Source organism: Malus sylvestris, chromosome 2 (assembly GCF_916048215.2).
Source record: "Malus sylvestris chromosome 2, drMalSylv7.2, whole genome shotgun sequence".
Lineage (NCBI taxonomy): Eukaryota > Viridiplantae > Streptophyta > Magnoliopsida > Rosales > Rosaceae > Malus > Malus sylvestris.
The window spans coordinates 29,394,317-29,537,609 of NC_062261.1; the positions used below are offsets into that span (position 1 = coordinate 29,394,317).

General features: G+C 37.5%; 10 protein-coding genes and 1 pseudogene across 20 annotated transcripts in view; 5 read left to right on the forward strand and 6 right to left on the reverse strand.

The window, feature by feature from the left end:
• The first annotated feature begins 8,837 nt into the window (after positions 1-8,837).
• On the forward strand, positions 8,838-14,670 carry LOC126588000 (malate dehydrogenase [NADP], chloroplastic). 2 transcript variants are annotated; one of them, XM_050253133.1, is made up of 14 exons: positions 8,838-8,857; positions 9,289-9,415; positions 9,931-10,017; positions 11,467-11,551; positions 12,192-12,373; positions 12,478-12,548; positions 12,651-12,741; positions 12,846-12,920; positions 13,004-13,105; positions 13,192-13,314; positions 13,689-13,757; positions 13,841-13,909; positions 14,031-14,084; positions 14,174-14,670. In XM_050253133.1, exons 1-14 carry the CDS (start codon positions 8,853-8,855, stop codon positions 14,225-14,227), a joined length of 1,194 nt encoding a protein of 397 aa, XP_050109090.1. In that variant the 5' UTR covers positions 8,838-8,852; the 3' UTR covers positions 14,228-14,670. The 2 variants fall into 2 exon arrangements, with proteins under 2 accessions (XP_050109090.1, XP_050109086.1); XM_050253129.1 differs by lacking the exon at positions 8,838-8,857 and adding an exon at positions 8,903-9,220 and having other exon boundaries at positions 9,319-9,415.
• Positions 14,671-15,078: 408 nt separating this feature from the next.
• LOC126587983 (NAC domain-containing protein 78-like) lies at positions 15,079-20,369 on the reverse strand. 3 transcript variants are annotated; one of them, XM_050253118.1, is made up of 6 exons: positions 19,919-20,369; positions 19,536-19,813; positions 19,217-19,441; positions 16,115-16,702; positions 15,880-16,033; positions 15,079-15,740 (listed from the first exon to the last, which is right to left on the reverse strand). In XM_050253118.1, the coding sequence occupies exons 1-6, from the start codon at positions 20,082-20,084 to the stop codon at positions 15,328-15,330; spliced, it is 1,824 nt and encodes a 607-aa protein (XP_050109075.1). In that variant the 5' UTR covers positions 20,085-20,369; the 3' UTR covers positions 15,079-15,327. The 3 variants fall into 3 exon arrangements, with proteins under 3 accessions (XP_050109075.1, XP_050109058.1, XP_050109065.1); XM_050253101.1 differs by having other exon boundaries at positions 19,217-19,444; positions 19,919-20,368; XM_050253108.1 differs by having other exon boundaries at positions 15,880-16,030; positions 19,217-19,444; positions 19,919-20,366.
• A 9,825-nt stretch (positions 20,370-30,194) lies between these two features.
• On the reverse strand, positions 30,195-36,333 carry LOC126600209 (NAC domain containing protein 50-like). Of its 3 annotated transcripts, none has more exons than XM_050266789.1 (5): positions 35,839-36,333; positions 35,304-35,587; positions 34,734-34,964; positions 34,074-34,652; positions 30,195-31,094 (listed from the first exon to the last, which is right to left on the reverse strand). In XM_050266789.1, exons 1-5 carry the CDS (start codon positions 36,083-36,085, stop codon positions 30,453-30,455), a joined length of 1,983 nt encoding a protein of 660 aa, XP_050122746.1. In that variant the 5' UTR covers positions 36,086-36,333; the 3' UTR covers positions 30,195-30,452. The 3 variants fall into 3 exon arrangements, with proteins under 3 accessions (XP_050122746.1, XP_050122741.1, XP_050122733.1); XM_050266784.1 differs by having other exon boundaries at positions 34,074-34,679; XM_050266776.1 differs by having other exon boundaries at positions 34,074-34,964; positions 35,839-36,332.
• Positions 36,334-47,115: 10,782 nt separating this feature from the next.
• LOC126613745 (pyruvate kinase 1, cytosolic-like) lies at positions 47,116-55,958 on the reverse strand. Its single transcript, XM_050281330.1, has 16 exons — positions 55,763-55,958; positions 55,230-55,326; positions 54,865-54,962; positions 54,472-54,627; positions 53,487-53,564; positions 52,714-52,845; positions 52,203-52,283; positions 51,899-51,970; positions 51,570-51,659; positions 50,944-51,088; positions 50,617-50,705; positions 49,273-49,368; positions 49,035-49,102; positions 48,649-48,748; positions 47,942-48,001; positions 47,116-47,438 (listed from the first exon to the last, which is right to left on the reverse strand). Exons 1-16 carry the CDS (start codon positions 55,829-55,831, stop codon positions 47,286-47,288), a joined length of 1,584 nt encoding a protein of 527 aa, XP_050137287.1. The 5' UTR covers positions 55,832-55,958; the 3' UTR covers positions 47,116-47,285.
• Positions 55,959-64,377: 8,419 nt separating this feature from the next.
• On the forward strand, positions 64,378-67,004 carry LOC126583009 (uncharacterized). The gene is made up of 2 exons (XM_050247305.1): positions 64,378-64,815; positions 66,756-67,004. The coding sequence occupies exons 1-2, from the start codon at positions 64,528-64,530 to the stop codon at positions 66,867-66,869; spliced, it is 402 nt and encodes a 133-aa protein (XP_050103262.1). The 5' UTR covers positions 64,378-64,527; the 3' UTR covers positions 66,870-67,004.
• Positions 67,005-74,170: 7,166 nt separating this feature from the next.
• Positions 74,171-90,473, forward strand: LOC126602913 (replication factor C subunit 1-like; annotated as a pseudogene).
• A 659-nt stretch (positions 90,474-91,132) lies between these two features.
• On the forward strand, positions 91,133-94,915 carry LOC126582995 (uridylate kinase PUMPKIN, chloroplastic-like). 2 transcript variants are annotated; one of them, XM_050247289.1, is made up of 8 exons: positions 91,133-92,063; positions 92,460-92,592; positions 92,684-92,737; positions 92,847-92,938; positions 93,472-93,731; positions 93,899-94,069; positions 94,154-94,605; positions 94,848-94,915. In XM_050247289.1, exons 1-7 carry the CDS (start codon positions 91,372-91,374, stop codon positions 94,249-94,251), a joined length of 1,500 nt encoding a protein of 499 aa, XP_050103246.1. In that variant the 5' UTR covers positions 91,133-91,371; the 3' UTR covers positions 94,252-94,605; positions 94,848-94,915. The 2 variants fall into 2 exon arrangements, with proteins under 2 accessions (XP_050103246.1, XP_050103254.1); XM_050247297.1 differs by having other exon boundaries at positions 91,137-92,063; positions 93,472-93,707.
• A 1,455-nt stretch (positions 94,916-96,370) lies between these two features.
• LOC126582953 (phosphatidylinositol-3-phosphatase myotubularin-1-like) lies at positions 96,371-108,432 on the reverse strand. Of its 4 annotated transcripts, XM_050247239.1 has the most exons (19): positions 108,154-108,432; positions 107,925-108,017; positions 107,613-107,687; positions 106,742-106,813; positions 105,779-105,848; positions 104,980-105,029; positions 103,913-104,202; positions 103,719-103,792; positions 103,577-103,640; positions 103,279-103,344; positions 102,924-103,023; positions 102,708-102,821; positions 101,789-101,958; positions 101,580-101,664; positions 100,404-100,607; positions 98,987-99,046; positions 98,761-98,825; positions 98,314-98,593; positions 96,371-97,558 (listed from the first exon to the last, which is right to left on the reverse strand). In XM_050247239.1, the coding sequence occupies exons 1-19, from the start codon at positions 108,262-108,264 to the stop codon at positions 97,040-97,042; spliced, it is 2,562 nt and encodes an 853-aa protein (XP_050103196.1). In that variant the 5' UTR covers positions 108,265-108,432; the 3' UTR covers positions 96,371-97,039. The 4 variants fall into 4 exon arrangements, with proteins under 4 accessions (XP_050103196.1, XP_050103201.1, XP_050103211.1 ...); XM_050247244.1 differs by lacking the exon at positions 103,913-104,202 and having other exon boundaries at positions 104,984-105,029; XM_050247254.1 differs by lacking the exons at positions 106,742-106,813; positions 107,613-107,687; positions 107,925-108,017; positions 108,154-108,432 and having other exon boundaries at positions 105,786-105,848.
• Positions 108,433-114,346: 5,914 nt separating this feature from the next.
• On the reverse strand, positions 114,347-117,735 carry LOC126582979 (protein PSK SIMULATOR 1-like). 2 transcript variants are annotated; one of them, XM_050247278.1, is made up of 2 exons: positions 117,527-117,735; positions 114,347-116,703 (listed from the first exon to the last, which is right to left on the reverse strand). In XM_050247278.1, the coding sequence occupies exon 2, from the start codon at positions 116,634-116,636 to the stop codon at positions 114,819-114,821; it is 1,818 nt and encodes a 605-aa protein (XP_050103235.1). In that variant the 5' UTR covers positions 116,637-116,703; positions 117,527-117,735; the 3' UTR covers positions 114,347-114,818. The 2 variants fall into 2 exon arrangements, with proteins under 2 accessions (XP_050103235.1, XP_050103228.1); XM_050247271.1 differs by having other exon boundaries at positions 117,523-117,735.
• Positions 117,736-123,931: 6,196 nt separating this feature from the next.
• On the reverse strand, positions 123,932-128,378 carry LOC126613899 (GABA transporter 1-like). The gene is made up of 7 exons (XM_050281513.1): positions 128,148-128,378; positions 126,083-126,313; positions 125,705-125,802; positions 125,349-125,535; positions 125,082-125,212; positions 124,695-124,928; positions 123,932-124,431 (listed from the first exon to the last, which is right to left on the reverse strand). The coding sequence occupies exons 1-7, from the start codon at positions 128,269-128,271 to the stop codon at positions 124,051-124,053; spliced, it is 1,386 nt and encodes a 461-aa protein (XP_050137470.1). The 5' UTR covers positions 128,272-128,378; the 3' UTR covers positions 123,932-124,050.
• A 12,076-nt stretch (positions 128,379-140,454) lies between these two features.
• LOC126589699 (DEAD-box ATP-dependent RNA helicase 40-like) overlaps positions 140,455-143,293 on the forward strand; it is a 5,056-nt gene continuing 2,217 nt past the window's right edge. The window contains exons 1-4 of the mRNA XM_050255081.1: positions 140,455-140,784; positions 141,314-141,958; positions 142,216-142,304; positions 143,074-143,173. Coding sequence (XP_050111038.1) covers positions 140,623-140,784; positions 141,314-141,958; positions 142,216-142,304; positions 143,074-143,173 — 996 coding nt within the window. The 5' untranslated portion in view covers positions 140,455-140,622. The remainder of the gene's footprint in view (positions 140,785-141,313; positions 141,959-142,215; positions 142,305-143,073; positions 143,174-143,293) is intronic.

A 143,293-nucleotide genomic window follows, 5' to 3' on the forward strand; every position in this document is an offset into this window, starting at 1 on the left:
CTCTATCATCTTCTTTTTTAAATGACTCGAGACGAGCCATTTGAGACCAACCTGAATGGGCCTATCTGGATGATACAAACCTTGCTTCAATGGTATTTTCCAGAATTTCGGGCTGCTAATCTGGAGTTCCCGGAGGGTGTGGCCCCTGCCCGAATCCTGGCTGAAGCTGCCCCTATAGACCATTCCACATTTGCCTGCTTTTACTTTTTCAGAGTCTGCAAGACTCGATCAGATTTAGAATGGGGTGCGTCAGTCTTGAGGAGATATCCTTGGTTCTCTGACCAAGTCTTCCAAGATGCCCTTGATAAGGATGCTACCCCCTTTTGCAGGGAGAAATTTATTAGCTGCATTCAACCGAGAGACTTGGCCTGGGGAGTCTGGGGCAATAGATATGATCGAGGCTTGGAAGTGTACCATCCTAACTTCTGCAGTAGACAATTAGGATTTAGGCAAGCCATACATGTCCCGTTCTTCGACTCTATCCATTGTGGCACCTCATTCCGGTTACCAACTCCACCTGAAGTGACATTCCGAGCCGCCCGACACAGTCTTGATGTAATGAGTCAAGCAGCCCGAAATTCCATCATTCTCAATTTTGAATGTACTTCGCTTTTTTCTTCTTGGTGGGAAGACAAATGGACCAGGAAGTATGGAGGAGATTTGAAAGAGACTCCCGATCGCCTATTCAACCAGCTTTCTCTTAAATCATATCCTGGCTCGGGCGAGCTTGAAAATTGGAAGGAGATGATCCAAGAGAAAAACCGGTCACTTCTGATAGGTACTTCTCTTTCAATCTGATTTTGTTTCTCTTCTGATGTCCATCTTCCCTTACTTTTGCTTGACTCTGCAGCTCCAGTGGATATTGAATCAGAAGCCATTGAATCATAGGATGATTCCGCCGATGATGCAGTTCTTCATGGAGATGCCGCACAGGCTGAGAGATGAGAAGCCGGGGAAGGGACGGACGTTTCAGAATCCATTGGGGATTCAGGAGCTGAAGAAACGCCTGAGGCAATCACTAAAGCACCCAAGCGAAAGAAAGCGGCTATGACTAAAACTTCAAATCCTGATCCTGCACCACTTCCGACAACCACACGACCAACTCTCACTAGAAAGAGTAAGAGGGCAAGGATTACTATTCCTCCTAAGTCATCAATCCTATCTGCTCCAGTTCCTGAGGCAGGCAGAAAGAAGCAACAATCTTTAAGTGAGTTTCTATTTTTCTATATCAAACTGCTACCTTTCTCCTTTATCTAATTATCTCTTCTATCGATCAACAGGACCTCAAGCATCTAAAAGGCCAATCCTTGCTTCTAAGGAGGAACCACTAAGAGTTTCTATGCTTAAAAAGGCCGAAGAATTGCAAAACATCGCCCTTAGAGAACTCGAGGTATGACTTATATGTTATATTTTTGTACACTTCTTACTTTCATATAACTCTAAATCTGATTACTCTGACTCAGGCTGCAAGAAAGGAAATGCTCTCTTCGCCCGAGGCTTCTCCACAATTTGCCCGAAAGACAAGTATTTCCCCCTCCCAGACCAATCCTGCTGAGGTACTTTTTCTCCCTTTCTACTTCTTGGATAACTCTCCAATTTATGGACCTAATGGCTAAGTCTTTTCTCCCCTTCTATTTTGTTTTTCTAGGTTGGCGCATCTGCCTCCTTGCCTAGTCATGGCCCTCCTCTGAGATCTATGACTTCTTCTACTACTCTAGATGCAACCCCTTCCTCTCAATTTGATCCGTCTACAGAGTTATGTTGCACTTCATGGATGAGGACAATATCTTGGTGAGTTATTATTTCCTCATTGAAATTCTGCACATTGCTATCCAATTAACTCTTATTCACGTTTCCTGCAGCCGTCTCCGGTATATGAGCCACCCCCCTCACTAGTGGTCTCGGATAAGGAACTCATAGTTCCTGAGATCCATGTAGCTTCAAATGCAGCAATTTCGCAGGTATTTGCTTGCCCGACCGTTGATGAACCTCCTTCTCTTCCCCAAGACCAGACTCAGGTACGGGAATATTTTCTTCTTGCTTCTCTCTTGTGATCTTTTTACTGACAATCACTGCTTTCTTTGGATATCTCTAGGACGCTGGTACAGGTTCAGGCGCAGCTCTTTCCTCTCCTGCTGGTGGTGAAGAATCTTCCCCCCAACAAAGAGTTAGTACTTTTTCTGGTGAAACTCCGGGGCTGAGTCAGGTAGATTTCTTCTCTCCAAAGCCTCTTTTTGCTTCAACTTGTATTCAGATTATCTTGACCTGGTCCTTTGGTTTTTGCAGCAAGCTCCAAAAGAAACTTCCCCTCCTCCATTGGCCCGTAAATCAAAACGCCCCCATCCTCATTCATCTTCTAGAGGTACTGATACTTCCCCTTCTGGAGTTGAGCAGACTAGACAGGTAGAGATTGCCCCCTCAATGGGCATTGTCTCATCGGAGGGAGCTGTCATGCCGGACCCTCCTCCTTTCCCATCCTCTGACCCTGCTAAGTTGCCCAAACTCCTTGAAGCGCTGGGGCGACTTGAGACGCGGTTGAAATCTTCAAGGCAGCCTTCGGCAACCTCCATTTCCTCAGAGCAACAGCGAATCTTTCAGGAATGGGCAAAGAAGGAATTCACCGCGTCATTCAGTCTCAAGGCTCTTTGTGACCTTGAGAAGGTCATAACTGAATTTTTCAAAATCGGTCGTTTGTCCAAGCCTCAGCATGATTCTTTTCTCTCTTTCTTCGAGAACTTGAGGGCTCTCAGGGAACAATACCAGAGAGCAGACAGACAAGCTAACCGGGCAAAATGCTTTATGGAGAAAGAATCAAGCTCCTCCACTCAAGTTAACCGGCTGATGGAAGAAAGCTTGCAAACCAAAGAAAGGGTTAAAGTGGTTACATCTGAAATCCAGAAGCTGGAAGAGCAATTGATTGCCCTCAAAGCAGAACAAGTAACTCTTCTAGACACCCTTGAACACCAAATTGAAGGCATGGAGAAATCTAATTCGGAGCTAGAGCATGCCAGGTCTCAACTTGTAAACAGCCATACTGTTTTGGCCGAACCTAGTAGGATATTCGCCATTATGCAAACATATCATTCTCAAATAATCACCCTATGTGAAGATGTGAATTTTTTAGAATAGAATGATTTGTAACTTCTTTTGTATCGGAATGAACATGTAATTTGCTTGGTGCTTTGCTATGTTTGAATTGGCTTTGGGCAACTCTTTGCCCCCTTGTTTACTTGCTTCTTTCCTCTACCTCCCTTGTCAGCAACCTTAGAATCTGACCCCAGTCCCCTGGTCCCCTTCATGGCACCTTTATTCATGCCGGGGTATTGGGACAACATAGGATCTTTCCTTTCTTTGTAATACCAACCGATGACCCTGGCTCCTTTAAAATGAGGTTGATCATATTGATAGGAGCCTCAGGGAAAGGGTTAGTGTCCACCATCATACTGGCTTGGGGTGAGTCAAGTAACAGCTTCCCCTTCACTATAAGATCTTGTACCCAATCTCTAAACTGGACACAATTAACTATAGAATGGTTGAAGGTATAATGTAGCTTACAATACTTTTTCCCCCTGAGTTCTTCTGGTTTGGGCATCTTTTTGGCACTGTCGGGCAAAATTACTCTTGCCCGCACTAGTTCTTCGTAGATCTCAGGTGCCTTGGTCAAATCGAACGAATAACTCTGGTACTTTGGTGGTTTCATGGGGACGAAACCATCATCGTTCATTACGATCTTCTGATCTTTGACAGGTTGGACTAACCCTTTGATCGTCAGTGGTTTGAAGGGTGTGGTCATTTCAGTGGCACACACATCTATGTCTTCTTCACCCTGGCCATCCTCGCACTCGGGCCTGGTTTCTCCCACTTCCATACGATGAATAGTGGCCTTGCTTTTGTAGAAATGAGGAACTTTGGAAGTGTGTTTCACTTGTTGTTCTTCTTGCAACAGCCTCTCATACTTCGTGTCAGCAATCACCAGTTCTTGCAGCTCATTAAACTGCGCGTCATAAAACTTTTTTCTCAAAGGTAATTTTAAAGCCCTTTGAGCAATGGATATGAGTTGTGCTTGGTTGACGGGGAATTGGCATCTCATCCTTGTTCTCCTGAATCTCATCATGAAGTCTTCAGTGGACTCATGATCATATTGTTTTACTTCCACCAGATCATTGATGGTCAATTCTGGCTCTATTCTATAGAATTGTTCATGGAAAGCCATCTCCATTTGCCCTCAGTTGGCAATAGAGTTGGGGGGTAATAGAGAATACCATTGAGATGCCAACCCTGCCAATGAATTTCCAAACAACCTCAATTTGTAATTTGGATTGTCCTCATACACCACACAGTGATTGGAGAATTTGAAAATGTGGTCTCTGAAGGATACGCTGTTGTCTTCACCTGTGAAGGTTGGGAATGCGGGCATCTTGAAGTTGAGAGGGAATGGATTTAGCTCGTCAATATATTCAGGATACGGCTTTTGGTAAGTGATCCTGAACACTGGGCGAGCCCGTGGCTGGGCGTTTTGAGTCACTGTTCTTCTTAACTCAGCCAATTCCTCCCTCAGATGCTGAGTGGCTAAATTATCATTATGACCGAGGATAGCAGATTCAATCTTCGGGCTCCGGTCGTTGCCTGCATTTGCTTCTCTCCTTGGTTCAGGCTTCCTCCAATTAGATCCTCCACCTTTATTAACCATCGGGGGTGGCCTATAAGGTGGAGGTTTATCTGAAGTAGTAGTACCCTCCTTCCCACTAGTTTCTCCCATCATAGCTGGCATTCTGTACCTCGTCCTTTCTTGTTCGTTCTGCCTCCTATTATTAAATGATAATAATGGGAAGATGGGAAACTCCTTCTCCAGAACTGGCTCTATTACCGGTTGACTCCCTTCAAGAATTACCTTCTTCTTTCCCCTATCTCTTTCTTCTTCTAATAGTGGGAATAAGGGAATGATTGGTTCGTTTCTCGTGATAACCTGGCTCATCCCACTTCCTTGAGCCCCTTTTGGAGTAGAGAACTCTAAATCAAGCCTTCTCTGTAGATTCCCTGTGAGTGTACAAAGTCTGCTCACTTCTCCCTTAGTCTCCAAGGAGATTCTTCCCATGCTTTTTAACACTTGGATCATAGTAGCTTGTAGCTCTTCATTAGTTCCCTTTCCTTGTGATCTCTCAGATGCGGTCGGGCTATCTGAGACCACCTGTCTGGATGGGGAAGAATGATTTTCTGATTGTTCTGCCATTTGGAGAAGACCTTCCTTCGAATTCCTTTTGCCAAGTTTATGGTTTTTCTTTTTGGACATGCAAGATCTAGAAGTCTTAATCCCACCGGGCGTGCTAAAACTATGTTCATGGCAGGAATTTTCGTCGGGGATGTTTTCCTGGCCAACGAGCACACAGCTCCCCGGGAGGTTGGCACCGGTTGAGGGCTGATGTCGGGCTTCTGCTTTCCTATCGGGCTTTGTCGGGCGAGTCTCGTCGGGCAAGTCTTATCGGGTAAGACTCTTCGGGCAAGGCTGAAAGAGAAGGACAGAGTTAATTTGAAATGTGCCTTTGTGGGCCTTAGGTATAGGCCTTGAGGCTCACAATCAAGATTAACTTTGAGGTGCTCAGGCGTGCCACTGCCATCTTCAGTATGGCAAACGTAGAATGGATGTCGAGTTTTAGTTGTAAATATGTATATGCTCGAGAAACCGTGTTAGACATGACAGGTGCCTTTGTGGGGCCTTAGGTGTAGGCCTTGAGTCCGAGAGGTAGAGCGAACCAGTGCTCGAACACATCATATTTGATCTCATGATTGCAGGAGTCTTCTAACTGTTATACTTCTGATTACCCGAGTCCGAGAGGTAGAGCGAACCCAAATAGGTGCCTTTGAGGGGCCTTAGGTGTAGACCTTGAGGCTTCCATTAGAGTTCGTTCTTATACTCGAACAGTCTAGACCACATAACGGAATGAATCCAAATAGGTGCCTTTGTGGGGCCTTAGGTGTAGGCCTTGAGGCTTCCTATCAGAATCCATTCCATACTTGAGCGTTCTATGATAATCATAATATAATAGAAACAAAACCAAGACGTAGGTCGATTATTTGCGCCCCAAGTAACTTCGGACTTCTTGTTTATCAAGGACTATCGTGGATGGGTTAAGTCCACATAAAGTTCTTTTTTATGCCTTGAGGCCAAGGACTTTTAAACTGATCAGATTTACATGCCCGAGGGCTTAGGACTTGGATCTGGTTTGAACACTGAAGATATATTCAAATCGGATCCAAATACTGAGAAAGCCTTTTCATCATTATTTTGCTAGAAATAACTTGCATATAATTGGAAGTATACAACATATTGCTAGGCTTAAAGAATGAAAAGACAAAGACAAAGCAAAGAAGGTCGGACAAGGTTAAACCTTATCAGTTAAGGCTGATCTTCTTGCAGGTCCCTATCTTTGTAGTTTTGTCAAAGGTCTGAAAGCTTAGAGGGAGAGAGGGGGAGAGGGAGATACAAAAAGTGAATCGATACTACAACAAGTTCGAACAAGGTAGCAGAGCTATTACAAAGGTTTGAAGAAAAGGTTATCCCGCGGGGGATAAAGGCTTGTCCCGAATGGGATGAAGGCTTAGGCTGACTACAGCTTCGTTTTGAAGGCAAATCTGACTTTGAGCAGAGTTTGTGCTTGCATTTGTTTGTTTGATTGAGTGTCCTTATTCCTGTCTTCTCTTTCTCCTTTTATAGACAACTCGGTTTGGCCTCTTGTAGCAGCAGCCTTGCCCGAATGCGGTTTGAGGGTGATGACTCATCAGCTATTTACATGTAATGCCACCATAAAGTGCTTTATGGGCTGTGTAGCTGGTCAGTCTATACCACTTGGTCCTTGGGCAGGCCCTTTTCTGCCTTCCTAGGCCTCGGCCGGGCCTTGATTATCTATCCCTTCAGGCCTCCTTTTGGGCCAACTCCTTTCTTGAGCCCAAAGTCAAGTTTTAATCCAAACAACCTGAACCACCATATCATCAAACTTTTGATATCCTTTAACAGTACATCTACTTCAGTCACAGAAGTAATAGCAAACGAAATGGCTCCAGCAATTTTTGCTATTCAATTTGAGTTGAATAATAATACCAGCTACAGATTGTCCTAATTAAGTTGTGAACACAACCATCAAAATTTCATGGAATTAAGTACAAGTGACTCTTTGGTTACGTTCGGTATGCAGGAAATAGAGTTGGTGAATGGAGAGAGATTTTTTTCAGTATGTTAAGAACATGACTCAGTATACCTAGTGTAATAATACAACTAGTTGTAAACTTAAAAAAATTCCAACATGTTATAGATATTGATTTAAAGTGTGATTGTGTAAGTTCTAAATAGATTTGGTTACTAGTTTTTCATTCCCTGCTAGGATTGTATTTACTCGGAGGACAAATAATCTTCTCCTTTTTACTATTATAAATAAAGGTACTATGTGTGGGGGATAACAACATCTCATACACAGAGAAATCCCTACACTTTCTCCACTCTCTCTCTCTCTCTCTTTGTCGTGCACCCTCTTTCTCCACTCTCTCTCTCTCTCTCTCTTTGTCATGCACCCTCTCTCCCTTGTCAGATAAATTGGCCACAACACAACCAATTGTATTATAACATTTAATATACCGGACCTTATTCTTTTTTTAACAAACGATATTATCTACATTAAGGGAATGAGGAAGTGGGCTTAGCCTCATAGTGGGCTAACAATAATATGGTTCAAATTCGCCTTTTACGAGAATCGAACTTAAGATCTCTAGCTTACTAATAGAGAGGAATACCACTAGACCGTAATACTAAGTGACAATATACCGGACCTTATTCTTAAAACACTAAAAAAATTCTGGTGAATAAAAGTGTTGTCTTTCACATATTTGGCAAAATCCAGGCTTGAGAACTGATTTTAGCATTAATTGATATATTTTCATGACAAATATGGCAATTGAAAACGCCTATTATAACATGAGAAAGGAATTTGCATTTCCCTTTCCTTAAGAAAATACATGAGAAATCAATAACTAATGATTAATTTTCGCATACTAAATGCAGCCTTTAGAAAATGGCACAATCACAATCTAACAATCATTACAAATATCTAATTGTCAAATGAGAATAGTACTAAGTACTTCCTAGTGTCACTAAGAGCAATTCCAGCCTTCTCATTTGCTCGGGGGACGGGCTGCAGGAAGGGGCCCGAGGGCCAGTTGATTCTTCTCCAGCCATGGAGGGCCCGAGTGAGGGTGGGAGCCCGAGCACAAGGGGAGTGGATTGTTGACAGGCCTGCAGCCCGAGGGCCAAGACATTTTTTTATTGTTTTTTGTGTCAGCCCAAGGCCCTACTGCCCATTTCCCTGTGTTTTTTTATTTTATATTATTTAAACAAACAAAAAAAACTACTATTTTATTACCTATTGCCAGGGGGGAGGGCTCCAAGGGTGGAGATGCAAAATGTAATTACTATTCATTAATGGTAGTTACTATTCATTAAAGGCAGTTACTGTTCAATAGGGTGGATTCAATAGTGGATTGCCAAGGGGAAGGGCTCCAAGGGTGGAGTTGCTCTAACGGAACTCTTTATAAAATTTAAGAAAGGCAATTTTTTTCATTAGAAAATAAATCCATCTTGGAGAATAGTACTAAATACTGACAAGTCGAAGCTCCCAATCTCAACCTAATTATATTGTAATGTTCCATTCGATTCATATTTTCATATCAAATGGCAACAAAGGAAGAGTTAACCGTTTGATTCAATTTTAACATTGAATAATTGCTTAACTGAATATCCTTCCTGGCCGCCAAATTACAGAGACGCTCAATCTAAAGTGAAAAGGAACAGTGATTTTGCGTTATGGATGAGGTAGTATTGACAAGTGTCATTTGCATGGCCTTATACTGATATTTCAAAATCCATCTTTTTCCAACTAACGCCATCTCTCTCTCCCTTCCTTCATCTTCATCTCCCTCCCTCCAAACCAGTCCCTGTCTCTGTCTTCAAACACACCTTCCCTTCGAAACTCCTTTTCCTCTCTCTCTCTCTCTGCCACCACACCATCACCATGGCAGTAGCTGAGCTATCAAAACCTTCATACACCAAGACCCGCCTTTTTCAGTCTTCCCAGCTCTCATCCTTATCGACCCATCTCCACTCTCACAGCCGTCTCACTTTTCGGCCCCTCCATCACACTCGAAATTCCAGAATCTGTTGCTCTGTTGCACCCAAGTGAGCTTTAATTTCTTTACATTAATATATCTCCAACATTTTCTCTTCTGTTTTTTGTTTTCTGGTAGTAGTAGTAGTCTTATTACTCGTAATTTCAGTCAAGTTCAAGCTCCAGCTGCTCCAGAAAAAACCCAAGACCCGAAGAGCAAGGCAGAGTGCTTCGGCGTGTTCTGCCTCACCTATGATCTCATAGCTGTAAGCTTTCTTCTTTTTGTTATCTGGGTTTATACAGATTTTGCTATAGACTTCTGGGGTTTGCACCTTGTCTTAGTAGGCATAACTCTGGAGCTTGAGTAAGTTCTCATATGGTGTCTGTCAATTTTTCTAGTCGAGTTAGTCGCTCTAGTATACTTGGGACTTTCTCTGCCAAATACTAATCAGTAAAATTTTCTGTATTTTGTTTTCTAGTTTTTACATAAGACTCATTTGTTATGCCTTGTAATCTATGTTTTACAATTTCTGTTGCATAAACAGTGAATCAGACAAAAACCGTCGATTTTGGTTTATGTTTTTGCTTCTTGTTAATGACTTTCTGCTGAAGATACAAGCAGTTTTAAATGATCCAAACTCGATTTTGGTTTGTAATATGTGTGTGTGTGTAAGAGAGAGAGAGAGAGAGAGAGAGAGAGAGAGAGCATATCTGATTATTGACCTCCAGTTTATCTTATAATTATTTAAGTAGTGTATCTAATGAGGTCCAAAATTCACAGGAAGAAGAGACAAAATCATGGAAGAAATTAATTAATATTGCAGTCTCAGGTGCAGCTGGGATGATATCTAATCATCTACTCTTTAAAGTAAGTCTTTCTTGCATCCCAAACATCTTGCACCTTTTCCTTTTCTTTAATGGTGGCTTTGCTTTTTGGAACTTATTGACTACCAATTACCTATTAAACTTGCAGTTAATCCCTGTTAATACTTTCGAAACATTATATTTCTGTACCTGTAATTAGAAGTCATATTCCCGTTGGGTCTTGCAAACCATCCCTACATGTTATCTTAATCTTAGATCACAATCTTTCCGATAACCTGTAACAATCTAAACCATATCAGGTTAAACTGGAAAATAGAGCTTGTAAAGAGTGTAAAACAAGCCCTAGCATGTAGTACTCTCAACTGACAAGAAACTGGAGTGTGCTTTCATTTGCTAAGCAGTCCTTTGGTTGTATCTCGATTCCGTTACCGACTAGCGTGTAGCCTTTACTTGTTATGCTAGTGTGTGTGAGCATAGAAGAGAAAAAAAAGTTCTGTCCCTCTCTAGTTCCCTTTATAGGAGAAATTAGGTTTTCATCCCTCTTTTTTCAACTCTATTGATTGAAACCTTATTCCTTTTCAAATTTTAATCAAGGTCCCTTAGGTTTAATAAACATCATTAATTATTTCAATAATAAAATATTTTACATATGAAGATAATTAAATTTTATTTCTAAATTATTCATTTAGTGTTTGAACGTTACATTTGATATATTTATATTTATGGCTAAATATTGCATCATATATTTTTATTTTTAGTTTGTACCCATTTTAATTTGCTACTTTTTTTTTTTTAAATTGTGCCAATTTTCTATTCAGTTTTAGTTTGTACCCATATATTAATTTTTTTTTTGGTCCATATTTTTCAAACTTTTATTTGTACTCATATTTTTTTTGACCTTTTATTTGTACCCATAATTTATTAATAGTGTACTCATTTGTCTTTAAAAAGGTACCACTTTGTTATATGTAAAATGTACCCAATTTTTTTTTTTTTTTGTAAGTACCATCTCTTTTGTGTAAAATGTACCCATTGTTTTTTTTTTATATGAAATGTACCCATTATATAAAACGTATCACCTTTTTTTATATAAAATGTATCAACTTTTTGTATGTAAAATGCATCGTATAAAAATTACCAATTTTTTGTATGTAAAATGTCATTAATATAAGTAATGACAAATCATGGGTTTTATTTAAAGTATAATTTATTTTAATATTTTCAACAAATTATGAATTTTATTTAAAATCTCATTAACATAAATAACTACAAATATCAAATTTTAATTTAAAATCTTAATAACCTATATAGAAATGCATTATTGCATTAATTTCAGGGACTTCAATCAAAAATCGAGAACCAACAAGGTTTCAATCAAAGAACATTGATAAATAGGGACCGCATCCAAAGTCACCCTTTATAATATAATCGCTTTTTCACTATTGCAGTAAACTTATTTTCAATATTTTCAACATGCTTTCTTATTGTCCAGCTAGCGTCAGGCGAGGTTTTTGGGCCAGACCAACCTATTGCATTGAAACTATTGGGATCTGAAAGGTCCCTCCAAGCTCTTGAAGGTATCGTTCTGACATAGACACAGTAATAGATTTACATAAATGTGCAGTACAACCAGCATTTTTATATCGCCTACGCAAATAATAGTATTAGTAAACATAACTTTGCAACCCCTCATAGATTTCTACCCGTAGTAGTTGTTACTCACACAAATCAAGGAATCGCATTGTTGACTTCCTAAGTATCTGAAAACTAGAAGGATTAAAGTTAAGTCGGTCCGCAAAATCTGAGATTTCCCTGTTCCTAAATACTACTAAAGACCCTATGTTTACAAGTGGAACTGAACAATGTCAATTGCGTCTTGTCTCACTTGAGGAAGAAGGTTCAGCATCCAGATATTGTCCTGTCTTTGGACCGAATACATTGCAGATTATATTTTATCAATGCCAGTGCCAGATACAAGGGCACCCCCTAGTTGAGGGGGTGCCAGTGTTTCTGCAGTGAGAAAGCTAATATCTACATTTAGCGATGTTAGAAAGGCAGTCAGCTAGAATTACAGTGGAAGAAAAGTTAATTAGTGAATGATGTATCTATTGGAGTTGCACAAGTTTTGAATTCAGTAAGTTAATGTGTTCACCAAAAGTGAACCCTTCTAAATTATGTATATATACGGCTATTTAAGAGGACAGTTTCTGAGTTCAGGAGTTGCTATGGAATTGGAGGATTCCCTATTTCCGTTGCTGCGGGAGGTGAGCATTGGCATTGATCCATATGAGGTTTTCCAAGATGCAGAATGGGCTCTTTTAATAGGAGCGAAGCCTCGAGGTCCTGGAATGGAAAGAGCAGGCTTGTTGGATCTGAATGGGCAGATTTTCGTCGAGCAGGTTCTGTTAGATTTTATATGATATCACACATGCCTCTTGTGCGTACACAGTAACACAAGTGGCTTGACAGTTTCTGATCATATATGATTTGTTTCAAAAATCAGGGAAAAGCTCTTAATGCTGTTGCATCACGTAATGTCAAAGTGATAGTAGTTGGAAACCCTTGTAACACAAAGTAAGTAATAGTCTTCTGCATCTTTTCAATTGTTTGGGATAGAAGGATGCACAGGTAGCGGACACATGCCCGTCACTGTTACTTATATTCTTCCTGATGTAGTGCACTCATCTGTTTGAAAAATGCTCCAAACATACCTGCAAAGAATTTTCATGCTTTGACACGGCTCGATGAAAATAGAGCAAAATGTCAGGTACATATATACCTCTCAAACACTAGTAAAATAGTTGATAATCGATACTAGGACATGATCAAAAGGAATAATCATTTAACATAGTTGGCTTATGATTTATTCAGCTAGCCCTCAAAGCAGGCGTCTTCTATGATAAAGTGTCAAACGTGACCATCTGGGGAAACCACTCAACCACCCAGGTCATTTAATCATTCTTTTGTAAAAGCATGGATGATTTTCGCTAGCTTCTCGTTTTGAAGAAGAATTGCGTAATTCTTATCAGGTGCCGGACTTCTTAAATGCTACAATTAATGGCTTGCCTGTCAAAGAGGTCATCAAGGATCACAAATGGTTAGAGGAAGAGTTTACCGAAAGTATCCAGAAGGTAAGATGGAACATATATATCTATAATTCGACAGTGTCTCTAATACCATATCTGCTCCTCATTTTCAAATACTATCCAATTCGCAGAGAGGAGGGGTGCTTATAAAAAAATGGGGAAGATCGTCAGCTGCATCAACTGCCGTGTCAATTGCAGATGCCATGAAGTCTTTGGTTACTCCTACCCCTGAGGGCGATTGGTTTTCATCTGCAGTAAGTTTGTGTTTGTTTGATATGAATGCATAGTATGTAAGACTGTCCGTCTCCTGTAAGAACCAGACCATCTTGAGAAGCCAAATGATCAGAACTCTACATACTTCATTTCTTTGGAGAAACAGATGACTTTGATGCCCAAATCTCAGAGAAACAAAAGGAATTAAGTTGAATTTTCTTTCTGTTTCCTTCTATACTTTTGGTTGCTACAGAAAGTTTCTGCATATTATTGCGCGCGTATAAAATGCCCCAGATCGATATTAAACTACCCTCGAACATCATAAATGTGAATTTTCAATTCTTCTGCGTTGCTTCAATGCCACAAAAGTTCGTGATGATTTGATCTTCGTGTCTTGTGTACCATCCCGTTGTAGGTTTACACAAATGGAAATCCCTACGGTATAGCAGAGGATTTAGTGTTCAGCATGCCATGCAGATCTAAAGTAAGTTTATACAAGAGATTTTCCTTTCCGAGTGTTTACGTTTGTGATATAGGCACTTCTAATAAGTTAGTCGCACTCTTCAGGGAGACGGCGACTATGAACTTGTGAAGGACATACAATTTGATGACTATCTTCGCAAGCGAATAGCAAAGGTATGCATTGCTGACTGGATACAGAAATTAGTCGTGTGCTGTAAATACGGTTGAATGAACTAGTGTCGACTTCGTAGTAGATTTGGACTAATTGTCTCGTTTGATGCCATTAATCTTTCAGAGCGAAGCTGAGTTACTAGCTGAGAAAAGATGCGTCGCTCACCTTACCGGGCAGGTACGTTTATTGTTCTTACACTATTTCTACCTTGTGTTGATACTTGATATCACCGGTGCATCTTAATCTCCATGTTCATTCCTTTCCAGGGTATCGCTGTGTGTGATTTACCCGAGGATACTATGCTTCCTGGAGAGATGTAATCCCCGGCAGACAAATTCCACGTCGCGACAACTTTTACGAAGAATACCACACAGAGCAGATGAGGCAAATAATACAGCATTATTTATGTAGTAAGAGCATGAAAATAAACCTGAGGGAGTAATGTACAAGCCATTTGTTAAATTTTGAGGTTGTAATAAGTTTCTGCTGCGCAGCCTAGCTGTAAATCCAGAAATGATATAATGTTCTGATTACCTCATATCCTTTGCAATTCTTATTTCCTTGATCGAAAAAATGTGCATTATTTGTTACATACGAAGTAACACTTCCACCGAAGAAAGGTGGAAGTTGAGCTTCCACCGCCTTGAAAGCAATTGGCGGTAGAAGTTGTCCAACCACTCATAAACCACATATAAGGTCTCTTTAACTTTCCGACATGAGACAACACTTTGCAGTCTCTCAATTAGAAAACAATCTCTCTTCACGATTTCAATGTTTCGATGTTACAGGAGCATGTCCGATATATATGAAAGCTACAATATTACCAAGCCTTGGTTTGGCACGAGAAAGATGCAAACTTCAAACCTGCTAAAGTGGCTTCTTTTGTCACTTCCACGCTGCTCACTAAGACCGCAGATTATCACGCTAGAGTGATTCACACCGACCACGTGTTGTTACTAATCCACGTGTTATAATACAAACAGGCAAACAACTAGTAAGCCTAATGCATCCATTCCAGAGTCGCTCCAAAAGTCCACATGTTCTCAAGCCATGCAAGCATTTCTGCTGAATTTTCAGATTGACAGTAAATTAAGCAAAACTGTTGTAAAATCAACCCTACATTATACTTTGGCAATGCTTCAACAAAAACAAAATAGTAACAGAACAAAAATATTACAATCAAATAATTTACTGAAACAAAAATTCAGTTTTACATTCATTCAGTATATAGTTATTCAAAATAGAACATGCACGTTACGCAATCTTATGCAAACGGTTTGTATAAATAATTAGTTCAGCGGTCAGTGTACCAATTAACTAAAATATGGTCTGCAAGAACATGCTTCTTCCCCTAATCACTAAGGGAAGCTCACTACAAGATCCTGAGATAGGCTCGAAGACCACCTTTAGTGTAGAAGAATCACCTGGTACAGATATAGCTCCCGATTTTTAAACTCATGGAAAGAAATAGGACCCAGAAAAACATAAACAAAAACCAGCCCCGCATCACCACACATCCCGTCTTTCCAGAGAGTGAGCCACCAACTGGCACCAGATTGCCAGAGTTTCCGTCATCCTGTGACAGCTGAACAGAAAAGACAAGGTTGACAACCCCATCCTTTCCAAAAGACCAGTCCATCCTGTTGTCACTTGAAGTTATGTCTCTAATTCTAATCATGGCAGCAGTGACATGAACCGAACTGGAAGATGCTGCACCAGAATTTAACCTACGCATTGCCTCTTTACCAGGGAACTCCGAAGCAAATGCAGGTGGAGCAGGTATGCTGCCCAACATCATGTGACTTGCCTTTTTGATGAAGGGGTAGTTACCATCTGCACCACGAAAATCGCACACAAACCAGAAGGTGAGATAAAGACAGCCATTGACAGCAACAGAAAGTTACTAATCTAAAGGATAAGTTACTAATTGGGGTATGATAGCACCTTTGATAGCTGAAATAAGATACTATACCTGACTCAAACTTGAACTCCGCCGTTTTCTTTGACGAAGATGCATCATCAGTATCCACTGGTTGTACAAGATGTTCGCCTCCCAATGGCTGTGGCTCTGGTTGTACATGTTCACCTCCCATTGGTTGTGGCTCGGTCTCACCATTCACAAGCTGCTATACAACAGTTTATCAAATGAAAGATGCTACTTAAAATCCAGAAATACAAAAGGAAAATGAAACTTGAGAAGCTTGTACCTTCTGGTCAGCTGGAGCTTCGTCAGGAACATAGTTTTCAACCCCCATCATTCCACATGAATCGAAATCAATATACTGAGAGATGTCATCATTGGCATCAAAGTATGTAAGGTACTCATCAAGCATGTCAAAACCTGCAGTTGACTCGACTGGATTTGAAAGATCATTAGCTTCAAGGAATAACCCATCACCAATTGGCGTATTCTCCGTAGCATTCAAATACGGTTCATTAAGTGAGTAATTGACAACAGCTGGATTTGCATCATCGCTTGGTTCAAGAAAGCATTCATCTTTGACTGATTTTGCATCAGCCTCATAGTGCTCTGGCAAGTCAACAAACTTTAGGTCCTCAGGACTTTGTGAGGTCATATATTCATTTTTTACTGGATTTCCAACCATCTCATGATGCTCTGGGTAGTTAAAGAACATCTGGTCTCCACGGTATTCCAAAGTTTCCCCAGTGCCTATCACAGCCTTTGTATCATCTTCAACAAAGTCCCCAGAATGCTCAATGTAGTGGCTCGTCTCCCCATAATAGAAGTTCGATGGAGGAGGTGCACTTTCAGATGGAATTCCTGTGTCAAGATTCTGGGAAAGAAAGATTTTATAAATAAAAAGTATTTATAACTGTACAATATCAAAGCATGACCTAGTAGATCATGTGAAATACTACAAAGGTGAATCAAAGACTAAACTGACAGAAAATGGAGGCCCCTGCCATATAATATATTTATATACCTAATCAATCTATATGCTACTATTTATGAAAACCCTATTGTCAACCAAAGATGGTGAACGTCAATTAAACCCTCTTTAAATTAAATAGTTGAGTAATATGTGCATAAATATAGTAATTTAATATAAAAAATTAGATCATATGCAAAGAATGTGTAAAATAGAACGAATAAGATCAAGATGATGGAGATGCCCATGAACAGATGGAAAAAGGTAGCAGAAGTTTTCATTTCTACTTTGCCGTCGTATAAAGGTTCAGATGTAAAGATTAATCATCTTGATATTTTCTATCATGAGTAATGCATTATTCTAGATCACAAAGATCTTTTCAATCTCTCAACTACAGCATCAACTCAGTTCCTTTAGTTCGAAGTGTTGTACTTTTATGCGCAAACGGAAGCGAATTATAACAAAGTACCAAATATCAATGTCGTAGGCGAAAGCTAAAACAAACAATCTCAAACTGACACAAGAGATTTACGTGGTTCGGCGTAAAGCCTACTCCACGGGCGAAGCACGGCGAGGAATTTCACTAAACAAACGGAAATTACAAAAGAGTGTTTAAACTCTCACAACCCAAATCCCACAAATTACAAACCCTAAACCAAATGAGTAGAGAACTCAAACCTAACGGAGAAGATTCTCCCAAATTGCTCTCTAACTTACAAACTCACAAATTGACTCTCACCAAATTGCCACACGAATGAGCCACACTAAATACACTAACCCTAAGGTCCTATTTATAGTGCATAGGACTTAGGTTACAATAGGAATCCTAATAGGAAATAAATCCAAATCCTAATCAAATAGGTAATTAACAAAATCTCTTCACCAAGGAAACTAACTAAGAAGTCAAAACCAAACCCAAATAGGACACCAAAACCAAATAGGTAACACAAACCTAATTTATTGCATCATCCTAATTTTGAGCCAAAAACCCAACACGAAGATGCTTTTCATGGCACCGGCCAGGACCAAGAATACTTTGAAATTCATTACGTTATTCTACGATGTCGTCCAAATTTCAATTTGTCCCTGTTGAGGATAAGATCTATGAACTAGTTAAGAGTATCACGTGACAATAACAGACAAAAATTACAGCGTGCATTGAACTTAGAATAAGGGGACATCTAATAGGTTAGAGGAGATATCATCAATAATTAACAAATCTCCAGGTCAGATTGCAACAATACGGGGTTGAGGTAGAGTGATGGAGCATCAGGGAGAGAGGGAGAGTGAGGGATGGGGAGACAACAGGCAAATACCCAAAAAAATGTCCCTCTAAAACACACCATTTGGAACTCTTTGTCAACGAAGATCATCCAGATCCATTTTAAAAGGACACCAAGATTCTACCAACTTTTAGAAAATTGTAGTCCATAAAAAATTATAACACATCAAGGTATGGTGATTATTCAAGTAATATCAATGCAACATTAACTTGTAATACTGCATTTAAAGTTCCTTTGATGGAATGTTCTGCTGTGAGTGAACATTACCTGTTTCAGTATTCTAGGTTAGACTGTTACACACATTGATGATGCTCTTTGAATGAATATATAAAATGCAATACATGATTTCACAACTACATAAGCCAAGTTCCACAGAGGAAAACTTTTTGTGACAGAAAAGGCAGGGTATTGCATTCCAGATAAATTTAAGAATGCAACTAAAATTTAAACAAAGTATGTAAGGCTGACAGCTACTGCAGATGGATAAACTCTAACCAAGTTTCAACCTTAATAAAGTTGAAAAAAAAAAAAGATGACCAAAATTCTGATAAGAAAAAGAAGTTGGGAGTGCTAATGACGTAGTTGCTCTGAAGCTTATCCAGAACAAAAGAAGAGCAGCATCATAATCAACCATAAGAAAAAAATCCTATTTGAGTAACTATAGCAGCCTTATTAGTTATTCTTCTGCATAAGGGGTGAAATCTAAATGTGATACGAACACATAATAAGATACTCTCATATTAGTAACATACCCCCATACTCTTTGCTGTTTCCTTTGATCTTAATATAATCGTTTCTTTACCCCAAAAAAAATACCACTAAACACCTAAATCAAAGGGGAATAACAACTTCATTTGCCGACATTGGGCTGCCTATAAATGCAAATCTACAACCAACGACCCTTCAACATGGTCATGTACACAGCCAGATTCAAGTTAAATTCACTTGGCCTAAACTCCAATAACCGGACACAGTCAACATATCTACTTTTGACTTATCATAACACATCGGTAGGTTTCCCACAAGTGGACAGTTATCTTTATATGTAAGACATTCTAGCCAAATCTACCCATCCCCATATCAGACAATTCGTCGACTACAGGACATGAAATGAAAAGCTGAATGAATTAAGAACCTGATCAAGGTCAAATGCTTCAACATAAGCCCCATCGTTGACACCAATTGCTTCCACATGTGGCTCCTCGCTGAGTGCCACTACATCAGCAGCCGCCTCCTCACCAGGTACACAAGTCACGTCATCATCGTCCCATTCCTCCTCCATAACCGGTGCGCCATACTTCTCCCCATTCTTCGGTCCCGTGCCACTCTTCTGGAATATCCTACAAAGCACATACGGATCCTTCTGAACCCATCCGCCACAACAAAACCCAACAATCAATCCCAACATCATAAAATGCCAACAGAACAATAGCAACGTCAACAAAAATCCAAACCTGTTGAATTCCAGCTTTCTCCAATTCCTCATTGGAAAGGCGATACTCATGCATAACCCAATTGGTTCTGGCACCGGAGGGGGCTCGCCCGCTATGGAAAACCAGCGTCTTCTTCATCCCAACATCCCGGGAATTATGTTTAACCGGACGGTCCTTACCCGTAGTCTTCCAGTACCCTTTTTCAGTAGCCCGATTCGTCCTAGACGAATTCCCATACTTCTTATCCAGAAAACTGAAAAAGTACCACTCCAAGTCCCTAGTCTTCAGCTTCGACTTGCCTAGTAAACCGAAAAACAATAACCCAACAAAAAAATTCACAAATGATACACGTGTATATGTATGTGTACATATATTTAAAGCATAAAGGGGTTAAGATTTTTAACCAGGGAGGTCCCAAGGCTCAGTCTTGTAGATGTCGACGACCGAGATGGGGTCGAATCGGAAGTTCTTGCCGGAGACCTTGCGCTTCAGATAGTACCAGACTAGTTCTTCATCGGTTGGGTGGAATCGGAACCCAGGAGCGAGTGAATTCTCTTTGCCGCGAGCCATGGATTAATCAAATCCAGGAAGAAAAAGAAGGAAAAAAATTGAAATGTTTTTGTTAGGGTTTCAAAACAGAATGGAATCGAAAGAACTGAGAAACGGGAATCGGGAATTGGGAACTAGGGTTAGATTAGGGATTGGATTGAATCGAAATCGGAGAGCTGATCGTTGGCAACGAAGGAGGACAGTAGAGGAGCCATTGGGTAGGTGTGGGAAAGTGCGACCCGGCGTGTCGTTTTGGTAGAGATATATAGCGGCATTAGTCCCGCAGGGAAGTTTTCCCCGAAGATATGGAGGTGATTTGTTTTGGGTCACAGGCAGGTCATTTTATGTCCCTGTTACCGGCATCGCAAGGTAACCGATGTGGCAGGCTGCAGAGGTCCCACGTGGCGTGGGTGTTGATTCGATATGGGGCTGATGTAACTGCATCCGTCAACTTACTTGGGGAACACTGGAACCGGTGACGTACGGTATTATACAAGATAAATGTAGGAGTGTGATATCCACACATCCAATTTTACTTCTCATACTCTTTGATAAATGTGTGGATAGCGTACCCCTAAATGTATAGGAAATTAAAAAATGAAAACTAATTATAAGGGCTCCAAAACTTTAAATCTTAACCAAAAACCACATTATAATTTTATTTAATGATTAGGACAAAGTCCAACATTAAATGAGTCCAAGAAAGATTGGCCCAAGCACGAATTTCTAATTTAACCCTTAACGGCAAACGTTGCTCCGTTTATTTAGTTTGTTTCATTCCAGATGAAGAGAGAAAGCCTTTGTACAGTTTCTACAAGATTCTATGGATATGATATTAATTTTCTCTCAGCTATTTTCTCATTTCATGAACCAGTCACCGATCTTTTTCTCTATTAAATCAACAAGATCCCATATGACTTGATTCCAGATTCTCCCATTCATCAGGTAATTTTCCATATCAAGATCCACCTCTTCCTCCGTCATGGGAAGCGAAGCCCAAGCTTTGGGTATGCATTTATTAAACCCAGTCACTGATGACATTTATTATATAATGTCGACAACGACAGTAATGCCACCCTTTCAATCCATGATGGGGTCAAGGCCGAGGAGAAGTTCGAGATGTCCGGGACGGTCCCCGACCTGCCATTAGAGGTACCACAATTATGCTATATTATTTAGATTTGAGCTTTTTGGGATCTTGGATTTTTCATTGATGATTTAATGTCTCCTTCAGAGGAAGAGTCTGAGCTTGATGTTTTTGAAAGGTATTAGGATCTTTTAACCGCCTTGAATGATGATGTAGACTTTAGGAAGAGGTGCAAGAAACAGAATCCTCCTCCTCTTCTGTTTGTGATTCTTCTTTACTTCTTGTTCAAATTCAAAACTCTAAAATTGTTGATTTTCCTGGAAATAACTCCCAAACACATGACAATTGTAAGTATTTTATTTTATTTATGCCCCTGTTTCAGTGTTTTTGTTTGGTGTAGTCCTTGAGGATCAAATCACGGGCCTTTATAGGTGATTCAATTTCACGTAACCTTGTGCAGTCATTGCTTTGTATTCTCTCTCTGGTACACTCGAAAGTAATCAAATTTACTACTAACTAGCTTATGTTTACTGAATCAATATGCTTTAGATCTACTAAACTCTATTAATTTTATTTTGCATTTCCAATTAACCACGATAATGTCTGACGATTTGGTGAAATTTATCGAATAGTATCTGGAGAGGTCAACCCATTATTCTTTTCTCAGTCTACGTTGGTTGTAGTCACTCAGGTGTGGACTTTACTGATAGCCAAAGTATGCTTACAAATTCCATATGACCATTTCATAACAAGTTTTCTCTTTACATTCCTGCATTCTCTTTACATTCCAAAAGCTGGAGCTACTGGGCTTGGAGGGCAAATGACAAAAGAGGAGGTCAAGAGCTTGAACAAACGGTCAGAGCTGTTTCTTCATGCTTTTGCTTTTCAATTTGTTAGGTGCTTCATTTGGCACCTCCTTTTTAATATGAGGGATGAGTTTTTATTATCTAATTATCTCTTAAAATTTCTTTTAATTACTTTTCTAGTACATATACATCTTAAATAGTTTATCACAATCATCCAATTTCCATATGGTTTGACCTCTTTTCGTTGTTGATGTGGGATTCTATCTTTGTAGGTGAAGACTGGGTAATGGGCTGCTATTTTCCTTTTTTTTGTTTCAGAGTTTTTATTTGGATAGTTAACAGTGTTATATTGAATCAATTGAGGGACAAGTGTAAATTTTGAGGGAAGCCAATGAGAGGCCACATATGATTTTCGGTGCAGAAGATCTGCACTCCTGATTTTTACTTAACTGATTAGCTTAGTTAATTTTGGATTATTGTGTTGGAAATTGTGATGTGTTCAAATTAAAAGTTAGGAAATTGTGATTAGTTTAGTTAATTGCTTTGATTTTTACCAAAGCAAACTGAACTATTTATCAAATTAAACCACATTTTTTTACCAAAGTAAACTGAACTATTTATCAAACTAAACTATTTATCAAATTGAACTAGAAAACCACATTTTATTACCAAAGCAAACTGAACTATTTATCAAACTGAACTAGAAAACCACACTTTTTTACCAAAGCAAACTAAACTATTTATCAAAGTGAACTAGAAAACCATAGTTTTTTACCAAAGCAAACTGAACTATTTATCAAACTAAACCACATTTTTTTATCAAAGCAAACTGAACTATTTATCAAACTGAACTATTTATCAAAGTGAACTAAAAAACCACATTTTTTTACCAAAGCAAACTGAACTATTTATCAAACTAAACCACACTTTTTTATCAAAGCAAACTGAACTATTTATCAAACTGAACTATTTATCAAAGTGAACTAGAAAACCACACTTTATTACCAAAGCAAATTGAACTATTTATCAAACTGAACTAGAAAACCACTTTTTTTACCAAAGCAAACTAAACTATTTATCAAACTAAACCACACTTTTTTACCAAAACAAACTGAACTATTTATCAAAGTGAACTAGAAAACCACACTTTTTTACCAAAGCAAACTGAACTATTTATCAAACTAAACCACATTTTTTTACCAAAGCAAACTGAACTATTTATCAAACTAGTAGTATCACTAGTTCGTAAACTAAATACTGACTATTTTTAAAACCGAACACTAATATTATCACTATTTCGTAAACTAAACACTGACTATTTATCAAACGAACAATAGTACTATCACTGTTTCGTAAACTAAACACTGACTATTTCTCAAACGAAACACTAGTACTTTCACTGTTTCGTAAACTAAACACTGACTATTTATCAAACGAACACTAGTACTATCACTGTTTCGTAAACTAAACAGTGACTATTATCAAACGAACATTAGTACTATCATTGTTTCGTAAACTACACATTGACTATTTATTAAACGGAACACTATTACTATCACTGTTTCGTAAACTAAACACTGACTATTTCTTAAACGGAACACTAGTACTATCACTGTTTCGTAAACTAAACAGTGACTATTTATCAAACGAACAATAGTACTATCACTGTTTCGTAAACTAAACACTGATTATTTCTCAAACGGAACACTAGTATTATCACTGTTTCGTAAACTAAACACTGATTATTCACTGTTTCGTAAACTAAACACTGATTATTTCTCAAACAGAACATTAGTACTATCACTGTTTCGTAAACTAAATACCGATTATTTCTCAAACGGAACACTATACACACACGTGAGTTCAATTTTATAATGAGATAGATCCAAGGCAATTGCATGAGACTTCCAAACATAATTCAGACCAAACATAATCATAAACTAGTTTCCAACTAAAAAAAAAACATAATCATAAACATTGATGTGAGTTATAAACATTACTAAGTTTATGGATCACAAACATGCAAACATTAATTTGAAATAAGTAATTAACAAGAAAATGAGATTAGTACCTCTCATCAGCTTATGGGTCCCAAATACTTCATCCAATCAAAGCCTAAAAGCTTATGTCTAAACAAATATTAACTCAATTTAAACAGTTGGTACAACATAATTACTCCATATGGAACGTAATAGATTTCTTTTATAAAATTTTGGTGTTTTGTTATGATTTTAGATATGAATTTGAGTACAAAAAGCATCCAAGGGATGTTTTTTAGATTTCCTCTATCTAATTTTAACAAAAACACAAAGCGTCTATTCGATCGTTTATTTACTATGCATTAATTTACTGGAGCATACAAATGAAAAGTTTGTTTCATGATAACAAAAGCTAAAAAATTTGCTGAACAGATGGCATTGTACTTCACATTTGGTGCGACATATATACATGCTGCTTATATTTGTTGAAAGCAAGATTTTCAAAGATTTTGCTTTCAAATTGGTGGGGCTTTGACATGTGGATTTGCAGCATGTATACTAATGGCTTTCGTATCCTCCATCATCACTTTCGTGTTTGCTGGGTAAGGTAGTGGCATTAACTGACGGAATGGGGCTTCCGTCAGGGGTAGCGCCTGTAAAAAAAAAGTTTGGTTTTGCACATGGGCTTGTTTTTTCGTTAGAGTATTTAGTTTTTGTCCTTTTTGATTAAATTTCAAATCCTTATTGTTAAAATTTAAGCCCTTTTTATTAAATAATAGTTTATGATGGTTTTTCATTAAATAAAAGTTAGTCCAAATCCTTTTCATTAAAACTCCCAATTAAAAACCCCACGTATAAACATTTTTTCTTCATTCCACCAAGGTATTAAATATCGATGATATCGGAAATATCGGTAGTCCAAAAACACGGAAATTTCGATCGAAATATCGGGATATTATCGATATCGATAAAAATTGAATAAAAATCACGGAAATTATAAGAAAAACTTGGAAATTTTTATTGAAACTTTGCAAAATGTTTATTTAGTCAATTATCTATTAGTTTATCACAAAAAATTAAAAGGAAATGCATTGCATGATGGATTTAACTGATTTAAGTTGATTATATAGCAAGCTGGCAAACATTGTGAGTGTAGAAAATATGTAGTAATTAATGAAATAAGTTTAAACACACCATAATCATTTATATATAATGAATTAGTACAATATTTTACACTTTATACATTGCATGGTAAGATACATGAGTGACTTAGTACCACATAGAGTTCCTATGAGGTTCAAAATTTTGACTATCTTCATCATCTCTATGTGTAATTTGACTATCTTCATAAAATTTTGGATATTTTGAAAGCAGGTTTGGATTTTTTTTTTCTTCTCTTGGATAACACACACACACACACCCCACTTCAACACACACACGCGCGCGCGCACAGACCACTTCCTTCTCCCTCATACCTCTCCTTATTCACCTCTGGTTCTCCCCCCATCTCTTCTCTGCAAGTCTTCTTCCCATAACAGACAGACACCCGTGTTTCACCCTTCCCCAATCCCTCGAACCTTCTCCCTCATTCATGTCCTTGTTTCTTCTCCCCCGGAGCACAGACCACCACACCCACACCCGCCGAGCACCACAATGGCGCACACTCCTGCGAGCACCATCACCACCTGTGGACCGTTCCTCCTCCCTTTCTCACCTCCCGGGGACCACCATCAGGCAAAAGGATCCATCAAATGGTTTGATTCAAACTCGAGCGGGTTTTGGGATCAGAAGAAAATGGATTTTTCATTTCCGACGACGGAGGCGCAGATCTTGGGTCTGAGCCTGGATTGCAGAGAGAGATCTGGGCAGCTACGACGACGCAGCCTCGGCTGCCTTTCCAACGACGGAGCCACGACGATTGTTTTGATAATATCGAATATATCGCGATATTATCGATATTATCGATAATATCGTGATATTTGGATGACAATTAAGGGGATACGTGGGAAAATATCGGTCTCTCTGAAAAACGATAACATCGACGATATTTCACCGATATTATTGATATTTTAGTCATTGCATTCCACCTTCTAGGACCATCTCCAACCTTTGGGTTAAAACATAAAATTTTTAGTCTAGAAACAACTTTTTTGCTTCAATTCTTCTGAATTAAAATTTTTACTCCAGATTATTAAAGAATGAATTTAGGCTAATTTTTTTTCTCTTAAAAGTAACTTTTTTAAAATAAAAAAAAATTATGTAGACTATCCTAATTTAATTTTATGAACATTTTAACCTAAAAATATTTATATTCTGACAAATATTGAAAAATCACTAATCGATACTATAAAACTCGTGAAACACTATGAAAAAATATGAAACACATAAAAGATTTTTTTTTTAATTACTTTAGCTGTTGGATTTAAATTTGGATCGTTAGATTTTTTTTTTCTTCTACCGTTGGATTCAATGAATTTATAAATATAAAACTAAAAAAAATATACATATATGATGGGCTAGCCCCACTAATCCAGGAGGAATTCTGGTCTTAATTTGGTCCATAAATGAGTTTTGAGTTTTACTCCAAATATTCTTTTTTTTTTTCTTTCCAAGAGTTGAAGTAGGTCTTAGGGGCTCGATTGTTGATGAAAGCCTAAATAAAATAGATAAATATGTAGAGAAGGTTGAGAGTGGTAATCGTTGTAACTGGCAAACCGAAAAATTTGAGTAAAAAAATCTAAAAACTAGAGGGCATGGAAGACTTATAAGGTGTAAATAGAGTTGAAAGTATGATATCGAAAGTAAATTATTAAAAATTTGACTAGGGGTGGAAAAGAAATACCCATGTTTTTGGAGGTAAATGGGAGAAATAATCTAGCTCTTCAAAAGAAATTTTTGAACTACTTTAATGTTCACAAAGAATGATTTGAACTTAGGTGCAAGATGACGACACTATGCTTTAGTCAATTTGGTTGCTAGCAAGCGGAGGATTGCCATAATGAATATGGTCTACCTCTTCAACCCTCCCCCTCTCCCCTCTTTCTTGTTTAAAGTAGTAATATCGCTTGTAAAAAAATAATTTCTCAATAGCAAGTAATACATATACTAATTGAAAAATAATAATAATAATAATAATAAATATACCAAGATAAATTGTGACAGCCCGTCCCGAATGTATATTATTTTATCCTCGATAACGTGGAAATTCCTTTTATACCCTTGGACGTTAAGCACATTGTGTAGCGGTGTGGTTTGAGTTTGGGTCTTAGACTAATCTAGTTAGTTCCTAAGTTTTTGGAACTTAAAGTTAATGGTTTTGTTGTTGTTAGTAACCCAAAGCTGGACCACACACACTCACACACACCCATACCCTTACCCGTTGACATTTCTCTCTCCTCCCTCCCTCGGTTTTCATCCATTATCCGTACAATTGTACGGTCAACTCGTGAACCAATCAATTCAGGCACGGATCGAGGTTTTGGAAGCCATCTTCGTGTTCCTTGTGAGCTCAGGAACACACCTATACCATTTTCAGAACGTGAATCCTTCGAAAACCCAAGAACCCAGAAATCCCAGATTTTGAGCATTGTTTATACAGTCGTGATCGTGGACTTTTCAAGGAGTTTTGAGATCCTAAGAAGCTTTAGAACATCTTCACGAAGCTCGGGGAAGAAAGTTGGAGTGTTTTGGACGTAGGGAAGCTTAGTTTGACGAGTTTCAATTTTGGCCGGATTATCGAGGTTTCTCCGGCGAAATTCTATGGATTTCAAGGCTTGAAAGTGGTAAGAATGTGTTCTACTCACTCTAAGCTTCATTTTGAGACAAATTTCATGAATTTTGGTTAAGAAATGAAGAAGATATGAAGTTTTAAAGTTTTTCCAAAAACTGGCAATCGCAGCGGCATCGGCGACAGTCTCCGGCGAACCAAGGAAGACGAAGGGGAATATTCCATCAAGTCTGACGGAATATTCTAATGGTGTCAGGTAACGCCGTTAAATTCTGTTAAGGTTTTAACAGAATATTCCAAACGGCAGTTAAGTTTCTGTCAGGGTTGGCCGCGCATCTGGCCGTGCCTTGGCCAGCGCGTGGATGGTTAGAAATTTTTTCTAAAAATATGGGGATGTTCCTGAGGTTGAGTAGGTCTTGGTGGTATATTCAAATACCCAATTTGAGCAATGTATGAGAAGTTATTTCCTAATTTTGTGTATGTGCTTTAAATAACGTTTATTTAGTTATTTTGCATATAGGTAAGACCTATCCGAAGGATGAACGCCATCAATCGAGGCTCGGGGGCTACGACCCTTCGACATTCCAGTGAGTGGGCTTTTGGTTTTATCGTATATACCTATATACTTGAGATTTTTCCAGAAAATGAATTTGAATAATTATACATTTTGAAATGCCATGCAAAGTATTTGCCTATTTTATTTATGCATTAGTAGTTGCATATATTTATGATTGGTGCTGCGGACGCATAGGTAAGTGCCAGGTAAGTTCATAATTAAAGATATGAGATTGCTTGAGTTATACGAGATACGATGTGATGCATTAAAACCTCATAAACATGCACCCCAGTGTTAGTGTTCCCGCCCAGAGTTAGGGCACAGTCTTTCACGTGATGTTCACCTCCCGCACCAAATGCTCACCTTAGATCCAAGTTAAGTGCACAGGTTTGTCGTACATACCATTTAGGTGGTTCCGACTCGTAGGTGACCCGCGATCATTCGCACAGTCTTCACACGATTGTAGCACTAAAGCATATTTATTTTACACTTTGTCCTGTCGTACAAACCACTTTAGGTGGTTCCGACTCGTGTGCAGATTTGATATCATTGAGATTGGTTATGAGCTATAGACTCAACCGTGCAGGTCACGTTAGGTGGATCCAGCTTATATGATATTTGGCATGGATACATTTTAAGTGGATTACTTATAGCATTTCATTGAGATACTTTGGCATGGTATATTTATATGGATTTTCATCCTGAGCATGATTTCTGATATAGCATATATTATTATTTTTCTGGGAAATTATACAAGTTTTACGGCGAGGGGTAGCGCTTTTGAGAAATGAAATGATTTTGAAAAGCTTTGTTTTTGCCCACTCACACTTTTTGTTTTGCACCCATCCAGGTTTTAGGTAGAAGTGCTTTGGTGGCTCACGAGGATTTCGACGGTGGTTTTGACAAAACATCACAAATGTAGGATCACCTTTGAGTGTTGTATAATTAGTACTTGTCCAGTCAGACTGCACTTAGGCTATTTATGCTCTAATTGTGTATTTCACACTTAACCTCGCACTTGCACCTTATCTTATCTAGTACTCTAGTTGATTTGGTTTTTGTTTATTCGCATTTCCTTACATCTTTATTGCTTCTGCACTGTGCACATGGCTACGTCACCTTTAGGTGATGGCCAGCATGCCTCGATTTTGGTCGGGGTGTGTCATAAATTATAAAACAATCTTGAGGATAAATTTACAAATTTGGTATATACCAATTTTAAAATATATGTTGAGTTAGTTTTGTACAATTTTATACATAATAATTTCTCAAATTCATTCAATTAACTCATTTTATGTGTGACGCATGGGATCAAATTTTCAAATACATCACACATTATTTGTGATGCTCCACACCTATCGTGTGCGGTCTGAGTTTCTAACATTATATATATACTAGCATATGAGCACACACAAAATGTGTGAGAAAAATTTTTATTTTTGTTTTTGAAATAGAAGAAGAGAGGAAGAGAGTAAAAGAGAATGTGGGAGTGGGATGTTTTTGTTTTTATTTTTTTATTTTTTTATTAAAGATATATTATGATTACATGTATGTGAGGTTTTGAAAAAAAACAGCAAAATTAGTTGTGTGAAATTACATTTCTACCCCATATTTCTTATTCATATTCTGTTTTAATTAGAGGGTTAAACGGGTAATTTCATAAGATTTTGGTTGACAATGAGTGTTTTATTAATTAGTAGAGATATACCAGCCTTAGCCTCTACCTCCATCACTAAACACAACAAACATTTCGTAAAATAATTAAGAGGATGGTAGGTTGAAGTTAAAATGGAAATTGAGTTCTCTCCGGATCTTAGTATTCAGAGCTGAAGGACTAAAAAATCTGAGTCCGTGGTTTGTGTGAAAGAGAGATCAGAGCCCTTGATTCCCCAGTCGAAGCCGAGGCAATAGCTCAGTCATCCTCCGGGAATTGTAGTTCCAACTTGCAGCATTCAACAAACCACTGTCCAAGGCTCTAAGCAAATAAGCTCGAAATTTATAATAATAATTAGGGTCTAAAACTGCCGATTTGGATGACATGGTTCAGCTTGCTACCGGTACAAGCAGCTTGCTACACGGGTACAACATCGTTCGATTAACAACAGAGACAGCTCCTCCTTGGTCTAACAAAGAAAACATACTCACTTCAGATAGTCCGACAAGGCCCATACGGGGCCGATAACTCATACAACGAACACAGGGGGAGTACGTACGACTACGAATCACTAGGCGACTCAGACCTTCCTCTTCAAATCCTCGTTCTCCTTGTTTAGGAGATCAATTCGGGCTTGAAGAATGTTGATCATGGCTTGGGCACTCATCATTTCAAACTTCAATGTCTCCCTCTCGATTGAGATTTTGTGGATCTCAGTTTGCAAAGTCTCTATGTATTTCAAGCAGCTGGTAGGCACAGATGATTCCATCAATGCAGCATTAAGTTCAGGAGGAGGTGCTGGGGTGGTATCTTTGGGTTCAAGGGATTCCAACAGCTGATACTCCACCAGTGCAGACAGAAAATTTCTGGTGGTCGTTGTCATCGATGCCTCAGTTGACGCTGTTGTTGTTGTAGACGAGCAAGGGTCATGTGTCATCCCACTTGAAATCTCAGAAGCATTTGAATGGTTAGAATTTGACTCATTATGCCGCCTTCTTTTATACTGCCGTAGTTGCCCAGGTTGTCGATTAAACAAAGTTAGCAGGGGTTGTGCATCATCTGGACCTGGTGACGGATAGTCATCCAATCTCTCTTCTCTATTAACCACACATGTCATAGGATAATCATCCGTTCTCTCTGTCTTGCACGGTGGTAAGACAGTTTGATTCTCTGCTGGAAGTTCAGGAACAACAACAATAGCCTTGCTGATTGCCTGAGTATCCTGAAATGAGCAACCAAGAAAGGGAAGCAAATATTGGATGTAAGGAAAATTGAAAATACAAAGAAAAATGCAAGGAGCTATGACAGGCAATCTTAAGTATCGAATATCATGAACAAAGAACAATACTAATGGGAATGTCACTAACAGGTCAGGTTGGTTGTACACCATATCATGATATCAACTTTGGTTGTTTATGGTAGCATGTCACTGTCTACTTCTTTTAGTGTATAATAAACATAGCAACAGTGATAATAGACATGTGGTTGATATTATGCATTCAAAACGTTGCAAATAATAACCTGCAAATCAAAAAGTAAATTTCACAACCATGGATAGTTTCAGCCTATGTTTAGAATTAAAACCTAGAGTACGAAAATAAGAAATTGAGATATTTATAATGATTCATGTGTCAAGAAATACAGTTACAATCCCCAACATAAGACGATTCTGCAGCCTACTCTAATAAGAGAACAACTGTTTTAGCAATTATATGGTCAGATAGTTTGGTTCTATGAAAGGCGTATGCGTCTTTCATTTCAGTTTTCTTTTTAATCCATGGTTTTAGTATACAGCAAGGTCAAAAAGAAGGTGTCGGTGCCAGAAAGAAGCACTACGAACAAGTAGCTGTTTTAATTTTCAAATTTATGTATCTTGGTTTCATTTTAGCTAGAGTTTAAAGAGTGACTGGATTATTCCAAGGATGGGATTTCTATGTATGGCAGATTACAAATATGTGGCAGGCCAACAGACTATGCAATAAAACAAAACTCAAAGCACATTTAACCATCATGTGGTAAAGTCTACCTTTTAATAATTTACTTTCATTTGAAGCAGTTCTATCTATTATTTTTATCTAACAACATAACTCTTGTATGTAACAACTATCAATTAATACCAGCAAAACAGCCATACTAATTCCCAAATATAAATTGTTTGTGGGGGATAATGGCGAAACTTTCATTAAAAGACTGAGAACCATGTCACTCGTTCAAATTGCTATCTGGATTCTGGAGTTTAATGAAATCCTGATGTTCCTACTCATTACAAGGGGCTAATACCGACCATTACAATCTGCTTTTAAACTCCAGAAGGATCTATAAATTAACCTGAACAAACCCTATAGCTCTGCAAATCTCCGTAATAAAAAGAAAAGGAGAGCACAAGGAATGGAAACACTGAAACTTTAGTCATGACTTGCCTACTTCAGTTACATAACTTTTCTATAGGGTTTTGGTATTATCCAGATTCCAGGTTTTATTCAGGTCTTGTTCACCCCTAGTTTAACCATTTTTCTTATACAAAACACAACCTTTTTTTCTTGAGGAAAGCAGAAAAACATAGACCGGCAAGTCGCAAATATATATAAAGAGGGTGACGGGGAGAGTGAGCCAGTTGAACTAGTATAACAGTGACCTAAATAATCATCTGGTTAAGTTCCTTCCTGTACTATTCATAAGTTGACTTTGGTATTAACTAGAATAATTCTGCAAAAGCCTCATAATCCCCCACTTTTGCTAAAAGGTCATTAACAAACATATCATGACAACCAACAAAATCCACTTTAGTCACACTTGAACCTAAATCATCCTTCACATTTGGATGCTTCAAGACTTCTCCTTCTCCACCTGGTCTTTCAAACAATTCCAACATACTACAGTCTATGTCACTATAATCGTTCCTTATCACCTTAAGCAAGAAATGTTGTCAACTTTCTTCTAAAACCTCATCTCAAACTTAAACAATTGAACCTTCCAATTGTGCAGATGCTCCTCTACAGACCAAGCAACATCATTCCTCTGTACCCCTAACTCTCATAAAATCCAACAAAATAAACAGGTACTTAGCTTCTTTCTCAAGGTACTTTATCATGGCTTATCAAAACCTTTGAGAAAAAAGGTACTTTATGTGGGGCCTTATCAAAGCCACTGATCTACGACAAAACCTTGATAACGGAAAAAGGTTCTTTATCACATAAGCCATTGATATCGACTATTCCACCGTCTCCTATCTTTTTTCTCGAGGTAATTTATGCATATATCATCCTATGTAACCTCAAGGGGCGCCACCACATTTTCTATGTATCCCAAGAGACACCAATTTTATGCCACAGGTTCATAGAACAGAATGATTCTCCGAGTCACATCATCTCTGAAGCACAACCCATTTATAGACTAAAGGAAAAATGTCAAGGTCAAACAGAAGACACGTCATCCTTCCAAAAGTATCTTGTCAGAATAATTATAATCTCAACCAGCAGTCAATGCAGGCCTCCTTCTACGTAGGGAAGCCTCCTTATATTGTCTTTTAAACATTGATTTCAACAATTATGTAATACTATTAGTTTATAAGCATAGGATGATGACACTTATAATATGATAATGCACAGATGATAGAGATACAGAGGGCCATTATCCAAAATATATGAGTCACCATTTTGTGCAGACCTCTTCAAAGAACGAAAGATTGAAAACAAAAAATGGTTTGAGTTAGAAAATTCCAACCCACTAGAAGATTGAAAAGTTATGTTGGTGATCAGTGAATTTAGCCCACAAAATAAAAAAACAACGCAAACTCACATGTCCAAGAATACAGTATACATGCTTGCCATTGGTACATATTTGATATTGGATATTATGCAAGGAAACAAATCCTTACTTTATTATTTCTCGCAATTCATCAAATTTTTGCTAATACCTACTACCTAGAGATGATGAATTACCCCAAGTGCCTGAATAATGGACCTTCAATCAAAACCAAGGTGCATGGTTCAGTAGTTTGCTTTAATGCTTTGATTAGGTTGTTCTAATAAATGTTGTTTGTCTTATTATGGGACACAGTCATCGCGATGTTAACTAATAACATAGTGGGGAAAATCATTATTTGCATTATGGTGAGCAAATTCAGCCTATACAATAATACGGAACAAAATTTTACGTGAATAGACTTAAGAATAAAGAGAAATAAACTGAAAGCACAAACCTGCACAATATTATTTTCTGCAGTGGGCGCACTGTGACCATTTCCTGCAGTACCAGTTTCATGACAGTTACCTTCATTAGTAGTTCCATTGTCGTCTACTACAATTATAGTGCCATGACCAATTCCTTCAACAACATTTCCTTCAACAGAAATGCCATGACCATTTCCTTTGACAGAAGTGCCCTGACCATTTCCTTCGACAGAAGTGATGTGACCACTTCCTTCGACAGAAGTAACGTGACCGTATCTTTTGACAGATGTGCTGTGACCATTTCCTTCGGTGCCGTGACCAGTTCCTTTGACAGAAGTTCCATGACCAACGGAAGTTCCATGGTCAATTCCTTCCATGGAAATTCCACGACCATTTCGTTCAATGGAAGTTCCATGACCATTTTCTCCATTATATGCAGCTTGGCCTTTGCCTCCAATATATGCAGCATGCCCGTTTCCTCGGATGTATCCAGCATGCCCATTTCCTCCGATGTATCCAGCATGCCCATTTCCTCCGATGTATGCAGCATGTCCGTTTCCTTTAATGTATGCAGCATGTCCATTTTGTTCACTACGAGCAGCATGTACCTTTTGCTCACTACTAGCAGCATGTACCTTTTGCTCACTACTAGCAGCATAATCATTTTGTTCACTACGAGCAGCATGTACCTTTTGCTCACTACGAGCAGCATAATCATTTTGTTCAGTACATGCAGCATGATCATTTCCCACCACAAATGCATCACGACTAACTACAGCTACACTCCGGGTCTCTTGTCCAGGAACCAAAGTTAACTTGTCATCATCATCCCACTCCTCCTCAACAAAAGGCGCATACCGATGCCCGTTTGGTGGTCCTATATTGCTTTTGTGAAACACTCGACATAGCACAAATGCATCCTCCAGCCCACAAAGCAAAAGGGAAACAAAAAAAACTACTAAATCAGTCTCCAGATGATTGCAAAACCCAATGCTAAAAAAAATTACTAGTTCGATGCTTTAGTAAAATGTAGATAAGGATCTCAGTGTTTCACATTATCGTAACACAATAAACCAAGTCAAGCAGTTCACTAAAAGCAACTAATCAGCTCAAATGCGAAAACTTTCCACAATCATCGAACCAAAATATAGCACAAGTGCAAAACCAGCATTCTCTCATTTCCTAGCGATTCAGCTCATTAAACCAACAAATTCTTATAGCACATAAAATCATTAACGAAAAACAGGCCAAAACCTCACCTGAATGGCACCGAGCCCAGCCTTCTCAAAAACTTCATCAACAAGTCTGTACTCATGCATAACCCAATTGGTCCTCTTCCCATCTGGAGCTCGGCCGCTATGGAACACCAAGGTTTTCTTCATCCCCACGACGAAATCGTTGTGCTTGACGGCCCGGTCATTTCCGGTGGCCTTCCAGTACCCTTGGTTGGTAGCCCTATTCATCCTTGCCCCATTTCCATACTTCCTATCCAACGCACTGAAAAAATAGTATTCCTGGTCTCTGCTCTTCAAGCTCGACTTGTCTAAAAAAACCCCATTTAAAATTAGACAAAATTACAACCCCTAATCTAAAAAAAGCCCAAAAGTTCACAAAATCATCCAGCGTTATCTCAGCCGAAAAATCAGGCACAAAAATAATACGGCAATTTACCTTATAAAACACGAACATTAAGAAATAAAAGAACAATAAAATTACAAAATTTTCACAAAAATTAAGAAACCCAGCCACAAAAAATGAAGAAAAATCAAGAAAATCAGAGATGTGGGTATTTACCAGCGAGGTCCCAGGGCTCGCTCTTGTAGATGTCGACCTCGGAGATCGCGTTAAACTTGAAGGGTTTGCGACAGACCTTGCGCTTGAGGTAGTAAATGACGAGTTCTTCGTCTGTTGGGTGGAACCTGAAGCCGGGAGCGAGGGCTGTCGGCGCAGGTGGCGGCGTCGGCGGGTCTATGGGGGCGGCTACGGCGATGGTGGCGGCGGCGGCTGATGGTATTATCTGAAGGTCAGCTTCGCGACCCATGAGTCCGAGAAGCTGAGATTGGAGAGGTTGGGGGTTTTGATAGGGAGGCGTCTTCTGGTGATTTGGTGGAGGGAAAAGCAAGCGATAGGGGTTTGATTGGTGGTGAAGAAATTATGGGAATGCCTTAGTTTACAAGAAACTGTTTTGTTTTTGGATTTATTTTTTATTGTGATCTGCTGTTGTTGGTGTTGGAGTTGTTCCTTTTATTTGTGTCATGGCTTTTTCGGCTTTGGGTGGAGTGAGAAAATGGGGGAGAGAAAAATGAAGCCTACTTATTCCACAAGTACCGTAGGTTGGAAATATCAAGTAAAATTAAATTTTTTTTTAACAAACGATATTATCTACATATCGTAGTAATAATATGATTCATAATCGTTTTTTATGCTAATTGAATATAAAAATTTTCACTTACAAGTGAAGAGGAATATCATTGAACTGTAGTACTAAGTGGTAAGAGTGAGGATAAGGGTAATGAATTACAGTTAGAATACGTTTGGATTCAATTTTCTCAAGAGTATAATGAATCAATGATAACAAACAAATTCATATGAGTAGGAGGCTAGTGAGATTTGAAAGAAAAAGAAAGATATTATCATGTGAGATAGTAGTTATAGCTAGTTTTCGCGCATTCCTTGAATCATACTTAAAAGAGATAGTTTTCATTTATGTGTTACTTATGGCTACCGATCATATAAAAATTAATCACATTCTATGCGCCAAATTATGTAGCACTCTATGTCCTGATCTTGAATTAAAAAATATACATTATTAGGCCATATTCTCAAGTCTCCGACACACTTAAGAATCTCTCTGTAAATTCAGAGTTGCACCAAATTTAGCGATAATTCATTTTCATATCTATATGGATGCTAAATAAATATATATCTATATATGAAACTTATATGGATGCTAAATAAATGTTTATCTATATTTTTTTTGTCAAACGATAGATTTTATTGATTAGATGTTAGAATTAGCCATCGACGAAGTTCGAACCCATGTCGTCTTGCAAGAACTCAACATATTTCCACCATTATGATAACATGCCACTTGCATCTATATATGAAATTTGAATAATATAATTGATTTAAAATTTTAATAGTAAAAGATTTTTAAAAAAAAAATTGTTGTATTTTAAATTTACAATTTCTATGAGAGAGGATCCTCTCCAAGGAGGTGGAATATCTACCCTCCCATTTCCATACTCTTCCAATCATCTCCTGTTTGTGTGGTCACGGTTAAGTCACGTCAACATTTTATATTTCTATTATTTTTTGTTTTATTATTTCTAAAAAAAAAATCAATATAAACTGTTGACGTGGCTTAACCGTGACCACACAAACATGAGGGGATGAGAAGAGTATGGAAATGGGAGGGCAAACAATCCACCTCCCCTCTCTAGATCCTCTTTGTGAGGATTCTGAGGATCCTCCAACCATATATGTTCATCGTAGTTAGTGCGACCAGTTTTATTCGAATATTATTTATATTCAATTTTAAATAAAAAACTTTACAATAATTTTAACCCTACAATGTACAATAAATTAATATAATTTGAGAATTTTTGGAATCCTGACAAAAGAATCTGGTGAGCATCCTCGCTCAATTTCTACATTCACATTTTCCTATTTTTTTTTTTTTAAAGAAAGAACCCTGTTTTCCTTCGCATGTAATTGGGGTCAAAAAGGAAACTAGTAATCTGTGTTAGTTGCATAAAACCTTGTGCACATTTTCAAAATTAAAAAACCATTTTTAAATTTTCAAACAATTAGTTCCTAACCATCCATGTAAAATAATTATTTTCCTTACACGAAATAATTCTTACCCAAATTAGGGTAAGGAATAACACTTTAATCCTTATACGGAAATTAATCCAAACTTAGAAAAGAAGAAAATGCTCTGTGTGTTCTATTCATCTCTCAATTAGGGGTTTATAAGATGTTACAATCCTATCAATAAGGAAAGAAATAATTTACATAAAAAACATATTAAACTAAGAATCCCAAGATTACAAGATTATACACAAAAAGTCAACACTCCCCCTCAAGTTGGTGCATATATATCACACATGCCCAACTTGTGTAGGAAACTTGAAAACTTATGACTTAAAACAACATTTGTGAAGATGTCAACTGATCTTCCGTTCTTATTGTTGGTACCTCAATTATCTTCCCTTCCAATTTTTCTTTGATGAAGAACTGGTCAACTTCAACATGCTTTGTTCTATCGTGTTGTACTGGATTATGTGCAATGTCACGAACAACTTTATTATCACAAAACAATTTCATAGGTTGATCATGTTTTATACTCAAATCCCCTAGTAAAAGCTTAAACCATAAAATTTCACAAATCCCTAAGGTCATACCTCTGTATTCAACTTCTGCACTAGACCGGGTAACCACATTTTGTTTCTTACTCCTCCATGTAACCAAGTTACCCCCAACGAATGTAAAGTAACCTGATGTTGAGCGTCTATTATCCACTGATCCTGCCTAATCTACATCAGTATAACCTTCAACTCTAAGATGATTATTCTTTTTAAACAAAATTCCTTTGCCTGGGCTTCCCTTCAAATATCTCAAAATCCGCATCATTGCATTCATATGGTGTTCTCCAGGATTATGCATGTATTGACTCACTACACTCAAGGCATATGCAAGGTCTGGTCTTGTGTGTGCCAAGTACATTAAACGGCCTACTAACCTTTGGTATCTCCCTTTGTCAACTCGTACTTGATTAGGATCAACACTAAACTTCAATCTTTCCTCTAATGGTGTAGCTACTGGCTGACAAGCGGACATGTCGGTTTCGTGTAGCAAATCAATAATATACTTACTCTGAGATAAGTAAATTCCATAATTGTTTCTCGACACCTCAATCCCTAGAAAATATTTTAGGGATCCAAGATCTTTCATCTCAAATTCTGTAGACAAGTATCCTTGCAAGGCTGCACGTTCTTCTGGATCATTCCCTGTTACAACCATATCATCTACATACACAATGAGTGTAGTAAGCTTCCTATTTCGTCTTTTCAAAAACAGAGTATGATTGGAATTACTTTGTGTGTAACCAAATGCTCTCATAGATTTTGTGAATCTTCCAAACCATGTTCGAGGGAACTGCTTCAAACCATATAAGGATTTCTTCAACCTGCATACCTTTCTTTTGTATTTATCCAGAGCACCACATTCTGGTGGAAGATCCATATAAATTTGTTTTATCAAATCTCCATGCAAGAAGGCATTCTTCACATCAAACTGCTGTAAGGGCCAATTAAGATTCACAACCAAGGACAACAAAACACGAACTGTGTTGATCTTGGCCACATGGGCAAATGTATCTGTATAATCGATTCCATATTTTTTAGTGTACCATTTTGCTACCAGTTTTGCCTTGAAATGATCCACTGTCCCATCAACTTTGTACTTGACTAGTTTAGACCCATTTGCATCCCACAGGTTTCTTGCCAGCTGGCAAGTTCGTGATCTCCTAGGTAGCATTCTTCTTCAACGACTTCAATTCTTCATTCATTGTTGCTTGCCAACGTGGATCAGCTAAAGCCTCATGCACACTGTTAGGAATAGATACAGTAGATAATTGAAACACAAATGACTTATTTGATTCTGATAGGTGGCTAGTAGACACATAATTACCTAATGAGTAAAACACATTAGATTCTTGGTTGGGTCTATTCACCAGGTACCTAGTTTTACATTTAGGGCAGCTTCGTAAGTAAGTTTAAGAATACATCGGTTGACATAGTTAGGGAGATGATGTGGTGGTGGTGCATCCAGGATCGAAGACGATTGCTTATGGTTATTGGGGCTCAAGGGTGATGGATCGACTGTGAGGTAGTTGGCGACAATGAGATGTCCAATGGTGAGGAGGTTGGCAAATAGTTGTCCAACGGTGAGGAAGGCAATGAATATTTCGGCGGTGTCGGTTCATCAACATTGTTTTCATGTGAATAATCACCACTTAACTCCAAGGCATTACCACTTAATTCTAAGTCATTCACATCATTATTTTCTTGTGAATTATCACCACTTGTTTCCAATACATCACCACTTAAGTCCAAATGATTCACATCATTATGTTTTTGTGAATCATCACTACTTGTTTCAAATACATCACCACTTAAACCTAAATGATTCACATCAGGAATAGTATAATCAAAAGCTTAAACTTCTGTCTGATTCTCCCCCTGAAGTGCAAACTTAGAATGGGCAAAGTACATATCGTTTTCATGGAATGCAACATCCACAGTGACAAACAACTTTTGTGTAGGAGGATGATAGCAGCGATATCCTTTTTATTAGAGGCATACCCCACAAACACTCACCGTAAGGCTCGAGATTCAAGCTTACTCATATGCTGTTTATGGAGATGAATGAAAGCCACACAGCTAAACACGTGAAGTGGAAGATTTGGAACTGCAGAAGCATCAAAATGTGAAGAAATGGCCTGAAGAGGTGTCTAAAAATCAATTGATTGGGATGGAACACGATTAATGAGATACGCAGCCAAGGTGAGAGCTTATCCCTAATAGGATAACGGGAGACGCCCATCGAGTAAGGAAACACGGACAACCTACAGAAGATGACAGTTCTTGCGCTCTACAACCCCATTTTGTTATGGAGTGTATGGACATGTAGTTTGATGAACAATACCATGATGATCTAGAAAGGCACGAAGTTCAGAGTTCACATATTCCCCACCATTATCACTCATGAGAACCTGTATTTATGACTTATACTATACTTGCACCATTTTGTGGAATTGCCAAAACAAGGAAGTAACTTCACTTTTTGACTTCATCAAACAAACCCAAGTCATACGTGTGCAATCATCAACAAAAGTAACGAACCAATAAGCACCAATTTTAGATGGTCCCCAAACATCATAATGGATTATCATAAATGGAACATAACTTTTTGTCAAACTGGACAGAAGCCAAGTATGATGACTTTTAGCTAGTTCACAAACACCACATTTAAAGCTAGAAACGTCATTCTTAACAAATAGGCTAGGAAACAACCTCTGTAAATAACCGAAAGAAGCATGTCCAAGTCGACGATGCCACAACCAAACCTTCGAAGATTTATTCTGCTCCCCCTGAGATCTTTTGACAGTAAGAGCTTGAGTCAACATCTAGGTACTGTTCGATGTCATCTCCAAGTAGTAAAGCCTCCCTTTTCTGATACCATAACCAATCGTCTTGCAAGTCCAAATATCCTTAAAAACACAAAAAGAAGGCCAAAAAATAACAAGACAATGTAGGGCGACGGTTATTTGAGTAATAGATAATAAATTATAATCAAGATAATGAACAACAAGCATAGTATCAAGATTAAGGGTATCTGAAAGGGAGACAGTGCATTCCCCAATAATGGGGGTAAGATTACCATTGGCAGCACTTACAACAGTTTTGATGGATGGTTTTAGGGTTGGTACCTGTCTAGAATCACAAGTTATATGTTTAGTAGTACCAGAATCAATTATCCATGTATTATTCGTAACAGATGCATAAGCCTTTAAAGCTTTACCATCGTTGTTTGTATGTTCATAAGCTACCTTAGCTTTGGGAATCAATGCACACGACTCATTATAGCGGGGATGACGAGTCCAGAGTGTCATTGCTCTGCGTGAGTTAAGTGCAACGTCTGAGGTGATTGATAGGGCCAAGATTCCAAACCAACTAGGTTAACAATGTGAGACCCCTGGAAAACAAACAGTAGCCCAAAAAAAGACAATCTATTTTTTTTCCCCTTTTTTTTCTTTGTTCCTTTTTTTTCTTTTTTTCTTTTTTTCTTTTTTCCTTTTTTATTTCTCCTTTTTTCTTTATTTATTTTATTTTTTTTTCCTTTTTCCTTATGCCTGGTTCTTCATTTTCCTTTCCTTACTCATGTGGACTTCCTTCGAAGCAGACTTCCTTCGAAACACGATAAAGAAAATTGCAGATCACAAAAAACATAGTTTTGCAGAACACGGGTTGGGCTGTAGATTGGTAAGATGGTTAGCAGCCATTTCGCAAGTCTCGTCTCCGGTGCAGATAGAATTGCAGACACAGGTGGTGGTTCTCAATCGGGATTTGCAGCGGTAATTTCTGGGTTTTGAACCTCGGTTTGTGGCCACGTGATGCAACAATGGGTAGTGGTGGGTGGCTGCAACGATATGCTCGGTGAACTCGGGTTAGCAACGACGGCGTCGCTCGCTGGTCTGACGATGTGCTGGTGGTTCTCAGTTCTGCGCACAGTGCGCAACTTCTATTTTTTTTTAACCTAGGCTCTAGTGCCAAGAAGAAAATGCTCTTTTGGAATAATTGTGTGTTCTATTCATCTCTCAAGGAGGGGTTTATAAGATCTTACAATCATATCAATAAGGAAAGAAATAATTTACATAAAAAACATATTAAACTAAGAATCCCAAGATTACAGGAATATACACAAAAAATCAACAAGGGTCAAAAGTTGCTGGATATGCTCTCAAAGATGCATGTATGCTATTTATTGTCCAATTAATTTACCTATTTCACCAAAAATAAAATTAATATACATATCCTTTTTTCATATAAATAGCAGAATCCAAACCACCATGGGGTGACCCAGTGGTTGGAGAAGAATTCCAGGCACGTATTCACACGGCACATCCTGGATTCGATTCCTGGTGTCGGTGAATCGCATGATGGTGGTCAAGGCAGACTAAAATGTATTTGTGAGTCTTTCCAAACCCCAAAAAGTGGACTGCATTTTAAATTAAAAAAAAACAAAAACAGCTAGAAGGAACACCTTCCAATTTTGTCATAGTAAACATAAAAATGTATTTATAATTTTAACGTCACGTATCGTGTAAGAAAAATTTATAGTTTTTTTTTAACGTGAAAAAGAAAGAAGAAAATTAGTTTTAGTAATTTAATTTATAGAAAAAGATAGAGTGAAGCTTACGTTTGTTATGATTTAATTCACCCACAAGGCAAGTGAAGGCTTCACCTACTTTAGTCAATGCAGCTGCACATTAATAGCAACCCTAATTGAGTTTTGGAATTTCCATGTTTTCAACTACAAATTTAAGCAATCAGATTTTTATTTTTATTTTTTATTTTTATAAAAACACTTTCTTTTTCTTTCTTTGAATTTTTTTGTTTTTATTTTAGACTTATTTGGGCCATGAGCCTAATTGGGCCTTGGCCTTGCGAAACCACTATGATGTTTTTTATTTTATTTTTAACAAACGATATTATCCGCACTAAAAGAAATAGAGGGGGTTTCGTTTCACAATGAGTTAGCAATAATGTGGTTCAAATTCGCCTTTGACAAGAATCGAATCTAAAACTTCTTGTTTACAAGTAAATAAAGATATTATTAGATCGTAGTACTAAGTGTCTATTTTGTTATTATTTATCAAAAAACAATTTCCTTTATGAAAAAGTATCTTAGATTCTCGCTATACCCTTATGAAAAGAATATGTTTAGGAGATGACAACTATACTAATTTTGAGCTTTTAAGTAGGTTATGGACAAGCGCTTAGGCCATCTTCAACTGACCAAAGGGCTATAGGGCTCAAAATAGCTCAGAATGACACGAAAACTATCTCTAACTGAGGGATAGGGCAATGTGCTTGTGGGCTCCACCGGGCCAAAACACCCAAATCAAGCTAGGGGGTTGGCCATTTCCAACCCACCCTCTAGCCCAGCCCTCAAGTGTCTGAATGTCAAGCTTGACTTTGTGGTAGGTGCAACAATATCACGCTTTCTTCATTATTGTGGCAAGTGGCAGTCAGAATATGTCCAAAAACCTTATTTTAATATGGTAGTTTAATTTAATTAACCATATTAATTTAATTAAAATAATAAATTATTGAAGGGGTTATGTTTGGCCTATGACTCTTTGACCCCCTTGGTTGGATATAGGTTTTTTTTTGTCAAAGGGCTATGTTTAGCCTATGTCCCTTTGGCCCCCTCGGTTGGAGATGATATAAAATATAGTATGACACTGTTCATTAAAATATAATTTCTTGAAGGGCTATAAGGCTAAACATGGCCCTTTGGCCCTCCTTCAGTTGGAGATGGCCTTAGCTTCTTGTCTTTATGATCAAGATCTTCGTAATGTTGATTGGTCTCTCACAAACTCACAATGAAAATGGTGGATTGTTCTAATATTTAGGGCCTTGAGGGATCAAAAGCTCAAGAAGTCCAATATCCTTGCCGGATAAGACTAGAGGTGGCAAATTAATTTATTGGGTTTTTAATAGGTACCCATTAAGGGGTATTTAGTTTGATTTCACCTTAAACCATCATCACCACTACTAACCTCACATACACATTGTGGTACTATCAAATTAAACGGATCTTAACGGGGATCCATTAACAACTTAATGGGTTGATTTGCCACCTCTACATAAGACCATGCTTTGGTTGATAGGCTACTACTGCTTTGTCAAAGAGGTTTCTAAATTTGGAGGTGGAGGGAGATTAGAAGATCTTTCTTAATGATGTTAACATTGCTATTTACAATCCTTAGCATTGTCACACTTTGGTGGACAATATTCAAGAGCTTGCTTGCATATTTAGAATATTTTTTTTGTCATATATATCGGGAAGCCAACTTTGTAGAGAATGAGTTGGCAGGTGTGAGAGTGAGACACTCTTCTTTTCACAAGCTTATTTGAATGCATACCCTTTCTAATGAGGTTGGCTACCAAAGAGGATTCTCTTTGTAATTTATGTTTTTCTTAAAAAAAAAAAAAAACTACAAAATAAAAATTGACAATTTTCCATAAATGATAAATTCACAAATTTCAATTATTGAACTGATCAAAATTTAAAGTTAATGAAAAATCGATCATATATGGATGACATATCGACCAAATAATGAAACTTGACCATTTCAGTAGTTGTGATGGTATGCATTTTTCTTTGTGCTTGTAATTTCGTTTTTCACATAAAAAGATTTTTTTTTTTTTTAACAAACGATATTATCTGGGTGGGCTTAGCTTCATAATAGACTAGCAATAATGCGATTCAAATTCATCTACATAAAAAGATTATAAATACATCATTTGGTGCTAATTTTTTTTAAACTTTTTTGTTCTTTGTTTTTGGGTATAAACTGAGGGGGTTTGGATTTGTCAATGTGTGCATTGTGTAGGGTTTGCCCCATACGCAAGTCATCCGTCACCATAATTGAAGGAATTAATATTGACTTTATCTCTGCTTTTGTTTCGCTGCTTGCAGCTGTGTGTCTTCGGGGCGCTTATTGTTTTACTATTTCCGCTACCAGAGCCCTAATCTTTGGAAAAGTTTACGAGGATCATTTTCTTGAGAATCCTAAAGATCCCGTGATCATGACAGTTTATCATATGTATACGATCAGTTTTCATTAGGTATTATTTAGATTTAATTTTAAATTTTAAAATAATTTCTAACCGCAATATGAACCGCACGATCACGAAATCTCTAGGATCCCTAAGAAAAGAATCTGGCGAGGATCATTTTCCCTAATCTTTTTGTCTTTAAAATTTTTAATTTTTTTAAGAAAAACTAATAAAAATGGATTGAAATTTTTAAGTTTTAACGATAAGAACAAAATAAAGGGTAAATAAATAGTACCATGATTGATTTTTTAGTGTAAAAATGTAGTTTTTCGTTAAAGTAAACAGTACTAAGAGTTTTTGGTTAAATTTTTATTTATTTATTTTATTGAAAAGTAATCTTTGTCAGTGAGTCAGTCAACGTTTTGACATGTCGAAATAAAAGGTCATTGTCTTTTTTAATTTTTTTTCGATAAAAGCTCATTGTCTTTGGACTTTGTTAAAACACAACTTCGCGGGCCCCACCCTCAACCTCATCTGGTCCACATGCTGGCAAGCGTTGGCAGACGTGGACTAAAATCCCACACGCCTTCCGTTTTAGGAAAGGGATGCTTTGTGGATCCCTTCCACCAAGCATCTTGCACTCCAAACATATAAAAATATAACAGAAAATATAGTTGAAATGAGCACGCAATAACATTTTGGAGTACCGATAACAACACAATTCTTCACCTTTCATGGTCATTCATTAAAACGGTTAAAACCGCATCAATTTATTCTTCATTCATGTTAAATGATGTACTATGGTTTGGCCACTACTTAGCCCATAAAGTATGTAAAAGAAGAGAGAAACTCTTGTCATATAAAAGGGATCTTTCACACTTACTTTAGAGAGAGCCAACCGTGCCACTTTACACTTTCAAAGGCAACAAACCTCTTGTACAATATATATAACCTACATTTTTTACCAAAAAAAAATATAACCTACATTTACATAGTGAAGGCAGAAACTTCACCATCCAACATTGATGTAATGCCAATTCAAGGTAAACCACGATACATTCTTATATTCTTATGTTTGTGCGTTTTGCGATCGAATCTAAATTGGTCCAAGATTAACCTAATTTTGTGCATAAACAATATCAAATCCAAGGGTACATGAACATACATTCCTTGGTCACCAAATGACCAAAACATTTCTATGATGTGAAAATAATGGCTTTTAGGAAAATTACAAATCATCTATAAAATAAAGTAATTTGGCGTTTGACAACTATTACAATTGATTTAGTCCCATAATCAGTTTTGTGTGTGAAAAAATATTGTGTGGGTGTGTATAGTGAAGGAAATGTTTTTTTTCAGTCAACTATTATTCTCTATAAGAAAATACAACGAGATAGTTCTCTGTTTGTTTAGCTATTTTTAGATTACTTGATGGGTGCTCTTTCTTTTGGTCTTAGATGGAAAATTAAATTATTTTATCTGATATTTTTACTCAAATTTTAAACTCATAAAAAAGAGAAAGAAGGTTAAATTTTAACCGGTGGTGCTAATCATACATTAATTTTTACATCTCACATACCCCTGTTAATTTCTGTCATTTAAACTTCATTTCATTCGATCTGACGGTAAAAAACTGAGAAAGGTGTGTGAGAGATAAAAAGAAGGTGTAAATAAGTTGTTACAACCAACAAAATTAAGACAAAGAGGAGCAAAAACATACAATAAGGGAGATTATTCCCTTAATAAAAAGTTTAAGATAATTTAACTACAGAGTTAGAAACTCAATCAAGAGTTTATCAAGTACCACGTATCTTTGCTTATTTTGGGGAAAGAGGGCGTGGTATAGGCCATGGAGAACTTACAAGTAAAATAAGTTGGCAAATTTTATCAATCTTCAAGCTCGATGATCTTGATCACAGAAGTATCGCCAACTTTCTGGCAAATTACGACACGATCATGTGATTTTATGACACCAGCGACCCTGCCATGATCCAAAGCGATTTTCAGAATGGACTCATTTGTTGCACCTGTAGCTTCAGCCTGCAGGGGAGATAGGGCAGGGAAGAAAAAGAAACGTCTCAGTCTCAGCCTGATCCCATGGGTAGTGAAGCATTCAAAAGAACATGCATCATGAGATGAACTGAAGTTAATCAACAACTATAACGGACTCATGTCCCTACAAGCAGCCTCCCCTCCTCTTTTCAAAACATTTTCAGAGAGAAAAAAAGGCATCTTATGTTAACCATTTCGACATCTACTAGTTAGAATTTCGCTAATATTACTACGCAAGTCTTCTGTGCTACAAGGACAATGATACTCCACTCCCGGTCTTTGAACTATATTCATTAGGGCAGCATAAGATGATAATAAGAAGTTCAACGTGAATGAGAAACCCAAATCAATCAGTTTTAACGAAAGGAAACATTTGGGAAACCATGTGATGATTATATGCATTAAGCATTGCTTTCTCCTATATATGCAATCAACAGGATGCATCTTACGTACGTAGGACAAAATCAGAAATGAAACAGAATAATACTTACTGGATGTCGAGGATCTGCTAGCATGGGAAACAGGCCTCTAACAATGAGTGATTGCCTTGCCTGCCAAATATTCATCATAAGAAAAAGACGGATATTGTGTGCATCAAATTCAGTTGGAGAATGTAAATCACAAAGAAACAAAAATAAGTCAAACAATACGATTGTCTGCTAATCATTTTTCTCAATTTTAAATCTTCAGTTTGTAAGAGATATATGTTAAAAGTTATAACATCCAACCCAAAACCAATTGGCACTTGGCATAGACTGTAGAGGCTCAAGATATCAAAATGTGTGTTTGCGCGCGCGTGTGTTTTGTCATCAAGGCACAGAATTCCCGATGCGGGATTTCTATTTTCAGTTGGAAATGAATGGAGTCAAACATGTGGATCAGTCAATATTTGGTAACGTGGAGCATGTATAGCGATTGGGCCTGACATGCAGATGAATTACATGCTCTGATACCATCATAAAATAGAGCATCCAACTCAAAACCCAGTGGTGGGGAGGCTCAAGATTTAATCTACCGCCATGCATGCTTAAGTGGAGGGACAAAGGGAGGAAGAAAACATTAAACAAAGTAACTGCTCCGGGATTAAGTCCCAACTGGATAAAACATTAGTGGACGCATTCTATAGCATCTAGAAGAAACTTGAAAGAATAAACTTGGTAGTGTATAAAAACCAAAGGTAATCAGGTGAGCAACAAACCTCAAATGCACCAGAAAATCTCCATCGGAGTTGATTTGTCTGGACCCGAGGAATGACAACAGAAAGGACAGGCATTGTTGGTCTGTACTTTGCAATCAGCCTACACTAATGCCCAAGTATCAAAGCCGGTATATGCACAAGAGTGAACATGACATTTACAAAAGAATTGTATCTAACATCGTAAACTATCAAAGAAAAACTTCTATTATTTATGTTTCACAATTAAAGTACATCTAACTGAACTTCAAACAGGAAACTAAAATTTTACACGAAACTGAATCCCATTAGCCTTACCCACTTCCTAACGAAATGGTAATCAAACGGGCCCTAAGAATTTTAGTTTATATATACATATGCGGGTAGAAGAAGAGATGAGAGAAATTCACCTTGCTGCTCTTCCAGATGAAGTGAAGCAAATAATGAGAGAGGCCTTCACCTTGATGGCTGCACGTACCTAGAAGAAGATAAATTTTTTTTTTTAATAATATTTTTCCTTTTGTAGCGAAATAAATTTTATCCTTCGTACAATCTTCTGTTAGCAACATCTCTTCAGGGAACAGGCAAATGGTACAATAAAAAGAAAGAGAAGAAAAAAAATGGAAAACACCGAAAGCAGAAAACTACCGCAGAGGAAGTAATAGATTCCAAGTGAGTCATTGGTTCTCCAACATATTTGACAGCCCTCTTAAAATACAAATCTTGATTGAAAACTTTCTCCGCCTGCAGACAGTAATTTGATAAAAGAAATAAGTGAACTCAGAACTTTGTCTTGTCATATGAAACATGTATTTCTACACTCTACAGCCACTTTGAACTGTTGAAGATCAAATGAGAGGGAGACTACAGAATAGCCATGACCATTTTCAACTTACCAATATTAATTCCACCAAAAGATGTTGATGCAGAATCTTATATCCTGTTTTATTTCATATTCTTCTTTTGTTTCTTTCCTGTTGCTCTTCGGGTTGCGATTACATTCCTATTTGCAGTAGGGCTAGGTTATTACAAACTTGAACGATTGATTAAATAAATCTTTTCCCTAAGCAATCTTCTTCTAAATTCTCCTCGATATATCTCTTTTTCTATCTTCTAAATATAAATTCTGGTATTGGTTTGACATCAAATGTACTCCTAGGCATTAGGAGTTGGTAGCATCTATGCTAGAAATCATCAAATTCTAGATCAGAAACGATAAGACCAGAGAACATAATGCTCAGTGTGCTAATATAAGTCAGTTATGAATCACAGCTTCAGAGAACCACGAAAACAAAGCTGAAAAAGATTAAAAATAAAGCAATGACCCAATATAAGAAGAACGGGAGTTTCCTAAATGTACATCAGCCTATGGCAAACTCACCCTCAGAAAGGAGAAAACTAATAGGATGAAAAAACCATGCTACTTCAACACTAGTTTTGAAACTGCACGTCTGTAAAAGCCTCAACTGTTGTAGGACAATCATAAGAGAAATGAAGAAAAGAAATATATGGGCTCACTCCAGCCTTTGGCATTGCACCAAAGGTGTATTGGAATCACTCCAATAGAGGAATTAGAAAACTTTTGGCACCACAAGAAGGAGATTGTGAGAACTTCTTTCACCGTAAACTTTCAAAGCTCATAAATTAACTCATCCACAGAACCATTGGCACATGAATCATTGAAAAGACTCAAATTAAAACACTATATATTCATGATGCCCAATTCATTCATCATGTGATATGAGATTCCAAATCAAGGATCCTAAAATACATGTGCAAAATGCATTTATTGCATAATTGGAATAAATAATCTGAATCATGTGGTTCTTAGTAATTGAACGGGCTTATTTATTATATTTGAATTTGGTTCCGGCATCATCCCAAAAACACAGGGATGCTACAACTGGAAGATTTCTCGCTTTTTCGCCCGGGGGGGGGGGGGGGGTGGGGAGAGAGAGAGAGAGTTTTACGACAATACAGAAATGGAGTTACCTCAGAGCAAATCTTTCCAACAATGGAGATCGTCTCAACAGGGTACAAACCGCGCAGGGTCTCTGCACCTAGAACAATTGCATCAGTTCCTGCACAAACACAAGTGAAAAGTGGGTAAATAAGTGCACATGTTGTTCTTGTACATCCTATGATAACATTAACTTATTTAATAAAGCTCAAGCAACAGGAGTATTGCAATACTAATGATATTTACTAACACTAGCAGAGCAAATATTTAAGTGATGACATGAAAGAATAAATGAGATGGTGGAACCCTTCAAAAGTAACACAAAGGAGCATATTTCACGTCAAAAGACAGCAATTTACCATCCAGTACAGCATTGGCAACATCAGTTGCTTCAGCACGAGTAGGTCTTAGGTTGTCGGTCATACTGTCCACAACCCGAGTTACCACTGCTGGCTTTCCAGCCATGTTGCACTTGTAAACAGCAGCCTTTTGAAATAAAAATACCTGGAAGATCAAAGTAGAGTGTATTACCAGAATATTCAAGCATCATTATAAAAAATATCATCCAACTAAAAGTATAAAGATACACATCCATTGAAGCATGGAAACACACGTGCTAAAAGAACACGTTTTTCCCAATCCTCAGTACTGTAAGTAACCCAGCTTTCAGGTCACCATCAGAGGATATCGACATTTGATAAGTAACTATTTAATTCTTCCTCCAGAACAAAAGTCCAACCATACCAGAATATAACTTGTGCAGGTACACCGTATACCCAACATATAAACCATGAATACAAACATAATATGCTGATGATGCCACACATGGTTCTCACTTAAGTCCTACAAATACGGTATATCATGTAGACTGTTTGACAATGAATTTCTCATTCAGTTTATGTAAAGACATAAAGAACATGACTTCCAAAGTGTTCGGTTTATGTAAGGACATAAGATTACTTAATTCTGAGATGTGAAACATTACCTTCTCTGGTGGGAGATCTATCCCCAGATTTCCACGAGAGAGGATAATACCATCAGCTTCTTGCAAGATTTCATCAAAATGGTGTAATCCCTGCGAAAATAGAGAACACAAATTAATTCACATCCAAGCACAAGTATGACATTTGGAAATCTGGTCAGTCACACATGATCCTTTTCTGCCAAGCATATTCCTTACCACCATTACGGCCTAAATACAGAGGGCTTCCCACAAATGTGGAACCCATGTGTCAAGTCTGTAACCGTATCCATAATCCAAACCTGATGGTGACAATATTAGTAGTTTTTGTATTTCTTTTCAAAGAAACTCACCTCAACATTTTCAATTTTTGCAAAAACCTGAGTTTGCTTGAGGTCACCTAACTTTGAAAGAAACTCACGGGCCTGGATAATAGGAAGAACAGCTGATGTTATAATAGAATAATAACGAAAGGGTACTTAGTTTCTCCTTATATTATCAAAAGTAGAAGGAAACATAAAATACGCAGGGAATTATGCCCTAAATACTAGTTAACCACATCATAAACTAAGGATGAACAGGGAGAAACAAATTTCCTTTATATCTTATTACACAAGACCATAACAGACAGGAAATCCTGTCATGAAGAATCCTTACATGGCGAACATCTTGAGCATGACGCGTATATGATAATGAGAGGAAGTCGATGTTGTTACAAACACCCCAAGTTCTTATGACCTGAAAAATTAATAAAATGTTAAAACACATTAACTAAGCAATTCACGTAAGAATAGATCTCCTTTTATAGAAAGTAAAACGACTTTTTTTTGTATATAGTTTCCTCAGAGTGATTTTAATGAATTAAAAGTTACCTCATCGACCTAGAAGCAATGTAATTTACCACCTATAGAGAACAAACTAATCTTATCCCAAAGAAGAAGAAGAAAATCGATTGTTTCTTACCAACCAAACAATCCACAAACCCATCTAATAACCGGGTCCATAATTTCCTTCTGAATTTCAACGCTAAAATTAATGATAGCGTGAAAATTTGAAATCCACTAGTTAGTGAATCCATGCAGACAAGAAGCAGACAATTCAATTTTGAGGCTTGTAGGTGGATCTAATTATGTTAGCATCTAGTACTGTGATTTCAACAGGAACTAACCTCCTTATCTTTATCGGTAAGTGTAGGCAGATCAATATGAATCTGAGAGACATGCAAAGTATACAACGGCCCTGCCAAGGTAGCAGAATTCTTTATGAGACAAACCACATCTTCACCATTCACCTCGGTGACCTGCATTGTGAAAGCAAAACATTACAATAACGTGTGAATCATTTCTTTTTCCTGAGAATATTATGTAAAAAGAACGCAGAGGGTATCTTCAAAAGACATCTGCCAACCGAATGGATGGAGGCTCATAATAAATCCAATGGAAGCAATAGACAAAAGATAAGGCCCACGGGACCATACTGCAGGTAGCAAATATAGAGTTCCTAGAGGTTTTATATACATTAGAATTTCAGAACCCAGGTCAGTCTTCAAATTGATAACTTCTAATGATCCCCTATAAATATCATATATGTAAACAGTCGCGGGCCTTGAGAGACTACAGGTTCCACTGCCAAAGATTCTATCAAGTTTATAGCATTCATTTTTAGCTTTATTCTGCTACCAAAGCTTCACCTAATTACAAATGTATGTCTAAATTGTACTATAAATTTAAAAAAATTTAAAGTTGAATATCAGCATTCCGTATCTCTCAGAATATCTGTTCCCTCTCTTCCTTATATAAACAAGATTTCATTGGAAAAGGTAGAAAAGCAATGAATAAAGTGGCTACTTCCTTGTTTTAACTTCTAACTATGTGACAAGGAATGCATATCTAACTAGGCAAGGAGTTGAATTACTGAAACTCATCTCTGATATTTCCTTACCTCCAGCCACACAGAAGTAGTTTCACTTCCCGTAAAGAGGTATTGACCAATAAAAATTGTATCTCCCTTCTTCACCGCCTGCAAAGACCAAATTTAACTCAAAACTCATTGCAGCAATGCCAATGTAATGTGAGACATGTTGTAAGATAAATATAAAGAACCAAACATGGTTCTACAAGCTTCCAAAAATCAAGATCAGGAAGTCAAAATCAATCTATATGAATTGGTTCCTCCAAGAAATCATTCCTGAAACTAGAAGATGAATTGGTTCCTCCAAAATCTTGTGGCATGATATGATATGGATGGCCCGAGCTTTATTTGTCTCTCTGTGTACAATAATTCTATACCAGAAGTAAAGCATCTAAAATACAGAAAAAATTCAAGACTGAAAGAAGCAAAAGAATCAACACAAACTTTTTAACTGAATTCTCTCTCTGTCTCTCTCAATGATTCCATAGAATCCGTACCAGAACTAAAGCATCTAAAATACAGCAAAATTTCATGAACTAAAAGAAACAAAAGAATCAGCACAAAGTCCCATATGTTTGAAATGGTTTAGTCATTTCATTTTCGTCAAATACGTAGATGCACAGTGTTTTGGTCAACATAGAAATCATCGTTATAATCACAAATGGCTAAGTTATTCCCTATTTGATTATTTTGCCGAATAATTATACTTAGAATGTGATGCTTGTGTGTGGGTGGGAGTGGAGGTTGGTTCAACTGAAAAACATGGATGCTCATTGGAAAAACAAACAATGCGTCATAAGCCCTGTCCATCATTGATGTCAGAATAATAAGTCAGTCTCTTTCAGGGTTAGCTGAGTTTGGTAAGCACAAAAACAGTTACATAGTTCGTATTCACTCAAAGAAATAGATTGGCACAGCAAATCTCATCGCTGTAGATCCAATAGAACCGAGGATTCTAATATAGCAAGATATATGTCTTTCGTAGAGATAATCCAGAAAATATTCAGAATGACACCTTTGCCAGGCCACTAAAATTTATGGGTAGTAGATTTGAGGTGGCCTCTTTGTCTTGATCAGGTGTCAGGACAACCAGGGTATCTTCTTGGAGAGATATGGGATGCTCACTTTTATTCACTAGCTGCAACTCTGGACCCACTGTGTCTAGCATTACCTGGAAAAACAGATAAATACACTGTAAGCATACATATCCAAAGGTTCACATGAAGGTAACTCAGAAGGTAAGTAAATCGACATGAAGCCTTTGCAAGTTAAGGTGATTTAGTGAAAGCAACATAACAAATTAAATAATGCAGATACAAAAGCACAGTTAAAAGTTCAATTTTAGGATCATTATACAGTTAGATAATTTAGAGACGAAATGCAGAGGTCATAAGAATGGAAAGCTTACTGCACAAAGTTTATTGGTACTCTTTATTGCAACCTTCAGGTTTCCCAACGTCTCTTGGTGAAACTCAGCATCGCCCCATGAAAAATCAAAACGTGCCACTATGTATACATGGGGAGGTGTGTGTGAAGGAAATTATACACTCCAATTAGTAAAATCAATGGCGTATAAAATTAAAAAAAAAAGAAAAAGGAATTCAAATCGGAACGTATAAAAAAAAACCGCCAAAAAGGAGTTTGTCTCAACGGATCGTAATTGGAAGATAGATACTAAAGTATTATAGACAGGGAGCTAGCAAAAACAAGAAGCTGGCAACTCATAGTCAGACAGACGAATCATGAAAATCAAACATAGCAGGTGGATAATACCAGACATTCCTGCCTTCAAGCAACCAGAGATTGTCTCAACGGATCGTGAATTTGGACCAAGTGTTCCCACAATCCTTGTCATTGCAGGAAAGAATGTCTGCAAGTTTAGCATTCATCAAAGTTAGTCGCGCATTCAAAGTCCTTCACATCAACACGGCCACAAATTCACCAAATAACCCATAGAAATTCAGAGAAAATATCCTGGTTGGTTGGAAGTAAAGATTTCTCTAATAAGAAATATCACCATCCAGATTCTCACATTTTCTCGGAAACCAAACAAATCACGAAAGTTAAAATCCAAGAAGGAATGCAGATTCCAGCCACAACCCGCAGACACAGAGAGTTGAACTTAGTTTTAAGTAACAGCCAAACAGGTAATGCGGCAGAAATCCAGGCATTGTTTATTTTCTTTTCAATCCCTTCATTTTCTCGGGAAACAAGCACAATGCAACTTCGTCACTTGCTGAAGAAACAAACTAAGTAACAGCGACTTCAAAGAGAAGCGAGAGATTAGAGTGATTGGAAAAACTTACAGAATTGGAAGGCTCAAGAATCGAAGCCATCCTGATTGGCTCTTCCAGAAGCAAGTGACTCGAATGCATTTTCGCCGCTGACGAAGGAGAAGAAGACGACGACAAGCGTCTGCGACTGCAACTGCAAATGCTTTTTTGTGTGGTGTCTGAGTTGAGAATGCGAGATTTGTTTAGTGGAGTTTCCTACTCTACTTACTAGTTTATGAGCGACCATGTGGTTGGTTGGTGATATCGGCATTTAGACACGAGGCAGTTAGACACGAGCGTGGGGAAACTCCCAATCATGATTCATCATAATGTACCGTTATGGATCACGGGGTTCGTTGAAATGAAAGGCGGTTATGAACTACATGCTTTCTATTGAGATTGAATTAAGTGTGAGATTACAAGTTTCTTTGTAGAATTGTCGCGCTGCTATTAGATTAGGAATGTGATTACGTAAATTCTAGTGTATTTAGAGATATTTTGGGATATTGCTTAGGATTAGATATTATCCTATTAGAGATGTAATTTTATTAGGGTAATGATTTAACATTCCCTAGTACTATAAATAAAGGCACAATGCCGCACCCATTATCTCTTTCTGACCTCCATAATTGTTCAGTAAATTATGCCTACAACATGTTATCAGCACGCTCTTGACACTGCGCTAAAGAGAGTTTGATCTTCAATCAGGGGAGTATTACGTTTTAATCATTATTTATGATTAATTTATTATTTTATTGAATTGATATGCATGTTATTGATTCAATTCAATTTTTCTTTGTTGAACGTGATACAACGCATTGGAGATGCAATTCTGGCTTTCCGAGAAAGATCTTCTACAAATTCAAAGGCTTAATTGTTTTATGCCAATCAGGTTCTTTCAAAATAAAGTAAGATATTTGAAACGATCATGAAGCATGAAAACATTCTCCATGATGTATAAACTCCCTACATTTATATTTACCTTCTGATATATATATATACACACACACGTTTCATGCATTACGCAATTTTTGCTATGTGGAATTTGTGAGTCAAAGCATCGAAATAAATTAGAAGCAATTAGGGGTTTTCAAACCCTAGAGTCGAAAAAAAAAAGAAAAAAAATATTGGGATTTTTTGCGGCTTCACGCCATGTCACCACCACACGCCGAGCCACGTTGGTTGGCCTGCAACCTAGCCTATTGAGCAGCCGTGACTGGACGACGTCGTTTTGACGTCTAGACCAACAATAACAGCCCTTTGGGCTTGCTATGCATACATCGACAATCAGGCCCTTTGGCCTGGGTAAGGTTTCCACGGGCCCGAAGCCCTTAGCCCATTCCAGCAGGCCTGAAGCCATGTTGGGCTTGTACTTGCACCCTGGCCCACTTCCAGCCAGCCTGATGCTTGCTGGGCTTTATCCATACACACATGGCCCGCCTACAACAGCCCATGTGCTGCTGTGCTAGCCCTTGCGTCTCGGCTCACTTGCCAGCAGCTTCTAAGCTGCTGGGCTCACATTACTCTGGCCTTAAACCAAAGCCAGCTCATGCTAGGCTTTGTCCCACAACAGCCCAAGCCAGTGTAAGTTGGGCTTGCTTCCCTACGCCTATTTTTGGCCCAATTCCAGCAACTTTGAGCTAGGTTATCCCAACCCAATGCCAATTTTTGGCATTCCTGCTTCATAACCATACCCATTTAATTTTTGGGATGTTTTGGTTAACGCTAATTAAACTATAATTCACTTGTCACTTGGCCTGCCGCCAATTGAAGCTAATAAGACCCGCATGTCATTATTTTGCTTCCACGATCGACCCCGTATGGTCTCGATCTATTGAATTAATTAAAAGTAACCAACAATCCATTAATCTGACAAGACATCCAAAATTATTGGCCCAGATCACTTTTAGACATTAATGATTCCATGCACTTAAGTACTATGCAATTTAAGACATGCCAATTTTAATTGTCTTTTAACGAATTGTTTGAATTGGCTAATGGTTGTAAATACAGGGACCAATTTGGCAAAATTAAAAATATAGGGACTAAATTAACCAAAGGAGTAAAACGCAGAGACCATTTTGACATTTAAGCCAACATTTTAATTGTGTATATCAAAATTGTTGCATTCCTATTAGATTAGGAATGCGATTATGTAAATCCTAGTATATCTTGGAATGTATCTTATATTCCTATTAGAAGTAGATTACTTATTAAATGTTGTAATCCTAAAGGGTAAGGAATTAACCTTTCTTACTACCATAAATAAAGGCACAATGGGGTGGAATAACACACCCCCACAATTACACATCTCTCTCTTCTTCTCTCTACTATTGCTACACCTTTCTCCCTCTATGGCCTCCATAATTATTCAGTAAATTATGCCTACAACACGTTATCAGCACACTATTGACGTTGCGCTAACAAGAGAATTTATTCTTCAATTAGGGGAGTATTACGTTTTAATCATTCTTCTTATGATTAATTAATTATTTTATTGAATTGATCTACATGCTATTGATTCAATTCAATTTTTTTTGTTGAATGTGATACAACGCATTGGAGATGCAATTCCGGCTTTATGAGAAGGATCTTCTACAAATTCAAAGGCTCTTGTTATTTTTTGCCAATCAGGTACAATTAAAATAAAGTAAGATATTTGAAACGACCATGAAGTATGAAAACATTCCCCATGATGCATGAACCCCATATGTTTATATTTTCCTTCCGATATGTATATTGTATATGTTATATTTTGTCAATATATATATTTGTTTCATGCATTACGCAATTTTTGCTATGTGATATATGTGAGTCAATGTATAAAATAAAATTAGAAGCAAATCTAAGGGTTTGTATAACCCTACCTATGTCGAAAAACAAAAAAACAGGTTTGCAACACCCACCGTGACCTGCATGGACCACCACTGGCTTGAAGCCCAGTCGAGTTGATCATACGGTAGCACCCTTTGGGTTTGCTGCACTGACCCATATTTCTTTTTCTTTTTTGACCGTTGTCCCATACCTGCCCGTAGCCCGCAGCAGTGTGTAACCCATTGGGCTGTGTCACATGCCTCAGTCCACTTCCCGTATCACAAGTCGTCTGCCCGTGTGTTTAGCTCCCATGCGAACCCACAGGCCAGCAAACATGTTAAAGCCTGAACCCGTGCCACCTCTTTTCAAGCCAGCCTTTAACGGTTGGGCTTACCCCCTAACCCGTGGCATGTAGGCCACCCCCAAGCACCCTTTTTGCTCACGACACCCAACCCAAATATTTTTGGGCTATGTTTTCGACCCGATAATATTATTCTAATATTATTTTTGCTTCTACAATCGACCATGCATGGCCCGATTTATTGAATTAATTAAAAGTGACCTACAGTCCATTAATCTGATAATGAATCCTAAATTATTGACCCGAAGATCACTTTTGGACATTAACGTTCAATAATTTATTTTTATACTTTGAACCGTTGACTTACTTTCGTAGTCCCAAAGCTCTCACACTTGGGTTCCCGAAGAACCTCAAATCCACTACACGTAGTTGTATATTGCATTATGTGTTCTTGCAGGAACCTCTCTTTTATGAACTAAACATTCATAAACTAAATTGAACCTGTTGTTTCAAATTTAGTGCCTTTGAAACCTAAAGTTTTCATAAAACAATACACCTATGCAAACCCGACGTTTTTTCATGAAAACCATGTCTTAGAACTCAAATGTTCTAACTTTGATGCTTATGGATGATTCATTCCCATAGCACCAATCACAATCTTGTTCCTTCCAATTCAGTGGATTATCGAACCGTAACAAATTCGATTTTCCTGATTTGGACATTTCTAAGAGAAACTACTTTATGTGGGGTACAAGATGTGAATCTCCACTTGGCTATCAAGAAGCTGAGAAACCATTGAAGCCAACAATGGCAAGGAAGAGCTGAATAAGCCTCCTCCATGATCTTCATTCGAAGACTTATGCCCGAAGCATTACAAACTGAAATACCTCTCGAATTAGGATTCCATGGCTCTTTGGCTCACTCCTATGAACTGTCTAATCATGAAAGACATTACCTAAAGCACACCATGATTACGTCCATGAATGAGTACAATTCTGAAGTTTATAAATTCAATCGAATTTTGACTAGAGAATACTTTTCTCATCCTTCTATGTTTCTAACTCGCTCATGAAGTAACAAGTGTAAAAGCGGAAGTTTACCAAATTCTCGTATCTGATTACTACCAAAAACTTATGGTAGAATCAGGGCTTGCCAAGGTGTGGCATTATGCCCGAAGCATGATAATTGGCACCTAAGACCTAAAACTTCAAGAATAAAGGATAATATTCTCGAACCTCAACCTTGCAGAATCTACTTCCGTATCGATGGAATAAACTATTGGTTATGCACATGTTCGTGCCCCTACCAATGTTGTTGAGGAGAACCATTCTAGTAGTCAATATGTGAGACTAATTTTGCTCCACCAAGCATCGTTGCAAGAGTAGAATTTTAACATAAATGGCCTTGTTGCCCGAATCCACCCTAGTAACTTTGGTTTACTTTGTGAACATTTTTCCATGTTCTTGGATTCACTTTTGGTGTATGTTTTACTTATGGATAATCTTATTATATTGTCCTCGAATATGAGTTAATTGAATCATGTTTCTTAATACATGTGACTGATTCAATTAAACACGTGATTAGGTAAGAATGTGGGTAAGTTAGTTGTCTGGATAAATGTGTACTACGCACACTAACTTTACACCTAAATCACATCTCTAACAATGACTTTAGGTCTATCCAACCTGATTAAGAGCATTGGCACGCTCCTCGTTGTATGAATGGTACTGAATCACCATTTAAAGGACTTTAAATTCTCCTTGACGTTGAGTTTTTAAGGATATTCGAGATGACAATGATCATAAATGAAACCACTGAAGAAAATAGAGTGAAATATCTTTGCACTACCTCAAAAAATGAGCCCGAAGCTTTGATTGGGGGCCAATAAGTTGTCTCCCAACTGGGACCACGTCATATGTGGCCGGCCTAGAGTCAGGTGATTCGAGCAGTTTACTTGTTTTGGCACGACTTTTTGGGACACTTAGGTCGAACAATGATGCTACAACGCATCTCCTTACTCGAAGTAAGGATCTTGTGCCTACAAGCACACTTTGCCAAAACCCACTCTTTTTGGGAAATTTGATTTCTAAATCATCCCTAGCAAAGATACAAAACGACTCTTTTTTTTTTTACAGTGGATTTAAGGGAATATATGTGGACTAATCCAACCAAAATGCGGACCATATAAATACTTATGGTTTTGGTTGATGAATCGACAAACTGGTCACATGTTTGTCCACACACATTGCTGCTAAACCTCATGGCCGATTAAGGGTTCACCACCCTACTTTTCCCTTAAGGTCCAAAAGACTGAATAATGCCGGAGAGTTTATATCGACGATTTTCAATAAAGTATTGCATGTATTTTGGGTTTATAATTGAACATCGAATTCCCATGTTCACCTCAAATAGCTTCGCCTAGCGATCATAAAGCGCAATTTAAAAAATCGCCCGGATTTTGGTAAATGTACTAAGTTTTCAGTTTCTGCCTAGGGCTATGCAATATTGTACGTAGCTATGTTGGTCCGCCTTATGGCCCATTACCACCTAACCTATATGACGTTACAGTTGATTACTGGGTACGAACCTGATGATTTTCGTATTTACGCATTTGGGTGTGCATTCCATGTGCCAATTTGCATTGCCGTAATGTACTAATATGGGTCCTCAAAAAAGGATGTGTATCTTTTGTCGATCATGATTCTCCTTCACACTAGCTCTTTTCGAGTTCTTGTATGCGATCTCTTTACTGCTCATTTATGGGTTGTCACTTTAATGAGACAGTCTTCTCGCTGTTAGAGGGAGATAAGAACGTCAACGTTCCTGTAGAACGGCACGAATTTGCGTGGACATTGCCCACTATGTCTCATCTCGATCCCCGTACCGCACAAGTGTGATAAGTAAATGCGATGAATTCTAGGTTTCAGAATGTTGCTCCATATGCATTTCTCTAATTTAGCTAAAGCGACGAGATCATATACCAGTTGCAAACATGCCTACAAGGATAGACGTACTTAACGGACGTCGAGTCAACATCCCTAGATGGTGTGCCACCCCTGTTGGACGGTTTGGACGCCCCTATTAGACGGTCCGATATACCAACGGATAGCCAATCAATTTGTCTTGGCCTAGAGCACGACAGATCATTCGGTTCGTATAATTCACTTCCCTAGAAGAGGAAGACACGGCACAACAATGAATCCATACTCGATCATTGTCTCAAATCATTTCCATCTCATGAGATTAATCCGGATTACTCCCGAGACTTGAAGTTCTTGGTCCAGTATACTAGTTTGGATGAGCTAAACGGAATTGAAATGAGATTACCATCGATGATGTTTTCACTTATATGGTAGCTACCTACATAAATGAAAAACGACGATATCGAACCGTGTTCCGTTGATTAAGTGACAATGTAGAACTGATTGGACAACTAAAGTTACAATTCAGGTCAAAATCATTACCAAAGTGTGTATTGGACATGTCGTTCCTACACTGCCCAAGGTAACCCCATTGTGTTACAAGTGGGAAAGGAAGCATTATGAGATGAATGAAATAGTGTGATATGATGCACACCTTACGACGCAAGGTTTCTTTCAAACGTTTTGTGATTGATAGCAACATGATGAAATGTGGTTAGTGTTTTCTCCATGAAGATAGATACGGAGATTGACATGTAAGTTCCCAAAGAATTACATGGACTGGTTCAAATAGTTCCAAATCACGGAACACCCTCTTAACTTGTTTTGAGGCGTTCACTACAATCTGACGGAAGTGGTATACCCGTTTAAGTGATTATTTGATCAGTTAGGGATGAATTATGCCCTTGCGTGTTAAACTATGAAGTCTTATTCTAAATTGCTAAAGTTACAGTTTATGTCGTTGACATGAATCTCACCAAGACTCCGGAAGAGCTTGAGAAAACTGCCTCGCACCTGAAGATGGAATTTGAGATGAAGGATTTTGGGAAAACTTGTTTATGCCTTAACTCGAAGTTGAAACATTGTTCTGACGGTATTTTGGTCTACCAGTCGAACTACACCCTGAATGTGTCACCTTTGAGTATACCTTTGATCGTCCATACATTATATGCAAATGAGACACTTTAAGAGGTTATGGAATCCGAAATTCCATATCTAAGTTCAACTTTGCGCTTCATTGTACTTAGTTCATTGTATTTAGACAGGACATCTCATTCGCTGTTGATCTTGGTAAAAATGCAGCACCGCACCTACATGCATCCACTGAATTGGTATTAAAGACGTACTCTGAAGGTACTACGAGGGAAAATCCCAAAGCATCTCAGCGGATTCAACCCCCTGATCCTCGAAATTATGTTTATGTTGTTTGTTATGCTGACGCATGTTACTTATCAAACATGCACAAGGCAAAATCCCCAAATGGTTATGTCTTTACTGTTAGGGATATCACAATATCTTGGAGGTCCACGATATGACCTTAGTTGCGAAAATCTTCGAATCGTTCCAAGACTCACCTTACTTCACTACACCACAAGTGAGACATGGTTAGGAGTTCTTGTTAAGCATATTCGAAATACTTGTTGTGTTTTCATCCATCGTTGAGTCCCGATAACGATCCTTTAAGACTATGCCGCATATATCAACCCGACCAAGCCATCATATATCAACGAAGTCAATGCCAAGACATACTGCATCTACATTTACATCAGCAAAACATCAGGAGATTGAAGTCATGCAAGCCGATCCCAGACAACCTTGCCAACCTCTGCATAACATCAATGCCAAAGTCAACCTTATAGAAGCTTGTCCGAGGAATTGGTATGCCTAACTCTTCATATGCAATGCTTGTAGTTTTTATTTGGAAGTTATGTCAAACTTAGGGGGAGTATCTAGAATAATACTCAATTGATCTTAATGTACTACTTTCCCTTATGATTAGGAGCATTTTTCCCACTGAGTTTTTGCTACCTAACTAGGTTTTAACGAGGCACCCATCCTAGGCTGATCATACCCTTGTAAGCTCTTCTACTTGCGTCCAAAAGGCGTATATTTTTGACTTAATGCAATTTCTCACTTTTCTCCTGAGATTATGAGTTTTTCTCCCACCTTGGGTTTTATCATAGTAAGGTTTTGTGAGTTTTACTTTTTTATACATTCTTCCGTTAATTTAAGACTCGCTTTTGCTCATTGTGCCGACGACTTCATCAATTCTACTTGCTTCATCATTGAAGACCTGATGCGCCATTTACTTGAGTATTTACACATTCATGGGGGAGTGTTGCCGTCCTATTATATTAGGAATGTGATTGTATAAATCCTAGTATATCTTGGAATGTATCTTGTATTCCTATTAGGAGTAGATTACCTATTAAATATTGTAATTCTAAAAGATAAGGAATTAATCTTCACTATTACTGTAAATAAAGGCACAATGAGCATACCCCACAATTACGTCTCTCTTCTTCTCTCTACTATTGTGGTACATTTCTCTCTCTATAATCTTAATAATTGTTCAATAAATTATGCCTACAAAATGCTCCTTTTTTTTTTTTCTTTTTTGGGTCGAAACACCGCATCTGCTCGTTTTCAGCATCTAATAAAAAGCGGCGTTTAGAACGTCTCATGAACATCGCCACACTGCTCGTTTCCTCCGCCGTTTACAATCCAAACCCACATTCAGAATCGCCCTTTCCGTCCCAAAAATGGCAGAAAACACAGAGATTGTAATCAAAGAAGACGGCCCAAAAGGACCCAAAAACTTGTTCTCACTCTTCCCCAAGTTCAAGCTTCAATTCCCCTTCCTGAAGCAGGAACCGGAAGGCGTCGTTGTTGCAGATGAGCCAAGGAAAGCAGACGAAGGAACTGAAAGCAACATTCAGAAGCCGGTGGTTGTGAGTTTCCCGAAAGCGCAAGTTGCGGCTCCTCCTCCCGTGGCGGTGGAGTACGAAGAGCCCATAACGAAGACTTCCAATCCTATTATATTCTGGCAGGCATGCCTTTTTTTACTCTAGTTTATTTTATCTTCTTGTTTTTTTACATGATTTTTTGTTATTTAGTTTTATTTGAAATTTGGGTTCTGAGTTATGATTGTATTCTTGATTTTTTACATGATTTCTTGTTATTTAGTTGTATTTGAAATTTGGGTTTTGAGTTATGATTGTATTCTTGATTTTTTAAATGATTTTTTGTTATTTAGTTGTATTTGAAATTTGGGTTTTGAGTTATGATTGTATTCTTGATTTTTTTTACATGATTTTTTGTTATTTAGTTGTATTTGAAATTTGGGTTTTGAGTTATGATTGTATTTGTATGTGGGTTGGTTTCTTGCATCCTCTTATCTGAACATGAATTTTTTGTTGATCAAATTTGAATTTTTGAAGAAAATAATTTATAGGGTCCAAAAAATGACATATCATGTTGTGTGAATCAGTAAAAAAAATTGGATAATCATGATTCATGCTGTATGTTGAATTTTTGAGTGCCACAAACCTAAATTGAATAGGAAGGGGCCGAGTATAAGAGTAAAACTACACAAAAGGGGTTTGCGTTGCTGCACTGAGAAAGGGGTAAAGGGAATCGGATAAAAGTATTTTAGTCTTTTTCGTAGCCATCCCTACAATTCGGTTGTTTGTTCTTACTGTTTGTTTCAAAACACAAAATTTTAGTAATTATTAACTTGATGATGGTCTGGTTAGTTCTGGTGACTGCAATTAGTTGCTTAGCTCAGTGAATGTATGGCATTTTTAAGGAGGGGAACTATGGCAAGGCGAAGAGACCATTTTACAGTGGATTGATTTGAGCTTGTGGTCTTTATATTGCGAGAGTCGCAAAAGGATTACAAAAGTTTAACGTGGATTTTCTTTTGAAGTTTGGTGATGACATGGCCATCTCCACGTGAACAATGATCATTTTAGAATAGTGGTCATAGCATCTCAAGCTGATTCCTTTGGTATAGTTGAAAAAGATAAGTAGGGAAAGTTGTCATGGAGATTTAGGTGGGCTGCGGAATATGACAGATTAATTCAGGAGATATGACATTACACAGATATAAGTTGTCCAAATCTGTGGCATGGCTAATCGGTGAGGTAACAATATCAGTCAAAAACTGTGGTACTGGATGGAGATATGTTAGCAAGATGATTTGTGTTGATTGTTGAACTAGAATTTTCAACCTAGCATTCCAGTGTCTTGTCGAATGTAATTAAATTAGTTCCTGGCCGAATATTTTTCTCATGAGGAACGAAGGGACTTGGAACATTAGTTTGTTAAAGATTTGATAATTGTGAGCATCCTCTGCATCTTTACATCTAAAATCTTCCACTAGTTAGTTATACTACTGTATCAAATAGAAGCTGTAAGTGCTAGCTTGGGGTTGCTGTGCTTATAAAAAATCCACTTCAAAATTTTGGACTAATGGGTTAAGTTACGATGGGTAGTTCATTGTTTTGATCAAGAAAAGCATTCATATTTTGTTTTACAAGGAAATCGCAATTGTATGGTTCAGGATTCTCTCTCTCTCTCTCTCTCTATATATATATATATATGTGTGTGTGTGTCTGTGTGTGTGTATTAATATATTTGTAATATATTATATATGTCATGAGCATACAATTTACATGATCGTCAGACTTGCTTATGGTGCATGGGTACTCTAAGGCAGTGTTGATTTTGTATGTTTAAACATATGACTCCAATCTTGATAGCATGCGAATCTCTGTCTTGAGATGATGTAACAAAAATTATCCTGGTTGGCACACTAGTTGCAAATTTTGTAGTTTTCTCTACAAATTTGTAGTTTAGTTCAGATTTTTAATAATATGATTCTCAATAGGTAATTCATTGGGTACGAAGTTGTTGGCATTCTGTTCATTACTTCTCATGGTCTAGCCACACCTAGTTTTCTTAATGATTTTGCTTTGTCTACTCTCAGCTTTCCGCTCTTGGAGGGTATCTGGTTTTGAGGTGGATTTGGGCAAGATGGCAGGAAAGAAGGGATAAAAAGGACGGGTCTTCGGATGACGAACGATCTTCTGCTGATGAATAGGGTATTAATATGTTTACAACCCTTGAAATATTGCACATCGAAACTGCAAGTTACTATCTGGATTCCTTCCTACTGTAACAAAATCAGTACATGGAAACTTGAGTGTGCTTAGTAAAGAAAGTGTTTTCCCTTTCACTTTCCAGTCTTGACTTTGTTACTACTTATAAGATTCACGACAAGTTGGTAGTAGATCTGTTCATCGTTTTCCGGGATGCTGTTTTATGTTCACACAACTGCTGCATTGCCTTGTGAGTTGAGTTGGAGTGAAAGAACAATGAGGAAGAGATGATGAACCGATAGAATGTATACAAGACTCCCTATCCTACTTAAAGCACAAGAATGCCAAAATTATAAAAACATTTAAACGTTTGGGAGTGCAAAACAAGTTGACATAGCATCAAAAATAGGACTTTCACAGCATTGGCACACCGCTACCGTGATGCTTTTTTGCCAATGATACAAGGATGGAGCGTCACAACTTTTCGTTCACATGATGTACTATTGGAACATGACATTGTGGTGACATTGAACCTGTATCATATAAGTTGTTTTTCATAAGTCCTAATTTGGTGGTCCGGTTTTTATCTCTATCATGTGATTGAGCAGTCTGACTCTTAACTGTCGGAGGGATATGCCTTCGTGCAACTCCCAAGTATTTTTGTACTACGCAACACCAAAGAGTTTTCGATGACATGCTAGTCCCCTTTGACGCTATCTTTGGAGCATTGATGGTAAGCGTTGCAAAGGGCTCTTCCTTTTGTGTCCGATTTCCACCCTTTGTAGTGTTAACCAATTTTCAGAGATGGTGGACTATGAAATGAATGAGGGAACAAATTTGAAGAAATATTAGAAGAAAATAAGTGTAAAATAATGTGAATAGGTGGAGCATGTGGGATAGGTATTTATAGATCTTTTTTGGTATTTCTACATTTTGATTTTACAAAAATCTTATTTTGGTTGAAAAAGAGAATTAAAAGCATATTTAACGGTAGCTAACTTCAGCTAGCCGTTATATGCGTTTTTAGTTTTTTATTTTTTATTCTTAAACATGTTTTTAAGTGTTTTTTTTTAATCTAACAACTTAGTACTATGGTCTAGTGGTATTCCTCTTCACTTGTAAGTGAGAGGTCTTAGATTCGATTCTCATCAAGGGCAAATTTGAACCACATTATTATTGCTAGCACATTTGAGGTTTAGCCCACTCCCCACACCCACATTAGTGTAGATAATACTAGCTGACATTAACATGCCTTTCAAACTTGAACCATTGGATGTACTCTGGTGTTTGACCTTATTATGAGATTTAGCCCACTTCCCCCAGCCACCCCCACCGCCATTAGTGTAGATAATATCGTTTGTTAAAAAAAAAAAAAATCTAACGACTAGCTGACATTAGCCTACCTTTCAAACTTGAATCGTTTGATGTACTCTGGTGCCTGGCCTTGTGAACAAAAAGATGCGAGTGCATGCTAGGCCCATGAACAGTTTGGCTCGTTCTTATTTTGAGGGCCAAATATGGCAAGCCTAGTACCAGTAGCAGATACAAGATTTGAACCTTTGAGGGTGCGTTTGTTGCACCGAACTATTTCGGACTAGACTAGCTTTAGGAACTAAACTGGATTGGCTTGGCTTGGACTAAGTAGGATAAAATTAGTGAAGTGTTTGTTGCAATATTGGATTATTAGGGATACTATATGGCCCCGTTTGTTTGGCTTTACTAAACTTCCTTGGACTAGACTGGACTGTAATCCGGTGTTTGTTTCACGTGGGGACTACGTTTAATGAGACTCACTTAAACTGAGTCCAACTAACAGCTTCGCTATAGGGTCTTAGTGAGACCCCCCCCCCCCAAATTGGCTGAACTACTAAGACCACTCTACTCCGCTTCACTCATACCCGCTTCGTCCTCCCATCTACCTCTTCCTCGCGTCCCACAACCCATTTCAAACCCAGATCCTGCAAAATCTGAAACAAAAAAGCAACAAAATTTCCTAAGGTTCCCTTTTCAGAACCAGATCCAACTCTCAAAATTCGAACCCAAATAACCCAAAAAACCAAAAAAAAAAAATTGCAGTGGGATGAGCTTGAAAATTTCACCCAGAAAACCCAAACCAGATCCAACCCTCATCTTCTACCTTCGAGACAATCACACATGCACCTCTCCTCCGTCAATCTCTTTCTTGCTATGTGTTTTGATTTTAAGATTTGCAACCGATTTTGTGAGCGGAAGTGAAGAGGCAGGAGGCGGAGAGGAATGAAGAAGCATATAGGATTTGCTTTGGAAATATCGATTTGTTCTTCAAAAAATAAAGGTTGTTCTTCTAAAATAAAAGTAAAGGTGTAAAGGCAGCAAATGAAACATTAATTAGGTTTTTAAGAGTTAAATAACTATAAATAATATTTTAATATTTGTTGTTTTGTTGTTTTTAAACGCAAAAGTAAATAAATAATAATAAAAAATAATTAGTATGTAGTTTAGTCTAGACTACACCAAACACTTCACTATTCTTATCCAGTTCAGTCTAGGGAAAGCCAATCCAGCTTAATCCCTGATGCTAGTTCAGTTCGAGATAGTCCGGTGCAACAAACGCACCCTATATGTCCTAAACTAAAATATTTTTCTTTTTACAAAAAAAACTAATTTAAATTTTATTTTATATTTTTACTTCTCAATCCATCTGTCGCACTCTTCACTCAACAAAATGCCATATGAACACCGGAACTTCACAAACACAATCCATTCAATCGATTGTTCAAATTGATAGTCTGAAAAAAAATGCATTGTTTCAATTGCTTAACCTCCAAGGACAACATTTCTCTGTAAATCGACCAGCCCGAAACTCATCAAGTTTACGAGGAAGCCACTGCTGCAGTTCTTCATATGTCACCGAGTGTTCTACTGAACGTTCATCATCTTACAGATTCGATTCTACTCAACATAGAGGACAAAATAACTCAATTTCGATTCAACTCAAGTAAACGTTAAAAAGTATTAAGACCCAACCAATTCCAAAAATAATGGTGAAAACTTTAAGCAAATAATCAACAATCACATTGGAAATATAGAGACATGTTGCAGAACAATTAGTGAGGAATATCAACATTTCTTCCACAAGTAGATTAGAATGTCAGCTAATTGCAGAACAATCAGTGAGGAATACCAAGCAACCCGATAGAAACCATTTAGAACAGCCATCCATAAACAAATCTTGCAGAAAAATAAAATTAGAATAATTGAAAAGGAAAATCATAAAATAAATTCTCAAATGTCAATACCCATTTCAGATCAAACACCTTGTATTTTTCAAATGGAACAGAGACAATTAGGTTGACACACACTACCACCACAAGTGAAAAGAGCTTCCCACTCATATTTCCAATGGAACAGAGACAACTTGACTACACAAATTCAAATCTCCAATCTTGAAACTGAAAACCTTCTTAGTGCGTCATTGCATCTAAGCTTTATTATACAACATGCTTTCAAGTGTTGGCATTAGTAAAAATCCTTCAAACAGGCATTGCAGCATCAAAATGCATAAATTCACACACGCTTATGCTTCAAAGATTCATATCAGCATCGTATCAGGAAAAAAAATCCTTCAAAGATTATCAAATCAAAGAAACGAATGACTAAGATGAAAATTCCCCAAATTTGAAGGAAATTCACACATTGAACACGAAAACATGGAACGGAAGATATCCCTAAAACCCAACCACAATTAGAGTTGTAAATTTCAAATCAAGCAAAATCGAAATTACGCAAATTAAGATGGCAATCCAATCCACTAACCCATCAACTAAACATTTAAGAAATCAAACATCACAGAGAAATCAAAACAAAATTAAACCCTTCAAAGTCAGATCAACGAAAAACACAAACGAGAAAAAAAAGTGAAGAAATTGAGCTGACCTCTGAAATTCCCATTTGAATCCTCACCAGCTCACCCACCGTCATAGCCCCTTTAGGCTTCCCAGGACCCAGACCTGACCGACCCACTCTTCATGGAGCTGGAGCCCAGCGATTTGAACCCCTACCTTCTTCATCTTGTGGGCAGCCGTGGAAGCAGACGAGCGCAGTCTGCAGCGTGGGCTAACGGAGTCGGCGAATCATCGGCGGTGGGTGTGAATGTCAAGTCGTCGAGAATCATACATTTCCATCGATGGATGTGCGGCAGGCGGCGATGAAGATCTCGTAGGTGGTAAATCGGAAGTTGGAGTCGTCGAGCTTCTCTTTTCGAAAGAATCAGACCCCTTTCCAACGGTTACTGGAATTGACCTTTCGCTTGGCGAAGCGAAGAAGATGAGTCTTAGCAATCCTGATGTTTCCCACGTCTAAATTTGTTTTGAATTTTTTATATAGAGAATAAGGTAAAAAGAAGGGTGTGAAAAGAGGGGATGAAATGAAATGATAATAGGAGAAAGAGAGAATCCTATTCCTTCGCTAAGATCATCTAATATGGGTGCTCCATGTAAAACAAACATGGGATTACGCAAGAGATTAATACAGTCCAATCCAAAGAGACTTAGGGAGCGTTTGTTGCGTCGGACTATCTCGGACTGGACTAGCTTCAAGGACTAAGCTGAATTGGCTTAGATTAGACTAAGCTGGATTAACTTAGTGAAGCGTTTGGTGCAGTATCGGACTAAAGCACGGACTCAATTATTTTTGTAGATCAAATATTTTTCTGTCATTTTTTAATTCATTTTTTTAATAATTTATTATTATTATACACACTTTTTTAATTTGACTCCCTCTCTCCCTGTCTCTCTACTTCTCTTCTTTCTTTCTTTCATACGTTTCATGTTCTTGGCATGCCAGATTGCTCCCATTCCCATTAAAAATCAAACTCAGAAAAATCAAACCCATACTTTCTCTTCATTTCATTTTCTTTCTCTTCAATTCAAACCTTCACTTCTTTTAATTTATTTCTCTTCAAATCAAACACAGAAAAATCCCAATTTTTTTTTTCAATTTACAGAGGCGTCGTCAATTTTTGCAAATCGACGTCAATCGCTTTTGCAGAAGAAAGCAACAAACTTGCCGGCGCATCTTCCTAACGGAGCGCTTGAGGCCTCGAGGAGGACGCCATGGTCGGTGCTCAAAATTAAACCCACACCGCCAAATCAATCGAAGTTTTCCTGCAGCGGCAGTCGTCGTCCTCCCTAGGCTTACGATGATAGCCTGGCTATGGTGACAGCGCCGGAGAAGAAGGTGGAGCGCAGAGGGACTGGGTGTCTGGGTTTAGCAAGCAAAAATTGGGAATTGGACGTAGGCCTCATTTCCTTTCTAGTCCCTGTTAATACCAAGCGAAAGCTTGGGATTAGATAAACGGCTTTAGTGAAGTGCGGCGGGACTCGTAGTCGAGGCGAGTCCCACTTATGTTAGTCCAACAACTTACCAAACATGGGATTATAGTCTTGCTTAAGACAGTCCAAGCCAGTCCCTTTTAAGGAGGTGCAACAAACGCCCCCTTAGTGAAGGCAAATAAACGGGCTTGAGAGTCCTATTGTTAAATACAAGTATTTTTTTTAGATAGGAATAGAGTGCGAAGCGCAAAACAAAAAAAATTCAGTTTATTCACTTGGTGGACTTGTTGTGCATATGTCAACAAATATTGGCATATGCTGAAACAATTTGATTAGTTTATTCAAGAGCAAAAAAAAAAAAAATCAGTTTATTCACTTGGTGGACTTGTTGTGCATATGTCAACGAATATTGGCATATGCTGAAACAATTTGATTAGTTTATTCACGAGCAAAAAAAAAAAAAAAAAATCAATTTATTCACTTGGTGGACTTGTTGTGCACATGTCAACAAATATTAGCATATGCTGAAATAAATTTGATTAGTTTATTCATGCGCAAAAAAAAAAAATAATCAGTTTATTCACTTGGTGGACTTGTTGTGCACATGTCAACAAATATTGACATATGTTAAAACAATTTGATCAGTTTATTCACTTGGTGGACTTGTTAAGATATACCTAGTATGTATTGCATTGCACATTTAATGGGCACAAAAGGAATCTATACCGACGTTCAACGGGTCCTCAAAAGGACCGAACTGCGTATGTTTTCTGGACTCCGGTGGTGTTGGGACCACTTTGGTCCCTAGTTCCATCCGCCCTGCTAGTAGGATTTGCCTACTAAATTTATTTATTTTTGATAATTCTATGTAACCCTCCTTTGAAAGATGAAATTGAGAGCAAAAGGGGTTAAATTGGGCTATGTAGCCCACTATTGGAGATGGCATAATTATGGGATTAAAATGAGAATTCTGATTTAAATGTTCATCAAATTTGTTTACTATTTAAATGGGATTAAAATGAGAATTTTGATTTAAATGTCACTCAGTACTACGATCTGGTGGTATTCCTTTTCATTTAGAAGTGAGAGATCTTAGGTTTGAATCTCAACAAATTCGATATCAAATTAGGTTGCCTATTATGTGGCTTAGCTGACTTCCCCTTCCCTTAGTATAAAAATATCGATATACTAAAAAAACAAAAATGAGAAAAAGATTACCGTATAAATCGAAATTGGAAAAAGAAAGAAAAATGTTTGGAAAAAGAATACATAACCATCCTAGTAATGACTAGCTTATCTCCATGTGTGAAAGACCTTTCTCTATTCATGAGCTCTATGCACCTTAAAAGATATGATAGTTAGTTGGTTTTTATTGTAATTTTAATGAAATATTTTTATTGAGGTGCATGCGGGAGACTTTCTTTATCATGCCCATATGGTTGTACGTTTGGTATACTATTTTTGAAAGCTTGGAATTTTAAGAAATACACGTATATTCAGTGTGATGATTTTATTTTTATTTAATAGTTTGTGAATAAAAGAGAAAATTAAAAAAAAATGTAATATTGGGAAAATTAAATAGACTAAATTTTGTAAATTAAATAATATAAAGATTAGTGATTGGATTATTTGATTAATTTGCTTATTTTTTATTTGTGACATATTATTTAGTAATTTAGTTGATAAATACTTATATAATTATAAAACAAATAAATAAATCAAAGCGAAACATAAATATAGCAGAAAAAGAACAAAGCAGTGATTGAAATGAAAGCCAGTTAACTTGATTTTCTCAGCAACCAAACAACAGCTTAAAAACCCCAAACACACCATGAAAAACCCCAAGGCAAACACCTCAGTCGTATCTCCCCTGAAGAGAAGGGCACATATTTTTTCTCTTCAAGTTTTCTTGTGGGTTTGATTTCTGAGATAATTTTGATTTCTTGTGGGTTTTATTGTGTAAGAGGCAGTGATAGCCATTGTGTCATTGATACTGCATTGTAGCTTTAAGCAAAGCTTCAGACGTGGTAACTTCTCAATACCAATTTTCTTATTTTCCATTTTCTAGGGTTCAAAGATTTGACTGTTGATTCTTCTTCTTGCCCTTCATAAGCTGATGATTTGATGTCTTGCGTTTGTTTGTTTGTTTGTTTCATTTGGATGAATCAAGTCCCAGGCCGATATTAGGAAGTGGTTTATGAAGTCCCACGACAAGGGAAACACCAAGAAACCGGCGGCGGCTCCTTCATCACCTAAGATTGAGCCTAAAGAACCAGTAGGTTCGTTGCATTTTACGTTTGTTTCCATGTTGTTTTCTGGAACAACAAGAAAGTATGATCTTTCCACTGCTCCGTTTTGCTGAGAAATTGTAAGAAAAGGAGGATTGTTTTCGTTATCATTTTATGTATTTTATTCTTGTACTAGGCAAGGAATCTAATCAGAATCTCGGACCAAAACTGAAATGCCACTGACCCCGAGTTGGCTAGTGCACAGAACACGGGAATTGGGAAACTATATTAATCATAATACGGTTTCCGTTTTGTTCTTTAATTCTGTTATCTGTGCTAAACCAGGTGCAAGGAGGTCAAGAAAATTCTGGCAGGAGGAAAACTAGCAAGTATTTTCCCACAGATAAACCAAAGGATGAAAATGGAACAACTGAAGTTCCATCCAAAAGAAAGCCTCACAAGGATCCTGATGAATGTGTTAAACCCTCACCTGCAAAAAAAGCTCACAAAGTTGTTGATGACGACGATGATGATTTTGTCTCACCTAATTCGAAGAAGAAATCAGTTGAACTTGATGCCACACCTAGTAAGAAACTGAAGAGCACGTCTGGCATGAGATTCCCACAGCAGGTTACGGCTACTGATGAAGGTGGCGATGATGATAGAAAGAATGCTGAATCACCCCTCAAGCCGGCTGGTAGGGGTCGTGGTGGAAGAGGTGCTTCTGCAGGACCAGCTGGTGGAAGAGGCAGGGGCGCTGGACGAGGCGGATTTATGAATTATGGAGAAAGGAAAGATCCCCCACACAAAGGAGAAAAGGTTTAATGTTTTGGAATATCTGGAATTGATTATTAAAATCATTGTGTTTTCCTTGATGTTAACTATTAGTCCATGTTTGCATGTCTCAGGAAGTTCCTGAAGGTGCTCCAGATTGTTTAGCTGGTTTGACTTTTGTAATTAGTGGTACACTTGACAGGTATTTATTGTAATATATGTGTGACGTTCACATGCTTGTCAGGGTTGTGTTGGTATTATAGTTTCAAGTATAATGTTTGTCTAGTAGCATGAAGTTCCTCTTCCTTTTTTTTCCTTTGGTAGATTTCAATAAATATTTGTTTTCCATTCATTCTAATATTGAAGTTTAAAACTCTACTACTTACAGTTTGGAAAGAGAAGAAGCAGAGGATTTGATTAAATGTCATGGCGGTTGTATTACTGTATCTGTCAGCAAGAAAACGGTATGCTCATGTTTCGATCTTGTGATCCCTTGGATTTAGATATTACCGCTAGCATTTGATTAACATAGTCTATTTGCAGAACTATCTTTTATGTGATGAAGATATTGAGGGAAGGAAATCTTCTAAAGCTAAAGAACTTGGGTTTGCTGTCTTGAACTGAACTAGATTTTTCATTTTTCATATTTCCTAAACTTGCTTTATTTTTATCTGAAAAGTAATTGTATCCTGTAGTACGGCTTTTCTTACCGAGGATGGACTGTTTGATATGATTTGGGCATCTGTCGGTGCTAAATTACCTGTACAAAGAAGCAAAGAAATCTGTGGATGATGCTGCAGCAGCATCTTTGCCCAATAAAAGCCCTAAGAAAGTAACATTGAAGAGTATGTCCCAGTTCATTAAGTAATTTGGGTGTGTTTTTCTAATTGCAGATTTATAATTTGGTTTTTGGTTTGGCTGGGTTTTCTGTATAATCTAAATGTATGAAAAGGGTCGAGGGTGTCTTATTTCTCAATTATCTTGTCTCCATAGTGTTTGTACATATTCTTGCACAGCTAGCATATAAGGGCAATAGGGTACTGTTCATTCTTCTGGTGAATAATTTGATCATGTACTTTTGCACTCTCTTCTTCTGTTCACAATTTGGGAGCAGATGTGGTCCCTTAGTTTGGTTAATTTGGGTGATTTTACGGCACTGTAGTTCTTTGTTGTCTGAATGCATTTAGGAAGGAAGATGAAAAATAACTTTGGAACCTTGTGGCGGCGCTCCATTTTGCATCCTCTTGGGTGGTTTGGGGAGGAATGAATAAATGAACTCCTGATGACAGAAAAAAAAGTTGTAATACATTATTGGATTAATTCATTTATGGCTTCTCTTTGGGACTTTGGGAACTTTAATGATATCTTTGTTAGTTTGTTACAATTGATTGCCCTGCTGTTTTGGACTAATTTTTGTTGCTTTGTTTCGTGTAGTTTATCATGTATTTAACTGGTTTTTAATAATCTTCCTGAGTTCTGTACTACTTTCATCTAGTTCTTCTATTTGAGTGGTTATTATCTGTTCTTTGTCAGACTATGTTCATCATAGGGTAGTAGGAAGTGTTCCGAACTACAGATGGTATCAGTACAGTCTAATCTGCAGGTAAAGCAGCTTCATGACTGGTTGGCACATTGGAATGAGCAATTTCTTGATACTGGAAATAAGAAAACAGGAAAAAACCCAACCAATTCTGGTGCAAAAAAGGCTGTACTTTTAAGTGGAACACCTTGTATAGGGAAAACAACGTCTGCAAAGTTAGTCAGTCAAATGCTTGGTTTCCAGGCAATTGAGGTGTCATACTTTAACCAAGAAGCAGAACTATGAGATAATTTAAATATTGCTGAATTATGTTACTGAATGCTATATTCTGTTTTCTCTCATGCTAAATTTGAATTTTGCAGAACTATGAGATAATTTGAATATTGCTGAATTGATTAGGTAAATGCTAGTGACAGTGGAGGGAAAGCTGATTCAAAGATTGAAAAGGGAATTGATGGAAGCAATGCAAACTCGATTAAAGAGCTTGTCAGCAACAAGGCCCTGAGCATGGATGGGTTGGTTTCTCGCTCTCTCTCTCTCTCTCTCTCTCAAAAATAGCTTAATCACAGTATTTCCTCCTAATTGCACTTTGTAAAAAATTATGTAGCTGCTGATGTGGCACAAGTGGGATTCTTAGGGAGCATTCTTAGGGAGGGTAAAATTGGAAAAGTCAACAACAGAGAGGGTGGGTTGAGAAGCAGAAGGGGGGAAAGGGAGATTAGGCCGCTGGGGGTGTGGGTGTGCCAGGGAGAATTGGGTGCAAGGAATAGGATTTGAAGTAAAAAATCTGTTGGAGTTTGGGGAAGGGTTGGATGAGGGTTTGGCAGAGAGAGGGGGGTCCTGGTTGTGGTTTGGCGGTGGGATTAACCTTGTGTGTTTTTGGTTTAACTTTTTTGTTTTTAGATATGATTGCCATATTTAATTAAAATATTAAACGATAAACTTTTATGTTGCTCGTGTGGGGCTTACATATAAGAAAATCAATAGGTTCCTCACATGCCATGCCTTGGAAAATTTGACAGACTTGATGAGGGGGTAAAGTGGGACCGAAAAGTGAATTTAGGGGGAAATTGGGTCAAAGTAACTTTCGGGGTTATGTGGGATTAGAGACATCTTTCAAGGGTGAATACAGTAAGTAATCCTAATCTATATTATCCATTATTTAGCGTGCATTTACGCATAGGATGTGCCTGACAGCATTATTTTCTCTTGTGAATGCTTAGTTAAATTTGCAGATCAAAGCATCCCAAAACTGTGCTGATTATGGATGAGGTTGATGGGATGTCTGCTGGAGATCGGGGTGGAGTTGCTGATCTTATTGCTAGCATAAAGATTTCAAAAATTCCTATTATCTGCATTTGTAATGATCGTTATAGTCAGAAACTGATAAGTCTTGTGAACTACTGTTTGCTTCTCAGCTTTCGCAAACCTACCAAGCAACAGGTCTCCTCTCTCCTCGCAAAATTGTCTGTACTTCTGTATATTTGAGTATTTGGAAGAATGTTCATAATGTTTCTTCTAGTCACTTGCACATTTACTTATTGATTCTTAATCATGCCTTCTTGTTGAAGGTTTTTTTTCTTTTCTTTTTTTTCTTTTTGGCATACGTTTGTCTGCATTCAGGAATATAAACTGACACATGGGATGAAAATTTGTTTATGCTGTTTATGATGCATAACTTATGCAACATATTTTCAATAAAGTCATTGACTAATGTTTTTCAAGAATTCTACAACATGGTAAAATAATGTAATCTTATAATGTTTACTGTGTTGTGATGAGAGTGCCACAAAAATTTCTTTGATACCAAATATTAACTTTGATCGTTAAACAAATGGGTTGACAACTTGACATATTATTTTTGTTGACCAGGAAAGGGAAGATTAATTTTCAACTATAAAACTCTGCAATAGTGATTCCATTTGCAAGATTTTGTTTATGATTGTGTGTATGCATTGCATGGATAAGGAAATTGCATATGAGATTTTGGCAAGCGATTTTTTTTTTTTAAGAAACTTTAGGCTTTTTGTCACTTATATTTGACATACCTTTGAAGAATAATGTTTGAATAAGGTTGTTGCCACTTTGCTGTTATTAAATTTTGTTCATGGTTTGTAGATGGCAAAGAGGTTGATGCAAGTTGCAAATGCTGAAGGCCTTCAAGTTAATGAGGTAAATACTTTATAGCTCTGCATTTTTCCCATGGTGATGGAAGTACACTTTTTGGTGTTTTCATCTACTATAATGCTACAGAAGCTTGGATTCACTAAAATATCATGTGGGACACAATTTCTGCTGTTGTAATGCACTATACTGTAGAATCGTATCATTTTAGTTTTTGACATGTATCTCAAGATTCTTCTCCCCCCTTGTTGATTAATTTTCTATTCGTTGTCTCAGATTGCTCTTGAGGAACTTGCAGAAAAAGTTAATGGAGACATGCGAATGGCAGTTAACCCATTGCAATATATGAGCCTCTCAATGTCAATCATTAAATATGATGATGTACGGCAGCGCTTATTAAGCAGTTCAAAGGATGAAGACATTTCACCATTCACAGCTGTTGACAAGTATGGCAGTAAAGTTCACTTTTTGACTCTGGTTCTCTGCATCTTGTTGTCTTTTGAATCTCTTATATGTCTGTCTCCTCTTATTCATTTGGATTTTGAATTTTCTGAACTTGGTTTCTTGATTGATATATGCATCACAATTTGAGTCGTTTGAACCATGTTTTGCGCTTCATTGCTTTGTTCTCAATTATATACATAAATATTTTTTCGTTTTCAATCACAACAAAATTTTTTTTTGATAAAATGGACAAACTATCCGCTAAGAAAGAATAGAAAAATAGAGAAACTAACCTACCATCCACAAATCAGAACAACTTATTGCACTGAACCCAATCACTTTTAAAAAAAAATAAACTTTATTTTATGAGAACTGAAGTTTTCCGTCTACCATACAAAAAGAATACAAACACAATGCATAAGCTTAAATAAGTACAGCCGTCCAATCTGCCAAAAATATGATATTTCCGTAAACACAAAAGAGAGCTGGTAATGATTGTCCAAAACCTCAAATTATCCCACAAAACCGATACTGTCACCCAAAATCTTACATTATCCCACAAAACTCCACTGTCATGATGCTCAAAACCTACCTTACTTTATCCCATACAATCTTTGACATTTATTGTATGACCAGATACGGTATTTTTGTTTCTCTTATATCAAGAAATATATGGGCTCTCAGAGTGCCATCCTTCACAAGTTCTGATTGATCCATTAGGGCCATGAAAAGTAACCAGGTGTGCGATGCTGACATGTCTTTTCTGTTGCAGGCTGTTTGGTTTTAACACTGGAAAGTTGCGAATGGATGAGCGAGTTGACCTGAGCATGAGTGATCGTGACCTAGTCCCTCTTCTAATCCAGGTTCTTCCTTTGCTAGTACACGTGCTTTTTGGCTGGCATATACTGCATAAAATATGCTATAATAAACAGTGCAATGCTTTAGTATGTTTTGTTTCAGTATTGAATACTATTGGAGGAACAAAAGACTTGCAGTGTTTACTGTCAACATGATGCATAGGTTAATTGGAAGGATATGACAATAACGTCAGGAATGGAGTTTTTATAATAAAAATATGACTGCATGAAGCTTTACCTGGTAATTCTTTTCCGTTGGAGATGATATTAATTGTTGGGGGGGGGGGCAGAATTTCGAAGGTACACTTGCTTAGTAGGAGCCTAATTTCTGGGAAACAATTTTTTGAAATTTCTTTGATGTTTTATTGACTTATTTCACAAATCAGAACGCAATTTCTGATAAAAATAAAGAAATGAACTAAAAAAAATGGAGATGGGTGATATCCATTATACACCTTAAAAATGATTCCAAGACTCACATACTGAACTGTCATGACTGTCTTTACAACCTTTCACATACTGAACTCTTACAAAATTGAACTTGCATCAATATGAAGAATTATTTTTAACATTTGTATCTTGACTCTGACCAAAAATAAAAGAGAAAAGAGAAAAAGGAATATCTGTATCGTGAGATGTAATTTTGAATATTTCGTAATTTGGTACAATAACAATGACATAGGAAGAAAAGATCGAAATTTTGACTTAAGTTATCAGATTCTTGCACTCATCTCCCTCTATCTCTCTTCCCATGAGGCTTAGTGTGTTCTTACTTCAAATCTTCTACAATTTTTCAAATCGTGTTAGTTGATTTAAGATCTTAGTGCTGCTTGTTCCCATGCAAATGACAAGAATCAGAATGTTATTCTCCTTATCTTCTTTTATGTAATGATCAATAAATTCTGTTTAATTCTATGTCAGATTCTTGGTGGACTTGGATGCAAAGTTGCATTCACTTGAACATTGAATCTACTTATGCTTCTGCACCCATCCAATTTTATAAACTGCACCCTTTAATTTTTATGTTTTTTCCTTCAACCAAATGATCATATTTGTAGACAAAGTTTGAATATTATATATTAGTTCTCTTTTTCAATTTCTGGCAGGAAAATTATATCAACTATAGGCCAAGTTCAGCTGTTAAAGATGATAGTGGGATAAAACGTATGAACTTGATTGCCCGTGCCGCTGAGTCTATTGGCAATGGAGATATTTTCAATGTAGAGATTAGAAAATATCGGCAATGGCAGCTTTCCCAAAGTGCTTGCCTTTCATCCTCTATAATTCCATATGTTTCTTCGCATCAGCTCTGGAAGTTGAGATAATTTCTTATGAGTTGATTCATAATTTCTGATTCGTGGTATTATTTTATATCTATAACCAGTGCTGCATTGTTGCGGGGGCAGAGAGAGACACTTGAGCAGGTAATTTATTTCCTTTTGTTTGCAAGTTTATAAATTTAAAAGAGTGTTAACCGGTCCTCTCTTTGGCCTTGAAAATGTGTACATTCTGTGTGCTCCAGCGGTGCACATATTGTTGCAGCCTTCATATAAATGGTCTATAATGATTTTTTTATTTTTTTTGTTGCTGTTCACATTTTATTTATACAGCTTTCCTATGATCCCATTACACCCAGAAAGCCACACAGAGGGGTGACATGATATTAGGGATCTTGTTTTATAGACTTGTGCTTGTGTATAGTACTGTTAAAAAGTTTTCTGTCATTGGACCGCTGGTTCAACTTAAAATCCCACTGGTAAAAAGAAACTTAATTATCCCATTTTTCACTTTATAAAATTTGTTTTTGGGTTATATATCTTCTAAGTGTTTTGAAATATACATGTTATACATGCAACAACGTTTATGCTTGTTGTCACAAGTTGACCTTATTGTGCAGGGAGAAAGGAATTTTAATAGATTTGGAGGGTGGCTGGGAAAGAACTCAACATTAGGAAAAAATCTTAGGCTCTTGGAAGATTTGCATGTCCATCTTCTTGCTTCTCGTGAATCTAGTTCGGGGAGGTAGTTTCTGTTCTATGTTTGAATTTTTGGTCACTAACCTAATGAATTTGAGTTTTGCAATGGCTTATGCTACCATATGGCCTCATTTGGCGTCAAGGATTGGATTGGATGGGAGAAGTCACTTGATTCAACTTCGAAATTTTTTTCCATGTTGAAGGTAGAAGATGGACTAGTCATGAAGGAAGCTTATCCTTGTCAATCCTTCATAAATCCATCTTCTACCTAAACTTGGACAAACTTTGGAAGTTACATCCGTTTCTTCATTCAACAATCAACATACATTGAATCTAGTGACTTCTCCAATCCAATCCCAGACACAAACAAGGCCATAATGCCGAGTGTTATTGACTTATATAAGGAATATGCTACCATTGGTGTTTATATGGAACACTAGAACTTTAGATCCATCTGGAAAGTTGTAAATTTATATTTTCTTGTGCGTGCATGGCCATTGTTTCTTCTGTTTTCAGTCCTACTGTTGCATTTTAACTTGAAAATTTTGGAAATTTCGAATTGTTGGATTATGTTCGATATATTGTATTGGATTCCTGAAATTTTATCATGTAGTTGTGACAAAAAAGAATTAAAAAGTTCGTCATGTCAAGGTTTTATAGTGAATGTGTCCTTTCAAGACCACTATCTCTCCCTCCCTCCCTCCCTCTCTACCACTCTGTTTTTATTTTATTTGTCTTATTTTGTGTCCCTTGGAAGCTTTTTAATTTCTCGTTTGTAAATTGTTTAGGGAAACACTGCAAGTTGATACCTTTCTCTTCTTCTGAAACGATTGACCGTGCCTCTCCGTGAACTGCCTAAGGTTGGAGATAATCTATTTTAGTATATGAAGATTTATTTTAATTGCAAAGTATGTAAAACAGTTGGATTGATGATCAGTAATAAATCCATCTTCTGTGTTAAAAAATATCAGGATGAAGCTGTGCAGGAAGTTGTGGAGTTCATGAATACTTACTCCATTAGTCAGGATGACTTTGATATTATTGTGGAGTTATCCAAATTTCAGGTAACCCTTAGTGCAGGCTTGGTTGTTGCTATACTACTCCAAAATTTTACAAGTTTTCTCATTGATAAGCTATTTATTAGGGGCATCCAAATCCGCTAGATGGCATACTGCCTGCTGTAAAAGCAGCTCCGACAAAAGCATACAAAGAAGGAAGCAAAACAAGGATGATACGAGCTGCAGATTTTGTTACTATTCCTGGAATGAAAAAGGTCCCTAAGAAGAGAATTGCTGCGCTTTTAGAACCATCTGATGATGTCATTGGTGAGAACAATGATGATACTTTGGTTCAGAGTAAAGATGAAAATTCGTCAGATACAGAGGACTTGGGTAAGTTTTTCTGTCATCATTATGCTGCTCCTCTTCTCTTTAATAGATAATTCATTTTGCTGGACTATTTTAGTTTTAGGAAAGTTTTCACACACCCATAAATGGCCATTTTGCTCTGCAGTGTATCTTGTGAAAAGGTGTTGCCTTAAGATGTTTCTGGAACAGAAAGCTTTATCATTATTCTTCTGTAAAATAAGAATGGTGTATGCTAATATATTGTACTCCATAGTAAATGGAGGGCATGTTCCATGCTATCTGGGATTCTGAAATTGCAGAAAGGAAAGTAAATACAGGGAACGCTTCTAGAAATGTTTTTTCGTGACCTGTTGATATATTATGGCCTGAGAGTGTGCATTTCTGTGGAATATTTAAATATTGTTCTAGGATTTTGCTCTGTTTCTTGTCAGGAAACTCGACGCCACCAGAAATGGTTTGTTTTAGGATTACTGTTGTTGATGTACAAAACCGGAGGGGTCTTGGAACAACGTAAATCCGACCGTGAATCTGCAAGAAAGTAAAGAACACAAGATATATCGCGGTTCACCCCAATGTTTGGACTACGTCCACACTGATGTTGATCGTATTTCTCTGTAACTGTATGTATGGATTACAAGTGTGAGGGGGAGTCCCCTAGAGAAAGAGTTTGAGAGACTCTGTTTGTGAGCTTTGTGGCTTTGTGTGTGAGGATGAGACCTTTTGATTGCGAGGGTGAGGATGCTCTTTTATAGACTAAGGGCTCCTCTTTTTTTACATGAATCATGGGCTCAATGTCTGGAAGCCTAAGTAATGAGGCTCAATATAATATGGTACCAACAGTAGTCTCTCAAGTCTTCAGTCAAGATAGTCTTTTGGCTAGAGATTTGAAATTCAATCCATGTGTGGGCCGAAGTAATTATATGTCGTTTAGAATTGATACTCGATATGGGGCGGTGCTCAATGTGAAATGATGCTCAACTAGAAGTAGCACATGTTGCAAGGTTGCTCAGCTTATGGCTTATGTTGCCTTGGTTGGCTCAGCTTGCGGCGTTGAAGGTAAGGGAGTCCCTATTATAAAATAATGGCTCGCTCCTCAATACATAAATGATGGGCTAGAGTTGATGCTCGCGGCGAGGCAGTTGCTCAGCAGGCGGTGATGCTCTCTAATGATGGTGAGGGAGTCCCTTGTATAGAATAAAGGTTCGCTCCTCAATACATAAATGATGGGCTAGAGTTGCTGCTCGAGGCAAGACGGTTGCTCAGCAGGCGGTGATGCTCTCTAATGATGTAGAGGGAGTCCCTTGTATAGAATAAAGGTTCGCTCCTCAATACATAAGTGATGGGTTAGATTTGATGCTTGCGGCGATGCGGTTGCTCAGCAGGCGGCGATGCTCTCTAATAATGGTGAGGGAGTCCCTTGTATAAAATAAGGGTTCGCTCCTCAATACATAAGTGATGGGTTAGAGTTGATACTCGCGATGAGATGGTTGCTTAGCAGGCGGCGATGCTCTCCAATGATGGTGAGGGAGTTCCTTTTATAGAATAAAGGCTCGTTCCTCAATACATAAGTGTAGTCCCCCAAGTCTTCAGTCAATAAAGTCTGTTGGCTGGAGACTTCAAATTTAATCCATGTATGAGCCGAAGTGGCGGTTGTTCGGAGGCGGTTTTTGTATACCATGCACTGAAGCTTTGTAAGTGAAGTTTTGAAAGTGAAGCTTTGAAGCTAGAGCTTTTGTAAATGAAACTTTTGAAGTCGGAGCTTTGTAAATAAAACTTTCGAAGCTGGAGCTCTGTAAATAAAGCTTTCGAAGCTGATTGAAATGAGTGATGCTCCTAAATGTTTATGTATGATTGACATGAGGGATGTTCATGTATAATTTTGGAGTACTGGACGTACTTTTGATTACCTAGTTGGTGAAAAAAGTGGTAGGCTGCCGAATAATTTTGGAGTACTGGATGTAATTTTGATCACCTAGTTGGTGATAATAGCGGCAAGCTGTCGAATAATTTTGGAGTACCGAACGTACTTTTGATGACCTATGGTGATAATAGAGGGTGAACCTTAAGTGGAGGGATGGAGGATGGAGGTTGGAGTTTGAAGCCATAAGGTTTGGCTTTTTTGGGCATATGAGCCTTTGCCATCCACATAACATTCCAACCCATTATTTTGGGTTTGCCAACATTTTTTTTTTTGCATGCTGCCTTCTTTACACATCAGTATAACTATACAATAATTGCTCTAGTTTGCAAAAGACAACTTAATAAAATATTCATAAATGACAGTGGGTATGGGCTGTGAAGATAAGAGTCTTATCTTTATGGTTGTTTTCTATGAGTGCGAATGGATGATTGAGTGTGGCAAAGGAGAGACATGTGCATGGTGCTCAATGTCTTATCTTTACAGATTTGCATGCCTGCTTTACAGCAAACACATCCTTAGTTTTTCCATATCGCCCACCTTCAAATCAGCAGAAAATTAGTCTCTTTAAATACACCCACTTGCTCCTTTTCCTATAGCTTTTTTTTAGAAAAGTGGGAATATGCATGATGAAAGTTTTCTTTTTCAAAAGTTGATAGCATCTTCTGACGGCTTGGTTTTCTTCCTGTTCGTCATAATCTGGGGCTGGGAATCTAGCTCCGCATCTCCGGTAGTAAGAGACGGGGACGATGCCGGCCTTGTACTCAGCAATCTTGAGGAACATGGGTATGGCTAGGTCGAAGTGGGTGCGGGGAGGGTTGCACCAGCTCTCTCCGAATGGCTCTCAGCCTCTTCTCTCTCTTGCATCTCATCGACTTTGTCATTGTTTCTGCATCGCCTTTGCCTCTCTTGATTTTGTGGCTGCGGAAGATTGCGTGGGCAGCCATGGAAGAGAGAACTGATCATTAAGTTAGCTACTTTAGCAAGACCATAATCCAAAATTCCAACCACATCCAAAACTATGCGGAGCTCAATCCCATCGTTTCCATCAATGTTTAGTACATACTTGACATGGATTCTATTTAATTCCCGCTCAAACCGCACCGCATTTCCGATGAACCTCACAAGCACCTCTTAAATCTACAAACCCAAATCGAATTCCTCTCCTGAAAGCATTCTGACCACTCCTTCCTCAGCAAGCTGTACACCACGGGCTCTCTCTCATCGATACGATCATCATCAGAAATCCTAAGAGCTTTCTTCAGCTCTCTCAGTTCCTCAGCGGCGAATCTCAGTCGTCCATTCCTCAACCCCTCTCTCGCGCCATTCAACTTTTCACTTATTGCCATAATTGCCATCACCAACTCCAACAATGCCTTCTTCTCCCTCACCTCTTTCGTCGTGGCGCTCATCTTCTTTATAATCTGCCCGATCTTCGCTTCGATCGGGCGATTGGAAATCAAACTCAAAAGCTGATCGACGTCGTCGGAGATTTGATTGGAGTGTGTAACGGCGTCGTTGCAGACGGAGAAAAGGTTGGCGAAATCCTGGTGGTGAGGGAGGAGGTAAGATTGGATTTTGGACTTGATTTGGAGTGAGTAGGAGTCGAGGCATTGGATGAGGAGGCGAAGATCCGGTGCGAACAGAGGGGTCATGGGGTTGCTGAGGTCCTACGCCGACAAGAGCTCTCGAACGTTGATTGAGTCGAAAAGGACGTCCATTTCCGGCGAATCACCTGGCTGGGATTGCCATTTGGGGAGACTTAGTCGAACTCGGAAGAGTGTAGCTTGTATCGGAATGGTGGATGAAGAACGAAGAGACGGGATTGACGGAGGTTTTAGGTGGAGTGTGATAACTTAGTCGCATCCCAGCCGTCCAGCGCGCCAAGCGGGTCGTATAGGTTACGCTTAAATGCCGTTAATGCTTGGATCTCCGGTAAAGATGTTTGCCGTTGAGTGGGCGTTAAAGCGGTGGCGAAGCAAAAGAGAACAACAAATGTTGCAGAGAGAGACTGAGTGAGAGAGAAGGTGGCTCTGTGGGTTTTCTGGAAAAGTTTTGGGTTCTTGGTTTCTGCAGATTCACGGTGGATATTGTGGTGAGGTTTCACGGTAGTGAGATGAAAAAAATGAAAAAAATGAAAAAGAACCGACATAGCTTTTTGTGTCGATTTCCCACAGACCGCGCTAAATGTTGATGCACAAAACCGGAAGGGTCTTGGAACAACGTAAATCCGACCGTGAATCTGTAAGAAAGTAAATAACACAAGATGTATCATGATTCATCTCAATGTTTGGGCTACGTCTACACTGATGTTGATATTGTTTCACTCTGAATGGTGAATATACAAAAAGGCTAGAGGCAATGTGCTATCTAACCTATTTTCTGTGTTTACCCTCTCTGAGACGTTTTCTCTCTTCCCATGGACTAAACTTTCTCTGCTTGATGAAGAGAGTGATGAGTCATTTTATAGAATAAAGACTCCTCACTTATTACATGTTTGCCCCTTCATTTATTACATAATTATATTTGAGTCCCCGAGTATTTATACAATGTCTAAATATAGAGGTCCTAAATATGGTACAAACAGTAGTCCCCATCCTTAGACTATGACGAACAGAAAAAATATCAAGTCGTCGGAAAATGCCATCAACTTTTGAAAAAGAAAACTTTCATCATGTATGTTCCCACTTTTCTAAAAAAACTACAGGAAAATGAGCAAGTGGATGTATTTAAATAGACTAATTTGTTGCTGATTTGAAGGTGGACGGTATGGAAAAGCTAAGGGTGTATTTGCTGTAAAGCAGACGTGCAAATCTGCAAAGATAAGACATTAAGCATCATTCCCACTATGCCCATGTCTCTCCTCTGCCACACTCATTCATCTATTCGCACTCATGAAAAACAACCACAAAGATAAGACTCTTATCTTTACAACCCATACCCACTGTCATTAATGAATATTTTATTAAGTTGTTTTCTACAAACTGGAGCAATTATTGTATAGTTATACTGATATGTAAAGAAGGCAGCATGCAAAAAAAAAAAATGTCGGCAAGCCCAAAATAATGGGCTGGAATGTTATGTGGAGGACAAAGACCCATATATCTAAAAAAGCCAGGCCCTATGGCTTCAAACTCCAACCTTCATTCCTTCACTTACGGTTCATCCTCTATTATCACCAACCAGGTCATCAAAAGTATGTCCAATACTCCAAAATTATTCGGCAGCTTGCTGCTATTATCACCAACTAGGTGATCAAAAGTACGTCCCGTACTCCAAAATTATTCGACAGCCTGCTGCTATTATCATCAATCAGGTGATCAAAAGTACGTCCAGTAGTCCAAAATTATACATGAGCATCACTCATGTCAATCATACATAAACATTCATGAGCATCACTCATGTCAACATCCATGAGCATCACTCATGTCAATCAACATAAACATTCATGAGCATCACTCATGTCAATCAGCTTCGAAAACTTCATTTACAGAGCTCCAGCTTCGAAAACTTTATTTACAAAGCTCCGACTTCAAAAGCTTTATTTACAAAAGCTCAAGCTTCAAAGCTTCACCTACAAAGCTTCAATGCATAGTATACAAAGACCATCTCCGAACAACCGCCACTTCGGCCCATACATGGATTGAATTTCAAGTCTCCAGCCAAAAGACTCTTGACTGAAAACTTGGGGAACTACTGTTGGTACCATATTATATTGGGCCTCGTTACTTGAGCTTCCAGACATTAAGCCAATGATTCATGTAAAAGGGAGGAGCCTTTGATCTATAAAAAAGTCTCCTCACCCTCATAATCAAAAGGTCACATCCTCACATACAAAGCCACAAGGCTCACAAACAGAGAAATTCTCTCAAACTCTCTCTTTCTCTGGGGGACTCCCCCTCACACTTGTAATCCATACATACAGTTACAGAGAAATACGATCAACATCAGTGTGGACGTAGCCCAAACATTAGGGTGAACCACAATACATCTTGTGTTCTTTACTTTCTTGCAGATTTACGAGCGGATTTATGTTGTTCCAAGATCCCTCCGATTTTGTGCATCAATTGTAATTCTCTATTATATTGCCGGAAGAAACTTACTCGTAAAATAGGTTTATTATGATATTAGGGTTGTAAATGGAACTAAAGATTACGCGAGCTAGTTTGCTTCTGGATACCATCTGACTTATTGGTGCTCACTTAGTGATTGTTTTTTTTTTTTCACAATTTGTCAGAAGGTTCTGCTGTTGGTGAAAAGCTGCAAAAGGAACTGCAAAGTTTGAACACCAAAGGTAACTGGTAGTATCCTACAAGGATGCGACTAAATTCGAAAGATCATAGGTTGAGGCTATTTAGATGTATGTTATTCCAGAATGCATGATTTATGTGTTCCTCATACTATGCAGGAGTGCAAGTACAATTCGATTTGAAGGGTGTGCCAAATTCAAGTGCAAAGAAGACACCGGCTGGCAGAGGTAGAGGTGGTTCTGCTGCTGCCAGCGTGAAAAAGGGTGGCCGAGCTGGTGCCAAGAGAAAGAGATAAAGGGAGATGAAAGAAGAGATGGAACTTTTCCTTGCTATGGCGTTGGCAGGTTTTATTGGCATATGTAAATAGATATTTCCTCCGTACATACGTATTTTTGGTAGGTGAGGAATGGTAGGATCGTCGGTTTCAGTTTTAGTTTACAGGGTTGATAGTTGATGCTTGACCTCCAGATTTAGGGCTCGTTTGACAAGTGTTTTTGAACACTTGAAAGCATTTTTAGATAAAATATTTTTTTGGAACCTAATCTTAATAAAAATGAAAGTTAATTCTGGAAAAGCATTTGAAGTGTTTTCAGCAAGAAACGCATAACAGATGCTTTTAGCAGGAAGCACTTCAAGTGTTTTTGGAATCTAAAAACATTATCTATAAAAACGGTTTCAATCATTTAAAAACATTTGTCAAATGAGATCTTATAGTTTTGATTGGAGTAGCGTCTTTTAGAAATGTGGTAAGACCCGAGCTAGTCAAGTTGACTAGAACAACATAATCCTCATCATGCAAGTTCGAATTGCTCTCTACGTTGTTTAATTTAGATTAGATCAAATTAGGACCTTCTATGAACTCTCAGTCACCGTAGAGTCAAAATGACCACATAAGCAGTAACGGTAAAAAAGGATAGCAGTAATATTTTGCAACCGAAAAGCCAAATCTGATGTGGCATGATATGGAATGACATCTCTTTCCCCCTTGTTGTCAAATTTGACAGCAGCTTCAATTTTTTTAATTAATTATTAAATAGCTTAAATGTTAAAATGATCCCAATGTTTTAGTCAATGGGTTAATTTAGTCTATGTTTTCAATTTGACCAATTTGATCTTTGTTTTATCTTCATTAGCCAATTAAAGGCATTTTCATCTAATTTTTGTAAAAAAATATATAAATTATTATAAACTTATATATAAAATTATAATTTATTTGATTTAAAATATTTAAAATTAAATAAAATTAAAAATTAAAAGAAAAATTATTCTCCACTCTCCTCTCTAACATTACTTCCTCTCGTTTTTTATGTCAAAATGTCAAATAAGTTGTCAAATTTAAATTTTATATTTAAAATTTGAGTTCTTCTTTAAAAATGGTTTAATATTAATTTTCGTACCAACAATATAAACATGATGCAAAAACATTAAGAGCTACAGGGTCCCACTTTTGAAAAAAAAATCTTCTTTTAACGTTTCTCAACAAAATAAATGTAAAAGTGTAACCAGACGTTTGGCGGAGCTGACGGAACCATTACCAGACTGATTTATATTTTTCTGTCAGAGAACCGTTACAGACTGATGACAGTGCCACAATATCCCAAGTTACCGAATCCCTAACCCTGTTAACCCTTCCGTTTCCATCTCCAACGTTCCGTCACTTAACCTCAAACGCCGTCGTCTCTTTCTCTCTCATCAATCTCAAACCCTAACCCTAATGGCTTCCTCCGACAACTTCCCGATGATCGACGCCTCCTCTCACCTCCAAGCTCCAACGCGCCCCGGCGACACCATCGACTCCGCCGCCGCTGCCAACAACGGCAATTTCTTCCCTCCACCCTTCCCGGACGACATTGATCGGAGTCCGAACCCGACCCGAAACTCCAACACTAAACGGAGCTCTTACTACAATAAAAGATTCAAATCTTCCTCCGCTAACCCTAACCCTACCACCAGCACCACCGAAGCCGAGTCGTCCAGCGGGCCCGAAACGGCATCGCAGCGAGGTGACTATCGGAAGGACCGCGAGGAGTGGAGCGACACTGCCATCGGGTGCCTTCTAGAAGCTTACACCGAGAAATTCAACCAGCTGAACAGGGGAAACCTGCGGGGGAGGGACTGGGAAGAGGTGGCGGAGATGCTCAGCGAGCGGTGTGGGACCGGCGGTGCCAATAAGTCGGCGTACAAGACGGTAGAGCAGTGTAAGAATAAGATTGACAATTTGAAGAAAAGGTACAAGGTGGAGCTGCAGAGGATTAATAGTAGTGGGTTGGGTGCCAGTCACTGGCATTGGTTTAAGAAGCTTGAGGTCATTTTAGGGAGTTCCGTTGCTGCGAAAGGTGGCGGTGGTTCGGACGAGGAGCGCAGCGTGGGCAGAGCCGGTGGTAATGCGGCTAAGCAGCTGAAGAGGTATTGTAAATTGTAGTAATAAATATGGTTCAAGTTTTTGGTTGAATCCAAGAAACTTTGCTTTGTTAGGTTTTTAATTTTGGATGAACCATGAACGTGAAATATACGACACTGGTTGAACTTGATTCTCTAGTTAGTGTTTGCTTCTGTTCATGTCATGAATCGGATATATTTGTGCCATTGGACTTTAAAAAGTGCGCCCGCCGGAATAAAGTTAGTGGCATTGGTTCCATGTTTCGGTATTGTTACTGGTTGTAGATGATGGTGGAACTACTTTATAGGGTTTCTTGCTCGTACGGGTAAAAATGACATGTCGGGTATGTTCGGTTAATGATTATTGGTTTTCTTTTCACAAACAAAACATCTTCATGGAGCGGCAGATATTTCTGTTGGCAGATTCACGCCAGGCAGCGCTGCTTTTGGAAACAACCTGAAAGCCAAGTCGATGCCAAATCTAAAATGGCGAAGAGTGATGCTTAAAATTAGTGGTGCTGCATTAGCTGGGGACTGCCAGAGTATCGACCCCAAGGTGCGAGTTTTAGCTAATACGCTACCGAGTTTTATAATATTAGATTATTTGTGCTGAATAAATGAGCTGACCTGCTTCTCTCTGTAATTAGGTAGCAATGCAGATTGCTGAGGAAGTGGCAAGAGCTTGCCACCTTGGAGTGGAGGTATTTCCTAAACTTGTATTTCTTTTTTACCAATGGTTCTGCTTCCGGTACTTTGTAATCTTTTGGTTTGTGTCATAACGTAGTGTTTTGTATTCTATCCTTTCTAAAGGTAGCAATCGTTGTCGGAGGCCGTAATGTCTTTTGTGGAGAGACTTGGGTGTCTTCTACTGGATTGGATAGGTCTACAGCATACCATATTGGGTAACGTCCAAATTTTTTTTCTCTGTGTGGTCTACTTCTGTTCAATTATAAAGCTTGAATATCATCTTCATTATGTTCCAATGGTCAGTAAGCAAAAACATCAAATTTCTAGTTTTGACGGTGTCTTAACTGTTTAGTTATTACTTTTATTTCCAAATTTTATTCTGTCAACTTGGTCAGTAGTCAAATACAATGTTACATAATCAAAATTAGGTTGGGGTACTTAAAGGGAGTCGCGCTTTTGATTCGAGCATGTTGTTTAGCGGCCCTCTGGATCTTTAGGCTTGGTTGCAAAATTGCTGGGTTTGCTAGGTTTCACATATGCAGGCTGTCTGTGCGGAAGTTTTGCAGTGGTTGCTAATATCTATTAGTCTGAATCCTCTGTCTACTTCAGTCCAGAAAAATAAAATCCCTTCTTTGCTTCCATCTTTGCAGTTATATCTCAACTTCTTTTACAAATAAATAAGTCAATGTACTTATAAAATCTGAATTGGTAAATGCATGCTGTTTCTCTAACGTTGATTTCTCATCAGTATGATGGCAACAGTCATGAATTCTGTAATACTTCAATCAGCTTTAGAGAAGGTGGGTCTTCAGGCACGTGTTCAAACATCATTAACAATCCCAGAGGTTTCTGAGCCATATAATAGGCTTCGAGCCATACGACATCTTGAGAAAGGAAGAGTTGTTATATTTGGTGGTACTGGTGCCGGCACTGGAAATTATCTTTTCACAACTGATACTGCAGCAGCCTTGCGAGCGTCTGAGAGTAGGAGTCTACCCTGCCCCCTATGTATTTCTTTTGTATTCTACTTATTTTATTTTTCTCTATGCTCTTTTTTCCTTTATTTTTCTATTTCATCTATCAACCTATAATATATATATATATATATATATATATATATATATATTTTTTTTTTTTTAATATAATATTATATAATTATTTTCTTCTGGTGTCAGTTAATGCAGAGGCAGTCGTCAAGGGCACAAACTTCAATGGCATATATGACTCTCATCCTGGTAACAACAGTGCTAATGTTGATATAATTTGCTATAGGGAGGTTGTTCCTAGCAGTAATACCTCCATGGATGCCATGGCATTAACATATTGCGAAGAGAATCGAATTCCGGGTTGGTCTCATACTTTCCTATTTGCACATATTTTAGCAAATGTTGAACCATCATTTGACTAAAAATAATGTGCTTTCTCTGTAGTTGTGATTTTCAATCTGCTGGAACCTGGAAATATTTCAAGAGCTCTATGTGGAGAACAAGTTGGCACTTTGATTGATCAGACTGGAAGGATTATTTAATGCATATGGAGCCATTCCTTCCGGTGTTTGGGAAGTACAGTGTAATTTAATACGAAATAATGGTTGTCCACTTGATGGTCCGATAAGTATGTCAGAGTTCCTGTTTCTGTGGTTCCCCTTGTGTTTGCATCGACATGTAATTCCTCTCAGGAAACTTCAGAGTATGTCGGAGAAAGCGATGAAGCAGGTGAGGTATGGCTGTTGGTTTTGTTGTGAATGCAAAATCATGTAGTAAGAAAGCAAGGAAGCGAGCGGGGTAAGGCCGGTTTAATGTAGATGTGAACGATTGTGAAGAAAACAAGGAAGCAGGCGTGTAACTGGTAAAGCATTTCTTTAGTTGTGAATGTAAACAGTGTATTAATAGCAAGTCTTTTCTAAAAGGACCCGGCTTCTCTGCCCTCCTAGTTCTTATACACTCTCATCCCCTCCTATTTTGTTCGGTCACGGTTAAGTCACGTCAACATTTTATATTGATTTTTTTATAAAGATAATAAGACAAAAAGTAATAGTGATATAAAATGTTGACATGGTTTAACCGTGATCGCACAAATAGGAGGGAATGAGGTGTATGAGAACTGGGAGGACAGAGAAGTCAGGTCCTTTCTAAAAAGACTAATGGGATTACAAATGCAATTGCCTGTTTTCAAGCAGTTCTTGACAATCATCACTAGGGATGGGCAAATACCTATTGGTTATGGGTAATTACGGTTACCCGTCTATTTAAATTAAACGGTTATGGTTATGGGTAACCGTTTAGATAAATAAACGGTTATACCATAACCGTTTACCTGCGAAATTTAAATGGGCGGTTATGGGTATTAATCGCGGTTATAAACGGATAACCGTTTACCCATTTATTTTATATATGTAAAACTAACACAAACCATGTTCTCAATCCAATAATACTTAGCACCCAATAAATTAGCAAGGAATTCATCGGTCATTCTCTCAATAACACTGCTACAGGAATGATGATTCTCATCATCATGGAATGCATCAAATTAATTTAAATTCCTTGCGGGTAATCGTGAAATTGACAGAAATGCTTTGACAGAAATGTCTTCTAAACAATTTTTGTAACTCAATAATACTTAGCAAATATTATATTTACCTTCATTGGTAACAGTTAAAAATATCGTCCGTAAACTATTATTTCAATTATTGGAATGGTATAAGGACTTAAAAAATTAAAATACGGAAATGTATGATGAATGTACTTATAACGGTGTTTAATTGTCAAAAAAAAAATTATTATTATTTTTTTTTAATTTTCAAGTTGTTAAAAAACATGTAGATAGATGAAAAAGGGGTAATGGTAAAAAAAAAAAGATAAATGGGTTAAAAAGAGTAAATGGGTAAACATGTATTAAACAGTTACGGTTAAATAGATATGCAGTTATGAGTATGGTTAACCATTTATAAACGATTATGGGTATGGGTATAACCGTTTAGGCAATTACCCAATGGCTAAACAGTTATGCGGGTATGAGCATACATGGTTATGGGTAAATAATCGCGGTTACCTGCCCGTCATAACCGTTGCCCATCCCTATTCATCACGTGAGTTTACGTTTTTTTGTATGGTGCTGTTTCATTTTTGTTTGGTACACCAGAGCTGAAAGTTCGAGTAAATATCAGTGGATGGGTGTTGAGTTTTGCATTAGAGTTAGGTTACGCTTATGCCTCATAGTTCCCATTGAATGGTGGAGTTTCGTGTTTTACAGATACCGATGACGTGCAACGCTCACCGGCCGTGCATCAACGATGGTAGTGGGTGTTCATGAGTTGGGGTTCTGTTTTAGGATTGTGAAATCAAAATAATGCTAGTGGGTGGAAGATTAAAGGGCTAAAATCAAGGAGGTTTATTTCACTTTGGGAATGTTTAGGTGATCGTACCTCAATTAAGAGAAGATAAATGCACAGGGTTCTTACCAAAATGCCTTCTGCGACGATGTAATCGCGATTTTGGGCGTTACCGGTTCGGTAAATCGCTACTTTCGCACACGATCGATCGACATGGCACCCGTACACCGCATTTACAATTCACACAGGCATGAATATTTGGCAAATAAAAGGGGCTCAATTCAAACAATTACAAAATCATTTAAGTCGGTCTGGATTTTCACTAAAAGCAAAATTTTATTGCATCCGGAGTCCTGGTATACATAAATCGGCTCAAAAACTAACCTCATTTAGGAGATAAAATTGCCTCCTTTGAAAACTAACCTCATTTAGGAGATAAAATTGCCGCCTTTACAATTAACCGTACAAGCAACAACCAAAAATGTAATGAGCCACTTAGTGTAGTGGTGTTCCTCTCCACTTGTAAGCAAGAGACCTTAGGTTCGATTCTCATCAAAGACAAAATTGAACCACATTATTATGACAAACCCATTAAAGGGTCCCACTCCTCAGCTAACTCTACATCCTCTGTACAATAGATCTTGAGACCCATATTCATATTTTTGGTCCATCCTTCGTCGTTCCTCTCTTTTTCGCTTTAGGGCATCCTACCAAAAATCTTGGAACTATCCTAAAATAAACTTTGAACTCTATATGGGAATTTCCAACGTTGCGGGAGTAGTGAGGTTGGTCCGATACCTCCAAGAATGCTCCAAGAGAGATTATATTCACACCCCAAATTACTTCTCCCACACCTTTTTAATTTTTTAATATTTTCTACACACCACTAACAATTGATAGAAAAATATTAAAAAATTAAAAGGGTGTAGAAGAAGTAATTTGGGGTGTATGAATATAATCTCACATGCTCCAAATTTAGATACGATTATTTTGGCTGGAAATAGCTATCATAAATAGAAAGTTTATCAAAATCCTCGTAGTTAGCCTTTAGTCCGAGAAATTGGCTACCCAACTGAGCACAACCAGCTTCTGGCCACCGGCAGCCCCCATCTCGCATGCGTAACGGGCATAACGTTTCACATACTCGGCCGACTGGGTTGCTGGAAGCATCATCATCTGCCATAACTGTGATCGAAACAGAGAGGTCTGATTTCTCATCGCGCTGCACGGTGCCATCCGCTTCTCTTTTTAAATAGTAAGTTGACTTCTGCGAAGGTTCAATTTGGCTGCTCTCGATGTCGATGGCGCAATCTCCGCTGTTTGAAAAGTGGACCTTGCATCCCAGTGATTGTACAGCTCGCTTTATGGCCTCACTTTCCTTGGTTGCCCTCGAGGCCATCTGCTTAACTGAGCTGCTAACTTGCTTCTCATTTTGCAGTTCTGCGGCTAATGATTCCATCATGGTGGCAATTTCTTTAGCGTTCCTTTCTGCCATTTCTTTTTCCTGCAAGGAGTTTTAGAGCCAATGTAAAATGTTATTATTCAAGTCGCATAAGCAAAAGGTAACATGCCATTTAAGTTTTGGGAAACAAACGATCAGAGACGTACGAAACATAAACCACCATCTTCCACAAACATATTAGGCTTGTCAATAAACAAAAATTTATCAACTATACCAATCCCTCGTTGGCCTTTAAAATGTTTAGATCAACATCATTGACTTGCTAGACACAAGTACACATTATATTCAGGTTGATTTACCAAATAATTGACCTACAATACAAGCAATAAAATAATCATGTCATATTGACATGAAGAAGGCGAATACGCTGAAAAGCCACTTGGGCTCAATTTCACAAATAACAATCTACGGTAAAAAGTTTTGGCTGCCATGATGATCAATAGCAACTGACAGAGAGTATGAATAAAAGATTTAACCACAAATATTTCAAATTTCAAATTGTTTTTGTTTTCATTTCCAAATCCAGTTTGTATGCATTCTTGCTGTAGTTTAGCTAGAATCTTGATCTGTTGGTTTTTCAGTTTTCCTAGAGACCAAAGAGGGCCTTATTCTTGAATTTCTATTACCCAAAAAAATGGGGCAACCTAAACACGACGTAATTATTAAATAGGCCGGATACAACATGGCACAATTGCAAGCCCTACACTACGATCAAGAACGCTCCCTCTCTTAGAATAAGACTAGAGAAGGGAATTTAGAGGAAAGATTTTAGAAGCCAGTACCAGAAGAATTATTACCTTTTGTAGTTCAGAGAATTTAACATCCATTTGCCTAAATTGAGCTTCAATCCCTCCAGTTTGAGCCTCTGAGGGACAAGCCCAACGAAGATGGAATTGAGGCCAGAGAGTTGGTGCTAAAGCTGCTGCTGGAGGTAACAGTGGACCATCATGTTTTAATGGATCATAAAAGTAGTTATAGTGCACATGAGAACTTCCCTGCGAAGCACGTAAATCAGCCAAATATGCCCACATGCATCCACAAGCTTCAGGTACACCACATAGCTGCCTCTCTCTTTCACTGAAATACATAAGCAATCGGGAAAAAGTACTTTTAGTACTTGAATAATAGTTTGCGTCAGAAGTCTCTGGGTCAACTATTCTATCAAATAAACCGAGCACAATTTTGCACGGTCAACCTGTTTTTCGAGAAGAGATGCAAAACATGCTATATTTCAAACTTCTTACCTATTACAGAAGAAGTTTCCAAAGCGACACGATAGAACACAGTCCAATAGATCAACCAGAAATGCCTTGTAAAAAAATAGTAGAAACTTTAATGAGATATTGTTCCCTGACCACAAAGGAACATTAAAAAACAGATAAAGTTGTTCCATGACACATTCAACTGCATTCGTGAACAGTTTCATCCGCAAAAGAAAAATGAGTGCTCTTATGAAAGAAGGATGCATACCGAAGAAAACTCAAAAGCAAAAGGATACATCCGCAGTAATTGTGAAACACAATCAACCCACTGCATCAGAAAAGCATAAGATTAGTGACTATACAGCAGAGAAAAGAAAGAAAAAAAAAAGTTCAGGTGCAACATGTTCGCAATCTCAGACCATTCCTCAAAATTAAGCACTTGGCGTTGTTTCAAGTGGAAAGGACAAACTTGACAGAAAAATGGAAGTTGACTGAGAGTGAACCGCTGCTGAAATTCAACAGAGAAGTAGTAACATTTTACAATTTTGGTAATACTTGATTGCTTATTGACAGTAACTCTTACATCTCTCAATTAATAAGCTTGGCTTCTCCTATTTACCCACAAGACAACATGAAATAACAAATAAACGATGAATTTCTAACTAGGAACCTCAAAAACATATTGCACGGGCTGTACTCTATTGTAACCAATGTTGCATGGGTACTCTGTTTTTTTGGGGTTAGTGGGAGTATCAGACTTGGATACCCCTTGATTACGTAAAATCGACTATCTGTTGAATACGGATGTTGAGGACACGAGGTGGATACGGTCAAGGATATGATTGGGGTGTTTTGCAACTTCCTTTTAAAGAGGGGTCAGATTGGCTATTTTTGAAAGGGAACTTTAACGAAAAGCATCCGGTACTGTTCACTTTAACGAAAAACCACATTTTTACACTAAAAAGTCAATCCTGGTACTATTCACTTTACCCTTTATTTTGTCCTTATCATTAAAACTCAAAGTTTTCAAGCCCTTTTCATTAGTTTTCCTTTTTTGAAAAGGCCAAAAGTCACAAATGATCCTTGTGGTTTATGGTAATTGTTACTTTGCCATGGTTCAAGTTTTGTCAATTTTTCCGTTATGATATATTTAAGAAACCAACTTTGGTCAAGTGTTCAATTTTCTTCAATTCATATAACTTGGTGTCCACGTGGGCTTCATGTTCAAGAGCATTATCTTCCTCTATCCAATCTCACTTATAAGTTGGTATATGAAACAACTTTTGTGGTGCATTAGAGACTTGAAACAAAGATTTTTCAGGTTTACTTGAGTGAAATCATAGTGATTCCAGATGACTTTGGGATTGGACACAAAAATACTAAAATGCCCATATACATGACACATGTTGTTGCCAAGTTACACAAAATGATGAAAATTGAACATTTAACTAAATTGATAGTAGAAGTAAATCACATGAGAAAATTTTAGTACACCACAAGGACAACAAAGAAGAAGAAAGCCTGTATGAAACTTGAACACGAATCCTTGATTTTATTGTGTTCCATTTGTGTGAATCGATTGATATTTGTTAATATGATGAATGGGTTCTTTTTTGGTTTAGAAGTATAAGAATAGGGAGTTGAATTTTAATGCACTAATTATGTACCAATATAACAAGGCGCACCTGCAGAAATATGGGAGAATAGTTATTTGAATTCTGTGAATGAGAAGGCACTTGAGACGCTGACTGGCGACTGGGTGATGATTGGAGATTCGGAGCAGAGTACTGCCTTGTTAATTCAGAAGGCATGTTGCCACTTCCTGCTGGCATGCCAACTCGATCTGCAAATGGGTGACCAAATGCTAGCCAATCTTTCTCAATGAGTGCCTGCATCAAAGCAAATAATTAAAATATTTTATAGTCACTTCAAAATCAAAAAGGAAAATTGTGAGTCAAAAGACAGACAACCGTCAACAACCACATGTTTAAACTAAATTTTTTACAATTCAACCCTGGAAGAAATTGACTTCCAAGATATGCACCAATTCCATAATATGGCAACTCTAGTATTGGTAGAAGAAAAAAAAGGAAAAAAAAAGGGTCTTTTTGCAATAAAGTCAACCAGATAAATATACACTGTATGTTGTCCCCAAAACAGAATTTGTTTGCCTTTAACACTATCATTTTTTTTAAATAACTACTTACAAAAGACACCCGAGGTTTTGGGGAACTTAAAAATGGAACACAGCATTCCAATTTTGTAACATTACTAGATGAAGTATTAAAACTAAAACACTTCAAGTCATACTTGTGTCTGACCGAAATCAGGTGAGAAAAAAATGTCTGGGTGTGGTCTGATTGCCTTCTACAAATGGGACCCCCACCTATTACGTAAAGAGTTAACAGAGGCCTAAACAATTAGACACAAGTGTTTTAATACTTTAGGTAGTAGTGTTAAAAAAATGGAAAGGCTGTGTCCATTTTTGAAGTGACCCCAAACCTCAGGGGTGTATTTTGTAATTAGCTCTAAAAAACAGTTAATGATTCGACTTAGAATTTACACTTTAATGTACCACTCTAAATCCCCCTAAACCTCACTAAATACAAAACCATTTGTTGATAAAATAAAAATAAGCAGCTGTTCATGCCTGCAGTGCAATTGACACTCCAGCGTCAAAAGTGCAGAAGGACTACCACCAGAAGGCCCAGAACAGAAAAAGAAATACACTCCTTTTAACATAAATGTGTTCCTCTTACTGGTTTTTCCTTATTTTTCCAAAATAATGCATATACCCATGAAATCGAAGAAAAACTAGCATCACAAAACAGGGTATCTTTCCAAGTATGTCCAGCAGATACCTGAAACCCAGTTAAAGTACGATAGTATGGATCAAGCAACAAATTGGCAAGTGAAATCAGCTGAGTGGTCCTGTCCCATCCATCACTAAACAAAAGAATTGCAAATTTAGATGTTAAAACACCAAAAATGGACTGATAAAAAAAGAAAAAAGAAAAATGGAAAATCTGAAACAGCCAGTTTGATGAAGTACAAATATAATAGACCTTACCTACAATGTACAAGCACTGATGCCGACTCCAAAGCAACACGAGCAGCAATCCAAGCAGAACCAGCCAAGACACTTTGAACATGTATTAACCAACCACTGTCCCCCAAAGTTGACACTGAAGCAGACATACTGCTAAGGTTGCCTCCACCCCACGTCCATCCACCATTTCTCTGTCAATATTAACAAGTAAAAAAAAAGGTCGTACCCAGTGCACAAGGCTCCCGCTTTACACAGGGTCTGTCAATATAAAACATAAATTATCTCCCACATTAAATAACATTTTTTTTATTTATTGATCGAGAAAAAGGCCATAACAAACTTGATCTTTCCTTACTCTATCCCTCTATTCTTTTCATTGTAAATACTTTCACCACTATAAATTTTATCTAATAATTTTTTTTCCTCTCAAAAAGAAAAATATTCACATTCTCTGTTTCTTAGCAAGCCTCAGGACCCGTTGGTTTCCTCTCAAAAAGAAAAATATTCACATTCTCTGTTTCTTAGCAAGCCTCAGGACCCGTTGGAAAAGACACTTTGAGACACATGGGGCCACAGGTCCACAACCTCTGAGTTCTCCAAAAGTACTTCCATTTCACTTTCAGATATAATCCATCTACTTTTTGAATTGACGCCTTCTTTTATATATAAATAACTCCCATTTGGTATCAACCATACTTGTTGCAGAGTTTAAAAACCATAATTAAATAAAGTTTTACATGCAGACCTGATATGAGGTCAGCTCTGGAATCCTTACTCTACCCATCAATACAAGTAACTTTGATCTTTGACCAAAAAAAGAGTAGCTTTGATCCACAAATACAACATACTTCATAGCTATGCTATCAGAATATAAAAACTTAGAGAACCACAAGTTAACACAAATAAAAAGCCCAGATATTCATAAGATATCAAAACTAACCAAGAAAGATGACATTCCATCCGAAGAAGCTGCACCATGAGTGTCTAAGTAGTCTCTGAGTCGGGCAAAGCTCTCTCTCATCGCATGTATGTTGTCTATCCCAAAGAAAACTATCTGATACACATACACCCCAAAAAAATAAATAGTATGTTATATAATTTTTGATATTACACACCCACAGATGCATAAATAAAAAAATCCAAACCTTAGAGATACCTCAGATTGAAGATAATTTGAAGATGACTCAGAGCCACCTCCCATAGCACCATTAGCTAAAGCATTCTTTCGAGGTCTTGCATCAGCTATATATAATTTCCTGGAAGATAGAGGAAAAACCAAACATTTTTACTTATCACAAGATATAATAAACGTTCTGAAATGATACAACATAAAAGAGAACGTGCTCTTTTTTGTTATTATTATTAAAACACATTAATGTTTGTTGCTTTGCAACATTGACCCATTAGCAATAAACGTCGTTAATAAGTAGATGCAACAAGAATAACTGAACGTGAAAAAGTAACACGGAAAAAAGTTCGAAGCAACAAGTTGAAGAAAAATTATCACTTACCTCGGTTTACCTCTTGTACCAGCAAGCTTAGTGCAAAGTGCAGCAACAATCTTTTCATCTGTGTTGCTGCAGACAAGTTAATGCATGCGAATATGCGATCAACACCAATTTCATAAAAATCATGCACAATATAGGATAGTATATAGGTGCTCTAAATTCCAAGAATTAAAAGTAAACTATATATGTATGATATCATTCCTTTACCGGGTTGTCCTATTGACAGATGTCAACCATATCTACTTTATGTGCGTGCAAAAGGTGATAGTAGATTTCATTTTCAAAAGATAGATAATATTACCTCCTCATATTCCTCATGAGACCAACTAAGGGTTGGGATGACCGTGCAAGAACTGCTCCAGTTTCTGTAAGTTGTCAAGAACATAAGGACAAAAGGGATGAATAATACAACAAACAGAGCTACAAAAGGACTTTTTGCATACTTGAATCACACCATGTAACTACAGGCAAGCGACCTCTTGCTCGGAAGTTGGAAGCTTGGAGTACTTCTTCATCACTAGCATCGGCAACCATGAAAAAAATTATTAGTTGTGTAGTTCCAAGGAATGAAGTAAGCCTCATTAAACCTGGAAAAACTTGGGACAGAAGTATGAAATGATGGATCTTAAACTCTTACGTTATGGATTTTGGAACTATCAAGGCAAATGGATAACTCTGGCACATTATATAGCTGGAATTTATACTACTTATTCTCCACAAATCATTAGAAAATGTGAATGAACCATCTTCAATCATATCCATCGATGGTTGTGGGAACCCTTTTCCAAGAAGCCGAAGATACTCATTTAGTAACCGCACCTTTGGGCTGGTGTTACCAAATTTGGATGGTCCAGACACAAAAGCATAAAGATCCCACAGATTTGCTGGCTTTGTACACCTTACTAATGCATCAAATATTGCACGTCTCTGCTAGTTTTTTGTTTTTAAATACCCATGTTAGACAACTGTTCACAACTTCAAATGCAATAAGCAACTAACAGTTTACCATGATATTGAAAACCTTTACACACCAGTAAGATTCTTTCAAGGTTATGGGCATAAAGTACAGACACAAGACAGGCAAGTACATAAATCACTTAATCTCTCAAGTTTAATTGTTTATGTACTCTACAGATAATACTTTTTTTTTCTACACATGTGGTCCAGATGTCCAGAAGTGCTGCCCTGCCTGTGACGCTGCCAATAGCAGTAACCAATTTGGCTTCAGCTGTTACTGGTTGCAGCTTTAGCTGCATTTATTTCCATCACAATATGGGTGAGACTGCCCAACATATAACTCAAATTCTGACATTTTTTGAAAAGTTGAAGCTAAAGCCTCACTTTTCATGACATGCAAAGGACAGTCCATCCCCCCCATACCGACCATCAGTATTCACTTTCAACTGATATGTTAAACGTAGTTTCAGCTATAATAAACTGCAAGTGTTCTTTATTTATGACGACTACTATCAGTTAAACATTCAATCTAATGAAGAGCAGTCAAGGGATATTATGAAGTGCGATTTGACGTAAAAAAGAAAAAGGTTGTCTTAAATTGATGAAATTAGTTTTTGAGAGTGATGTTCAGTTTTGTCACAACATTTGCAAAACCATAGATATAAAAGATACAAAACCTTTAACAGATATAGACTGGAATGGACCACAATCCAAAAGTATCAAGAAGTATTCACACAAATAATTTACCTGCCTTGTTTTAGGACGAAACCCAAAGACAATGGTCCTCATGTCTTTACCTGCAAAGTATAAATGCATAAAACTATTAGTTCTTTCAAGCCCATAAGACCTATCACTGGACTAACAAACTATATTTACTGAAATATATGAGTATCAACGCAAAGGATGCCATGAGCAACTAGACATACTTGGACCCACCACTCCAGTAAAAAAAGGTCGTACCCAGTGCACAAGACTCCCGCTTTACGCAGGGTCTGGGAGAGGTGAATGTCGGCTAGCCTTACCCCCATTTATGGAGAGGCTGCTCCCAAGGCTCGAACCCGAGACCTACCGCTCATGGACCCACCACTCCAGTAGCAACTATGAAATTAAAAAGAGAATTTTTCTTGCACAAAGTATAGACAACTACACACCTTAGCCTTATTAAATAAAACATCTTAATCTCCCAAAAATCAATTAATGAAGAGTCATAATTAACTAACATAATCCCTTCTGTCAAGATGACCATATGTGGGAATGTGAATAAGAACTGTTTGAGAAAATCAAAGCAGACCAGGGGGAGAACTTTGGCCTGTATAAAACCAACAAAATTTAGAGGCAGTGAGCCAAATAACCATGTCATTGCAACGAACACCAATACTATAGTAGTCTTGAGGATTTCTATATTGTTTAACAAACACATCTAACATAGAAACCACACCTCTTTTCATAACACAATCTTCAAATGATACTGAATCTCACATGATAACCAATTAAACAACAAAAGAATTCATAAAAATTTACATAAGTACTTCATATTAAATCGTACCAATGACCTGAAGAAGTCGTCTTGATGGACTCTTTTCAGATTGACGAGGGGTTGACTGATTCTTTACGACCTACAAAGTCAAAGAAATACAATGAACTGGCTATGTCCACATCCCAAAGAGATACACTACTGGTGAAAACGATATTGAAAAATAAATAATTGACAGATTCTGGTCACTACCAGACATGCATGAACTTTCTTAAAGCTCTGTCATCTCACAAAATACGGCAAGACGTGAATTTATTCTCTCAAAACAAAAATGTGACAAGGAGTGCAGAGATAGATGGTGCAAAAGAATGTCAAAATAGGCAGATCACTGGCGTATTGGTGGTAGATCACCAGAGAAGTGGAACAAAGAATTGGGAAATCATGAAGGACAACACCTGATGGAGTTGGAAAGGACTTGGATGGGGAGAGCTTTGATATTTAAAATGTAATCAAATATTTCATATTGACACATGGCATGTGTACTTACTTGGAATGGGGTAAGTCATGAATTGAAGAAGGGAAAGAAGGAATGTGTACGGGATTGACTAGTCCCTCTAGTTAATATTATTCCTGATTTTTCTGATATTTGATAACAGATTTTAATGAGGAACCCACACTTTTTTTTTTATTCCATATGAGTTAGTAAACACAGGGAAGTCAGAAATTAGAATAATTCCAATACCCATGTTTTAGTAAATGCAAGAAAGTCAAGACCCGGAAAGATTTTCCATGTAAGTAAACATGCCCACGATTCTTTTTAATAAAAAAATATTAAAACTACTCACAGTTAAAAATATGTGACCAGGCATCTCATAAGCTTTCCTCAATTAATTTCATCTCTAAATCTTTCAAAGATGCAAGACTCTTAGAAAGGTTATAGATACAAATGTCTTGGAGATTGGAGCACCACAGAAAAGTTTATCACAAGACTTGTTTGTCTACAATAAAAATGTATATATGGAGATTAGAACTTACAATTTTGGTGAACTTCTCAATTGTTGTCAAAGGTATCGTGCCAAGCGCAATAACATTCCTTGTTCCCTCACTCTAAAAACAAAGGTAAGAATATCAAATTAGCTATTTTGGGTCTACATGGGAACACACACATACACCAACAACATCATTATATTGCAGACGATTATATATATTTATGTACTATATCTTTTACATTCCTCAAAACTGCAAACAACTTATGCGCTAACAATTTCACTAGCAGTAACGAAACAAGTACAGGTCATACCCAGTGCACAAGGCTCCCGCTTTACGCAGGGTCTGGGAGAGGTGAATGTCGGCTAGCCTTACCCCCATTTATGGAGAGGCTGCTCCCAAGTCTCGAACCCGAGACCTACCGCTCATGGGCGAAGGCACTTGCCATCACACCAAGTGCGACCTCTTAGTAACAGAAACAAGTACAAAACCTAAAAATGCAATGTCTACTGCAAGACTTTTTCTTTATCCTTTTATTAATAAATCTTGAAGGTTTCTCTCTCCCTTTTTTTGTTTTTCAATTTTTCCATCACCTTCTTCCTTCTCATCATATGGACCAATTGCACAGATACTCACTCAGGTGATCAGCCCAAGGGGTAAATTCCAGACCTTAAATATAACAGCATCTGCACGCACATATCTAATTTCTGCTCCCCCAATCTCATCTGTTTCAAACTCACTCTTCTAACATAACTCACTCTAGATTGCCACATTACTAACATGAACTTCATTGTTACCAAAATTACTCCTCTTCAAACATGAATTTCACTCGGGGCATGCATTAAACAAACAGAACGAAACTTCAGAATGAAATGCACTTGAAAATAGCACATCCTCACATATCACATGAACCACTTACCAGGAATAGAAGACGAAAATTGGTCACTATCAAGGTCCCTGCCTCATCCGTATTAACAAGAACAACTCCATACCCCTAAAAGTAAATTTCGAATATCAGAAAACTTCCCCGGCATCCCATTAATTAATAAAGAAAACACCAAATTACATCCATCTTGGTTCGTACTTGTAATTAATTACAAAGAAATCCTCCACAGCTATACATAATTAATCGAGAATTCGGAAATACAAGAAGAAAAGAATTACATTGTAATTAAACTATTAGTATAAGAAAATTCACTATTTCAGCTTATTATTCAATAATCCAATGTACCTCAACTTGGACTTGCTCGGCTTCAAGCAAGCACTCCAATTTTACATGCGAAACGGACTGAGAAACGGACCGCGAAACCGACCGCGAAACAGGCTGCAAAACAAAATTAGAAAACAAAATGTGGGAATTGAAGATTACGAACAAAATTCAAAGTGAAGGAGGAACAAAATTTGAATAAAAATAGAAAAATCATGGGGAAAGAACCCTAGAAGTGGAGAGAGAAGAGGACCTCAATGGTCCAGTCGAGGGCGTCCCAGAGGCCAGTGGCCTCCATCTTCTCGGACTCGGAAGAGTCCCTGAGGGGCGTTGATCGACCTGAACGGTGCTTCGGTGCTGCCATGCCGCGAAGGACGCCGTTTGTCCGACTTTCGACAAGATAATGGAAGAGAGAGAGAGAGAGAGAGAGAGAGAGAGAGAGACGTGAGGTTTCTCGTCGTTTTATTGGTTGTTTGTTGTTGGTGGTGAATGAATCGGCGGAGGGAGGGAGGGAGGGAGGGAGGGAAGGGAGAGGGCTTTACCTGCCTTTCAAAGAAGTAGCGGTTCGCACGCGATCTATTTTATTAAAATTATTATTTTATTATTATTTGCGTGTACGGACCACCCCTTCACAAACTCTCTCCTTTTGGGTTGGTAAATGAATTTTAATTTTACTAAAACGGTAGAGCCCAAAAAAAGTAACAAAGCATATGAGGGGAGCAAATGAAGGCCTTGAAAACATTATCATTCAACAGCAATGGATATTTTTAGGTGAGAGAAGTACTGGTAGGAGAGCAACTTTCATCGAACTGCTAAATTTTGATAATGACAGCATTTTGTATCATGCAAGTCTTTCTTATAGATAAAGTTTGCAATACAAGTTGCGAATCAACAAAAGTTTGCAACAAAACTTACTCTAACGTAATACTCGTGAAATCATAACTAGGGATGTAAAATTAAAGGCTATTCGACAAATATGGTAAACACCACAGGTACTCTCCTAGGGTATCTAATTCCTAAGCATTGATATCATTTTGTCACGCCCCGACCCGCGAATAAGAATTATTCATGAGCTAGGGTGTGAGTCATATCTTAGCTATAGAAATAAATTCTACAACCAAGATATGGTGGAAAATAAAATTAAATACCATACATCATATAACAAAATCTTACATAAAATTTATCAAATACACAGCGAAATAACAATAGTGCACAAATTATTTCACAACAAAAACTACCAATTAAATACTAATTAAATTGTAACAATTCTTTCAAATGCATGATATATATGCAAATGAGATGGATGAATGTACTCACTCCCTTCTAATCCCGCTAACACATACCTAAGGCATCCAAGTATGCACGTCTCATACCATGCTTATAGCACTTGGCTTCGAATACCCTTGAATATGAGTTAACTCCCGTTCATCCCTTAAGCCCAATTTTCATAATTTATTTCTCCATCTCCACTTTATTTTTATAGGCACTTCCCCCGACGTTCAATTGTATATTTAAGCCCTTCTCTCAACGCTTGACATATAAAAGATTTCATTATTATATATTCAAGGCATTCTCTATCTCTTGAATATCTCCACAACTCAAACACTTTACACAACTCAACTCTTTTTCTTGCTTTGCAATGCTTATGTATATGTCAAGTTCACATAGTTATCAATAATCACATTCTCTTTAACAAGCCTGCAAGTTTCAACATAAATCAAATTAATTAGTAACAATAGTACTATAATCATAAATCAACAACAAAGTAATAATCTTTAACAACAACATAAATGATAAACAATACATTACCATTTCCTCTTTTTTTATTGTATTCAATTTCATTTCCTCCCTCTTGTTCTCTTTCTTCCTTTGCCACTTCCCCTTGCTCTTCGGAGATGTTGGCCGTGCAAAGAGGTTGCCCGAGAAGGCTAGCTCAACCGAACATCAATTGTTCGAACTGGCATACAAGTCATCACATATATTGGATTGTTGTTGTTTTTGGATATGTCATAGAAGAGATGATAAGGAACAATTGTTTTGAAGGAAGTGTCTCTGTTTGAGCTAAGGAAGTTAGAGTTTTGAAGCTCCAAACATGACTGCAGGGTTTTCTGCGGATTTTCAAGACTGTGATAGTATTTCGAGGATCTGGAATGAAAGGATCATTGGATATTTCGGGGATTTGGATATGTTATGGTAGAAAGGAATAGGAACAACTCTTGTGAAGAAAATATTTCGATCTGAGCTACAGAAAATGGGGTTTTGGTACTCATAACATGACTATCCAGTTTTCTATGGAATTGGAGATTGGGTTGGTATTTGAAACATATGGGACGATCTCACCGTTGGAATTTCCTGAAAATTGGACATGTCATGATAGAGAGACATAAAAACAGCTTTCATGAAGGAAGTACTTTGATATAAGCTACAAATTATGGTGTTTTGGTCTGTTAAATAGGCGGGACGAATTTCTAGTTTTTGGATATCTTTCTTTTGATAGATGAAAATGATTGTGAGTTTTGGAGAGATTTGTTGGGTAAGCTCTCATGATTTTCTGGGATTTGTCTCTCACTTATTGAACAACATTCTCAGAGAAAGTAAAGGAAGATTTTCGATGGTTTGGTGGGAGTGCTTCTCATGACAATGATCTTCAAAATGTAAATGCAAAAATAACACAAGATTTAAGTGGTTTTCGAAATCGACTACATCCACTGGGGTTTGCTTTCATTGTTTTTCACTATATATAAAGGACTTACAAATTCAATGAAAGAAGGCTTAAAGCCTTAACATGTAAAGAAAGACAAGAGGTAATATGAAAGGGAGAATGACATTTTGTTGGAGTTGTTTCTTGTACTTCTTCCTCTCTCTTCTCTCCACGTCCCTTCCGTTGGTTCTTACTCCTTCCTTTATAGGGATTTAATGACATCTTACATCCCATCTAGGTTTAGGAGAAAGCTCCCAAGTGTGCCAATATAAAGAAACCAAGTATTGTGTTAATCATTACCATGAAATGTGTTCCAATAACAAGGCAACAAGTGTTGTCCTAAACATTAAGAATGATAAGTGTTCAAGTGGCAAAGCAACACGTGTTGTTCTAATCATTAACAATGATATGTGTTTCACTAGCAAAGCAACAAGTTAATCATGAACAAATGAATAACATGCAAGATGGGTGCAAGCATCAAAGGCCACGTAAAGGTTTATCTCAAGGTATGCTTGATAGAGTTGCATTGGAGTGAGAATATTGCTCAAATGATTAAGATTCCCTTATATTGATGAGTAAGCACCTCTTCATTTTAGAGTGGTGAATAATCACCAATCATTAACTCCTAAAGACTGCAAACTTGCCAACTCACCCTTATTTGGTAAAAATATCAAGCCAATCCCATATAATCACACTTCTCCAATTCAAACTAAAAACATCTCTAACTACATAAGAACATGAAATAATACTAGCTAGTTTTTGAAATAATTTTGTAGCAAAATGAACTTACGTTGAGACTAGTTTACATATCGAAAGTATAGCGTATAGCATATAAAAAGAAATCCAACAAAATTATTATAAAAAAAAATAAATTAGGATAATATACATAAATTTTATTTTGAAGAAAATTACCCAAAAAAGAATTTAGCCTAAATTTATTCTTTAATAATCTTGAGCTAAAATTGAACTCGTAAACCATTGGAGCAACAAAACTTTCCTGGGTCAAAACTTAAAATTTAAGTTTTAATGCAAATGCTGGAGATGGTCCGCAACCCGGAAAACAACTAACAAAATCTTATTATGATATGACTTATACCCAATATAATACTGGGCATGATATCATATGATCATATATCATAGTATCAATGTTACAAAAATTTCAGTGTAATAATGGAAAGTAGCATAGTGAAGAGAAAAATATTAATATATGAGAGGCGGGAGAGAAGTTTTTCTGTTTGAATGATGGAATATGAGCACTTTCACTTGCAAGTGGCTCTTTATCATAGTGGTGGAAATATGTTGTACCCTTACATGACGGCATGGGTTCGAACCCCGTCAGTGACTAATCTAACATTTAACTTACTAACGCTATTGTTTCACTCAAAAAAAAAAAAAACACTTTCACTTATATAATTTATGATGTCAGGGTATACTTGATATTAACACATATACTTTCTTTTAAAAAAAAATTAAAAAAAAAAAAACCATCAGTGACTAATCTAACATTTAACTTACTAACGCTATCGTTTTACTAAAAAAAAAACACTTTCACTTATATAATTTATGATGTCAGCGTATACTTGATATTAACACGGGGTGGGCGCGGTTCGGTTTGGTGCGGTTTTGAGTGAAACCAAAACCAAAACCGCAAGTTTTTGCGGTTTGGTTCGGTGCGGTTTTGAAGCCAAAACCAAAATGAAACCAAACCGTTTGGTTCGGTTCGGTGCGGTTTCAAACGGTTTCGGTTTGGTTTTTAAGAAAAAATGTACAATTTGCAATTTAACATATTAAAAAGCATTTCCCAATAGTAATAGGAAAATGACATTTGTTATGTAAACAATTAGCATGTTGCATGTAATTGTGATGTTAAAACATGTTTGTGCAACAAAAAGGTGTCCCTTACAATATTTTTCATAAAACAAGTTGAATAAATTTGAATTCATTAAACATGAGCGAAATTTTCATACTAGAATATGTGATATCATGCTTCAAATGAGTGGCTTTTAGTAGATTATTGTTCGACTCTTGATAACAAGATTAGTCCACCCTTGTACATATATGTGTGTGTGATGGTATAAAATAACAAAGGTCCTTCAAGTTAATGAACAAAAGAAGGTGATGAATGATGATATTCTAGTGTGGTTGAGTCCATACTAAGTGTATGGATTTTAACAAACGACCAATTAAAACATGAAATCTAATATGGACATTTAATTAAATGTTTATTAATATTTGCGGTGCGGTTCGGTTTCGGTGCGGTTTTCAAAAGCCAAAACCGAAACCAAACCGTTTTCTATGTTGCGGTTCGGTTTCGAAACCGAAACCGTTTCAAAACCACAAAACCAAACCATTCGGTGCGGTTCGATTTAGTTCGTGTTTCGGTTTCGGTTTTCGGTTCTAAGTGCCCACCCCTACATATACTTTCTTTAAAAAAAAAAAAGGTAAGCATATAACTGCAGCCGTAGCTTAACAATGAATAACTTGAGTTGAGGAATCAGTCCCAGTGGGCCTCAGGTCTGTCCATGGGTAGGGTTCAGAACCAATCGCAAGTAGGTATGGTTTAGAACCATTCGCACAACAGCCCATCTTGACATGGAAGCCAAAATGGGGAGAATTTGGAACCAATTAGACCTAGCATTTTGGACTCGACCCGTTAACCCGATCCGACCTGATCCGTTAATATTAGTATTTAGGTGGATACTTAACGGGTTGGGTCGCTAATGAGTGAACCTGTTAACAACCTGTTAAATAACATGTCACTTTGGGTCAACCTGTTAAACCCATTAGCATCCGTTAGTTGATGATATTTTAGTAATTTCAGTAAAGTCTTAACAACAAAAAATAAACTCTATGCAAAAAAATAATAATAATAATTGTTAACAGGTGAAACGGGTGACCTGTTAGCTTAACAGGTCGGGTTCGGGTGACCCGTTAGCTTAATGGGTCAAGTTCGGATGACCTGATAACTTAACGAGTCGGATTGAACCCGACTCAAACCCGATAAACCCAACCCGTTTACAGGTCTAGAACCAATTGCACGACATCCCACCTTTAATTGGCATTAAAACCAGAACTACTAGTTTGTTAGCTCTTCCTACTTCAAGGCTCACAGACGAATCCCGCGGCGGCCTCACCAATATCCCGGTGAAGGCCTCGCGATGCACGGGAGGAAGAGCAGAGCAACCCACTGTTTGGTGTAGAGATTGCAGATGTAGTAGTTAGCTGGAAATTCCGTGTATTTGCAGCAACAAACTAAGTCATCAGACGTCCCAACCACATGCGGTCTAAGGTCACCGTCTTCAAAACAAGGGATGAGACTCAAAGAAAAATCTCTTTTCCCAAACACTGGGTCACTGGACGTCGAATACACCAAGGTGGCTCTTGAAAAATTACGGTCAAGCTGAAAGATTTACTGATGGCCATGAGCTTTACGAGTCGAGCACACCATTGAAAAGACCACAATTGTCTCACTAGTTACAAGGCGTACTCTCTTTACAAGTCCATGTCTGCAGCTGGTAACTAAGCCTGCAAAATTTTTTGAAACCTAATTTGCAGACACACACATAACTGCTAGTAAGATTTAACACTGACCTTCCCAAACTGCCAAAACCCACTTGTAAAACATGTTACATACTAAACCACTTGTCGAAACACCTTCATAAATCTGACCCAAACAAGGTAAAGCTTACGGAAAACGCGAGGACCTGGTAACACACTAGGCTGATGGTCGAAAAACAAAGAGGGATTCGAGACAATCGATAAATCGAAGATATATATAGTTTATATGCCCTTGACCTCACGATCACAATACATTCGCTCAAAACGAACAGATAGAAAACCTTTTACACTAGATTTACAAACATTATTAAAAAAATTAAAAAAAACGTATAGCTGATAAATATACACCGTACACAGCTTAATTAAATAGGGCAAACCATGCTGTGTGAAGAAACGAATAGAGAAGCCATATTCCACTGGCCAGAAGACTCACCAAAAGAATGAATGTTTGCAAGCCCGGTCTCTACCTTTTATCTTACCAAGGATGACTTCTAATACAATCTATATTGAAAGTAGCGGCTGTCTCTCCAGGACCAAACAATGATCAATCTGTCCAACAGCATCTCGGAATCTCATTCACTAGCCATGTAAAAGCATTTGCTTAACGTGGTTAGTCGTGGAATCAAGATTTTGGTAGTTTCCACGATCTGAAAATTATACTACCCATCCACATCCAAAAATTCATCATACATTCTACTGCTTGCACTCTCTAATAGAGCTTTTGCATTGACTTCTCTGCCAAATCTCCAGACATAATTCAACCCGACAAGCAGCTCTGTAATTGTTGCTTCGATCTTTTGCTGATTTGCAAAGTAAAGGGTTTGTACCAGAAGCACATGTGTCCTGGAAACCAAGCTTTGCTGTTCAAAGCTCCTTTCGGATTGCCATCTAATCATATTATGAGCAAGAGGTGCCAACCACTCTAATATTCCTGCCATTGCCTCGTTCCACTCTCCCGCAAGAACTGTATCATAAACTGATGAACTCAAGCTCTTACTGTAAGGCTTTAACCTGGCCCGCAATGTAGCTCTGACGTTTGCAGGCAACATATTGTACAGGTCATCTCTTGCATCAAGACCAATCAAGTGAGGAGATGCAACTAACTTCTCAATAACGATAATAACATTTGCATAGTGCAGTGCTAAGGCAGCAGCACCAAGGGTTTCGGGTGGAGCATCCAACAACCTGCCCTTGGAACTGAAGATTGATGGACCAGGATGAAATTTGTTGCCAGAGGTTAGAACGTTGCCACTGGTATCTCTGGCAACATTGAGAATTGATGAACGAACACCATCTGAATTCAAGTAGCAATTGGCAACAGGTGAACTGTTTGCGGTTATCATACATCCTTTGAAAGGTCCAACTTGAGTCAACCTATTCGACTTTGTATGCGGTTTCTTCTCATGATTAGGGAGTGAATGATCATGAGACTTCCACAACTTCCTAACGGCTCGATTTGTTGCAGCAATTGGGCCTGATTTTGTTGTTGACCTCCCAAGAGGGCCCGAGTAAAAGTTGACATCTCTATTCTTTCCTGAAATAGGACCGGACTTTGCAATCGAGCCACCAAGTGGACCGGAAAAGAAATTATTGGTTTTCTTTGTTTCCGGTGTTGGCCCTGATATATTACTAAACCTCCCAAGGGGCCCTGAAGCAAATCTTGGAAGACCATTCTCAGATGGACGCGCTGAAGATTGCATTAGTGCAGAAACTGAATTGCTACGATTGATGTGATCAGAATTAATAATTCCAGAATCTTTGGTAGCACCAGCGTCTGCCATTTGTTGAATTCCAAAGACATGCTTGATCCTACTGAACATCGTGAAGAGTGCTCTTGCCAAAAGGATGACTATGTAATCATAAGTCCTGTTCCACAGAGATACGTCTTTCAAATTTTTCACTTCCTGCCGCTTCCACACTACCTTCTTCTGAAACTCAATTAAATTTAACCCATCTAAATCATCGGTTCCTTTCATTCTCCTCAAAGTTTGTTCAAGCTCAGTAAGCACTTCCATTTCTTCATACAAATTTGCATTTGCTGAAATGAACTTCTCCATCTTCTTAGCTTTACTTTCCATTCGCTTAAAAGAAAATTCCCATCCATAAGGGTCAACACCATGATTTATCCAATCAGTAAACGCATTCTCGAAACTCTTCAAAGCAGGATCGGTACAATTCTTCGCAAGCCTAGCCACAGATTTTGCCACATGGACCATATTTTCAATCAATTCAGCGCATATTAACCCCACAATGAAATCGTCATCCTCTGACACAAGCTTTTTTATGCCCACTGAATTTGTGATTTCTTCACTAAGCCTAGCAACCTGTTTGTCACTCAGAAATTGCCATAGATGGACCAGCTTAGACATCAAGCTTGCGACTTCAAAGGCCAAAACTCCAATCACTGCATTCTCAGAAGCAGCCTCATGCTTCTTTTTAGTCTTCCACAGAGTTCGAAACCATGATTCTGCAACCATTCTTCCACCCAGAAAAAGATTTTGATATATGATCTCTAAGCCGAACCCAGAATCATGTTTCTTGACCCTGTATAAAATAACAAAACTACGATCAACTACATAAACTAATAAAATACATATACTGGATTTCATAACATAAACTTGAATAAACAACCGAACAACTTCCTACCAATTTTAATTTGCTTTTGCTCAAGGGTTTCAATTTTTCGAAAGCAACAAAACGCTAGGATATCAAGAATTCCATACATCCAAGATTCAGAACAAGTCAAATGAAAAAAAAAAAGAAAGGAGGAGATAAAATTACTCCACTCAGCAACAGCAAAACCGGTTCGATCAGTATTCATAATAGTAAAATCAGCTTAGCTGATGCATGAATGGCAAACCCAAAGACTCTCTCAACTACTAATCTCAGAATTATTCACATAAACTTCTACTAATCTCAGAATTATTCACATAAAAATTATATAAAAAACCAAAACAAAATAAATATTTTAGCAAAAAATTCAGAAGAATATACCCTAACACTGCCTGCAAATCACAGAAAACCTAAAACCCAATACACCAATCAGTACAAAATTTCAAGATCCATTTATCAAAAACTCACAAAATTTCATTGCAATAGTAACAAGATTATTATTGCTATTTCTACTTGCATAAATATAAAATTCAAACAATAAAAAATTAAAGCCAAATTTGCTGATTTATGTATAACAGCCTTGTATATAGTTCTGCAAATTCACACTCACTACAAAGTAAATTAAAACAATTGCGTCTTCCAAATTCTGTGCTCAAAATTTCAAATAAATTAAAACAAGAAAAACAAAAGTATGATCAAATGCAACAAATCAAAATTAAACAAAAAAAATATACATGTAATAAAACTCACCGACCAAATGAAGACGAACGACTAGCCAACGAATCTTTTAATCCAAAAATTAAAAATTACATCTGAGAGAGAGGAAGTTAGAGAGAGAAAGAGAGGAAGTTAGAGAAAGAGAGGAAGTTAGAGAGAGAAAGAGAGGAAGTGGCAGGGAAGCTGCAGTGGGAAGAAGTTGAGCCGCAACCCACATGGATGATGGAATGGAAGAGAAGCAGAAGATGTAGGACGAGCCAAAACGAGTGATATTTAAGATACATTACTAACTTTCTGCCTAATTTGCATTTCCTACCCCTCTATTCTCAAATGTTTAGACCTACCTACCCATAATTTCTCATATCTTGTTAAATTTGTCCCTTAACTTTTACAAAATATACTTTGAGCCAAAAGTATTTCATATTTTATTCATTCTATTCTTTTCAGTCTTTATTATAGGTTGTGTTTGGTTATCCTAGAATGCAAATGTGGAATTGACAAACCGATTCTCATTCCAATGGAGATAGTTTTTTTTCTTGATTCCCAAGTATCAACAACAATAACAATGAAACTTTGTTCTACTAAATGGGGTTGGTTGTATGAATTCTAGAATTGCACTCGATTTTGCACAAAGTCTTCTGTTAGTTCCAAGTACTCCATGTCATTTCTTAAAATCTCTTTCCAAGTCTTCCTAGGTCTTTCTCTACCCCTTTACCCTAAGCCTCTATCTCATGCGATTTCTCTAACCGGAGCATCTGTAGGTCTTCAGTTCACATGTTCAAATAGAGTGGCTGCAATTGAAGATAAGATGAAAAAAAATCGATTAAGATGGTTTGTATATATGAACTAAAGACCTACAAATGCAATACTCGTCAATTATCTTGGCTTTTCTAATTTATCCATGACATAATTTCAAACTTTCATCCAACGATCCTAAACATTGTGAAGTTAAAAGGTGTTACAAAATTATGGAACTAATGTTATTGTTTTACTAGATGAATATTTTCTTTCTAGCAGTATCTTGGTGAGATGACTTGAGAGTGAAGGCTTAGTGGGTGACGTACGATTGACTTTATGGGGTTCGATACTTTAAACTTCAAGAAGAGATGTTACACGTACCAATTAGATTGAGGTCACATAATTTTAAGGGCTAGTCTAAGGGGTGTAGCATTTAAAATGATTAAGTTAGTGGCAAGGGTAGTTAGCCATGGAACTCGTCATGTGAGGCTAGTCTATGAATTTTAAGTCAATTTCTTCAAAATACAAGTGAAAATATTTTTTTATTTATTTTTTTTATTAGCACACCCACATCACATAATATTCAATACGCCCACTTGCTTTCTGTTGTGCAGGTTACACGGATTTGTGCCTCCACCATCCACGACGGCGCACAAATTGCAAGCTTTGGAGATCATTTTCTCAAATCCTCAAGGAGCGAAAGGAGAAACAAAGAAGCAAACATCTACGGAGAGAAGATTAAACATGAAGAAGCATCCAAGGAGCTTGAAGTGAACTTGAGGCCCTCAATTTGAGTGATAACCTTGTAAACACAAGGACGAGCTTCAGGGGTTTGAAAGCTCAATCTCTCTTCTCTTTAATTGGTAATGACTCTTGGTTCACAACACTATGCCTTGAATATCATGGGAATAAGAATCATTTTTTAGTTCATGCCATCTTTAATAGTTAATTTTATGCATGCTATGCTCAAATGTTCTTAGTTAGACATAATTTTTCCTCCATGACATGCATGTCCTATGTAATTCCCTAAAATTTATATTAAAAAACGAATGCTAAAACTCTCCCTTATAACAAAAAATGATTTGCAAGTCGTTGATTGTCCTAGAGATTAAGACCTTCCTACTAAGTTCAGGGTTATCTTTTATCTCCTTGTTATAGAATATCGTTTGTAAAAAATGAAAGATAAATTAAAATGGTGTATCAAAATGAATTTTTTTGGTCAAATATCAAAATTAAGAGAATTATTTTTTTATTTATTAGTTTATGGGGTTATGCAGTGAGCTAGGCAAGTAAGAACGATTTACCCCAAAAAAAAAAGAAATAGGAAGCTAGTAAAAGACAAACCATAAATACAAGGAAGACCAAGGACTGAAATGCAAAACCCTGAAAATGGGAGATCCACCAGAATCATTAATGGCGACCACGCGGAAACAATTCATTTTACCTTCTTACCCCAAGCCTTTATGGCATATCTGGACCACAATGTTTGAAAGAATAAATTTACTTTTCTATTAATCTCTTTTTTTTTCTCTTTTTTTTTGTTTAAACAGTTACGATTAAACATTTTAATGTTGTATTTTGAATTATATATATATATTTATATATATATAAGACAAAAATCAAGTATGAGAGAAAAATAGAGAAAAAAAATAATATTAGAAGAAGAGAAAATCCAACCCGATGTCGCGAAGGACCTACATGCAAATCAAAGCAAAGTGCAAAGTCCAAATGCGTCAAAAGTCTACACATCGATGATCGATCCGAACAAAGGTGGTCCGGAATCAAGAAAGTCGACGTCATTGTGGAGCATAGCTCAAGGTTTTCTCAGCACGAACTTTCACTAATCACTAGTTCCCTACTTGGTATTATCTTCTTATCTAAAAGCCTAATTAACCTCCACCTTTCTTTTTTGTTTGTATTTTTTTTTAACAAAAATGATTGTCAATTTTGGTCCTTTTTTAATAACAAAATTTTTATTTTCACCGTCTATTTGTACTATCTTTCTAATAGAAATGAGACTCACATGTGTTGGTGAGTTCTATTTTTATTAGAGAGATGATACAAATAGATAGTAATAGGCTAATAGTAACACTACTTTTTTTTTAATACATTCAATAATACCACTAAACTGTAGTAAGCGGTATTCATGTTGGTCACCTTTGTTTGACTGATACTGTGTAAACACAAGTTAATTAGGGAAAGTTGTCCTTATGACTTTTTAATTGATTTGTGACTGGCCAATATGTATTATATGCTAAACTAATGATGGTATTTTCTTTGTGTTTGTGCTAAGGGAACCCGAAGGAGACCAATGGTAGGCATAGCCGAATGACTGTTTTGTTCAATTTGATAAATTAGGTCATATGTACATAAAATAATACATAGGTTAATGATTTCACACTTTCGATTTCGGGAAATTTGCCACCTTCCCAATTTTTTTTATTACTTTTTCATTTTTTTAAGTGTGAAAAGACTTAACTAATCGTATTGCATTCAAACCCTTTATTTTTATAATTTTAATTGATCGAGATCCTTTGAAGAAGAACTCGAGCTCATCTCAATACACTATTGCAGAAACAGAATAACACTCTAAACAAGAGAGATGACTCATAATTACTAGAGATCAATTCAAGGAACCGTTGCACGAATAATATGGCAGAAACCCTCACCCTATGGAGGACAATTTCTGAATTGTCTTTCCCCATTTTTCTTTCTACTATAAATCAAGGGAGGTAGGAAGAGAAAAATGAGAACGAAAATCTACTATTTAATTTAAATACTATATATTAATTATGTGATGTGGTATATTTTTGGCGTGCTGCAGAAACAAGAAGTTGTGGTGTATGTATTATTTTATTCCCTTAAAGGATCCTCGCCGGATCATCTTTGTGAGGATCTCAGGATTCCTCCAATCACATACATTCATTGTACATCATGCTGCTAGTGTTTATATTCAATTTTAAATAAAAAAATATACAATAATTTTTTACCGCACGATATATGATGAATGGATGTGATTGGAAAATCCCAAGGATTCTTACAAAGAGGATCCGGTGAGGATCCTCTTGGCTTGTTATTATCATCAGTTGTAATTATTTTTTTCACTGTCAAAATTTCTCTTAGAAGGAAAGTGAGATAGGATAGAGAAAGACAGAATCAAATGAGAAGAAGAAACAATAGAGAATAAAAGAGAAGAAAGGAGAACTTTATTTGAACAAAAAAAAAGTGAGGAGAGAAGGCGAAGAAGACTGAGTAGAAAGCGAAGATAGATGCTCTTTGCGCCAAGAGCTTCATGTTAATTCGATGATGTGGGACCCACATGTGTTCACATCATCGGATTAACATACTTTTTAACTGAACTTGACCAATAGTATACCTTTTGTTAAATTCAAGGAACCGAAAGGTCTAGAGGGCCAGATGATCGAAAATAGTTCGAAAACCGTCTCCAACCGAGGGCTAGGCTAAAGGGCTCGTGGCCCCCACGAGACAAAAAAAGGCCAACCGACTAGCCTAACCTAGCCAGCCAGCCGGCCCCGGATCAAGCCAGAAATTTGAATGTAACGGCTAACTGACGTCAGTTAGCCATTATATTTGATTTTTTTTTTACAAAATTAAATTTATTTTTATTTTTATTTTTCCTATAACTTCCTAATTCATTAAACAACATTAAATAACATTAAGTAATATGAAACAACATTAAATAACATTAAACAACATAAAAAAAACATTTAACAACATGAATCTTAAACAATATTTTAAAAAACATTTAACAACATAAAACTTAAACGCCTACTCCATGCTTCTTTTGGCCCAAAGATGTGCAACAAGATCTTGTTGTAGTTACTTATTTGTCGCACGAGAACGTATCATCCTATAGCGCCTCATGTAGTCATTTAAAGAAATATTACCATTTCTTGGATTCAAAGGCAAATTAGGCCCATCATATATTTTTGCACGAACCCTTCTTGACCTATTTAGATCTTCTTGGTCGTCATTAGACTCTCCGTCAATATACCCATCTCGCTCATCCTCCGCAATCATGTTGTGTAATATGATGCAAGACATCATGATGGAGTCCAAATTTTCTCGACTCCACCCTTTTGCCGGTTCCTTGATGATCTTCCACCGTGCTTGTAGAATACTGAAAGCTATCTCAACATCTTTTCGGTATGCCTCTTGGTGTAAGGTAAACAAATTTTCGGCATCATTCGCAGGGTTTGGAATTGCTTGGACAAGTGTTGCCCATTTTGGGTAGATACCATCTGCCAAGTAATACCCCATATTGTACTGAAGACCGTTGATGTAGTAGTCAAGTTGAGGTGATTTACCTTCCGTCAGGTTATTAAAGAAGGGTGAATGCCCAAGAACTGTAATGTCATTTTGGGATCCAGGGACTCCAAAGAAAGCATGCCAGATCTATGTGTCATACGAGGCAACCATCTCTAACACAACAATTGGCTTTCTCGACCTTCTGCTAAAGCCTCTTTGCTATCCGGTGGGACAGTTCTTCCAATTTCAATGCATGCAGTCTAATGACCCTATCATGCCCGAAAACCCACGGTCTTCAGCTTTGCGAATGAGCCGATCCAGATCTTATTGATTTGGCTCGCGGAGGTACTCATCTTTGTAAAGCTGAACAATTGTGTTACAAAATTCAGCAAAAGTATCAAGACATGTAGACTCAGACATACCATATGTTTCATCCATCGAATTAGCTGGGAAGCCATATGCCATCATTCGTAGTGCAAAAGTAACCTTCTGATGAGGTGAGAAACCAGGGCGACTTGCCCTGTCTAGCTTCTGTCAAAAGTATGGATGGACCTGCTAGACATCATGAAGTAAAAGTTCGAAGACATGACGCCTCATCTAGAAGCGACGTCTAAAATCCTCTTCTTTGTACACTGAGTTGGGGTTGAAGTAGTTGTTCATCATATTGACATGCATCATCGCTTTGTTTCGTGGTTTGTAAGAGCGACTAGTAACAGAGCCACCCCATTGAGGTTGTTCCTCAGTTGGCCGACACACCATAGCCGCATACATGGTTGCCACATATTGTGTGTTGCGCCATGCTTCATCTTCTTCATCAGACTCCTCATCTTCTCGTCACATATGCACCCATTTTTCTTCCAATTCGAAATTGGATGAGGACCCCTAGTTGGAATCCGAAGAGGATCCAAAGTTGGAATTCATTGCAAACTTGAATTGAAAAAGATTGAATTGAAAGAGATTGAATTCAAAGGTGTGTGAATTATAGCCCATAATCCACCATATTTATAGCCCCAAAAAAAAAAATTTCAAATCCAATGGCTATCTGACTTTAGTTACCATTGGATTTGAATTTTTTTTTCGGCCAAATTTAAAAAAAAAAAAATTTCTCATTTTTCCTATAAATTTAAGTTGTTGTAGTTTTTAAATTTAATTTGTATTTAAGTTGAGTAGTTTTTAAATTAAAATAATAAATTATGTTTGGCCCTCAGTTGGAGATGATAAGAAATATGGCCTTACAATGTTCATTAAAATATTAATTTTTTGAAGAGCCAAAGGGTTAAAACTTGCCATCTGGCCCTCTTTCGGTTAGAGATGGCCTAAATTAACAAATTTTTAGTTTAGGAACGAAATTTAAACTAAGGTGGGAGTTTAGAGACCAAATCTATATTTTACTCTTTTATTTTGTGTAATGCTTTGAAGGCATAAAATCGACATATTTGCTGAAACACTCACTAATACTGGTAATTATGATCCCACAATAGTAATAGGACCCTACCATTTCTCTGAATTTACGCTTGCAGATATTTAATACAAATTGTTTTCGCCATATTAACGTTACATGTTAGCAAATAACCGATACGTTTTGGCATCAAGAACAATTTGCCTAACTGATGCTACAGCCCCTACCCCGACTAACAAGAAGGACACTCCTGCTATCGATGTGTTAACCCAAAATATAAGGCTTTGTTTGGAAGGCTTGAAAGTTACATTGTAGAAAATCATTGGCAAAATGAAATCTAGAGGAATGCATCCAAATGCCCCAAACAATGCCATGATATCTCCAAAGAAAGGTAGCATTGCAGCAAATGTTGTTGCTACTATGACGGACAGTGACCGGAGAATCAATCTCGGCACAACATTACGGACTGAGAATTGATCCTTTTTTGGGTCTGCAAATTTCTTCTCAAACACTTCATTTGTTGGTTGCAAGTAAACCTGTAGTTTAGCGGCGTCAGCAAACAGAATTAAACAAAAGTGTGCAGAAAGAGAAAATGAGCTTGCATAAATCATTTTATTTTTGAATTTGTTTCAAGTGCGCAGATCAAATGCTTGGGTGCATTAAGAAGCCCTAAGTCTTTAGTCTCAAGATGCATATATGTTAGTGCCTTAAAAAGCCCTTTTGCAACGTTTTTCTGCTTCAAACGAAGGTTTGTAACTGTCGCCAATGATATTATTTTTTGTAATTTTATCTGTCTTACCACGGTGACAGCTGAGACTTGCAAAAGGGTGAAGACATTGGTCATTAGCAAGAACCAGGTAGGCAATAAAGGCTTGCCATCACCCATGAAATTTGAAAGAACTGTTCCCATGGCTTGATTTCCAAAAGCCCAGTACCCAGATATTGCCACACTGAAATATGTTGTCACTATAACACTATAGCAAACATATAGACCTTTAAACATCTTTCCTTTTACTGGAGGTGCTAAAGTTGCCTGCACATATAGACTGTATCGTATCAGTGGGTATTAAAAATTCGAGATACTGAAAGAACATTAATTACTAAATATACAAGACCATTTATAAGCTTTCTTCGATCAAGAAACTAGATTGTTTGATAAGAAAACGCTGAAAAGTAGGTAAGATACCTGTATTTCAGGAATTATTCCACTTGCATATGTAGTAGCTATGATTGAAATGGCATTAAAGATACCAAAACTGCGGTCTTTTGCGCTTCCTTTCACAGTATACTCCCTTCTAGGAGCATTATCGGAATGTCCTAGAAAAAAAATTGATATATGTGGGTTAGGCCAGGTTCGATACGGCAATGTATTCTCCCGCCTTGCTTTGAAATTCAAATCTCTCTCTCTCTCTCTCTCTCTCTTCATGTTAGTAATTTAAATTGTCTGTCTTACCAATGTATATGGAACCAGCAGTGGCACAAGTGCTGAATGCCAGGCAAAGGATAAGAGAGACAAGATTAATATGCCTTAAGGAGTGGAAGGATGGCATTTGAGCTAAAACCAGTGGAACGGTTCCGAAAATAATTATAAATTGGTGTAGCTTCATTGTGCCATCTGGGTAGGAGAGCAAGTAAATGAACTGAAAAATTAAAGCAAGAAGACTGTATGAGGAAAGTAATCGATGCCTATTTAGTAGCAAATATATGGTGTGGTTAGCCTCGTATTAAGATAGTAATTGAAAAATGATCGGTTCAGATTATGGACAATCTTGTGGAGCTGATCTAAACGAGTGCGTGGTTAGCGCTTACCTTAAGACTCTGCCCTCCAAGTAAAGTGCAAGCAATAACTGCACCGTAGCAAATCCAAAACTGCAAAGGACCAACAAAATATTTGCCCCATCCAGGACCTGCAAACTCATGCATGCATGATACATATTAGTTTAAGGATTGAGGAGTAACGTGTGATCATATGAGACCCATAACGGATGACCTAGATATGCAATTTCTTATGAACAGTAAGCATTAATTTTCTAATAATTAATTATGATACGTTGACTCAATCGGGTGTCCATCAAACCAATGATACGTTGACATTTAGTTGTACTACAAAGTCAATAAGTTACGATAAATTTAGTGAATAATGACCAGTTTATTTGTAATACATGAGTAATGAGACTAACTACGGACCTAAAATGTCTCGGGCCATGTCTCGAAAGCGAAGCTGGCGATGACCAAGCTTTTCTTGGTGCTCCAGAACCAAGGATAGAAGATTGTAGGAATAGAAAGTGACCAAAGCAGCCAATGCGAGGCATATGAGTCCCCCAACCCAGCCTAGCAAGGCCAGCGCAAAGGGAAGAGTTAGAATCACTGGAGCTACTATCGACGTCGTCAAGTGGTACCCACAGTGCAACCATGATCCTACCACAAACACAAAAAACATTTAGATAAATAGAAGAAAATATATCTTGTAAATCTTAAACATTGAGAGATATTTTGATAGCCTCTTTGACGCACTAAGTAGGACCAGCGTCAAGCACTGGTAAATCATATGATGGTGGTTAGGGGAGGTTGAAATGCGTCTTCCTAACCTTAAAAAAGATGGACTGCTGTGGCGAAACCACCAGCTAGTCTCTTTTTTTTTTCCTTTTTTTTTTTCTTAAAGTAGGATTAGCGTTGAATCTTATTTGTAAGTAGTGTAGTATAGATGGTGTGACCAAATATCCTTACTCAAGTTTTTCTCGTTAAACAACTGAGTTAGTTAAGGTGGATGGAATATTTGATCGAAACTTATCAAAACTTTCTAATTTTGGTATCATATATGCAAATCTCCAAATTGAAGCCAATAAGTTGAAGTGCTTTAGATTTTGGCCCTTACAATTAATGATTCATAGATAAAAACTCATCTACATATAAACGTCCAATAAAAGTCGAAATTTAAAATATGCAGCCACATTGAAATACTATTGACCTACTAATACAATTTATTTATACCCATGCCACTTTCCCAAATCCCTAAATTTATTCCAAATTAAAAGTTGTAGAAAAATGAAATAAAATATATAAACTGTTGTATTGCATTAATTGTATCCATATCATACCAAAACTTTACCTTTTTGTTATATATATATATATAGTAAATTAATTTGTTCCAATTATTAAAAAAAATTATACTCAATCCATATTATATATTTTGAATCAAATAACACTTCTCTAACTTGTAGGTAAATTATTTTTCATGTATTGTTACATATATTAGGCACATTTTATTGTTGTATAAATATAGGTATGACATAATATTTTCTAATATAATACATAAAATTACATTTCTTCTTGTTATGGGTAAATTATTCTCCATGTATTGGTGAAAAAAAAGATAATATATTACACATGGGGTATAATTTTTTGTAGGTAAATTGTTGGAAATTAACTTGTAGGTAGGTAATTTGTTCCAGAAAACCTAGATTATATATTTGGAATCAAATAACATTTTTGTATACATGGTAGGTAAATTATTTTTCATGTATTATACATATATTAGCCTTTTAAGGATGTTTTTTGGTAAAAATATATAAAGTAATATGTATATGATTGTTTGTAGGTAAAAAAATAAAATCAAAAGCATGATCCAATTCTTAAGTTTATGCAATATTTTGTTGTTGGTATACAATATTTTACATCATTGGAAATGAACATTTCAAATAGTAGGTAGGTAAATTACTTTTATTTTATTTTATGTATTATTACATATATTAGGTTTTTTTTTTTGGTGAAAATATATATATGAACTCATAATGCAAGGTACATAGAATTAAGCCAACAATTCTCATATTTGATATTAATATGCAATGAATTTTTTAACATTAATATCTTATTTTTCTTATTTTTCTTTTACAAACTCATTAACTCTCTCCTTATAATCTGCATAGAATTAATGTGCACATCAAATATGCAATATGGGTATTTTAGTCATCTAAAAAAATGTAAAATGTGTAAAGTAGTATGTAATTAATGAATTCAGTTAGGTAGATCCTAGTCACTGGGTTTTTTTTTGAGTAAAAAAATTATGTCGGGTTGTATATGTGAAAAATTGAATTTAAGTGGTTAATATCATATTTTCAGAAAAAGAAAAAGAAAAAAAGAAAAGAAAAACCCCACAAAAATATCAAAAACTTGCAAGCAATCTAATTAATTTAAAGAAGGGCATGGAAACTTCTGACCTCAATCGAACATATACGTTCTGAGTACTAATTACCTTGAGATTTGAGGACGAAGAGAGCTCCAGCATCAAGCACCTTTGCCGGAGGGCTTCTGGCAGTACCGTTTTCGTTATCACGTCCGGCGGATACTTCCATCAAGTTTGGAGCCACCGTTCCCATCTCTCTCTTCCTTTCCTCCCTCTCTCTCCACTCCTCCCCCTCTCTCTCTGGAGTGTATATGCAGTGAGAAAGTAGAATATCCGGTAGTAAGAAAAGCGAAGACAAACTATTTATAGTAATATAATGCCAATTAATAATCATACTCAGCGCTCCGTTTGGCGAGTTTAGTTGAAAACTGTTTTGGACTACTCAAGAGAACGGTCTACAAACGGCACCCGGCTGACAGATTAGGCCTGTAATAACTTGACACGACACAGAATTAACAGATGTTCAGATTGACACGATAATAAATCAGATCATTATTGGATAACCCGATAAGCACCTGTTAGGATAACAGGTTGGTTTGAGTATACACGATACACAATAAGCAAAACATTAATTTAATAATTTTACAACCCTAAAAAAATACTATAATAATTATATATATTAATTTAACAATTTTATACCCCTAAAAACTATAATAATTATATATATATATATATATATATATATATATATATATATTATATTAAATTTAAAAAATTGGTGACCATTGGATCGGTTGAGATTTAATCTCAGCCATCCATTGTGCATTAGGTTGGAGGCTATCCTTCTCTTCTCTCTCATTCACTCTGATGGTGACCATTGGATTGGCAATGTGTGGTATGTGCAATTAGGGGTGGATTTTTTTGCCAAATTGTCGTGCCAACCGAATTACCAACCGTGCCATACCGATTTTGTGCCAAATTTTTTGTACCAATCGGTAATGGTACGGTATTGTACCGTACCGAAATTTCATGATACGGTATTGGTAATGGATACCATTACCACGGTATTACTGTACTATACCGAAAATACAATATAATATATCATTTATAAATTATATAATGGATAATTATATAATACATATTTATAATATTCCAATAATTTGAAAATAAAACCCTACTTATATTAGCATTGTTGTTGGTGACTTTGATATCTTGAAATTGTGGAAATCAAACACAAAAGAGTTCCTAATTCTTTCACAAATAGTCAAAATATCTTTGTAACCCCCACTTCTATTGTTGCTATTGAAAATGCATTTAGCCTAGGGAGGAGGGTTGTGGACCCTTTAGGGTATCCTTGACTCCTAAAATAATGGAGGCACTAGTGTGTACTAGTGGTTGGCTTAGGGCAGATGAAGTAAACTTCTACAAGGAACCAACGGAAGAAATGCTTCAATTTTACAAGGAAATGGAAGAAGAGAAAACAAGAAATATATGCTTTAATTTTTTCAGTAAATTTGTTATTAAATGGTTTCCAACTTTAATTATTCTTGATACTAATTAATATGTTTTCTTTGTTTGTAATGTAGGCTTGACACAAACTCAATCTTCTACAAGTTCAATGCCTTCTCCAAAAGTTTCGACATCTCAAGCTTGAATAACTGATCAATGAATTCTCATTTTTGAAGTTTACTCCAATTTTCATTTGGTTTGAAGCTCTAATTTCTATTTGGATTGTTAACTTCTATTTGTTTTGGTTCGTAACTTTTATTTGGATTGTAAACTTAATTTTCATGATGAATCTTGATGCATCATTTGAATTATTATGTGTGTGAATTGTGAATGATGAATTTAATCTATAATGTATGAGATAAAGGTACAAAAAAAAAGTTTTGCCCTCGAATTGGGTTAAAAAAACAAAAGCATATTTTGTCCCAAAACAAAATGGCAATTACCATTGCCATACCATGCCAACCGAACTTTTGGCAATACCGAACTTCGGTATACCGAAAGTTTGGTATGGTGATGGTAATAGATTTTACCAAACCGAAAGTTTGGTACGGTAATTGGTACAAAGGTTTTGGTACGGTAACCGTACTAAATCCACCCCTATGTGCAATCATACTTAGCGCTCCGTTTGGCGAGTTTAGTTGAAAACTGTTTTGGACTACTCAAGAGAACGGTCTACCAACAGCACCCGACCGACATGTTTATTAGGCCTGTCAATTCCTAACACGACCCGATAACCTAATACGACACGACACGACATGAAATTAACAGGTGTTCGGGTCGACACGATAACGAATCTGATCGTTATCGGATAACCCGATAAGCACCTGTTAAGATAACAGATTGGTTTGGGTATACACGTGGGTAACACGATACACGATAAACAAAATATTAATTTTATAACCCTAAAAAATACTATAATAATTATATATATATATATATATATATATTAATTTAACAATTTTGTACCCCTAAAAATTATAAAAATTATATATATATTAATTAAATTTAAAAAATTGGTGACCATTGGATCAGCTGAGATTTAATCTCAGCCGTCAATTGTGCATTAGGTTGGAGGCTATCCTTCTCTTCTCTCTCATTCACTTTGATGGTGACCATTGGATTGGCAATGTGTGGTATGTGGAAATTTAAGAAAAAAAAAATTTCTTAACGGGTTATAATGAGTCGGGTCACTTTACCCAACGGGTAAAGTGACCCAATCTGTTAAGGACCCGTTAAGATAACAGGTGTGACACGACACAACCCGTTTACCAGACCTAAGGTTTATTGTATTTTATTATATGCTTTAATAATTGAGAGCTTTAATATGAAAGTGTTGTAGCCTATTTTATTTGACAGGGTTAAGATGGCCGACGGCAAAGAGTAGAGAGATGTGTGTGAACACGGAAAATTCCTGAAACGAAAGAGCCAAGAACAACGTGCACAAAATGATATTTGTATTTGATTTGATTTTGGGTTACAATCCCTCTCAAATTTGATCATCTGATTCGATCTCCGTAAGACGTTGATTTGTGGATGTGTGATTGATCCAAGGGTCGTCGAGGCTTGATCTTGAATAACGGTGATGAACGGATCTTCAAGGGCTTTTGGGCTTGATCTTGAAGAACAATGATTGACGGATCTTCAAGGGCTTTTGGGCTTGATCTTGAAGAACAGTGATGAACGAATCTTCAAGGGGGCTTTTGGGCTTAATCTTGAAGAACAGTTGGATGTGTGGATTTGTCGACGTTGTTGATCCAAAGGGGCCGTTGGGGCTTGATCCTTGAGGATAAACAGTTGATGAACAATAAACACTTTCTTCAAGGGCCGTCGGGGCTTGATCTTGAATTGGTGGAAGTTCTTCGAGGGGTCGTCGGGGCTTGAGCTTGAATTGGTGAAAGTTCTTCAAGGGGCCGTCGGGGCTTGATCTTGAAGTGGATGATTATTGATGAACGAATTTGTTGATGTTGTCGATCCAAAGGGGCCGTTAGGGCTTGATCCTTGAGGATGAACAATTGATGAACGATGAACACTTTCTTCAAGGATCGTTGGGGCTTGGGCTTGAAGGCGGATTTGGCGAAAAACGAAGAGAGTTTTCTCAATCCTTCGGGATTCTTGGGAATTTGGGCGCTTCGGAGCTTCAAAACTTCAAGCGTTTTGGTGTGATGTGAATTGGTGTCTGATGCGATGAAAGTTAAGCACTCAAATTAAACCCTCTTGTTGTCAAATTGTAGTATAAATGCAAATAGGGATCGTTCTAAACCGGGGATTAAGAGGGCTTGCTAAAACCTTTAAACTGACTCAAAAACACAAAAACAAAATTAAAAATGTTTGAATAGACTAAAGGGACTCAAAACAGATTCTAAAGATTCAAAACAACTTAAAAACACTCAAAACTACCTAAAAACACAAACTGGGCAGATTTGGACTCTAAAACAACTTTGGACGAATTTAGTGTTTTGGCTTGAATCAAAACACTCAAAAACACAAACAAAACAGAAATTTAACACTTTGAAACAAGAAAGTAAAAGGGGGATTTTGGTTTGGATGAATTTGAAATAAACAAGCAAGTTATAAAACTAGGCAGATTATAAAATGAATTTGAGGAATAAAATGATGGATGGATTAGTTAGAGGTCTGTTCTTCACACATGACATACTTGTACATGAATCGATTTCCAATTGCTTTTCAATAAACTATTATGCTCAACACCCCAGATTAACCGTGATGCACAAATTAACCCACAGATTTTCCTTTACTCATTGAATTGGATGAATGCATGCGACAACCCAAATCATTCTCTAAAAGTCCCCTATATGAATGCATAATAGAGATACAATCAGAGATCATTACGTTCAATGAAAATCATAAGTGTTGATGTTGAGCAAAAATTGTACATAATATGTAAACAAATAATTCACTCGACACAATTTCACCCTCGTTCAGTTTTCTGAAGAGGGTTTTATTAATTCGAGTTCGACCCATTCTAGGCTACACGCCTATTAATTACAATCTTTCTTTTGGGAAAGAAATACCCTTTGATTCCAATTCGAATAAAAATGTAACTTGAGGAATTTGATGTTTGTTTGATTTTGTGACTGCACCTAGGTCGAACCCTAGATTGCTTACGTACCCTCTTGAGGGATCAAGTCACTCGTAGTTCATGAATTTGGTACTTATTTGGATTTGATGCCTTGTGCAGTTTTAGCTCATGCAGGCGAGGAGCATTTGAAAATTTGATGTGGCTTCATGCCATTTGAGACTTTGATACGGCTTCATGCCATTGAAATTTGTTGTGGCTTCATGCCATTTGATACTTGATACGACTTCGTGCCTTTGAGATTTGTTGCGGCCTCGTGGCCTTTGAAACTTTTCTTCGGCTTCATGCCATTTTGGTATTTGGTAGCAGGAGTGAATTTAGTTTATATAATAAACCAGGGATTCATTTCTGTTTCACGGTTGCGTCTAAAACTTGATATCAAACTGCCTACGTATCCTTAATGGAATCAAACCGGCGTAGTTCATACTTGATTTCATGGTTGTGTCTGAAAATTGATATCAAACTGCCTACGTATCCTTAACGGAATCAAACCAGCGTAGTTCATAATGTATTTGATTTGGATTTGGTGTGGCTTCATGCCATTTGAATTTTGATGTGGCTTCGGAGCTTTCCAAGTTCCAATAGGACTTGTCCTCCAATTTCAATAATTTGACTTCCCCATTTCAATAACCACACTTCTTCCCCACGTGAGATGCATACTTTTCTTTTGAACCTACTTTGAATTTTCAAACCTTCACAAAACAAGCTTTACTTTTTTCATGCTTTTAAGTTTTCACAATTTCCCACGTGGGTTCGTGATTTTCAGGAAGCTTTATCCACCCCTTCTTTTTATTTTTTCTTCTCTTTGCCGCAACTTTCCTTTGGTGGGGTTCAAATCCTATATCAATTGTTCTTTGGCAAATTTTTGTTCTGTAGCAAACTTGTCCCTTTTTCTAGAGAACCACCTGCATGGATTCCCAACTTGTTTTGCTCTTCATCACGTGAAAGGATTAGGGAGCTTTGATTTCCCCCCAGCACACTTGCCCATATTTTTGTCTTGTTTCTTTGTAGAGCCAATAGCCTCTTTATTGTAAGTGTACCTTTGTTAGGACTTTTCTAATAGTAGGAAAACATCTTTTTTCTTTTGACTTTTCCATCTAGAAGCTTGCTGCAACACTTTACATGATGAATAAAACTATCTTCTTTTTCCTGGAACATTTTTCGAAGGATGAAGCGGCAGCAACATTTCCTTCTTTTGTAATGCCTTGCCCAATAAATTTTGAGAAAGGTTAGGATCCCATGGCCTTCCCCTTTTGTCTTTCACGAGAATGTCTTCTCAAAGGAAGTCGATAGCAAGCCTTATTCTCCCTTTTTTTGTGAATTAAACTTATTCGAATGGAACTTTGCTACCCTTTCCTCTCATCGTCAGCAACCTTCTTTCCTTTTTTTCTTCTTCACTCGATGGCTGCGACGGGTTTCTTTGTTGGTTTTTTTTTTTTGCTGGAAGTATTTTATACAACTTCCTTCCCCAACTTTCTGCCAAATCCCTTGAGTGCTCCTAAAACGGAGCAACAACAAAAATGCTAATGTCTTTGAACTGCGCCCCTAAAACGGAACAGCAGCAACCGTCAATGTCTTCAAACTGCGCCCCTAAAACGAAGCAGCAGCAACACGCCGGTTTTTTTTCGAACTGAGCTCTTAAAACAGAGCAACAACAACACGCCAGTTTCTTCGAACTGAGCTCTTAAAACAGAGCAACAACAACATGCCAATTTCTTCGAACTGAGCTTTTAAAACAGAGCAACAGCAACCGCCAGTTCTTCGAACAGCAACCGCCAGTTTCTTCGAACTGAGCTCTTAAAACAGAGCAACAACAACATGCCAGTTTCTTCGAACTGAGCTCTTAAAACAGAGCAACAACAATCGTTTCAACTCCACATGTGGCATCCACTGCGGACTTCTGTCGCATTTGAGCAGCTCGGACATGTTGTAGCGGTTCAGATGAGTTGGTGCAGAACTTCCGTTGGGCATCACAGGTTGCAAAGTGTTCATGACGAAAGAACTGGTTTCGAAACCTCTTTGGGCACCCAAGCAATTGTTTCTTTGTTTTAGTTGTAGATCTCCAGAGGCCTACGGCTTTATACTCTGGTTCGGAACCGCCGGAGAAGAATAAACTGGTAGTCAGCGACTCGGCGCTGTTGTCGGCAAGATTGAGGGGGAAGGATAAGAGATTTTTTCTTCTCTTATCTTTTGGCTGCCATGGGGAAATTTGCTCATCCATCTTTCTGGCTTCGGTGAAAGAGGAAAAGCCAAGCTCCTCTTTCATTCATCCTGCAAAAAGCTGCACCCAATACACAAAACCAAGAACACATTAAGGATAAAGATTGATACCTTTGGGTATTTTGATGTTCTTTGTTGTGTGCACACTTTGATGTTCTTTGCCGTGTGTACACATTCCTCCTTTCTTGCTTTTTTTGTTTTCTACTATTGTGTACTTTTCCCCTTACTTTCTTGCTTTGTTCTTCGTTCGTTCTTCACCGTCGTCTCTCAATTTCTGCAGAGTCTCTCCTTTCTGCAGAGTCTCTCGTCTCTGGAGCTTTTACGTGGGGAAGATAGAGGCCATATCTTTCGCCACTTTCTCTTAACCTCTCCCACTAACTGTGTAACCTTCCACGTCTTGCAGAGAAAAATAAGAAATCTTGCTCCACGTTACTTCCCCCTTTTGTAGGAAGAAATACGTGTCTTCTTTTATTTTATTTTTGGTTCCTGTTTCTTCTCTCTGTCGACTTGGATTTCCAAGTCTAAACAAAACTCCACGTGGGCAATACTTTTCTTTTGAAATGTTTGTTTGATGCAAACTTCTTTTATATTTTTTTTATTTTTTATATATATATTTTTTTTGTTCAACAGTTGACGAGGCAATTATAACTATCAATGCATGGTACAATTGCCAAGAATTCAATTAACGCGATTGTGATAAACAACCTTCACTACTCATGAATATAAACTTGTAACGATTAGGTGAAACTCATTTATATTCTAGCATCTAATTCATGCATGAAAATTAAGTATGCATCCTTAATAAACATACAAGAATCATTTATAAATAAAATAGATAATTGAATTGCAATCACAACTTATCAAATCTCAATTGGAAGAAATCAATATCTCAAGCATGTTCATGGCTTCAAACTTCCCCCTAACTAAATGGGGGTTTAGCCACTCATAATTGCAACAAAATCAGAAAATGAATTTAACATTGGAAACAAAAGAAAGAAAACACCTAAACGCTCAAACGATCCAAGTTGGACAGCAAGCACGTCCAAGCACTTTCCTTCCCTTCCTTTGCTACGGCACAAGGTGTTGGTAAGTGTTTGAAGGTTTGTTTGTATGGAGGAATGGATGTGTTTGGATTCATATATGTCTCTTTGATGAAGGGTGGATGAATGTATTTATAGGCTAGGAAGATGATGTAGTGGGTGGTGGTAATGAGTGGATGTAGTGGTAGGTGAATGTGTTGGGTGGTTGAAATGAGTGGATGTAGTGGTAGGTGAATGTGTTGGGTGATTGTAATGAGTGGATGTATTAGGTGAAATGAGTGTATGTATTAGGTGAAATGAGTGTATGTAGTGGTAGGTGAATGTGTTGGGTGAAATGAGTGTGCTAAAATGGTTATTTATAGAGAGAGGATGATACACAAACTTCAAATTTCGTCAATTCCTTTTGCTCCAAGCATAAGCTATCCATTCCATGCCAAAAATGCTCCAAAATGCTCCAAAATGCACTTCTTTGCTACAATAACCCTTTGGACCTACAAACACACGAAAATAGCTTAAAATACATAATTAACTAAGAAATAACAACATAAATGCATGAGAACAAGCTAACTTAGTCGCATAAATATACTCCTATCAGTGTCTCAAAATGAATGAAATGGGCTTGTATTTATAGAATTTTCCAAGGCCTAATTTTGAATATAATATTCCAGATGAAATAAATCATCTCTGTCAGGTGTTGACACATGTCATATTTGATGCCTTTTCTGACTCATTTCAATTTTTTCGTTGAGTCACATGCTACGTGTAAAATTTATGTAATACATGAGCGTTGAAACTTTGATTTATCAGTCAACATCTATTTACCGAAATTTCGATGTCTACAATGTGTTTGTAGAATTGTAGGAGAATGTGTGTGTTATCCCTCCTACATAGTGCCTTTATTTATAGTAGTAAAAGGAGAGAATATATTCCTTCATCTCCAAGGAATACAAGATATAATAGGAAATGATAACTAGAATCAAATATAATCTAGGATTTATACAATCACACTTAAACTACGAATGTTTACAACACTCCCCCTTGAGTGTGAAAATACTCAAGGTAGATTTAGCATCCTGCAGAAGTTGAGAAAGTCGACTCGTCGACACTGATTCTAAAGAATAATGCTTATTCTCAATAAGGGAGGAACTTGCATAAGTAAATGAGTCTCACTAAAAAACCTTAAGGCTATGGCAAAAACCCAAGTAGGGACAAAATCCATAGTCTAAGGAAAAATGCGTGAGAAATGCAAGTTAAAAGGAACGTCTATGGGACGTTCTCAAGGATATGATCAGCTCAAGGTAGGTGCCTCGTTAAAACCTTGTTAGGTAGCAAAAATTCAGTGTGAAAAATGCTCATAATCGTAGGGAAAAATAGTACATTAAGATCAAGCAAGTATCTTCAGGATACTCCCCCTGAGTTTAACACAATTCCAAAGAGAAATAGCAATGTTACAACTCAGAAAGTTTACGTATACCAATTCCATGAATAAGCTTCTGAAACGTCGTATTCGGTAGTGATTTGGTGAAGAGGTCGGCTAGATTGTCCTGTGAATGGATTTGCGTGACTTCAATGCTCTTGTCATTTTTAGGGCTGGTTCGGTATGAGATACCGAATCGAAACCCTTGTCCCGATTACCAAACCGAAGTTTTTGAGAATCCTAATTTCAGGACCGATCCCAATCCAAGTTTTCATGAATCTCGAAATAGTTTTGGGATTTCAGGACAAATCAAGAATCCCGAAATAGTTTTGGGCTCGTGTGTCCAAACAATCGTAACAACATAAAAACTTCATTTACAGCTAAACAGTGTAGCTAAAGTAGCAAAAACACACACGAATTCAGAGAAAGTCTCGGCAAAACATTCTGCTATTACTACATTCATCGAAAAATAAAGAAAAATATCCTCCCCCAGAATCTCCAAGGCAAGAAACCAAACTCATTGGCCTAAATTCTCTCATGCATGTAAAGAAAGAGAGGGGATTGTAAGAAACATAGAATTCAAATATGTATTGGATGGTATCTTACTAATAAAACAAAGGGTTAAACTCTGTTTACTACCCTGAAGTTTTGTGGTTTTCAACATTTAGTACATCAAGTTTTTTTCGTCCCAGAGTCATACATAAAGTGTAAATTTTGGGATAGTCTCATACATCTGTTAGTCAAACCGTTAACTCTTCAGTTAACTGATGATGTGGCACCCATTTGGACAATGACTGGACGCCACGTGTCATTAAGAGTCCACATGGAAATTAAAAATTAAAAATAATTAATTAAAAAAAATTAAAAAAAAAAAAACCTAAAAGCTTCCCGTATTCTACCCCCATTTCTTTACTCTGCAACGCCAACACCCCCCCTAGCGCACCCTCTCCCTTCCTCATCCCCTTGCACCCTCTCCCTCCATTCTTTATTCTGCAACCCACACCACACTCCCACCATTCTCTCATTTGCAACCTGCAACACCCACCCTCCCTCCTCCCTCCCTCACCTGAAATTATGCAACAGCTCTCGAGCACATTCCCTTCCGTCAAGCTGCGGAACCCTAACCCTAACCCCCAAAAATTATCATCACCTTTCTCGCTATCCCTGTCGAACAAATCAGAAGCATCCTCGAGCTCACCGTCCAAATCAAAATCAGAACCAAAATCTTGGTCTGTGTATCTCATTCTTTCCACCAATTCCCCAATCAAAATATTGGTGTGCGGTGGGTGGTGCGGGTTGCAGATGAGATGGAGGGTGGATGGGTGGGGGTTGCAGAGGAGAGAAGAGCGTTTCTAGCCATAAGGGAGGGAGGGAGGGAGGGAGGGAGGGTGGGGGTTCATATAATTGAAGCTAAACTCAAAATCTATGAACTGGGAATCCCCAATTTTATCAAACAGCACCAAATTCCAAGAAGCCAACAACTGGGAAATTCTTTTGCCAAAAAAAAAAAAAAAAACCGACTATTCCCAAATTCATCAAAAACCCAAAATTCCACCCACCAAACAATTCCCAAAATCCACAATTCACCTAAACCAAGAATTACCCAGTAAAAACAATTGAAGGAGGCAAGATTATGATTCGAAAAGCGTACCATAGCATAGAGTTTGGTGAACCCGTTAACCAAAGTGGGAGTCTTGGTGAACTTCTGCTAAAAAGCATCGCTGAGATTGTGAGCAGGGTTGGGGTGCAGGATAAGGAGGAGGAAGATGAGGGTGGGGGAATGTGGTGGTTGCGTACAAAGAAACGGGGCTATCGAAGAGGATGAGGGTTGAGTGGGTGGAGTCAAAGAAGGAGGGGAGATGATTGATGTGCAGAGGTTGGGTAGGTGTAGAGAAGAGAAGGGAGAGAGAATGGAGGGGGTCGGGACTGGGTTTTTTTTTTTACCTTCTTCTTCTTCTAGGTTAGGGGCGTGGGAGGGGTGGAGAAAGGATGGGTTTTTTTTTTTAAACTTTTAAGTAATTATTTTAATATTTTTTAATGACACGTGGCGTCCAGTCATTGTCTACATGGGCGCCACGTCATCACTTAACGGGAGAATTAACAGTTTGACTAACGGATGTATGAAACTGTCCCAAAATTTACACTTTAGGTATGACTTTGAGACGAAAAAAACTTGATGTACTAAATGTTGAAAACCACGAAACATGAGGGTAGTAAACACTCTTTTGCCCTAAAACAAATCTAATCCACCATGTTTTATGAAGGCTTCGTGGTTAAAAATTCCAAAAATTAATACCGTGAACTGATAAAAAAAATGAATTTATTTAAACTTGCCTTGCTAGTAATGTTGTTGGAAACACAAATTGCACCTGTTGTTGGAAATAAACGAATTATAGAAGAACCATATGATTAAAAACCCCAAATTTCAAACCCCCAAATCCAAAACCCTAGAATTCAAATGCCCAAATAAAAACGAATTGAAGCCACAAACAGACTTTACCACATCAAGATTACCAGATGAAGACAAGAATATAAACTTAATGAAGAGAGAAGTAGAAGGAAGCAGATGTGGCTGTATTGATTATCGAATGCAGAGGAAGTTGTCAAATGCAAAAAGAAAATGGAAGACTGGAGTCTGGATGTAGTGTGAAGGTAAGGGGGAGAGAGTGAAAGAGTGGAGGTCGAGAGAGAGACAGAGAGAGATTTGTGGGTCTGAACCGAAAGAAGTACAAAAGCTGGGAGGGAATGAAGTGAAGGTGAGGTGAGGTTAAAGGGTTTGGCAGAGAGGTCAGAGAGTGAAGGTGAAGGTGAGGTTGGATGAACGGCTGAGATTAATTCTCAACCAATCCAACGACTTATAATATTTAAAACTATATATATTTTAACTTTGGTTCGGTTTGGGATTACTGAAAAAATCAGATTGTGAGACCGATTTTCATATCAAAAAGGTCGAGATCGGTATCAAAATTTTCAGGATTTTCGGTTTGAAATTTTTTTAGTTCGGTTTTGGAATTTTTTCGGTATGGTTTGGAATTTTCGGTATTTTTTTTTCCACCCCTAAGATTCATTTTCGTTTGTTAATCCAAAAAGTAACGTACATATATGCTAGGTCTAGAGGCCTTGTTGTTCAGTCGCATGTGAAGTTCCAATAGAATTTTCAAATGACCAAACTAGCTTAAACCCGAAACTGTTAACTAAAGTCCCACGAAAGGCACAAACTATAAACCGCCGCGACCTCTCAGGGTATCAGTTGAAGTGGAAGGAAGAGCGAGCAACCCCTCTTTCTCTCTCTGAGTCTCTCTGAATCTCTGCAAATCCGGAATGGCGAAAGGTGACGATGCAGTGAGGAAGAAGCAGAACAGGGTCAAAAGAAAGAAGCTCCACAACAAGAACGACCGTTCTTCCTCTGCAATCTCTGCCCGCGTTGCCTCCATTATTGCTGCCAAGAAGCGCCGCCATTCCGGTAAACGCCGCAAATGTCAGGTACTTCCTCCAACACAACTCTTGGTCCCTTAGCTTTGATTGTATTTAATTATACAAAATAAGGAAAAGAGAAATTGATAATATGTTAATTAGAGTGCATTTTTGCTCAACTGCTCACCAGAGGTCTCAATGATCACTGCTTTATTGATTGTTGTTAGATGAGTTTGATTTAATTTATTTAGTACACGAGTCTCGAAATTTAAAATCATCTAACGGCAATCAATGAGGCAACGAGCATTACCACAAGTTATGGGTGGTGACCAAAATTATTTTATCTACTTCCTCCAACAGAACTTTTCAGTTTCTCATGTTGTTTACTTTGCATTGGATGATGTGGAACGTTAAATTATGGGGTATTTGTTTTCTCAATTCGGTTTTGTGGTTACTTCATTAAGGGTTCTTTCTGCAAAATAATTGATAATTTATAAATGTATTGTAAAGTTTACATTGAAGCATTTAGATTTGAATACTGGTCAGTGGTCAGGTCCCCGAGTATTCAAGCAGAGTCTTATTTATCTTGACATTGCAGGGTATGTGCTTTAGCCTTCCCACCCTTGATGATCCCTTCAACGATAGGAATGGTGCAAAGGATTTTGAGAAGAGAGTAACCAAGAAATCCATGCTTCCCCATAAGCGTGAGAAGGCGATTTTGAATGAAAAAAGTGAAGAAACTCTCGATATTGAAATGGTGGATAGTCCAGCGCAGAAGAAGGAGATGGTAACAATTTTGAAGGATGAGGTAAGGAAATCACTGACGTCTATTAATACCACGGCTGATAGAAGCCGAATGGACCCTGGAGAGACAAAGACTCAGCTGGATGGGAATGGGAGCATCTACGGGCATCAGGAAAAGGTCTGTGAAAACTTAGATTGTCCATCTAAGCATCTTATTCAGTGCTTGAATGCAATAGAAAATTCACTTCGCTGTGATGGTACCTACAACAACGAGGAGGACAAGCCCTTGTTTGTGAGTACTTGGGGAGTTGAGTTTTTGAAGTGTTATTCAGCTGGGAAGGATATACTCGAGACAAGCGGAACCTCTTCTACAATGGAGCAAATTGCATGGATGGTTTCCTGCGTTGCTGATTCAGTTTCTAGAAAGGACGAAGAAGGTTTATCAGTCGCCAGCCCATATCTTTTGTTCCTTGTTCCATCCCAGGAGAAAGCCACAAAGGTTTGTATGATATAGTTGTTTAGCAATCATTGGTTGAAAATTTTAAAGCTCATTTGAGTGGCCAACCACTCTAAGGTTCAATCTATATTGCATAAAAGAGACACATAAATAAGGCCCATGAGACTGTTAATTCAAGCATGATGTATTTTGCTCTGACTCCATGTCCATGGAATCACATATACCCTCTTTAGAGTTACATTTGTCCTTGTTAAGTTATTGATGTGGTTGTTTGACATTTTTTGTTTAATGGTGATCAGGTACGTTCAGTATGCAAACCTTTGAAGGCTCTTGGAATACATACAGTGAGTATACATCCTGGTACTTCCTTAGATCACCAGATTGAAGGGTAAATATTGACTCTGATATTTTAAAATTGGTGCCTTGGGATAATGCCATTTTGGCGCATTTGACGCAAAATTTATTAAAGTTGCTTTCTGCAATTCTTCTCATGGGCATTCTTGATTTACCATGTCCATATTAATTAGTGATTCTCATGTAACCTTAACGTTTGATGTTTTTATTCTTGTTTTAAAGATTTTCATACTAGTATATGTCGTACAAAAACTCTATGGCATGCTTGTTCTGACCAGTGATACAACATGGCCATTTACACAACATGATTCTGATTTTCAAACTTGTGGGAAAACAAAAGGTCTATGATGCACGGCTTTGCTATTTTAAGCATGAACTGTGAATGATGTAAAAAAGAAACAAATGGAGTTCTTTTGGCATAGTGTGTCTCTTTTCATTCTTATCAAGTCATAAGTATGCTTAGTTATCTGGTGTGTGTGTGTGTGTGTGTGTGTGTGTGTGTGTGTTTGTTTGTGTTCGTGTATTTGTGTGGGCTTGCAGATGTGTGTGCATTGTGCATGTGTGCATGTACGCCTGTATGAGTGGGTGCACATTTATCGTGCAACTGCTCCTGTGCTTGTATGCGCATGTGCAATTGTGTCGTTGTATATAATGCTATATGTATGCAGTAAATTCAAGGAACTATAAAGTCAAGCTTTAAGTTGTTGGTTGTGTGCCGTCCTTGTAAATGCTGGATCTACTTAGCCTTTCATATACAGTTTATCCTTGTTATGGTTTCTGATTAACTGTGGTTTTGTAAATAGTCTGAAAAGCTCAGAACCTGAGATTATGATTTCAACACCTGAGAGACTTTTGGAGCTTCTTTCCTTGAAGGCCATTGATCTATCTGGGGTTTCCTTACTGGTATTGTGTTCCTTAACTTGTTCATTAATTATGCAGTACCATGTGTGGATGTGTTAATCTTACATTCTCTTTTCTTACCCCTTAATCTCGAATTACTGTTTAGCCTGTTTGTAATTGAAT

Bases quoted from the DNA above. Each gene is read 5' to 3' on its own strand.
- LOC126588000 (XM_050253129.1), top strand. From the start codon at position 9,057: ATGGCAGTAGCTGAGCTATCAAAACCTTCATACACCAAGACCCGCCTT. The intron at 13,315-13,688 runs GTAAGTTTGTGT...ATCCCGTTGTAG, and splicing joins GCGATTGGTTTTCATCTGCA to GTTTACACAAATGGAAATCC. The intron at 13,758-13,840 runs GTAAGTTTATAC...CGCACTCTTCAG, and splicing joins GCATGCCATGCAGATCTAAA to GGAGACGGCGACTATGAACT.
- LOC126587983 (XM_050253101.1), bottom strand. From the start codon at position 20,084: ATGGCTCGCGGCAAAGAGAATTCACTCGCTCCTGGGTTCCGATTCCAC. The intron at 19,814-19,918 runs GTTAAAAATCTT...TCGGTTTACTAG, and splicing joins TGAGCCTTGGGACCTCCCTG to GCAAGTCGAAGCTGAAGACT. The intron at 16,034-16,114 runs GTACAAGCTTCT...ACTGTTGTATAG, and splicing joins AAGCTCCAGCTGACCAGAAG to CAGCTTGTGAATGGTGAGAC.
- LOC126600209 (XM_050266776.1), bottom strand. From the start codon at position 36,085: ATGGGTCGCGAAGCTGACCTTCAGATAATACCATCAGCCGCCGCCGCC. The intron at 34,965-35,303 runs GTGAGGTTTTGG...TGTGGGCTGGAG, and splicing joins CTGGGCTCGGTGCCATTCAG to GATGCATTTGTGCTATGTCG. The intron at 31,095-34,073 runs GTTTGTGCTTTC...TGCTCATTTCAG, and splicing joins CAGAAAATAATATTGTGCAG to GATACTCAGGCAATCAGCAA.
- LOC126613745 (XM_050281330.1), bottom strand. From the start codon at position 55,831: ATGCATTCGAGTCACTTGCTTCTGGAAGAGCCAATCAGGATGGCTTCG. The intron at 52,284-52,713 runs GTTAGTTCCTGT...TTAATTTTTCAG, and splicing joins TTACCGATAAAGATAAGGAG to GTCATAAGAACTTGGGGTGT. The intron at 51,089-51,569 runs GTAATGTTTCAC...TTGATCTTCCAG, and splicing joins TAGATCTCCCACCAGAGAAG to GTATTTTTATTTCAAAAGGC.
- LOC126583009 (XM_050247305.1), top strand. From the start codon at position 64,528: ATGGCAGAAAACACAGAGATTGTAATCAAAGAAGACGGCCCAAAAGGA. The intron at 64,816-66,755 runs GCATGCCTTTTT...GTCTACTCTCAG, and splicing joins ATCCTATTATATTCTGGCAG to CTTTCCGCTCTTGGAGGGTA.
- LOC126582995 (XM_050247289.1), top strand. From the start codon at position 91,372: ATGGCTTCCTCCGACAACTTCCCGATGATCGACGCCTCCTCTCACCTC. The intron at 92,738-92,846 runs GTATTTCCTAAA...TCCTTTCTAAAG, and splicing joins CTTGCCACCTTGGAGTGGAG to GTAGCAATCGTTGTCGGAGG. The intron at 93,732-93,898 runs GTATTTCTTTTG...TTCTGGTGTCAG, and splicing joins GAGTCTACCCTGCCCCCTAT to TTAATGCAGAGGCAGTCGTC.
- LOC126582953 (XM_050247239.1), bottom strand. From the start codon at position 108,264: ATGGCAGCACCGAAGCACCGTTCAGGTCGATCAACGCCCCTCAGGGAC. The intron at 107,688-107,924 runs GTACATTGGATT...ATTTACTTTTAG, and splicing joins CCGAGCAAGTCCAAGTTGAG to GGGTATGGAGTTGTTCTTGT. The intron at 106,814-107,612 runs GTAAGTGGTTCA...CTTTGTTTTTAG, and splicing joins ATTTTCGTCTTCTATTCCTG to AGTGAGGGAACAAGGAATGT.
- LOC126582979 (XM_050247278.1), bottom strand. From the start codon at position 116,636: ATGGTTGCAGAATCATGGTTTCGAACTCTGTGGAAGACTAAAAAGAAG.
- LOC126613899 (XM_050281513.1), bottom strand. From the start codon at position 128,271: ATGGGAACGGTGGCTCCAAACTTGATGGAAGTATCCGCCGGACGTGAT. The intron at 126,314-128,147 runs GTAATTAGTACT...TGTTTGTGGTAG, and splicing joins CTTCGTCCTCAAATCTCAAG to GATCATGGTTGCACTGTGGG. The intron at 125,803-126,082 runs GTCCGTAGTTAG...ATGAGTTTGCAG, and splicing joins CATGGCCCGAGACATTTTAG to GTCCTGGATGGGGCAAATAT.